Below are 144,179 nucleotides of genomic sequence, written 5' to 3' on the forward strand. Positions count from 1 at the left end.
AAAATCATTTTCTAAGGCCCTCTGAGCAGAGATTATTTTTGCCATACTGATTGTTTGTGGTAAGGAGCCGTACATGTAAAGCTATTTATTTGTTGTGTCCCTCCCCCAATTTGTAACTGGCTGGTGTAGAGTGTGGGAAAATACAGTTGTAGTTTTTTTTTTTTACAATGTATTGAAATAATGTATTGTAATAACATTGTGCAGTGGAATACCACGTATGTAAAATAAATGTGGGGGTGCACAATGTGCACTCAATAAAAATGTGTTATTTTAAATGTTCTTCACAGAAAATGAGCCAAGGCCAATGAGTCTCAGGTTGAAAAAAAATATTAATTTAATCTTTTTTTTTTGTAACCACACAAGGGTTAAAAGGCCCTGTACAGGACGTTATAGAACATTCAACTTCACTTAATGATAGCAGCTGTATAGCAAGGGGTTGCTACATTAGCCTACAGAACAAGGCATGTGACGAAATCAAAGTTGATGTTTCACCTCAGGTTCAGCCAAGCATAAAATGTTTCCTGTGGTTTTGGATCATCCACACTGAGGTTCCAGAGTAGAATATCTTACTATGCTATCCTCACTGCTTGGGTGTTACTTCAGTAGGAACTGCTTCATAATATGTATGTCTGTGTATCACGTGTGTGTGTCAAATCAAATTGTATTTGTCACATGCTTCGGAAACAAAATGGTGTCCCGCTCTAGCTGCTCCATGCTGTCTTATTTTAGCTAGCTACTACTATGGTTGGTAAAGTGGGACAACAACAAAAAAGGTAAACATAATATGTATTTGATTTTGATTCACCAGTGCATACAGTGCCTTCAGAAAGTATTCATATCCCTTGACTTATTCCCCATTTTGTTGTGTTACAGCCTGAATTCAAAATTGATTAAATATATATTTATTTATTCTCACTTATCTACACATATCTACACATAATAATACCCCATAATGACAAAGTATCTGTTTATTATCTATGCATATTCACTTTACCTCTATGTACATGTACATATTACCTAGACAAACCTGTGCCCCCGCATATTGACTCTGTACTGGTAACCCCTGTATATAGACTTTATTTTAATTAAAATTGTTTAATTTTTACTTCACTTTATTTTAGTAAATACCTTCTTAATTAACACGTATTTTTCTTAAACCCGCATTGTTGGTTAAGGGCTTGTAAAGTAAGCATTTCACCTGTTGTATTATGCGCACGTGACAAATAACATTTGATTTGAAATTGAAATTGAAAATGAAATATACTTATTGAAAATTAAATATAGAAAAATCGAATTCGCAAAAGTATTCACACCCCTGAGTCAATACTTTTGTAGAAGCACCTTTGGCGGCGATTACAGCTGTGAATTTTTGGGGGGGTAAGTCTTATGGTGAAAATTGACAAACTCTGTTATGCACGTGTGCTATATGAGGCTTAAACCTGTACATTTCCACTGTCTGTTTGAAGGTCTTGTAAGAAGAAGCTGGTATTTTCCCACTTTGCCTCTGTTCAACTTAGTCACACGGACAAAGACAAAGGGCTGTATGAAGGTGACCCCAGTTGGGTCAATCCGGTTCCTTCTTGGTGTCTTTCAAGGGCACATTGTGGAGATACAAGGAGAACAGAGGCTGGCTTGAGCAGCATCACCTAGATATCAGCTGGAAAGGAGTAACAAAACTGGTGTTATCACTTGTTCCCACCATGCTCTCACACACCTGCTAGACTGCCACGTAGACAAACCAACTCTGGTTCGGGGGGCTCTTATTAACAATGCACTGTTGCGTGGGTTGTTAACCCGGCTCCAGATTTGCAAATCTTATAATGAAAGTTCTTATTTTTGAATCATCTGCAGTCTATCTTCTTTTTAATTATCATTTCCATGACAGTCTCTAAGAGCTTTGCACACATGGATTGTACAATACTTGCCCATTGTTCTTTTTTAATTTCTTCAAGCTCTTTTAATAAGTTGTTTGTTGATCATTGCTCGACAGCCATTTTCAAGTAAAAACTGTAAGTAGGCCACTCAGGCCACTCCCAATGTCATCTTGGTAAGCAACTCCAGTGTATATTTGGCCTTGTGTTTTAGGTTATTTTCCTGCTGAAAGATGAATTTGTCTCCCAGTGTCAGTTGGAAAGCAGACTTAACCAGGTTTTCCTCCAGGATTTTGCCTGTGCTTATAGCTGTATTCCCTTTTTTTTAATCCTAAGAAACTCCCTAGTCCTTGCCAATGACAAGCATACCCATAACATGATGCCACCACCATGCTTGAAAATATAAAGAGTGGTGCTCAGTGTTGTTTTGAATTTGACCCAAACAAAACGCTTTGTATTCAGGACAACAAAAAATGTATTCTTGATGAAATCCCTGAGCGGTTTCCTTCTTCCGGAAACTGAGTTAGGAAGGAATCCTGTATCTTTGTAGTGACTGGGTGTATTACTATACCATTTAAAGTGTAATTCATAATTTCACCATACTCAAAGGGATATTCAATGTCTGGTTCTTTTTTTACCCATCTACAAATAGGTGCTCTTGTTTGCGAGGCACTGTAAAACCTTGCTGGTCTTTGCGGTTGAATCTGTGTTTGAAATGCACTGCTCGACTGATGGACCTTAAAGAAAATTGAATGTGTGGGGTATAGAGATGAGGTAGTCATTCAAAAATCATGTTAAACACTATTATTGCACACAGAGTGAGTCCATGCAACTTATTAAATGACTTGTAAAGCACATTTTTACTCCTGAACTTATCTTGCCATGACAAAGGGGTTGAGTACTTGACTCCAGACATTTCGGCTTTTCAATTTGAAAATCCACTTTGACATTATGGGGTATTGTGTTTAGGCCAGTGTAAAATCTTCATCTAATGATTTTTATATTCAGGCTGTAACACAAATAAATCAGGAAAAAGTCAAGGGTTGTGGATACTTTGTGAAGACATTGTTAATACATTTTTCAACAATAAACAAAGTCTTTGACCTTAGAGAGCTGTTTATGTCTCTATTTTTGTTTGGTCAGGGTGTGATTTGGGTGGGCATTCTATGTTCATTTGTCTATGTTTTGTATTTCTTTGTGTTTGGCCGGGTATGGTTCTCAATCAGGAACAGCTGTCTATCGTTGTCTCTGATTGGGAACCATACTTAGGTAGCCTTTTCCCACCTGTGTTTTGCGGGCAGTTGTTTTCTGTTTAGTGTTCTGCACCTGACAGGACTGTTTCGGTTTTGTTTCTCACTTTATTATTTTGTTCTAGTGTTGAGTGTTAATAAAAATCATGAACACTTACCAATCTGGTCCGATCTTTCTTCATCAGACGACCCTTACAACTGTACTGTAGTTTTATTTACTGTACTTTCCTGTGCTGTACTGTGATGTCCAAACTTGTGAACTCAACTGTGGTTTGTGACTGCTGTGATTTGGTAACGATATTTTAAGTTATAGTCACTTAATAATTCATGAACAAAATTTATATCAGTAAAAACACTAAAACTAATTGATATGTCTACAGTACCTATACTTCTTACTTCTGTGAACTTTCATTGGGAGAGAAATAAGAAAATATCTTGTGGGTTTTTGGTAACAGAATTTTGAAGGCACAAGGCAATGTTTCTTAAAACTTACACTTGGCAGAACAATTTCTGATATTAGTTGCCAGCTGTCTTTACTTCAACATTGTTGTGTTTTGATGTATTTCTAATACCTTTTAAGACATTTTCTGGTAGATGTTTTCTAATACACCTTTTACATCTGTTTGACCAGACATCAAAGCATTTGCTTATTCCAATTTGTTTTGATGGAAAATGAAAAATGTATATACAGTGCCTTCAGAAATTATTCACACCCCTTACCTTTTTCCATGTTTTGTTGTGTTTTCAGACTAAATTGAAAATTGATTAAATGTAGATGTTTGGTCACTGGCCTACTCACAATAATGTCAAAGTGGAATTATGTTTTTATAAATGTTTACAAATGAATAAAAAATGAAATGGTTAAATGTCTTGAGTCAATAAGTATTCAACAACTTTGTTATGGAAAGATAAACAAGATAAATATTTAAAAAATAATATGTTTAAAAAGTCACATAAGTTGCATGGACTCACTCCTTGAGCAAGAATAGAGTTTAACATGATGTTTTAATAACTACCTCATCTCTGTACCCAACACATACAATTATATATGTAAGGCCCATTAGTAGTGAATTTCAAACACAGATTCCTCTGAGGATCCTCCACTGTTTAAAACAGTTAGAGAAGAAGAAAAAAAACATGCACTGCAGTCTCATTTACACCTTCTCTAGAACCATAAAAATGCCTTGGTATGTGTATGTAGTGTGTGGGGTGGAAAGAGAGAAAGGGAGAGAGAAGAGAGAAAAGAATGAGCAGAGAACTATCTCTAATCTATCCTGATACAGTTGAATTGCCAAAAGTTTCTTTCTTTGTCCATCGATAATAGATCCAGGCACACTGAAACTATCAGGGCAGATAGTTCACCTGTATAATGGCCGTGTCCGAAAACCTGTACTTGAATTTTAAGTAGTAGGCATTTTGGGAATGCGAAAATAGAACGTTTTATACTATGTGAAATTTAGATGAGGCCTTCTAAATATTGATGAGCCTAATATGTTGATATTTGTTGCTTACTGAGTTCATTTTGATAACCAGAATATTCTAAATAGTATGTAGTACGATTAGTACACAGTATGCAGTTTCAATAAGTCGTAGGCAAGACAGATTTTGGATACGGACATTAATGTTTGTTTCTTGTCCTGTCATTGATACAACCAAGGTAAAAGTACACATGTAAGCACGCTGACACTTATAGATAGGGCAAGGCAGATAGTTTCACTTTGTATGGAACTTCATTCTACATTGAATACAGGCGGCAATTCAATGAATGACATTTACTTGCCAGTCGAATCCCGAAGCCTGTCAATTTCACTGTCCAATAATGAAAAGCAAACAGAAGCACTTCTGTCTGACATTCAGTTTAAAGGTCCCTATCAATTCATTCATCATTTTATTCAATGACCCCCATGATGAAATAAGATAACTCCCTCACGTATGATAATATTACCTCTATACACGCCATAATAAAACACGATAATATTACCTCCACACGGTGTTTATTGTGTCAGTGCTGAGGTCAGCAACCTTTTCTCTGGTTAACATGTCTTGTCACTTCTGGAAACCTGCCTCCAACATAAAAATATTATTGTAAAGTTTACAAACAACAGGATGAGTGTAGCTTCCTCAATAAAAAATTAAGACTACACGTACAAAGGATATAGCCGACTGTTTTTAGAACATCTTGGAGTAAATGTACATAGAAAATAACGGCATGTTTATCTTTTTCAGATTTCTGAGGTCTGGTAACTAATCTGGTTGTGAGTTATGGAAGTGTCACAGAGAGTCCAGTTCTCCTCAATACGCCCTTGTGATTCAGTGTAGAGCCCTACAAGATAAGAAATGACCTCTAAAATACTGATAAAATATGGTTGTGGGAACCAAGATTAATCAAACGCTTCCCAATGAGATTCATGCATGCTTGAACTAACCAATTTGTTCTTAATTGACTTGCCTCGTTAAATAAAGGTTAAATACAATTCAAATAAAACCACTGTTGTTCTGGAGGGGTTGTCAAGACACCACCTATATGCATTTGGTACCAGTGGCTGTCGGTGCCGTTTAAGATTAGGGAGGACAATTATTGTTTTTGAGCATGACCTTATTTCTATTACAGCATATTAGATGGCTGTCATTCATATTCCATTCATCCAGCTCAATGTAACATCAATACGTTTAGGCTACTACATGATACAAACATGTTCCCTATACCCATGATGAGTTTGCTACAACCTAGCCTATGAATTTAAGTTTACAACGTAGGTGCACAGGTTGAGAGAAATTTGAGTAATCAAGTGACAGATTCAATACCGCCTTGCACAGTCTTGCCTGAATCTAGCTGGTCAAGGGTGTAATCATTTGTGCAACAGTTGCAAACGAGAGCTTCTATTGGACAAATTCAGGTATGTTTATCCCCGTTTGGTTCCGTTTGCTTCCATTTAAGAAACGTTTTTCAACAGAATAAGTGGAAGAACTTACATCCCTGATTACACGAAAACACAGTTGACTTTCATAGCAGCCACATACAAACAGCATGATCCATTTGATTGTTGTATAATTCCTTCTAGCATTTACGTGCTCTCCCCTACCTTTTCCCTTCGCTTGTGGATTTCAGTGCACAACACATCAGCTGTCTGTGATAAGGTGAAAAAACCTTTCCAAGCCAAGCCTTTGTATCATAACCTCTAACCACTACACACAGCCTACATCGGTTTTTACCATAATAGCTAACATCATATTCAACATAGCTACTAAAACTAATGCTTTAGTAAACCCATTACAATCATGCAGTACAGTGTACAGTCAGCAAGCAGTTTAGCACACTGGCGGGTCCCAGTGGCAATAAATTAATAAAACCAAAAGCTTACCTTGACTTGGAAGAGTTCCCATGTTGGATAGCTATAGACAGCTAGCTAAAATAGCATCCCTCTCTGCTTGAGCTGGGTGCTTAAGTAGGCTAAAGTACCTAGCTGAATTCACTAGCTAAGTAAGTCAAAGAAAATAAAATTAAGTAAAGCTAAACTCAGCAAAAAAAGAGGGTCCTTTTTCAGGACCCTGTCTTTCAAAGATAATTCATAAAAATCCAAATAACTTCACAGATCTTTATTGTAAAGGGCTTAATCACAGTTTCCCATGCATGTCGTTAAGACACTAACAGCTTACAGATGGTAGGCAATTAAAGTCACAGTTATGAAAACTTAGGACACTAAAGAAGCCTTTCTACTGACTCTGAAAAACATCAAAAGAAAGATGCCCAGGGTCCCTGCTCATCCGTGTGAACGTGCCTTAGGCATACTGCAAGGAGGCATGAGGACTGCAGATGTGGCCAGGGCAATAAATTGCAATGTCCGTACTATGAGATGCCTAAGACAGCGCTACAGGGAGACAGGCCGGACAGCTGATCATCCTCACAGCGGCAGACCACGTGTAACAACACCTGCACAGGATCAATACATCTGAACATCACACCTGTGGGACAGGTACAGGATGGCAACAACAACTGCCCGAGTTACACCAGGAATGCACTATCCCTCCATCAGTGCTCAGACTGTCCGCAATTGGCTGAGGGAGGCTGGACTGAGGGCTTGTAGGCCTGTTGTAACGCAGATCCTCACCAGACAGCACCGACAACAATGTCGCCTATGGGCACAAACCCACCGTCGCTGGACCAGACAGGACTGGCAAAAAATAGAGGTTTTGTCTCACCAGGGGTGATGGTGGATTTGTGTATATTGTCGAAGGAATGAGTATTACACCGAGGCCTGTACTCTGGAGCGGATCGATTTGGAGGTGGAGGGTCCGTCATGGTCTGGGGCGGCATGTCACAGCATCATTGGACTGAACAGGTTGTCATTGCAGGCAATCTCAGCGCTGTGCGTTACAGGGAAGACATCCTCATCCCTCATGTGGTACCCTTCCTGCAGGCTTATCCTGACATGACCCTCCAGCATGACAATCCCACCAGCCATACTGCTCGTTCTGTGCGTGATTTCCTGCAAGACAGGAATGTCAGTGTTCTGCCATGACCAGTGAAGAGCCCGGATCTCAATACCCATTGAGTACGTCGGGGACCTGTTGGATCAGAGGGTGAGGGCTAGGGCCATTCCCCCCAGAAATGTCCGGGAACTGGCAGGTGCCTTGGTGGAAGAGTGGGGTAACAATCTCACAGCAAGAACTGGTCAATCTGGTGCAATCCATGAGGAGATGCACTGCATTACTTAATGCAGCTGTTGGCCACAGACCTATTAGACTCATCCTGTTTCCATTGATCATCCTTGAAATGTTTCTACAACTTCATTGGAGTCCACCTGTGGTAAATTCAATTGATTGGACATGATTTGGAAAGGCACACACCTGTCTATATAAGGTCCCACAGTTGACAGTGCATGTCAGAGCAAAAACCAAGCCATGAGGTTGAAGGAATTGTCCATAGAGCTCCGAGACAGGATTGTGTTGAGACCCAGATCTGTGGAAGGGTACCAAAACATTTCTGCACCATTGAAGGTCCCCAAGAAAACTGTGGCCTCCATAATTCTTAAATGGAAGACGTTTGGAACCACCAAGACTCTTCCTACAGCTGGCCGCCTGGCCAAACTGAGCAATGGGGGGAGAAGGGCCTTGGACAGGGAGGTGACCAAGAACCCAATGGTCACTCTGACAGAGCTCTAGAGTACCTCTGTGGAGATGGGAGAAACTCCCAGAAGGACAACCATCTCTGCAGCATTCCAACAATCAGGACTTTATGGTAGAGTGGCCAGACGGAAGCCACTCCTCAATAAAATGTACATGACAGCCCGTTTGGAGTTTGCCAAAAGGCACCTAAAGGACTCTCAGACCATGAGAAACAAGATTCTCTGGTCTGATGAAACCAAGATTGAACTCTTTGGCCTGAATGCCAAACATCACTTCTGGGGGAATCCTGGCACCATCCCTATGGTGAAGCATGGTGGTGGCAGCATCATGCTGTGGGGATGTTTTTCAGTGGCAGGGACTGGGAGACTAGTCAGGATCGTGGCAAAGATGAATGGAGCAAAGTACAGAGAGATCCTTGATGAATACCTGCTCCAGAGTGCTCAGGACCTCAGACTGGGGTGAAGGTTCACCATACTTATGTAAATGTGATATGTATTTACTTCATTTTTTTTCATTATGGGGTATTGTGTGTAGATTGATGAGGAAAAATAACTATTTAATCAATGTTCGAATAAGGCTGTAACGTACCCAAATGTGGAAAAAGTCAAGGGGTCTGAATTCTTCCCGAAGGCACTGTATGTGTAGTAAAGAGAGGGAAATCTGCACAAGAAGTAAGTGTTTTGAAACTGTCTTGAAACTGTCTTATGGTGGTGATGGCTCTTCTTCAATCTGAATATGATCGGGATAATAACACATGCGCATGTAGATTTGTACAGTTGAGGACAAAAATAAGTACTTTAGATAACAAGTACTTATTTTTGTCCTTGACTGTACAAATCTACATGCGCGTGTGTTATTATCACTGGTCTCCAGGGATCTGGATGGAGTTATTTTATATGACGAAGCCTCCTTACAATCACACTGGCTACTGCATCACAACGCAGCCGTTTCCCCTCCCCAGATAAGCTAGCTATGGCATCTGTTCAGAAGGAAGTTTTGACTTTATTGGACTCATAAAGACTCTTGCCTGTTTTTCTAAAGTTGCCGTCCTTCAGTGAAGTAGGAGGGGTTATTCGGCCTGTGAAGACAGTGAAGGCAGGCTGGGCGGGTGTGTGGGACAGATAAGTTGCTGACTGATCAGGAGAGGAAGAGAGAGAGAGAGAGAGAGAGAGAGAGAGAGAGAGAGAGAGAGAGAGAGAGAGAGAGAGAGAGAGAGAGAGAGAGAGAGAGGTTGGGCACAGAGACGATGGGTACGGATGAAGTCTCCTGGCTGGAGAGAGAGAGACTGTTTGTCCGACCGCCAACCAGCCAGCTCTCTGTCTGGGCTGCAGTCCAGGTCTGTAGCTTCAGAACTACAATGAGATTAGATAGCTCTGTTAGGCCATAATACCCTGACTGGAATGGACGGCACACTTAGAGCTGAATATATGGATAAAATGGACCGCATCAGAGCAGTCAGAATAGTATCCCCCCCAAAAGAATGGACTTTGGAACGTTCAAATTGAGTACTCCGAATGGGTAGAATAGAATACACATGTACGATTTTAGCCTCAGAGGTCTAGAGGGCAACAAGCCAGACTAATCTACCCTCCGCCGTCTAGAACTGTAGACATGACACAATGCCCCATCCTCTTCGAAAGTCCTCCCTATTCACCTCAAACACTGTCATGGTTTTAAATCTCTCCTTAGTTCAACTCTGAAAAGCACTACAGGTGCCATTGGAATCTTCCAAACACTACATTTCCATCAACTGACAAAAGTGCAGACAGTCCCTGAACGGACAACTGATCGTCTGACCATTAAAAACATAGAAATATCAAAAAGAGTTTATCCTCACAGGACGCTGCCTGTCCTCTCTGGTCCTTGGTTTGCTTTAAGGATTTCAGACCTAGTTCCTTTGTGAAGTGTACAAGAAATAGGGCTTTGCAAAAGAGATACAAATAGAATGTGATTTGGTTATATGACAAGTGAAAAGTTCTGTTTTAAGTCGGGAGTTGAAAGCTTAATCGTATTGTCTGCTTTCTAACATCGGTCTGACATCAGCCTTGAACAGAATCGGTATCTTCAATGACAATTAGCACTGTCAAGCCGTCGCTATTCAGACAAAAATTCAAATGAGACAAGAAAGAAAAAAACAGCGGAAGTCTCTCTGCTAGCAAATATAATAATTAGGGCATGAAGTTTGAATTTGCTGCATCTGAAACATTGAGTACTGTACCTCCTCGCTAAGAAACTCCTCAGCGTCTGTGTTCTAACAACAAACGTGTCTGTCTGATTGCTTGCCTAAACACTATGAAAAGTGAAAAGCCTCAAAGAAGTTCCTGGATAGCAGTAAATGCAAATCAAGCGGTTAAGAGTAGAGTAGTACCCCCCAAAGTGACTATGCATACTTGACTGATTACAGGATCTGACGAAAAGCAGCCCCATACACCTACCTTCCAATTATCGACACAGTAAGAGCTCCCGTAATGGGTCCCGGGAATGAACCCCTCTCACATAAGTGTGTTTTCTGGTTCTTCTTGGGGACATTAGAATATGTGTTCTTTGTGCTTCGGGAGGCATCCGACATCAAGAGGCATCTGACTCCCTAGACTCTGATTAGTGTGTCTGAGGAGGCTTTTTTTCCACAGAGAGCAATTAGAGACATGTCTCGGGCCCCTCTATGAGTCCACACCATGCCGCCACGCCACCACACTACCCATTAGACCCAGTACCACATTGGAGGCAGCTTTGGGTCGCATCCAGCCCGCCATGCTAGCCTAGCGCTGTGTGTGACTCACAGTAAAATGTTACCCATCCTGCAGACACATAAAATACCATATACAACCAGTACCCACCACTGGATTGTACAATTGTAAAGCAGCCAGTTTGAGCAAACTCACGATCCTATTGCATCTGGTTGCGTTGTACATTTTGTACGTTGAATCAACATCTTCTTTTCACGGTATGGACGCCCAAGTAAACTTCAAGTGAGAGAGGAAGGGAAGGAGAGAGAGAGAAATACGGATAGATGGAGAAACAGAGAAGGCTGAGAGAGGGCCCGACTAGGCAACGGGATAGATAATATACAGTAGAAACAACATACAGTATGTGATGAGTCAAAAAAGTTAGTGCGAAAAGGGTCAATGCAGATAGTCCGTGTAGCTATTTGGTAACTATTTAGCAGTTTTATGTCTTGGGGTAGAAGCTGTTCAGGTTTCAGACTTGCATTGGTACTGCTTGCCATGCGGTAGCAGAGAGAACAGTCTATGAATTGACTGGCTGAAGTCTTTGACAATTTTAGGGCCTTCCTCTGACACCGCCTGGTATAGATGGCCTGGATGGCATGGAGCTCGGGGCTCAGTGATGTACTGGGCCATACGCACTACCCTCTGTGGTACCTTGTAGTCGGATGCCAAGCAGTTACCATACCAAGCGGTGATGCAGCCAGTCAAGATGCTCTCAATGGTGCAGCTGTAGACCTTTTTGAGGATCTACACAATCACTCCTCAGACAAACACACACCGACGGACACATACACACACATACACACACACACACACACACACACACAAGCATCAGACACACATTCACACACCTCAGCCGAGGAAGGCGTCAGACACCCACGAATGCTTTCAGCTCACACTGCTGAGACGCTACAATTTGTTTTGCAAAGGTCACCTCTTACCCAAGACACTCTGCCTCATCTCTGCTAGGAGGCAAAGGTCAGCCCCGAATCACTCTTTACCACAAACATAAAACCCTCAGAGGAAAGCTCAGATCTTTGGCAAATAATTGCACTCTTATGGAGTGCCTTCTTAATGTTCAGTTTATTAATCCTTTGTAGTCCCATTATTAAAGTGAGTGAGTGTGTGAGTGAGTGAGTGAGTGAGTGAGTGAGTGAGTGAGTGAGTGAGTGAGTGAGTGAGTGAGTGAGTGAGTGAGTGAGTGAGTGAGTGAGTGAGTGAGTGAGTGAGTGAGTGAGTGAGTGAAAGCAGAACAATAGAATAGAGTGATGGAGAAGTGAAACATTCTCTAAACAAGAAGACACTGGGTGAGAATGTTCTACTGATGACAATGATAGTAAAATAATCCTGGCCAGTCTACCTGCTGATGAGTAATGAGAATGAAGTGCTGGGGATTTAAAATCTTTTAATAATAAATGACTCAACTTTCTGCATAACTATTTGCTCTAAAAAGCTGACATCGTGGCTCCTGCATAGAGAGAGAGTGACAGAGAGAGAGAGAGAGAGAGAGAGAGAGAGAGAGAGAGAGAGAGAGAGAGAGAGAGAGAGAGAGAGAGAGAGAGAGAGAGAGAGAGAGAGAGGGAGAGAGAGAGAGAGAGAGGTGTTGGGGGGGTCAAGACCAAGAGAGAATGAGAGAAAAACAGAGAGAGAGAGAGTAGCAGATATTAAAATGTGAAAGCTTCTGATCCATATCCATGTGTCAAAGCAGCATAAATTAGCTGACAATTAGCTGGCAGAGAATTGTCAAGATACCACAGGATACCACTGGGAGGGAATATGCCTCCCAAATGGAACCCTCTTCTCTATGTAGTGCACTGCTTTTGACCTGGGCCGATAGGAAGCATATAGGGAATAGGGTGGAATTTAAGAAATAACCCACAGCTAAGCTAGGGTTCCAGAGGGAACATCTCATTATAGGATCAAAATGTGCAACAGAACTAGACCCCCTCCAATTCGCATACCGCCCCAGCAAGCAGATCCACAGATGGCGCAATCTCAATCACACTCCACTCTGCCCTTTCCCACCTGGACAAATGGAACACCTATGTGAGAATGCTGCTAATTGACTACTGCTCAGCGTTCAACACCATAGTGCTCTCAAAGCTCATCACTACGCTAAGGACCATTGGAACAAACACCTCCCTCTGCATCTGGATTCTGGACTTCCCGGCGGGCCACCCCCCAGATGGTAAGGGTAAGCAACAACACATCTGCCACGCTTATCCTCAACGCGGTGGAACCTCAGGGGTGCGTGCTTAGTTCCCTCCTGTACTTCCTCTTCACCCACGACTGTGTGGCGAAGCACGACTCGTAACACCATCATTCAGTTTGCTGACAACACAACGGTGGTAGGCCTGATCACCGATAGCAATGAGACAGCCTATAGGGAGGAGGTCAGAGACCTGGCAGGACAACAACATCTCAACTTGAGCAAGACAAAGGAGATGATCGTGGACTATCGGAAAAGAAGGGCCAAACACGCCCCCATTCACATCGACGGGGCTGTAGTGGAACGGGTCAAGAGTTCCTTGGTGTCCACATCACCAACAAACTACCATGGTCCAAAAGTACCAACACAGACATGAAGAGGTCACGACAATGCCTTTTCACCCTGGACTAAGTTTTGTAGACTCCAGTTTATCAAAGTAAAATAAAATAAAATTCTCTGGTATGGCAGCTGCTCGGCATCCGACCATAAGGTGCTACAGGGTTGTGCGTACGACCCAGTACATCACTGGGGCGCCAAGTCTAGGTCCAAAAGGCTCCTTATCAGCTTCTAACCCTAAGCCATAAGACTGCTGAACAATTAATCAAATGGCCACCCGGACTCTTTGCATTGACAACCCCCCCACTCCCTTGTTTTTACACTGCGGCTACTCACTGTTTATTATCTATGCATAGTCACTTTACCCCTACCTACACGTACACATTACCTCGACTAACCCGTTCCCCCGAACATTGACTCAGGCACCGGTACCCCATTTTTGTTGTATTTTGCATTTATTACTTTAGTTTATTTAGTAAATATTTTCTTAACTCTATTTTCTTAAAACAGCATTGTTGGTTAAGGGCTTGTAAGTAAGCATTTCATGGTAAGGTCTACACCTGTTGCATTCGGCGCATGTGACAAATACAACTTGATTTGATTTGATTTGATTTTGACATGCACAATCCATGTCTTAATTGTCTCAAGGCTTAACGCTGCGACATATCCCTTTTGGGGCGACCCGTACCAAATCCACATAGTACTGTGAGTTGTAGATCTGTCACTCTCATTGAAACCAAGACTAAGAAGCGGTATACTCTCACCTGTGAGTGCTGTAAGAGGGACAGACTTATTCTAGACACAATGGGTCTCATTCTAGACCATTCACTCTAGTCGTCTAGTCCAATTGAGCTCCAACAGTGACAGTTGAGGAAGGCAAGGGAAGAATAACCCTGTGACTGTTGGCCACTTTTATCTTGCTTCTATGAAAGAAATGACAGGAATGTACAGGTATACCCGCCGACTGTTGAAAGCACAGCAAACAGCACGCTGATACGATACAAGCGCTAAGTATTTCAAATGCCACCGCTGTCGTCATTGTGAACAATCCAGTGGTAAAGAACGTGCAGTATTTCAATCCTCAGCCTATAATGTTTGCCTCCGCGGATCATTTAAGATCAGTGTGACTTTATGAGCTCCAGCAATAGATCACAGATGCTCTAAATAACTGCTCACATGCAGCTCAGTTACTAACAATCACAGTGTGGCCGCATCTCCATCCATCTCCCCCTGAGACAGAAAGGGCTCGACTCCATAGTGATGTCTGTATCCCATGCGGACTTCACAGCTTGACTGTATGTTGATGCCCTGATAGATCCTATGCCCTGATAGATCCTCCACTAAGCTGTCGGTGCCATTTGGTTTACCCCACACAAGTGTCACCCAGCCACGCTAATTGCACCATCAAAGCAAAGAATACCGGCACTCCGTGGCGCGAGGCGGCGTGCGACTACTGAGCCTGATCAAGGCGCTGGGTTGAAAGAAAGACCCTCTCTGCAGTTACCACGGTAACAAATTGATCTGACCTCTGGAGTGGAGACAGCCGGCAGACACTTTGATGCATAAAAATCTATTCATGCACCACGCTTTAATCCATTCCCCTCTCCCTCCCCTCCCGAGACACACACAAACACGCGTACACACACACACACGCACACAAACACAGGGGCGTACACACTTATGCCGACAAGACCACACACACGTGCAAGCACGAACATACCCCCCCCACACACACACACGCACACACTCACAAACACACACACACACATGCAAATCTCTTCCCATTAATATGGAGGAAGTAGGCAGAAAAACGTACACAACTTTGATAGAGAGCAGGGGTCATGCCGTGTAAAGGTGCGTGATGTCATAACAAGTCATGTCCCTTGAGGATAAGAACAGCAGCAGATCAATTAGGAGCACCTCAAGACATTACATTCCAAAAGGAGAGGAACAGTCAGAGCATAAAGTGACCTATTTCTATTTTAATATAGATATGAGGCTCATGAGGCTAATTTACATTGCAATATAAATGGGGTAACTTTATCCCCCCGGCCCCCGTAACAAATTACATTCATGCAGATTGATCCATGAACAGTACATAAGACACACAAGTATGAATGCAGTACTGTCGTAATGAAGTTGATTGATGGGGATGTGTGTTCCAGACCGTTAGACTACTTAGGTTTTACCAACCAGTAGCAACACAGCCTGCCCGAAGGAACAATTTATATAAGGTCATCACAGTAATCAAACTAATTGGCAACACCACCATAAAACTAATTGAGCGTGAATGCCAATCATGATTATATAATATTTCAATGCTTGGCAGGGGTGAATCAATCAGACCTCTCTCTGTGAACCCACTGCAGACTGGCTGGCTGGGGGGGACGTTGATATTTAGATACACACACACGCACAACCACACACGCACACGCACATGCACGCGCGCACACACACACACACACACACACACACACACACACACACACACACACACACACACACACACACACACACACACACACACACACACACACACACACACACACACACACACACACACACAGAGTCCCTGCCCTACCACCTCCCATGCCAGAATTAGACGTTCATCCATGTTTCTCAAACGTCAAATTTCAACGTATTTAAGGTTAAGTCTAGGCATTAACTCTGAATTTTTATTGTTTTGGTTAAGGTTAGGCATTAACTCTAAATTCTTAAGGTTAGGCATTAACTCTGAATGGTTACGGTAAGGGGTTAAGGTTTGGGAGAGGCTTAAAACAAAAAATATCAGTTTCCTTTGGAATTCGAGGCAGATGCTTATGCCAGTCCACAACGCCCTAGCAAAACCGAAACCTACTTGAAGGTAACAGCGCTCACTGTTGCCCCTAGTGGCCGGTTTCAACGTCATCTCCCGACATCCTACTGACTTGTATCCCGGGTGACCTGGCTGCCCTGCCTGGGGTGACGTTGCTGATATTTACTCAGGTTAGGTGACAGGTTGTTGTATTAGTTTTTTTCCCAGCCCCAAAAAGCCAGTGTCTTCGTACGTGTCATTTAGGACAGACATTTAACAGGATGTTAGGTGGGTTGCTCTAACTGGAGACGTCTGGTAAAGTTTGCCAGGCTGCTGCACCTCAACCAGTGACTGCAGCATATAGTGTCACCCCCAGGAGTAACAGAGCCGTGTACAAGAGGAGAGTAACTCCACAATGCCACCAAGAGGCGTGACTGTGTCATTGAACTATTTTGGGTCGAGCCGTTAGCTGTATGGCTGCCACATGGATGCCGTGGAGAACCAACTTCCTACGACATAGAAGAACATCACCTGGAATCTGTCTTGAAATGCCTGCTCTCACTTTCTCTCTCTACTCTCTCTACTCTCTCTACATCTCTCACTTTCTCTCTCTCTCATCTCTCTCTCTCTCTCTCTCTCTCTCTCTCTCTCTCTCTCTCTCTCTCTCTCTCTCTCTCTCTCTCTCTCTCTCTCTCTCGCTCTCTCGCACTCTCTCACTCACTCGCACTTGCTCTCTCTCTCTCTCTCTCTCATTATTCCCCTTCCACAGACACACGCGCACACACAGCAGCACACACGGACACACTAAACGCGCACCATGCACACACACTCACGCACGCACGCACACACACACATCCACACAATTTGTTGCTTATTCAGGACGGAGAGTTTCATTTTTCCTCCCAAAACCTGAGAGCCATTGATAAGGGATTTTGACAGAAAACACAGCAGGATAGAAAGGGGCTGAGCACACACACTCCTCTCTCAGTAAGTACCACGCAGTATCTAATCTAACCCAGACACGAGAGGACCCATGCCTGCAACAGCTTTCTAAGGAATAATACCACACCCTATTTCAGGGTAGTTGCATTTAGAAATTAATATTTAATAAAGATGAACCTGTTTCTCTTAACTGCGTCCAAAATTAGGTGCTTGAATTGAGAAATCCTGTGCTCTCGATAGGAACCATGAAGCAGAGGATCATACAGTAAATGATGCTACAGTAGCTTTGACCTTGTCTGATTTAACCCTTGTGTGGTCTTAACATTCTGTATACTCCCCTTTTCCTAAGGGTCAAATATGACCCGTCTTCACTGAACCCCTCAAATAAAGCAGCATGATTGAATTTTAAACGCCATGAAGAATCAACCCGTCATTCATCGCAAACTTTGTGAATATCTGGGTTTTCCCTCTTCACAATGCAGAAAGACAGCATTTAATCAGTGGACACCACGCGTTTTCATAACAAAGAACCTGTCATTATTTTTTTTTTTACTAAAGAGTAGGTTTATTATTATTATTATTATTGCTAAAGTTGCTGCATATGTGTAAACATAATTTGCGCTCCCTTCTTTGAATGTGTGGGGTTACAAGTGCCTTTCCCAGCTGCTCCAGGAACACCCTCCTCTTGTTTTGCTTATCAGGCATTCCGGTAGGGTTGATCTTGTTCCATATCATGACGGCAGTATATGAGGACACATCAATGAAGTTATGGAAGATGACCAGGGGCCAGTCATCCTCCTGCAGCTGTAAGTTCCAATAAGTTGTAAGCTGTAAGCTCCTGTAAGTTCCAATCACCTTGTCCACGTTGTCCACGCCTCCTTTGTTGTGGTTGTAGTCCAGGATGATGGCTGGCTTCCAGTCCTCACGATCATTAATCTCAGCCGTTTTCCTCACATCAACACCATTATCCCATGAAACCCTAGACCCACTCCAATTTGCATACCGCCCAAACAGATCCACAGATGATGCAATCTCTATTGCACTCCACACTGTCCTTTCCCATCTGGACAAAAGGAACACCTACGTGAGAATGCTATTCATTGACTAAAGCTCAGCGTTCAACACCATTAGTACCCTCAAAAGCTCATCACTAAACTAAGGATCCTGGGACTAAACACCTCCCTCTGCAACTGGATCCTGGACTTCCTGACAGCCGCCCCCAGGTGGTGAGATTAGGTAGCAACACATCTGCCACACTTATCCGCAACACTGGAGCCCCTCGGGGGTGCGTGCTCAGTCCCCTCTTGTACTCCCTGTTCACCCACGACTGCGTGGCCAGGCACGACTCCAACACCATCATTAAGTTTGCAGACAACACAACAGTGGTAAGCCTGATCACCAACAATGACGAGACAGCCTTTAGGGAAGAGGTCAGAAACCTGGCCGGGTGGTGCCAGAATAACAACCTATCCCTCAACGTAACCAAGACTACGGAGATGATTGTGGACTACAGGAAAAGGAGGACTGAGCACGCCCCCATTCTCATTGATGGGGCTGTAGTGGAGCAGGTTTGAGAGCTTCAAGCTCCTTGGTGTCCACATCACCAACAATCTAGAATTGTCCAAACACACCAACACAGTCGTGAAGAGGGCACAACAAAGCTTATTCCCCCTCAGGAGACTGAAAAGATTTGGCATGGGTCCTCAGATCCTCAAAAGTTTCTACAGCTGCAACATCGAGAGCATCACTACCTGGTACGGCAACTGCTCGGCCTCCGACCGCAAGGCACTACAGAGGGTAGTGTGTGCGGCCCAGCACATTACTTTTTCTAATGTTGGGGTCACACTAGGAAAAGTCATCAAATTTCAAGTTGAAAAGCTATCATTTCTCTGCTGTTAAACATAGTGGAGGGTCATGTAGGACCCTTAAGACAACACAAGGGTTAAGCAGTATTTTATATCTGGAGCAGAAATAGCTTCATTAGCTTGTGTCTCATTCACAAAGCTGCAGTTTAAAAAAAATATCAGAATCAAATCTGACAATTTGACTGGTTCGTTTTGTGAGAACACAGCTATACCCATTGGACAAACAACTTTGTTCAGAGTCAGACAGAGCTAAAGAGCCTTGTGAAATCCTTTCTCGGCCAATAGGGAATAGAGCTCAGAGCTCATTCTGCAAAACCTTGGATAAACTTCCAGTAATGGAAAGATACACACAGTGATAGAAACCTTATCAATCCCTACTTTCTATGAAAGGAAATATTTTCTCAGTCTCTTCCCCCTCTCTCTCTCTTCATCTCTCTCTCTCTCTCTCGCACTCTCTCACACTCTCTCTCTCTCTTCATTTCTCTCACTCTCTCGCACTCTCTCTCTCTCTCTCTCTCTCTCTCTCTCTCTCTCTCTCTCTCTCTCTCTCTCTCTCTCTCTCTCTCTCTCTCTCTCTCTCCCCCACCCACTCTCTCTCTTCCTCTAAAATCCATCTACGCTGCAAACCAAGTAGTCAATAAGCCCCCTTATACACACACACATTGGCACACATTCTCCCCTGTCCACCAGTGAGTCAATATAGTTCAGTTATCATTAATACACTCAATCTCAAAGCCCATGGATCACTGCATCCCAATCCCCTCCAGTTCGCACACACGCAAACAGACAGACACACCCGCAGACAGACACATACACACACGCTCCTCTTCCCCAAACATGTCACTGTGCCTGATGGACCCACCAATCCCCCTCACCCTCCTTCCTGTAGTATCTGTGATCCAGCAGTAATGCATTACAACAGTTATGTTACGACAACTAATAGACAGCGTACATGCTCACTATGGTCCTACTGTAAGTTGTATTCCACAAGATATTTGACTAAATGACACACTAACCTGTACTCCCATCTCCTTGTGATATTCTCCCCAAGACAATTATTACACTCCCCCTCTCTTCTAACCTGCAGCTCAGCCTTCATCCTTCATGGCTGTTAAATAGGAAATTACCCATCAGAATGAAATATCAAACTCTATTAATAGCTCAGGTTAGGGGTCTCTAGACTCATCAACAGCAGTATACAGTCACACTCAGTTACTTAGCCTATTGCCCTACTGCCCATAGATATGACGCTGGTGTAAAATATTTGATTTTAGCTCTGTCAATGTGCGTAAGATTCCATGGCACAGTGACATTGCCTACAATTGCTGATGCAGTGTGGAATGAACCTCACAGTGAAGTCCTCTCAGGTCAGTTGCACAAAGCTCTTCTTGTCTTCTGGACATTCCAACCTGGACTCAGGGGTAGACGTAACATAAACTAAAAATCCGGGACATTCAAATTAGTATGATATGTTACGTTCGGTATGATATGTTTTAATTTGAGGATGTCCATCATTAATTTTGTATGATACAATATGTTACGGATTACAATTTGCATGATATGTTACGCATTGCAACATATTCCAAAGTATGATACAGTATGTTACGAATTCCAATTTGTTGTGGCTAACATTAGCTACGTGGCTAACACTAATGTTAGCTAGGTGGCAAATGTTAGCTAGGCTAGTGGTTAAGTTGAGGTTAGACTTACGAGTTAGGTTAAAGGGTTGCAGTTGGAGATAGGGTTAGCTAACATGCTAAGTAGTTGTAAATTATTTTAAAATTAATATGTAGCTGCAAACTTACTAATTAGCCATTAGTTGTCCGTGATGGGATTCGAACACAACCTTTGGGTTGCTAGATGTTCGCGTTATAAGGCCACCCATCCACCCTGACCAATCACCCTCCATTCATTTTTGCCTTAATTGCCTTAAGTAACCTTCTGTCTGATGTAACCATACCAAGCATAACATATCATACGAATTTGTCTATGTTACGTCTAGTCTATGAGACCAGGCTAGACATTCAGGTAGGTAGAGGACTACTGTATTTCATTTCCAGCTTCCACTTCTGGACCCCAACATTCGTCACACACTGCCAGTAACACACTGAGGTGAAGCCATTTGTCACAATACCAATTGGCTTAACTCACATTCTAAAAACCATTGCTAGAGTTCCACACAGCAGATGAATGGTCTCAGACGAAAGGGGCACACTATCAAAAAGGATATGAAAACGCACATTATATTCTGACCAAGCTATATCACTTCATCATGCCAAGTGTTTGTCTAAAAATGGTCTATCATCGGTCATGTCTAGGAGAGATGAGGGTGCAGACAGACTCAGACTTGCAGTGTTTGATGTATGATTCCGACGTGATAGTCAGTGGCTTGGCTGAACAAACCCAGTCACCTGTGGAGACGTTATACTGCCACCTAGCAGACAATACCTGTCAAGTCTGGCACAGCTCGTACTAATAGTGGTCAAGTAGGCATATAATCATGGCTTTTGAATCTTGTTTTGCTGCAATTGGGACTTAGAACGTATGCCTCCTGAGGAATAGACATGAAACATGCGCGCGCACTCGTACGGCAAGCGGTACCGGTGCATCAAGTCTGACAACAGACTCGTAAACAGCTTCTATCCCCAAGACATAAGATTGCTAAATAGCCAACTAAATAGCTAACAAAATCGCTACACTGACTTTAGAAGGGGTTTTGAAACGTTGCAGATAGAAATGCTATGAATAGAGCCAAGACGATTCTTTATTCTACATGTCAGAGAGGCATGTTTGTTCTACATAGCATATTCCTATCTGAATCAAACAAAACATTGCGTTCTGCTGAACGTGCCCCCAGAGTCAAGGTTAAGGAAAGAAGGGAGACTTGGGATGAGGAGATTTTGACATTAACATGTAGTCAAATCTGATATATGGTGGTAAAACTTCATAAAATGAGAACTAGATTCACTGTCAATTCCAATATGATTATACGAAAATGGAACAAACTGTTTATTTTGGTTTAATTTAACCTGGTATTTCAAACAAATACCATAGTTCTTCCATGCGCCTAACTCCACCTGATCGTCACAAATCTGTGTTGGGCACAGCATTGATCAAAATCCAAGTGGGACACACAATCAGAATCAGATCACTGTGGACCAGGTGGTGCAAGGGAAGAAGCGGCGGTTGGTTTTGGTCATGGTTGACCAAATCACAACTCCTGATCAACATGCAAGTTATAACCATAGAGATAGATATAGGAGTCATTTTTACATCTGTGCCATTACAGTGTCTTCAACAGCATGGGCAGCGCCATGAGGCTACTTTAAAATGACAGAAGCACGGTGGAAGTTGTCAATGGCGCTGCCCATGCTAAAAAGACCTTTTGGCCACTAGAGGCCTCTATCATTCTCTATGGTTATAGCACAAGTTTTAAAACAGGAGGCAGGAGGCAGGAAACAAGCTGTTTGGGGAAGAAGAGTTAACAGCTCAATGTTGCCCCCCTGTGGTGAGAGAACAGTATAGTGTCTTTACCTGCTCGGAGGAGGTACCTTTGGGACTGCAACCTTGGGTCTAACAGGCCTGGGAAGAGTGACCATTATGGACAACTGCAGATATTTAAAGAAATTATATTGTTAGAATACCACAGATTAGCAGTATTGGTTTGGGTAATTAGATTAAACAATTTCCCAGCCGATATTATGATAATCCATTTTTATTATAATGATGTTAATGTAATGACAGCTCACTGCATTCTCTCTGATTAACTGTTACTCTTCAGTGTAGCCTCTCAGTTACTCTTCTGTGTGTGTGTGTGTGTGTGTGTGTGTGTGTGTGTGTGTGTGTGTGTGTGTGTGTGTGTGTGTGTGTGTGTGTGTGTGTGTGTGTGTGTGTGTGTGTGTGTGTGTGTGTGTGTGTGTGTGTGTGTGTGTGCGTGTGCGTGTGCGTGTGCGTGTGCGTGCGCGTGCGTGCGTGCGCGTGCGTGTGTCTAAATATCAACGTTCCCCCAGCCAGCCAGTCTGCAGTGGGTTCACAGAGAGAGGTCTGATTGATTCACACGTACTGTCTGTCTGTCTGTCTGTCTGTCTGTCTGTCTGTCTGTCTGTCTGTCTGTCTGTCTGTCTGTCTGTCTGTCTGTCTGTCTGTCTGTCCGTCCGTCCGTCCGTCCGTCCGTCCGTCCGTCCGTCCGTCCGTCCGTCCGTCCGTCCGTCCGTCCGTCCGTCCGTCCGTCCGTCCGTCTGTCTGTCTGTCTGTGAGATATTAAAGTGGAGAAATCCAGAATGAATCCCTCTTGGCCCAAACAGGGAGCCATCAGGGCAGTCTTATTGTAACTATTATCAGTCCTTAGCCTCCAGGCATCCTGCCCTGTCATCAGTGTTGACTTTCACCGCAAAGGGCACTTTCACTCAGCAGACACACACACACACACACACACAAACACACACACACACACACACACACACACACACACACACACACACACACACACACACACACACACACACACACACACACACACACACACACACACACACACACACACACACACACACACACACACACACACACACACACACACACACACTGTCCTTCTCTCCCTCACCCTATATCTCTCTCGCTCTCTCTCTACTGCTGCCAATCCTAATCGGCAATCTCTCAATATTTCCCATACCTCTTTCTCTCTACGTCAACCCAGCTAACAATTCTAGGGAAAGAGAATGTTTTTGTAATGTTACCTGTAATGTTCCCCAGATGTTTGAGTGTCCAAAAACCTCCTGAGAACCTATATAGGTTCGGATTTTTTTTAAAGTCAAACAAAACTTACCGTGGTTGCCATGTTCTCAGAATATCATAAATTAATGTTCAAGACGCGTTTCATTGGAATGTTGAAAGAACATTCCTGTGTCCAGTTTTCTGAGCATGAGGACAATATTCCATCAAAGTCCCATCAAAAATATACAGAAAATGGTTGCCATGCTCTCAGAATATAAGATATTAATGTTCTTGGCACGTTTCATGGGAACTTTGCAACAACATTCCTATGTCCAATTTTCTGAGGGTTAAGGGAATGGTCTCTTGGAAACAGTCCTTGCACGGCACTGGAACAGTCCTGTGAAAACAGTTAGGTAATGACCTAATGAGACTCTTAAGGGAACATTCTCTAAATGTTTGTCGTTCGCTGGGAATCTCCTCTAGTGACCTCTATGCAAGCCTTTTCTCTGTTGATTAGTGTGGTGTGATGTGATGTGATGTGATCTCTGTGCAGCTTTGGGCCCAGACAGGGCTTTGTCTGTGTGTGTGGTCTCCGTATGTTAGTATTTGACAAACAGTAGCAGTGAAAGGGAATAACGAGGGTCATGACCTACCTCTAATAATCAGCCTGTCTCATTGGCCCTGTCGGCCCAGCAGACAGCCCATCACGGGGTAAATATATATCTATTCTTTCACTACTGCACCATGGGAATTTCCATGAAGTCATCCACCGTTTATTTCCTGTTGCAGAGTGACATACGACCCCACTTTCACCTCTATGGAAAATGTTTTATTTAACCTTTATATAACTAGGTAAGTCATCACAGGAAGGCTAATGGATTTGGTGTGTGTGTTTGTATTTGTGTGTGGAGTGTGTGTGCGTGCATGCTTGCACATGTGCGTGTGTAAGTGTTTGTATTAAATGTTGTTTATAGACAAAAAACAATTCATATGGCATTTCCTTCCCTCCTCCGACCCCTTTTGGAGTCAATGCCTGGCTTAGAGACCCTTCAGACCTCCACATCAACATGGAGGAATATATCCTGTTAACAAGACTGACTGTTAAATCCCTGGGGAGCTGTCATCCCCCTTCATTAGGGCGAAGCCATGTCCAATGTCATCCGTGTGTGAGAGCTTGGCCAGTGGGCGGCAGATGTGGGCGCACTCTCTCTCTCGCACTCTCTCTATCTCTCTATCTCTCTCGCACTCTCTCTCTCTCTCTCTCTCTCTCTCTCTCTCTCTCTCTCTCTCTCTCTCTCTCTCTCTCTCTCTCTCTCTCTCTCTCTCTCTCTCTCTCTATCACTGTCTAAACCAAGAAACAGAGAATCTAACTGGTGATAGACTGCCAATAGGTACTTATCAAAGTAGGAGGCCGTTCCTTTTCTTGCTCGAATAAAAGATGTACTTGGTACCGACTAACCTTCCATTTCTACTTGTAGAATCGCAATGCCTCTCAGTGGCCGACAATGTGGCTTTGAGCCAAACAGAGAGCACAAACCTCCACGTGGGGGAACCAACAGGAGTGACAACAAAAAGGAAAAAATATGTTGGTTTAGCTAGCGTAAGCTAGCTAGCAAAAAAATGGCTATGGGATTATGGAGAGTGAATTCAATTGTTTCTTCGTCATCTTGCTAGCTACTTATTTAAGCATGTCATGGTAAAGTCTACACCTGCTGTATTCGGTGCATGTGACAAAAATAAAGGGTAGCAAGGAAATTCTCACAGCCTGTAAACCTGAGGAAGTGGTTCCTCGGGTTGCACTCTAACACAACAGATCACTCCTTTGAGCTTACTACACGCTCTATACATACGCAAGATTCAATGTAATTTCTGTCACAAAATACGCTCCGGCATTCAACGTATTTCTTTACTACCTGAAAATTGAGACACACCGTATTATTCCTTGCGCAGCCGTGGGGGGCAATGTTGTCGCTTAGTTCCTTGTTCTGATCAATAGGTTATGAAGGCTATTCAAGTGGTCTATTTTGCATTGTTCAAACAGTAAACCAAACAGAAAGAATCCGCCCAAAAAAGTATTTTGTTTAGAAGTAAATACACTACATGACCAAAAGAGTGAAGAGGCGACTCCGGGATGCTGGCCTTCTAGGCTCGGTTGCAGCGAAAAAGCCATATCTCAGACTGGCCAATAAACATTTTATATTAAGATGGGCAAAAGAACACAGACACTGGACAGAGGTACTCTGCCTAGAATGCCAGTATACCGGAGTCGCCTCTTCACTGTTGACGTTGAGACTGGTGTTTTGCGGGTATTATTTAATGAAGCAGCCAGTTGAGGACTTGTGAGGCGTCTGTTTCTCAAACAAGACACTCTAATGTACTTGTCCTTTTGCTCAGTTGTGCACCCGGGCCTCCCACTCCTCTTTCTATTCTGGTTAGGGCCAGTTTGCGCTGTTCTGTGAAGGGAGTAGTACACAGCGTTGTACGAGATCTTCAGTTTCTTGGCATCAAATAGCCTTAATTTCTCAGAACAAGAATAGGCTGACGAGTTTCAGAAGAAAGTTATTTGTTTCTGGCCATTTTGAGCCTGTAATCGAACACACAACTGCTGATGCTCCAGATACTCAACTGGTCTTAAGAAAGCCAGTTTTATTACTTCTTTAATTAGCACAACAGTTTTCAGCTGTGCTATCATAATTGCAAAAGGTTTTTCTAATGATCAACTAGCCTTTTAAAATTATACATTTGGATTAGCTAACACAACATGCCATTGGAACACAGGAGTGTTGCTGATAATGGGACTCTGTACCCCTATGTAGATTTTCATAAAATAATCTGCTATTTCCAGCATTAACAGTGTATTTCTGATCAATTTGAGGTTATTTTAATGGACAAAAAATTTGCTTTTCTTTTAAAAAACAATTAAATTTCTAAGTGACCCCAAACTTTTGAATGGTAGTGTATATGAAAATTAAAATAAATTGCAGAAAATAAAGAAAAACCATTGAATGAGTAGGTGTGTCCAAACTGGTACTGTACATGCACGCGTGCACGTGTGTGCGTTTGTGTGCGCATGTTCGGGGTTATGCCCATATTGCTTGTAGTTGTTGGTTTGTTGTCTTGAGCTCAGGGCTCTTAGCCTCGTAAATACTAAACTGATTGTAAAGCTTGTGTTTACACTCTGCACCCTTCTCCTCCACAACGCATCCCTCATTCTACCTCTCCACTCTTCACCCTTTCCCGTAGACCTTAGCATTGATTAGTAATGATAATAAGACTATAAAGACCAGGTGTAAATCACTTATTTGACCTCACACACACAAAGACAACAACTAATCGCACACACACCCACACCAGACAGCCTCTCCCACGCACATCGCAGTGTCTCACACCCCATCGATTTTTGGCCAAATCCAGACGGGCAGCTGCCCAGCCAAAACACAGGCACGTCAAACCACAGACCACAGTTTTGTCATGCCTTATGGCTGACTTCCCTGTCCTGGCCGCCAGGCTCGGATATAACGCTCATTGTTAACCCAAACACCGTAACATGAGAAAAGAGAGGAGCCCTGTGGTGGTGGCACACCCAGATCCTTAACACCCTGTGCTGCTGTTACATGGTGGTCAGTGGAGGATGCTGAGGGGAGAACGGCTCGTAATAATGTCTGGAACGGAGCATATGGAATGGCATTCAACTCAAGGAAACTACAGAAACCATGTGTTTGATACCATTCCACTAATTCCTCTCCAGCCGTTACCGCGAGTCCGTCCTCCCCAATTAAGGTGTGACCAACCTCCTGTGATGATGGCCGTATGGTAATCTTGTCCACCAGTCGGTTCGCTCTATGTGGTAGCAATCGAGCCTGGGAAAGAGGTCAGTTGTGTGGTTATAGACTTGGATTGAAGGGTTTGCGGCTGAGTACTTGAGATGGGGATATGCTCTCAGACCTGGGTCGGATGGGTTCAAGAAATATTTCAAACACTTAAAGCTGGAATCCTTCACGGTGAAAGTGCCACGTCCGTTTGCGATGTTAGAGCAACAAACAAGTCACTGCAAACAACGGACACTGTTTTTTCCTCTCGAACATCATTGCACAGGCAATAGAAGAGCACAATATGTAGCACAGATGTTTTTTTTTTACTTTGCTGCACGAAGCTCCTCAGCTATGAAACAAAAACAATAACAACTGTGGTGGGGGCGGCCAGTGCCGCTGTTTCCCCATACTGCGGATTTCATGTTTAAGCAGTGCTTACGGTACATTTTCATATTACGAAACCCTCCAAAAGAGCACATTCTAAATGTTTTCTTCACCTGTTCCCACTCAAGTAGTGCCACGGCCACTGTCATCCTTAAAGGGTGCTTGATTGAGCTTGTTTGGCTCTATGGAACCAATGGCATAGTTCCAAAAGTGAAAACCTCCGCCCTTCGGGCACTCCAGGTGAACTCTGGATAAGAGCGTCTGCTAAATGACTTAAATGTTAATCTGTCCTTTGGAAAGATAATCAGTGTCACGTTCTGACCCTTATTTCCTTTGTTTTGTCTTTACTTAGTATGGTCAGGGCGTGAGTTGGGGTGGGCAGTCTATGTGTGTGTTTCTATGTTGGGGTTTTGAGTTCAGCCTAGTATGGTTCTCAATCAGAGGCAGGTGTCGTTAGTTGTCTCTGATTGAGAATCATAATTAGGTAGCCTGGGTTTCACTTTTGAGTTGTGGGTGTTTGTTTTCCGTGTGTGTGTTTGTTGCCACACGGTACTGTTTCGGTTTTGTTCACGTTTATTGTTGTGTATTTTCATAGTGTAGTTTAGTGTAGTTTTTCATAGTTTATATCTTAAAATAAAACGTTATGGACACTTGCCACGCTGCGCATTGGTCCTCCGATCCTTCTCGGAGGAGGAGGAATGCCGTTACAAACAATGTCCCGCCGATTCTATAAGCCCTGGTTACATTTACAACTCTGTTTACGATTTACACATAATTTGAATGAGATATTATGAGGGAATACTGGGCTGGTTATCTTTGATTAAAACAGAAGCTGAGACATCAACAACATGCACATACTGTATGTCCCTCACTCCTTTCTCAAAGAACCATAACAACTGACAAATTCACCCAACAACAGTAATGCAGCTCTCAATCTGTGGAAGACACTTTTTAACTAAATTAACGGGTAACAAAATGACAAATATTGACTTTGCAGAAGTGCAAGGTCATCTTCATTAATATTGTGTTCGTGAGTTATTCTGTCACTTCATATTCAGTCAGGCATTTCAGTGTCACAGAGAAAGTACTGATTGACAGTTTAAATTACATCTACATGGGAAGTGTTGGACACCATAAAAACTGCAGACAGGCGTGCTTTTTCAATTTCTTTCCCTTCGAGCAGGCACAGTCAACAAACTGACATTTCAGTAGTGCAGGCCTACACATTTTAGAACCAACCTTTGTGTGGCCTCCACGACAGCCTCATCCCTGTGAATGGGTAGCCTGTACTATAACATTGATAGTGGTGGTGAGAGAGCCAGTTAACACTTCTTATGGCTGAGATCCCGATTGTCATGTTTTGTCATTAATTATCATGTCTTGTCCCTGTGCTTCCCCTTCTATTCGTTTCCCTCTGCTGATCTTATTAGGTTCTTTCCCTCTTTCTATCCCTCTCTCTCCCCCTCCCTCTCTCACTCTCTCGCTCTCTCTTCTCTCTATCGTTCCGTTCCTGCTCCCAGCTGTTCCTATTCCCCTAATCATCATTTAGTCTTCCCACACCTGTTCCCAATCCTTTTCCCTGATTAGAGTCCCTATTTCTCTCCTTGTTTTCCGTTCCTGCCCTGTCGGATCCTCATCTATAATTCACCGTGCTGTGTCTATGTTTTGCCCTGTCGTGTCGTGTTTCCCTCAGATGCTGCGTGGTGAGCAGGTGTCTGAGTCTGCTAGGTTCAAGTGCCTTCCCGAGGCAACCTGCAGTTCTCGATCAAGTCTCCAGTCTGTTCTCGTCTTTACGAGTAGTATTATGCTTTTTGTTTTGTAAAGTTTCTTACTGGATTAAAAACTCTGTTTTCGCCAAGTCGCTTTTGGGTCCTCATTCACCTGCATGACACCGATAACGGGATCGATATGACAACAGCCAGTGAAAGTGCAGGGTGCCAAATTCAAAACAACAGAAATCTCATAGTTAAAATTCCTCAGACATACAAGTATTTCACACCATTTTAAAGATACACTTCTCGTTAATCCCACCACAGTGTCAGATTTCAAATAGGTTTTACAGTGAAAGCACCACAAATGATTATGTTACGTCAGAGCCAAATCACAGAAAAACACAGCCATTTTTCCAGCCAAAGAGAGGAGTCACAAAAATCTGAAATAGAGATATAATTAATCACTAACCTTTGATGATCTTCATCAGATGACACTCATAGGACTTCATGTTACAAAATACATGTATGTTTTGTTCGATAAAGTTCATATTTATATTTTTTTAAATCTGAGTTTACATTGGTGCGTTATGTTCAGTAGTTCCAAAACATCCGGTGATTTTGCAGAGAGCCACATCAATTTGCAGAAATACTCATTATAAATGTTGATGAAAATACAAGTGTTATACATGGAACTTTAGATACACTTCTCCTTAATGCAACCACTGTGTCAGGTTTCAAAAAATATTTACGGAAAAAGCAAACCATGCAATAATCTGAGTATGGAGCTCAGAGCCGAAACAACCCAAACAGATATCCACCATATTGTGCCGTCAACAGAAGTCAGAAATAACATTATAAATATTCACTTACCTTTGATGATCTTCATCAGAATGCACTCCCAGGAATCCCAGTTCCACAATAAATGTTTGTTTTGTTCGATAATGTCCATCATTTATGTCCAAATAGCTTCTTTTGTTAGCGCGTTTGGTAAACAAATCAAAACTCACGAAGCGCAGTCACTAGTTACAGACGAAATGTCAAAAGGTTCTGTTACAGTCCGTAGAAACATGTCAAACGATGTATAGAATCAATCTTTAGGATGTTTTTAACATAAATCTTTAATAATGTTCCAACCGGAGAATTCCTTTGTCTGTAGAAAAGCAATGGAACGCGAGGTCGCTCTCACGTGAACGAGCATCTGACTCATTCCCCTCTCATTCACCCCCACTTCACAGTAGAAGCCTCAAACAAGGTTCTAGAAACTGTTGACATCTAGTGAAAGCCTTAAGAAGTGCAACATTACCAATATCCCACTGTATCTTCAATAGGGAATGAGTTGAAAAACGACCAACCTCAGATTTCCCACTTCCTGGTTGGATTCTTTTTTTTATATGGCAGGTTTTTGCCTGCCATATGAGATCTGTTATACTCACAGACATCATTCAAACATTTTTAGAAACTCAGAGTGTTTTCTATCCAAATATACTAATCATATGCATATATTAGCAACTGGGACTGAGTAGCAGGCAGTTTACTCTGGGCACCTCTGGGCACCTTATTCATCCAAGCTACTCAATACTGCCCCCAGCGATATTAATCAAGTGTTTCTGGATGTGTGCATTTAATATTTTTGCAGTTAAAATGTCTAATCAAGCCCCAGCAGTACTGGGTATTAGCTGTCCCTCTGTCCTTCGTCTCTTCAGGCCATTGGGGGTGTGGAGGCTGGCTAAGCCCTGGTTAAGCACCTGCTTGTCCTATGGCGCTGGGCTGGGTTTGTATTAAGCCCAGTGTCATCGGATGGACCATACTGTGAGTGTGTGAAGCATAACACCCACTGTCTGAGTGGGAATTGTGGAATTCACTTTTGCCTCTGTTAGCAATGTGTCCCGACGCTGGCAGAGTGGAACGGAACAGGGGGGCTGACCAGTGTCATTGTTTCAGAAATACACAGACAGCCATGGGAATGCGAATGAGAGAGAGAGAGAGAGAGAGAGAGAGAGAGAGAGAGAGAGAGAGAGAGAGAGAGAGAGAGAGAGAGAGAGAGAGAGAGAGAGAGAGAGAGAGAGAGAGAGAGAGAGAGAGAGAGAGAGATTGAGTGTCCAACATGCATCCTGCAACTGAGGTGCATTTTTGGACAGACTGAACACCTCTGGACGACTACTGTTTCAGACTGCAGCACCGCAGACCTTCATCATCAGACAGACACAGAGGGAGAGGACACTGATCCAATCTTGGCAGTAAGTCTCTCCTGTTTTTCTGTGTTTATGAGCTGTGAAGTGTTTCTGTGTCATGTGTTTCTCAATTCCCAGCGATGTTTGTGTTTGTTTGTAGCTCATGAATTATTTGGTGAGCATGTACCTACATTCACCGTGTGGGAGCAGGGGCACCATTAAAGAGTAATGAAATCAATAGAGACCAGGTAGTGCACAGTGGTAATATTTTGAACACACTCGCTCTACTAAAACAGATATAAATTCTGATATTAAAATTGTAACAATAAACATTTGCCTGAGTTAGTATAATATGGGCTATGAGCCTAAAATGTTCTCCTGAATTGAAATGACATCTTCCCTCCTTACTTTCTTTCAGAAAATGAGCTTGGCTCGGATCCATGATAAACACAAGCTAAAGAAATACTGGGAGGAGAAAATCGAACGTCACAGCGATATAATGGGGAGTGAGGAATCCAGAATGAAGAGCAGTGCCTTATCAAAGTAAGTATCTCTGTCAATAGCCACATTGCCTTATCAACTATAGACCATCACTGTTATGAAGAATACCTCAGGAAAAAGAAAATACATTTTTTTCTTGTCTTACTAAAGTCTACTTTATAGACAGTAATTACCATTGGAATTCTGTCTCCATGCACAACCATAAGCTACTTACACTAGGGCTCATTGAGTAATTGGCTTTGGTGCCCCCCCCCCAATCCCTCCATCTCCAGAGGAAAAAATTTTATGTTTCTGTCTTTTCCACAGTGTTTCTTTACTGCAACACAGCCTGTCGGTTTGGTCGCCTATAACTCAATTCTGCACAGGACAGTAACTAGTCTTATATCGGGAACCAATCTCCTCACAATGAGCATCTGTTCTTGAGATGCTGCTCAGAACTTAACCGACAGTAACCAAGACAACACGCCTTGCGCCAATGAAGCATAACTGACATGCAAATGAGTTCTAATTGATTGCAGGCGGAGGCGGGTAGACTACAGAGCCGAGCTACAGACTGGCAGGCAAACAAGCAAGGAAGATGTGCAGGCAGCCAGGTAGGCAGGCAGGCAGAGAGACAGGCCGTCGGGCAGTATGCTGTGCTCTGCCGCTTGCAGTCAGGTCAGTAGGGATTAAGAACGTGTTGTTGCAAATGCACCCTAATCCTTCCTCTTTGGTCCTGTGACTAATCAATGTGAGCAGAATTTGTTTCCTTTGGAACAGATGGGAGGGGCCCTCTAAAGCAGCCCGAACCCTCCACCGCCTGTAATGAATGTATAGATTGTTCACACACAGAACGACACAATGGGCCTTAAGGCTGATCCTCTCTGTATTAATATGTGTATCTGTGTGATCCACAAATCCCCTTCGTTAAGCAATGAAATAACTGACTGCAAAGGTAATTGCTGCCAGGGAGGGGTGGATGGAGGGAGGGAGAGAGGGATGAGTGAAAGAAAGGTAGAGAGGTTAAGAAATACTGTCTCATTACTCCACTACCAGCATTAGGCCTAATGCTGAGTCACTGGTGAATTGTGTTCAGACCTGGGTTCATCTACTATTTGAAATCTCTCAAATACTTGGAGAGTCAGGTGTGCCAAGTTTTGTCGTTTTGGGACCGTTCTATAGACCCATTTCCCAGCCACGCCATGAGAAGTTGCACGCACAGTTTGTCATCAGAAACCTCTTTATTTACCTAGCCAGTGGATAGGATCGCATGCAACTTCCAATGCAGCTTGTGAGATGACAAACGCCCAATCAGATGGTTGTCGTCTGCAACATCGCAGATCGCCGCTAGCAAGGCAGAGAGGTGAGGTACAATATCTCAAACAGAGTTAAATAAAGCCAGAAGGTTAATGTACTTGTTGAACATAGTTATAGCCAACAATCTGGTTTGTTCTCTTGATCATCACTCACTCACTGTGAGGGTCCATTGTCAAGGTCCCAACATTAGCGTCCTGCTACAGAGCTTTTAGATGTTGGGATGAGCGTGACATTTGACGGTAAAACAGAAAATGGCTCTTTAGGTGGTCCATGAAGTACTTGAGATGATTTCAAATCCTATTTGAACCCCCTGTCAGATCACTAGAGATTATGATCAGCATTGTTTTCGACGGGTGATTGTGAAATGTGGAGTCTGTGTCATGTGGGCAGCCGGGAGAGGCTGGTCGATGTTGATGGACACGTTGTAGGTTTGAATAGGATCATGTGTTTCAGAGTACGCGAGTGACAAGGGAGGGCAGTGGAGGTGACACGGTGTTAATTAGCAAATCAATGTGTTAGTTGCTGAAGTCATCTTCGTGTTAAAGGATCACTGCCGCGGGACATTAAAAAGGCAGAGAAAAACACATTTGAATTCAAAAGAGAGGTGTAAACATTAGCCATGGTGATAAGAATATGCACTTCATAGAGCCATGATAGGTTTCGGTGTTGTATTCTACAGCCATGTTTATGCTGTCATTGCAAGTCCTCCATGTATCACACTGTCAATTATTTTATCAGATTGATTCCCCATGAGTTAAAAATGGTCATGTTCATCACCCTTCCAACAGGCTGCGGGACGAGTGGCTCAGGAGGCTGAAGCTTCGGAACCAGCAGCTGGAGCATTTAGAAGAGAAACACATCAGGAGGGGCAAGATGTCCCAACAGGCCTTCAAGATACCCAGTCAATGACTACTCGAATCTACATTCTAGAATCTACATCATTCTAAGCCATCTGACTGAGGTCATGACATGTAGATTAGCCTGGCTGCCATCTCTTGTTCAGATACGACATTCCACTCATTGCAACTCCTGTCATTTGCCAAAGACAATCTTTGGCAAATGACGGGAGTGACAAGGAGTGGATTATTAGCTAAAAAAAAGACTGGTACTCAGACTAATGATGTAGGGTTAACTAGGACTAGCTTCTCCATTTCAGATGATGACATTACGACTATAGATTGAGGGGAAATAGTGTAACTGAAGGGAAGTTTACTTCTTGCGAGGGAGACGGTATGGCAGAAAGTCAAATGGATGGGATGTCGCCGAATGATTAGTTGCAGAGCCATGCTGTACAGACTTTGTCATTAACACTCATGTCGTAGTTTTGAGGCGACCATCTGTTGTGCAGTTAAATAAGTGCAGGGGAGTATGTGAAGACTTGACTGTACATCAGAGTGACAGTCGTGGTGACAGGTGGGGTAATTATTTGATTTTTGTGTCGGAGGAATATACAACGTGATCGGGAGGAAACATGATGAAGATTGACAGAATATGGTATGTTTTTGTTTTCAAGAAAGAAAAGTATGGAAAGTTCAGAGAAACCATAGAAATGTGTTAATGTCCCAATTTCCGGGCTTAAATATAGATAGAATTTCATAACGTTTAACATAATTTATCTGCAACATTAAAAGAGAGGGGAAAGCATCTCTTCTGAGGCATGTGAAATGTAAAGAACTCAGAACTCATTAGAGTTTTTTTTTAAATGCATGTGGACAGTTTCAGAGGTTTCTGAGAGATGTGTTCCGGCCAGGTTACAGAAGTTGGTCTTTCAGTCATCAGTTTAACAAAACATTAGCATTGTGCTTTGAATTGACACTATGTCGATGTGTTTTAGGGTGTCTGCTTATGTCTTGGTGTTAAGACGAGCTGTGAAAGGGAGTGCTGTTAGCTTCATCTTCTTTTCAGTTTGATGTGATGAACAAAGAAATGTCTAAAAAAAACATCCTACAGCATCACCATGATCCTACATCCTACCGCATCGCCATGATCCTACATCCTACAGCATCACCATGATCCTACATCCTACAGCATCACCATGATCCTACATCCTACAGCATCACCATGATCCTACATCCTACAGCATTGCCATGATCCTACATCCCTCAGCATCACCATGATCCTACATCCTACAGCATCACCATGACCATATTTGAGAAGTTGTACAATCATACATTATCAATGGCCAAGGAGACAGCTTCTGATCAAAATAGAAATGATTGGACCGAAAGTACAAGATTGGGAGATGGTACAGTATAACATTACGGAGTATGGCATTACAGAGTCATTTACTCCTGAGGTGCTGACCTGTTGCACCCTCTATAACGACAGTGATTATTATTTGACCCTGCTGGTCATCTACAGTGCCTTGAGAAAGCATTAATGCCCTTGACTTATTCTACGTTCTGTTGTGTTACAGCCAGAATTCAAAATGGATTCAATTCATTTCTCTCTCTCTCTCTCACCCATCTACACACAATACACCATATTGACAAAGTGAATGCATGTTTTTAGACATTTTAGCTCATTTATTGATAATGAAATACAGAAGTATCTCCTTTACATAAGTATTCCCGCCCCTGAGTCAAAACTTTGTAGAAGCACCTTTGGCAGCGATTACATCTGTGAATCTTTCTGGGTAAGTCTCCAAGATTTTTCCACACCTGGATTGTGCCCATTATTCTTCTCAGAATTCATGTTTTGCAATATGTTTATTCTGTAAAGGTTTCCTTTTTTTCTCACTGTCATGCAGGTTAGTATTGTGGAGTAGCAACAATGTTGTCGATCCTTCCTCAATTTTCTCCTATCACAGCCATTAAACTTTTAAAGTCGCCATTGGCCACATTCCCTGAGCGATTTCCTTCCTCTCCGGTAACCGAGTTAGGAAGGAAGCCTGTAACTTTGTAGTGACTGGATGTATTGATACTTCATTTGAAGTGTAATTAATAACTTCACCATGCTCCAAGGGATATGCAATATCTGATTTTCTACCAATAGGTGCCCTTTTGTAAAAACTCTTTGTGGTTGAATCTGTGTTTGAAATTCACTGTTCGACTGAGGGACCTTACAGATTATTGTATATGTGGAGTACAGAGATGAGGTAGTCATTCAAAAATCATGTTAAACACTATTGCACACACAGTGTTACGGTCTTCCTCCTCTTCATCTGAAGAGGAGAGGCGAGAAGGATCAGAGGACCAATATGCGGCGTGGTATGTGTTCATGGTGAATTTTAATGAAGAAAACACTGAACACTGCAACACTATACAAAAACAATAAACCAATGATGACCGTGAAGATACAAAATGAGACCTGTGCTGACACAAGCCACTAACATAGACAATCACCCACAAACAAACAGTGCAACCCAGGCTACCTAAGTGAGACAACTAATGACACCTGCCTCTGATTGAGAACTATACTAGGCCGAAACATAGATATCCCAAATCATAGAAAATCAAACATAGACTGCCCACCCAACTCACGCCCTGACCATACTAAATAAATACAAAACAAAGGAAATAAAGGTCAGAACGTGACACACAGTGAGTCCATGCAACTTACTATGTGACTTTTAAGCACATTTTTACTCCTAAACTTAGTTAGGCTTTCCAAATCATAGGGGTTGAATACTTATTGACAAGACATTTCAGTTCTTGTTTTTGTTCTTTCATTTGTAAAAGTTGCAAAAAACGTATTCCACTTTACCATGATGTGTTATTGTGTGTAGGCCAGTGACAAACAATATCAAGTTAATCCATTTTGAATTCAGGCTGTAACACAACAACATGTGGAAGAAATCAAGATGTGTGAATACTTTCTGAAGGCACTGTAAGTGTAACAGAGATACGAGTTTTAGGACACAAACAGCTTAAAACTAAAAGCAATGCAGGCAACATTCCAAGCATGGACTGAACGTCCAACTGTCTTTTGTTTGGCTCAATGTCTAATTTCTTAACTACTGTTCATTCATTAATCATGCACATTCAGTGCCTCAACAAGTCAGAAAACACCAACACGTGTTTTTTTTCATCTACATATTGAGTATCTTTGAGACAGGAGTTATTTATTTTCTTCTTTCCGACTCAGACCTGAGCCTCAGACGAGTTTGTGAACCGTGACCGCTGCGAATGTCCAGAGGAACATGTGGTCACATCCTTGCTGAATACATTTTCAAATATTTTCCTAAGAGATACCCTGACCCTCTTCCTTAAGTCCTGACCCATAAAGACACACTGGAAGAGGGTTGCTGTAAGCCAGAGGAGACGGCCAGGGGGTCCGGGGCCTGGGCCATGTCTCCCGAGGCCTCCCCTCCATACTGCATCACCAGCCCTATGATGTGATATGGCAGACAGCACATAGAGCACACAGCCACAACACCCATTATGATCCAGATGGCCCTCTGGGATTTGAGCAGGTAGCAGACAGCGATGACCAACAAGGGGATGAGGAAGCCGAGCACTAGTCTGAAGTGCTCTGATGACGTGGGTGGCTTTGATAGCTGTGATGGCCGGATGGTTGCCCTCAGTTTTGTCTATTAGGTGGTGATGGGTGCACAGTGACGTGTTCATATATTCAAGGAATACTATTTTTCTGTAGATCGTAGAGGCTCAGGAGCAGGGCCAGGACCCAGGCCAGACCACACAGCAGCCAGGCCAGGGTGAGGCTCCGGTGGTTCTGGGCCCAGAAAGGCAGGATGACCAGGGCAAAGTGGTCCAAACTGATAAGGACCAGAGTGAAGACACCTTGCACATAGCCTCTCCAGTGGTGGTTCAGTATGATTTCAGTAATAGAGAAAGGGATGGAGGGATGGAGACACAGCAGAGCAGGTCAGCCACATCCAGGATAACAAACCAGATGGTGTTGACTGTTCACTTCATCTTGACTCTAAATCAAATCAAATCAAATGTTATTTGTCACATACACATGGTTAGCAGATGTTAATGCGAGTGTAGTGAAATGCTTGTGCTTCTAGTTCCGACAATGCAGTAATAACCAACAAGTAATCTAACTAACAATTCCAAAACTACTGTCTTATACACAGTGTAAGGGGATAAAGAATATGTACATAAAGATATATGAATGAGTGATGGTACAGAGCAGCATAGGCAAGATACAGTAGATGGTATCGAGTACAGTATATACATATGAGATGAGTATGTAAACAAAGTGGCATAGTTAAAGTGGCTAGTGATACATGTATTACGTAAGGATGCAGTAGATGATATAGAGTACAGTATATACGTATGCATATGAGATGAATAATGTAGGGTATGTAACATTATATTAGGTAGCATTGTTTAAAGTGGCTAGTGACATATTTTACATCATTTCCCATCTATTCCCATTATTAAAGTGGCTGGAGTTGAGTCAGTGGCAGTGTGTTGGCAGCAGCCACTCAGTGTGGCTCTAGCTAACCAAATGACAAAGTTGTTGCCTGGGATACCGAGGACACAGGTAATGCTGTATAGGACCATAGACACCACCCGTATGGATGGATGCCCTTGTTCTGAGAAATACGTTTAATTGAATTGGTCATAATACAAGTCAAACTCCCCCCCACTCTTCTGTGAAAGTCCCATTGTTAATCCCCATACTCTTCTGTGCAAGTCCCATTGTTAATCCCCATATTCCTTAGAGAAATGACCATAATCCTCTGAGAAATGCATGTTGTCACTAGTTGTTTGATACAGAATGTCAGTCATATTCTAACTAAATGCATACCGTACCAGCCAAAGGTTTGGACACACCTACTCATTTGAGTTTTTCTTTATTTTTCACTATTTTCTACATTGTAGAATAATATTTTAGACATCAAACCTATGAAATAACACATCATCATCATCATGTAATAAGCAAAAAGTGTTAAGCAAATCAAAATATATATTAGATTCTTCAAAGTAACCACCCTTTGCCTTGATGACAGCTTTGCACACTCTTTTCAAAAAGTCTTGAAGGAGTTCCCACATATTCTGAGCACTTGTTGGATGCTTTTCCTTCAGCCTGTGGTCCAACTCATCCCAAACCATCTCAACTGGGTTGAGGTCAGGTGATTTTGGAGGCCAGGTCATCTGATGCAGCACTCCATCACTCTCCTTCTCAGTCAAATAGACCTTACACAGCCTGGAGGTGTATTTTGGGTCATTATCCTGTTGAAAAACATATGATAGTCCCACTAAGCGCAAACCAGATGGGATGGCGTATCGCTGCAGAATGGTGTAGTAGCCATGCTGATTAAGTGTGCCTTGAATTCTAAATAAATCACTGACAATGTCACCAGCAAAGCACCCCCACACCATCACAGTGTGGTTCCCATCTTCACTGTGGGAACCACACATGCAGAGATCATCCGTTGACCTACTCTGCATCTCACAAGGACACGGTGGCTGAAACCAAACATCTCACATTTTGACTCATCAGACCAAAGGATAGATTTCCACTGGTCTAATGTCCATTGCTATTGTTTCTTGGCCCAAGCAAGGCTCTTCTTCATATTGGTGTTTTTTAGTAGTGGTTTCTTTGCAACAATTTGACCATGAAGACCTGATTCACACAGTCTCCTCTGAACAGTTGATGTTGAGGTGTGTCTGTTACTTGAACTCTGTGAAACATTTATTTAGGCTGCAATCTGAGGGGCAGTTAACTCTAATGAACTTATCCTCTGCAGCAGAGGCAAATCTGGGTCTTTCGGTCCTGTGGCAGTCCTCATGAGAGCCAGTTTCTTCAGAGCTCTTGGTTTTTGCGCCTGCACTTGAAGAAACTTTTAAAGTTCTTGACATTTTCCGGATTGACTGACCTTCATGTCTGAAGGTAATGATGGGCTGTAATTTCTCTTTGCTTATTTGAGCTGTTGAGGCCATAATATGGACTTGGTCTTTTACCAAATAGGGCTATCTTCTGTATACCACCCCTACCTTGTCACAACACAACTGATTGGCTCAAACGCATTAAGAAGAAAATAAATTCCACAAATGAACTTTTAACAAGGCATGTCTGTTAATTGAAATGCATTCCAGGTGACTACCTCAGGAAGCTGGTTGAGAGAATGCCAAGAGTATGCAAAGCTGTCATCAAGGGAAAGGATGGCTACTTTGAAGAATCTCAAATATATCATATATTTGGATTTGTTTAACACTTTTTGGTTATTACATAGTTTTGATGTCTTCTACAATATAGAAAATAGCAAAAATAAAGAAAAACCCTTGAATGAGTAAGTGTCCAAACTTTTGACTGATACTGTACATACATAATACATTCATTTTCTTTCTTTTTTTGTGTTTTGAATTTTACCCCTTTTTCTCCCCAATTTTGTGGTATCCAATTGTTTTAGTAGCTACTATCTTGTCTCATCGCTACAACTCCCGTACGGGCTCGGGAGAGACAAAGGTTGAAATTCATGCGTCCTCCGATACACAACCCAACCAGGCCGCACTGCTTCTTAACACAGCGCCATCCAACCCGGAAGCCAGCCGCACCAATATGTCGGGAGGAAACACTGTGCACCTGGCAACCTTGGTTAGCGCGCACTGCGCCAGGTCCGCCACAGGAGTCGCTGGTGTGCGATGAGACAAGGATTTCCCTACTGGCCAAGCCCTCCCTAACCCGGACGATGCTAGGCCAATTGTGCGTCGTCCCACGGACCTCCCGGTCGCGACATAGCCTGGGCGCGAACCCAGAGTCTCTGGTGGCGCAGCTGGCGCTGCAGTACAGCACCCTTAACCACTGCGCCACCCGGGAGGCAAATACATTCATTTTCTAATTTCATTTTTTAATTTCACACAAAAAATTTGGTGATTTCACTAACAATCATTCATGACTCGACAGACTCGACAGCCTTGGTTTCTCAAATGATTGTCTCGCCTGGTTCACCAACTACTTCTCTGATAGAGTTCAGTGTGTCAAATCGGAGGGTCTGTTGTCCGGGCCTCTGGCAGTCTCTATGGGGGTGCCACAGGGTTCAATTCTTGGACCGACTCTCTTCTCTGTATACATCAATGATGTCGCTCTTGCTGCTGGTGAGTCTCTGATCCACCTCTACCCAGACGACACCATTCTGTATACTTCTGGCCCTTCTTTGGACACTGTGTTAACAACTCTCCAGGCGAGCTTCAATGCCATACTCTCTTTCCGTGGTCTCCAATTGCTCTTAAATGCAAGTAAAACTAAATGCATGCTCTTCAACCGATCGCTGCCTGCACCTGCCCGCCTGTCCAACATCACTACTCTGGACGGCTCTTAGAATATGTGGATAACTACAAATACCTAGGTGTCTGGTTAGACTGTAAACTCTCCTTCCAGACTCACATCAAACATTTCCAATCCAAAGTTCAATCTAGAATTGGCTTCCTATTTCACAACAAAGCATCCTTCACTCATGCTGCCAAACATACCCTTGTAAAACTGACCATCCTACCAATCCTCGACTTTATTCGATGTCATTTACAAAATGGCCTCCAATACCCTACTCAACAAATTGGATGCAGTCTATCACAGTGCAATCCGTTTTGTCACCAAAGCCCCATATACTACCCACCACTGCGACCTGTATGCTCTCGTTGGCTGGCCCTCGCTTCATACTCGTCGCCAAACCCACTTGCTCCAGGTCATCTACAAGACCCTGCTAGGTAAAGGCCCCCCTTATCTCAGCTCGCTGGTCACCATAGCAGCACCCACCTGTAGCACGCGCTCCAGCAGGTATATCTCTCTGTTCACCCCCAAAACCAATTCTTCCTTTGGCATCTCCTTCCAGTTCTCTGCTGCCAATGACTGGAACGAACTACAAAAATCTCTGAAACTGGAAACACTTATCTCCCTCACTAGCTTTAAGCACCAGCTTTCAGAGCAGCTCACAGATTAATGCACCTGTACATATCCCACCTATAATTTAGCCCAAACAACTATCTCTTTCCATACTGTATTTATTTTGCTCCTTTGCACCCCATTATTTCTATCCCTACTTTGCACATTCTTCCACTGCAAATCAACCATTCCCGTGTTTTACTTGCTATATTGTATTTACTTCGCCACCATGGCCTTTTTTGTATCTCACCTCATTTGCTCACATTGTATATACTTATTTTTCTACTATATTATTGACAGTATGTTTGTTTTACTCCATGTGTAACTCTGTGTTGTTGTATGAATCTAACTGCTTTGCTTTATCTTGGCCAGGTCGCAATTGTAAATGAGAACTTGTTCTCAACTTGCCTACCTGTTAAATAAAGGTTAAAAAAAAGATTGATGTCCACAGTCATACTGTCTATAATACCATGTGAGACTAAATTAACTGAATTATAATTAAAACAGTTCAATCTACAATACATTCAGAATGTTGTTTGTTAGTTTGTATAATTAGAAAATGGAGCGCAGATTCCTTGTCACAATACAATAGAATTTAGCAGAAACTGTGTCTTATAAGGCCTTCACATTTTATATGCAAAACAACTGTCTTAAAATATTACCATTATGTCGCAGTATTTTCCACTCAAGTCAAAAACTTAACAGGTGCAACGCAAGAATTCACCAAAAAATTATACTGAAAACTTGCAAACTTACATTATCGTTGAGCTCACCTTCTAAACGTTAACACGTTAAAAAATAATAATTAAATGCTCCCAAATCTAATCACATATATTAGAGACAACTCTGCACAAACTTAAAGCAAGCAATCAAATAAAAGCAGAAACACTGCATAGGTGTAGGTCTATGGTTTTGACTGAACAAAACATTTACATTATACACTAAACAAAAATATAAATGCAACATGTTAAAGGTTGGTCCCATATTTCATGAGCTGAAATAAAAGATGCCAGAAATGTTCCACACAAACAAAAACCTTATTTCTCAATTTTGTTCACATCCCTGTTTGTGAGCATTTCTCCTTTGCCAAGATAATCCATCTACCCGACAGGCGTGGCATATCAAGAAGCTGACCAAACAGCAAGATCATTACACAGGTACACCTTGTGCTGGGGACAATAAAAGGCCACTATAAAATGTGCAGTTTTCTCACACAACGCAATGTCACAGACGTCTCAAATTGAGGGAGCGTGCAATTGGCATGCTGACTGCAGGAATGTCCACCAGAGCTGTTTCCAGAGAATGTAATGTTAATTTCTCTTTAACATAAGCCGCCTTAGAGAATTTGGCAGTACAACCAACCGGCCTCAAATCTGCAGTCCACATGTATGGCGTCATGTGGGCGAGTGTTGTGAATAGAGTGCCTCATGGTGGCAGTGGGGTTATGGTATGGACAGGCATAAGCTACGGACAACGAACACAATTGCATTTTATTGATGGTAATTTGAACTCACAAAAATACAGTGACGAGATAAAGGCCCATTGTGAGGCCTATTTTTTTAATGACCAACAGATGCATATCTGTATTCCCAGTCATGTGAAATCCATAGATTAGCACCTAATTTATTTCAATTGACCGATTTCCTCATATGAACTGGAACTCATTAAATGCAATGACATTTTTGCACGTTGTGTTTATATTTTTTGAAACATGCCTAATTGAAACAAATGAAAACATTTGACTCCCTCTTTGTATGTGACCTCAAGTCATTTATTTTATATAATATCTGTAAAAAAAAATATATATATATATATATGCAAATAAGGGATGGGTAAAAGTTAAGAAAGTTCCATAACAACTTGACAAAGGTAATGCAATTGATTCTTACTGTCAGAACAAAGTGGAAGCAATCATTGTCTATTTGACTTTTATTTCCCTTCAAGCAATTGAAACAGAATACTTTGATGTATACATAATTCACAAAATATAAAATGTTTACATTTGACTGTTGGCATAATCACATACGGCATATCCCATAGCGCCGTACATATGGGCCAATGCCAAATCATTACATCACATAAATTAGCATTTTCTCACTCACTTTCTGTTTGACACTTGCCAGTTCCTTGGGACAGACTTCCTTCCTTGGTTGGTTAGTTTCTTACAGTAAACTGAAAAGTAATATGGGGACCTTTGTGTGACTGGGCAGGGCCTCTACTTCCTCTTCTTCTTGCTTTTCTTGCTGCCCTCCCCTTGCTGGGAGCCGGAGTCTGCCCCTGCACCCTTCTGGGTCCTGGTCTTCAGTTTGGGGATCATCTCAGCACAGTAGATCATCACATCTTTACCTTTAGGGACAATCAGAAGGAAAGCAAAGCATTCATATTTGTTTGAATGGTCACACACACACACACAACTGTGCGCTGTGAGATCAGTTGATGGTGAAAACAGACTGCATTCCTTCCAGTTTGGCTAATTTGAACCATAGGGTGTTGCTCCTCTCCTTCACAAACACTCACGTGATGCAAACTTGTCTGAGCAGAGAGTTCCATCCTCCTGCTTCAACTGAACACGTACTCTTCCTCTGAACGTCACGTCTCTGTTCCACTCTCTAGAGTACATCTTGTTCTGTGGTTGGTCAATTGAACAACAATTAGAGACTTATAATCAGGCAATACACCTAACCTATGGTGACGCGTTTGACGATGGAAAATGGCTGTCGTGGAATTACTTAGGTGAGAGCTACACAATGGTAATGAATGGGGCATTCCCCTCCAATGTAAAGCATTTTGAGTGCCTGTAAAGCACCATATGCAGCTATGCAACTCATTATTGATGTAATGTCTCATTACCTCCACAAGAACATTTGCCCCTGCTGCTGTCAACACATCACGGATTTCAGCACATGTAGGATTCTCCACTGCCTGGTTGAGTACAGAGGAAAACCAAGATGTCAGCCATATCCCTCACCACACTCTTGAGGGCATAGGCTATAATGGATCAGTATTAAGTGGTGTATATGTGTGGTAAAGTTAGACCATAAGTGGTTTGTATGCGTGTCCATTTACCAACAAATCGGCAATAAGTAGTCCACCATTTATTTAACCAAATAAATTAGAAGAATGCTGCAGATTTGGTTTACCTTTTCAGCAGGTATCCGTCTCCCCTCTGCTAGGGTCTTCTTACTATTTACATAGGAAGGGTATATGCAGATAAACCTGCAAAAGAAATCAGAACATGTTAGCTAACTAGCTATTCATAACTTGGTGTCTAGAACATGTTAGCTAGCAAACACTGCTGCCGTCTCAACTGCAACCGACAATACAATGATACTATTACAAGTTAAAACGTATTTTCATTTGAAACGAAGAAAATAGCTAGCCAACTGACTTCAAAGTTGCCTAAGTTACCGATTTTCGTAGACACGCTGGCTAGTTTTAGCTAACACATATGGCTGTCTTCGCTTGTTTTTCTGTTCACAGGTAGGACTTCAACTCAATAACGTTTCATGGGAAAACAAGATATATGAATCTAATATCACCCACCTTTCCTTTTCAGCTGGATTATCACTTAGTGGAGACATTTTCTCAGAACACACTAGCACAGAGTTCGCGTTAGCTTCCTAGCTGGGACCTGTATAAAGCTAGCCACAATAGTGCAATGTGCGGTTCGCCTTCAAAATAAAAGGTCCTAATTGAAAGCGATTCAAACGGATACAAATAGTGGAATCATGCCATATTTGGACTAGATAATGATAAATAAGATCGGAATGTTGTTATATAAATTCAACAAAAGACAATACTTTGTTAATTTGACAAAAAAATAAAAAATAACAACGTATAGCAAACTCCAACTGGAGTAGTATTTAACAATTCACAACAGTACACACAAATCTAAAAGTAAAATAATGGAATTAAGAAATATATAAATATTAGGATGAGCAACGTCAGAGTGACATTGACTAAAATACAGTAGAATAGAATACAATATATACATATGAGATGAGTAAAGCATTATGTAAACATTACAAAAGTGGCCAGTGATTCCATGTCTATGTATATAGAGCAGCAGCCTCTAAGGTGCAGGGGTGAGTAACCGGTTGGTAGCCGGCTAGTGATGGCTATTTAACAGTCTGATGGCCTTGCGATAGAAGCTGTTTCTCAATCTCTCGGTCCCAGCTTTGATGCACCTGTACTGGCCTCGCGTTCTGGGTGATAGTGTGGTGAACCGGCCTTAGCTCCAATGGTTGTTGTCCTTGATGATTTTTTTGGCCTTCCTGTAACATTGGGTGCTGTAGCTGTCCTGGAAGGCAGGCAGTGTGCCCCCGGTGATGCCTTGGGCAGACCACACCACCCTCTGGAGAGTCCTGCGGTTGAGGGCGGTGCAGTTGCTGTACCAGGTGGTGATACAGCCCGACAGGGTGCTCTCAATTGTGCATCTGTAAAAGTTTGTGAGGGTCTTAGGGTCCAAGTCGAATTTACTCAGCCTTCTGAGGTTGAAGAGGCGCTGTTGCGACTTCACAACACTGTCTATGTGGGTGGACCATTTCAGATTGTCAGTGATGTGTACGCTGAGGAACTTGAAGCTTTCCACCTTCTCCACTGTGGTCCCATCGATTTGGATAGGGGGGTGCTCCCTCTGCTGTTTCCTGAAGTCCACGATCAGCTCCTTCATTTTGTTGACATTGAGGGAGGTTAATTTCCTGGCAACACTGCCAGGGCCCTCATCTCCTCCCTGTAGACTGTCTCATGATTGTTGGTAATCGGGCCTACTACTGCAAACTTGATGCTGGAGTTGGAGGCATGCGTGGCCCATTTCATGGGTACAACATCCATAGGTTAGGCTGCACAGTGCAATACACACAATAGATTGACTGGAAAGGTGAATTCCCACAGTCAAAATCCTGCAATAAGAGCTAAGATGCTATAATGTGTGTGTACTCTACACAGTTGTGTTCTGTGAGTGTTACTGAGTAAGTAAGCTGATGCCTAATTTCATTGGCACAACATCCATAGGTCATGCTGCCCTCCATGCAATTCTAAAGTGTAATACATCCACAGTGTGATTTCAGATATTTATCTGTTGTTGTTTCAAATTAACTAATTATTGTCTTTTGTTTCATTTATATAACAACTTGTCTAGTAAAATAAATGAAACATTTCAATCCGTTTGGGGAACCTTTATTTTGAAGGTGATGCGCAAATTCCACTATCGTGGCTAAACATGAATCCCCACATCCGGTTTTCAGCGGGAAATTAAGATAGGTTGAAGATAACTGCAAAGAAGGTATAGTATGTGATAGCTGTATCAAAGTTACCAGGGTCAACACAGCCTCACATTCATAAACCCCGCATTTCTTCCATTTATCTTCTTAAAATCTGATGTTAAACCTTAACCGCAACCCTATCCTTAACCACACGGCTAATATTATGCCTAACCTTAATATAAGACCAAAAAGCAAATTGTTTTATTTTATCTTTACGATATTTTGATTTTGTGGCTGTGGTAAATAGTGGAAACTCAGCAGTCAGGAAACTTTTGACAATTTCGCTTTAATACATTTTTTTTTTAAACGTGATCAAAGGGCATGCCATTTTTGATGGGAGTTACCTTTAGGGAAATATTATGGATATACCGACAAAAAACACGTCTCTCCACCCTAACAAATCGCTGTCAACAACGCGGCATGACTGGCTGTCTAGCTCCAGCCTGTCCTTTCTTTGGATTGGTGTATACATCTCATTATGAGGTGACGTCAACCGCTGGTATTCAATGGGATGCTACGTTACTTGACTCAACATGATTATGCAGACGACTACTGTATAAAGTGTTTTTTTGCAAAGTTACCTGGATGTCACTTGTCCTACTTATATCAGTATACTCAACTTAAGCATTACGAAACATCTATTCGATCAAATAAGACATTCATTTTTTTGTTGACCAAATTCGACACTGACCACACAAAACTCATTGCTTGGTGGGAGAAACGAAAAATGCCACCTGCTGGAGGGACACAGATTTTCCTCGGATTTGGAAATCCTCTTCCTCTCTGCTTTAAATCGCTGCAGTACTGCTTACCAACAGCAATCACCTGTATTGTGGAAGGCACTATTTGTCAACCAATCGTAAGGGTGTTTTTGGTTGACCCACACGAACGCGACTGAATAGAAACAGGAAGCAAGTTTGCCGCGATTCTACAGCTACAAGGGTTACACATGCAAGTGATGAGACTTCTCCCACCAATTAATTGTACACGTTTTCAGTTTGTTAGTGTGTGATATCGGGTATAAAAAGTTTGACCCTTATGATCGGATGAAGGTTATTGTAACACACATACAACTATCACGAAATGTGTTTATGTATTGGTGTTATGAATAAATGCCTATAGTTATATCCCCCTTTCTTGTATATCAAACCATAGCTGCAATACGAACACTTGTGTTCATAATCATTCACTGGAATAAAGAGATCTTCTGTTAAATCTGACAAATAATCTTGGTTGTACTGTCGTCTCAAATAAAACTGAAGGACCCTGATCTCTTTTGACGAACATATCAAGAATGTTTCAAGGACAGCTTTTTTCCATCTAAATAACATTGCAAAATCTGAAACTTTCTGTCCAAAAATGATGCATAAAAATGAATCGATGCTTTTGTCACTTCTAGGTTAGACTACTGCAATGCTCTGCTTTCTGACTACCTGGATAAAGCACTAAATAAACTTCAGTTAGTGCTAAACACAACTGCTAGAACCTTGACTAGAACCAAAAAAATTGATCATATTACTCCAGTGCTAGCCTCTACACTGGCTTCCTGTTAAGGCACGGGCAGATTTCAAGGTTTTACCACTAACCTACTAAGCATTACATGGGCTTGCTTCTACCCATCTTTCCGATTTGGTCCTGCCGTACATACCTACATGTACGCTACAGTCACAAGACGCAGGCCTCCTAACTGTCCCTAGAATTTATAAGCAAACAGCTGGAGGCAGGGCTTTCTCCTATAGAGCTAAATTTTTATGGAATGGTCTTTCTACCCATGTGAAACGCAGACTCGATCTCAACCTTTAAGTTATCGCTTTAGTAGGTCCTATGATTGAGTGTAGTCTGGCCCAGGAGTGTGAAGGTGAACGGAGGGATTCTCTGCCTCTAACCCTATTACAGGGGCTCCTTGGGTTGTGTCGTGGCGGAGAGCCTTGTCTCAGAATGGTAAGTTGGTGGTTGAAGATATCCCTTTAGTGGTGTGGGGGCTCTGCTTTGGCAGAGTGGGTGGTGTTATATCCTGCCTGTTTGGCTCTGTCCAGGGGTATTGTCGGATGGGGCCAGTGTCTCCCGACCCCTCCGGTCTCAGCCTCCCTCCAGTATTTATGCTGCAGTAGTTTGTGTCAGGGGGCTAGGTCAGTCTGTTATATCTGGAGTATTTCTTCCTGTCTTATCCGGTGTCCTGTGTGAATTTAAGTATGCTCTAATTCTCGGAGGACCTGAGCCCTAGGACCATGCCTCAGGACAACCTGGCCCGATGACCCCAGTCCACCTGGCTGTGCTTCTGCTCCAGTTTCAACGGACTTGTTCACCGGACGGCTGTGAAAATACAACTGAAATTGAATCCTGAGATGCTGACCTGTTGCACCCTCGACAACCACTGATTCTGTTTTGACCCTGCCGAACATTTGAACATCTCGGCCATGTTCTGTTATAATCTCCACCCGGCACAGCCAGAAGAGGACTGGCCACCCCTCATAGCCTGGTTCCGCTCTAGGTTTCTTCCTAGGTTCTGGCCTTTCTGGGGAGTGTTTCCTAGCCACCGTGCTTCTACACCTGCATTGGTTGCTGTTTGGGGTTTTAGGCTGGGTTTCTGTACAGCTTTGAGATAGCTGATGTAAGGGCTTTATAAATACATTTGATTTGACTGGAAGCAGAGCTTAAATTCCATTCACCAAAATATCTTCAAGACTGATACTAAATTATCAAAGCTTGATACACACAACCCTTCCACCAAAATATCTTCAAGATTGATACTAAATTATCAAAGCTTGATACACACAACCCTTCCACTGTTCAGTAACACTGGACACTAGTTTTGCACCAAAAATGTTAACGTTTATTATTTTGATTTACAATTTGTAAGTGTCATTTTTTTCCTTTGAATATACAACCACTACTTTATTGCATGAGAAAATAAAACACGAACAGTCATTCACACAGTGTCATTTTATGTGCTTTAGCATTACAGTGATTACAGGGGAAGTAAAATGAGCTTTAAAAAATTATATACCAACACCAAAAACCTACAGTAATAATTTATTTTGTTCAAAGTGTTCATTCAGTCCTTCTGAGATAGTTAAAAAGCATCCAACCTGATAACAGTTAAACAGCAGAGCAATGTTTCTATCTACTCTTATATAATCTATTTTCCAATGTAAATATTTTCTCAATCGAAAAGGTGTCAAGGGTAACTTGCAGATAATCCCTTTACTTTCAGAGCACACATAAAGATAGTGTAAAATATTACACTACAGCTACCAACACATGTGACCACATACATGTTAATCTTTACTTCAGGAACCAAACCATCAGGTCATGCAAGGAAGAGAAGTTTATAATACATTTGCAGTAGTAAAAGTGAGAATTCATTTTCTTTGACTGAAACTTAGGTTTAATAAAAAATAAATGGAGTAGCATTAAAGTCCATCTTTAAGTGATTTAACAACCCAAATAGGCAACTTTAAGTGATTATCTTTGTCAAGTCAGACAAGATTCAGGATCTTTACAGGGGTTTAAATTAAATACATACATAATTAAAATCTGTACAGTACAAATTCACATACATTATCCTTCAGAGGTCTCCCTCTCTCTCGTTCTCTGATAACCAAGTGTCCCAGCCACATTCCTACCAGCAAAGAAACACGAGCCCAGCAATTAGGCTAGGCATCAACTACAATAACCCTCTACTATCTCACTATTATTTACATGTTAGTGTTTGTACACCAAAAGTTGATGAATCCATGATCTTTGCTTGGTGTTTGAATAATTCTTTACAACAGAGGTCACTAGGTATGCTCAAGACATTTCCCCTAGATCGTGGTTGTGTGTCTGTGTAGTCTAGCCTCAAGGGACTTAAACTGAGGTTACAATGTATGACCCACTTTCTCCAGCACTTTCTCCTTTAGATTCTCTCTTTTTTGCACTGTTGGTGACGCTGACAGGCGTGGGTATCTGTGAGGGTCGTGGTGGTGTGGCACTGTCAGCACTGCTCTTCCTGGGGCTAGGAGTGTAATTGAAAGGGCTGACCCTGGCAGCCACAGCACCACTAGGTGAGCTGTGTTTGCTAGAGTTGGAGGAGCTAAAAGGGGTGCGTTCAGCAACAGGCAGTTCATGGGCCTCTGGGATGATGCTCTGAGCAGGCTTGAGGTCTGGCCCTTTCTTATCAAGACTCTCACTGCTCCTAAACAAGTTTAAATTAGTCTCTGGACCTAGCCTACGAGCATTTACACTTTCATTTTTGGACTGTTTGGGATGGGTTTCACTTGACAAGAGATCAACAGAGGGCATTTTGACTAAAACACTGTCGATTACTGGAGGTGTGTTTGCTGTTGGAGATTTTACAGACCTCGGACTGTTGATGGGACAGTCCTCAATCCTCACCCACACATCCTCAGTCTTGGACACTGCAGGGCTCATTTGGTGCCCCATGGCCATGGTGTTAGAGTCTATGGAGGAAGAATTGTGGCCTTCTGACTGAGATATTTCACTGTCCTTCATCTTCCTCCATGTTCCTTTTAAAGGGTTTCCATCTTTACCGTGTGGGGACCTTTGGGCTGGACTCAGTGGCTGTCGTTCATCCTCACTTTTGCCCTTTTCACTTGACTCAGAGGAGGCAGAGAGGATGGACGAGGAGCTGCCAGTTCTCTTCCAGGTGCCAACCCTTGGAAGAGAGGAGGAGTGTTTGCTTTTCTCCCTCTTCCATGTCCCTGTCCTGTTAAGATTAGGGAGTCTGGAGGGGCTTTCTGAATGGGATCTGGAGATGTCGTGTTTCCCTCCCCTTTCAGGTTTCCCATCCTCATTTTCTGAAGAGTTTTGACTCTGAGGGGACTTTTTCCAGTTGCTTCCCTGACTTCCTTGATAGGGCAAAGTCAACGACATATCTGGCAAAGACGGACTTGACACAGGCGTTTGAGACTGGCTGGTAGAGGAGGGGGACAGAGACTCAAACGAGGCAGACTCTTCCAATTTCCTCTTCAGTGTTGGACTAGGGGCCTCTTTGATGAACGTTGACTGGCGAACTAGGGCAGGTTTCTCCGACCGGTCTGACTCACTTCCACTTGACTTTGTGGATGTCATCCTGGACAAATCTTGCTTCTTAGATGTGCCAGTAACTCCACACTGATTCAGGCTCTTTGAGGCAGATTCACTCCTAGGGATTCCGCTAGTGCTTCTAGTCAAGCCAGTCTGCTTGGGTGGCGTTTGCTGACCCATCTGTCTTCCAGGGGAGGTGTAGGACATCCTACCAGAACCAGAAGACTTGGTTGACGATGTGCTTGGAGAAGCAGTGCGAGGCAGTTGGGATAATTTGTTTGAGGAGCCCAGACCATTTCTTCCAGGTGACACAGAGGAGCGACCAGGTGACTGCATGGGTCTGGTGGTCAAGGACTGCTGAGCTGGCCTGGATGGTGTGGAGTCTCTGGATCCAGATCGTGATGAAGCTTTACTTGATCCCGATTGAGATCCAGGCTGATCCCTGGCGGGACTAGGGTCAGATTTAGCAGGTGGTTTAATGCTTCTGTTTGAATTACTGGAGCTCTGCCCTTGGGTAGGGGGAATTTTTGAGACTGAGGCTGGACCGCGGGCTGGAGGCTTCTTTTGGACTGGGCTAGTGCTTGGAGAACTGCTTCTAACACCAGGGACATGGATCATTGTCCGACCACGAGAGATTGGAACAGTAGGGGCCGTCTGCCTCTGTTGTAATGAGGCTGGGGTCTCAGTGATTGCACGTGGTTTTCCTGTTATGAGACTTTTGTATACTTTTTTGCCCCCTTTAAGAGCTTTTGCTGCCTCCTCTTCCTTTTCTTTCTTTTTTGCTTCTAAAGTGCTCTTTTCACCAGGTTTTAATATCCGTGGGCGTCCTTTGTCAGATGCTGATTTATTATCCTCTGAATTTAAGGGTAAATGAAAGGGAGACCCAAGGGATATTCCAGATTTGAGGGAGAGGATTGAGTCAGAGTCAGATGAGCCTTGTCTAGAGAGACTAGCAGCTGCCTGGTGCAAACTACTGACGATGGAATTGGCACCCTCTTGGATAGCCTTCCAATCAAAAGACTCAGAGTCTGGCGATAAGGCTTGTTCAGAAACTGGACTATGTGTATCAGTGAGATCTAATGTGAGTTCTGGCTCCTCAGCTAAAATGCCATCCATACCTCTCTCCTCAATGGCATCTCCTTGGTCATTCCCCTCTTTATTTCTCGCTGTCTGTTTCTTCTTTTTTGGCATGGCTGAACTGATGCACTCTTGTAGAAGGTCATCTTCTGAGTCGATGCTTAGTGAGCTGAGTGAACTGTTTCTTGAAAAGCACACAGGGGTATCTTCAACATGAAAGGCTTTTGGTGCGTAACCAGAGGCTTGGGGTCTTGTAGGAGCTTCCACCTGAGTTACATCCTCCTCTTCTTCTTCTTCGTCTTCTTTTGGCTGGAGGTCTTTGTTGTTGTTCTCTTGGTCAATGTCACTTAAAGAGCTGAGAGATGAGTTTCTAGAGAAACACATCGGTGTGTCTTCAATGGAAAACTTCTGCTTCTCATCTGGCACTGGCCCCATGTTTTCTTTGGATGCTTGTGGAAATATTGCCTGCTTCTGTTGCTGAGGTTTTGTTGGAGCAGTCTGTGGTAGATTTGCCCTGTTTGCTCTTAACGATGGCTTTCCACAGTCTTTTGTTGAAGCTTTTCTCTGGTCTTTGTCTTTTCTGAGTTCTGCCTTTTCCTTGGCGAGGTTAGGTTCCTCATCCTCAAAGTCCAATGAACTCAGTGAATCATTGCGTGAGAAGCAATAGGGTGTACCCTCTATTGGTGTGTAATGCTGTGGCGAGTCAAAAGCAAACCCTGGCCGTGGCCTCTCCGCATTTGGTGGCTTATCTGTGAAATCTCTGGATGCCATTTTTGTCTGTTGCATTTTGGTTTCTTTGTTTTTATCAGGGTATGAAGAAAAGTTGAATGGAGGCTGGGGTTTCTTAATCATCCTAGCTCTGTACTCACTACTCTGTGGCATTGGTTTAACAGGGGAAGTGGGCTTCTTTTCAACCTCCTGCTGGACTAGGCTAACAGGAGAAGCTGACGGGTGCAGTGGTTGATCGAACATTTTCTGTACTCTAAAGGATTTGTGGATTTTACCTTTTGGCATGGCTGAACTGATACACTCTGCTAAAATATCATCCCCTTCATTTTCTGTCCCGGCAGCTTGTGTGGAGGAAGAAGTAACACCTGCATCTTTTTCCTCTGTACATTTACCTTCTGGAATAGTGTCCCTTCTTTGACTGGATGATATTTCTGCACGAGGAGGAGCACGGCTTTCAGCATTGGCCAGCTCATTAGGGGGTGAATCAATGGTTAGGTCGCTGAGAGATGTGGCTGTTGAGAAATTGATAGGGGTTCCCTCTACACAGTAAATCCTAGGCATGTCCTCTCCATGGGCAAAGTTCACAGTCTTCTGTTGTCCTCTGGTTTGTGAAGGGTGTAATTTGTACACAGGAAGTTGGCTTGGTTTACGGGCAGTAGGTGGTGGTATTCTAGAAGTAGTGTTGGAAGGGGATTGCTTTTTGAGTTTTCTTGATGACTTTGTTGGCATGGCTGAGTTTATGCATGCCTCCAGTATTTCTATATCGTCATCATCTGAATCATCCAGAATGTCTTTTTCCGTCTCACGCTTCCCTTGGCTTGGGGGTTCTGTAGTGTCATCATTCTCATGCTCAGCCTCAATTCCCTGGTCGTCTTCATGAACAGAAGGCATGATCTTGAGCTCATCTTTCTGAATGTAAGGTTCATCTAAGCTTAAAGCACTGAGGCTAGATGCACAAGAGAATCCTTCTGGGGTACTCTCTGTCGCAAAATGTAGGAGGGTGTCATTATCCGGAAGCACCTGGACTTTCTGGACAGCAGCGTGTACCGCAGCATGTCTTGGAGCCATATCCGCCCTCGGAGGCGGCGGAGGTGGCACCTTTTTGTGTTTCATTGGGGGTGGATGTTGATTTTGTGGGGGTGGTGGTGGTGGTGTTTTGCTTCGACTCGGAGGCATGGTCTGACCAGGGCTGTCGGGCAGATCGCTTGGACTAATGATTCCACTGGGCATACCGCTACACAATTCACTCTGTATAGAGCTAGCGATGGAATGGCTCTCAAAGCTGTCGAGAGAGCTTACAGATGTGCATCTGCTGAACATGAGGGGTGTCTCCTGCACATACTGTTCTGGGGGGCTTTTGGGGGTCTGGGCGCCACTTTTGGATGGGGATTTGACTCCAGATGAAAACTCAACAGCTTTGTGATGTCTGGATCCATCTCCATGAACTTGACTATTTCTTGGAGGCTTCATTCGGACATACTGCACAGACGACTGGCTCTCAGTTCTGCGTTGTTCTTGTGTGTGACCACCAGTGGACTCTTTCTCAGAGATGGGAAGAGTTGGGTAGTTACTAGTAGCATTTACGTTCCTCTTGCAGCCCTCCATTTCGTCCTCCTCTGAGGACAAGGATGACAGAGAGCTACCCCTTGAGAAACAGATGGGTGTGTCCTCAACACAGTACGTCTGTAGTGTCTCTTGATTGACGGTAGGGGGTTTGGATATTGTGTTCTTCTGGCCTGGCCGAGTTGGCCCTAATCTCATTTGAGCCGAGGAGGGATGTAGCTGCATTTGTCTTCCTGCATTCTTTATGGATAACACGGATGATGTGGAACCATCTTGGCTCAGATTGTCTTTCACTGAGCTCTGAGTGGAGGATGACTTTGAATGACTAAACATGGATTTTTGGGAGGAGGAGTCTGAGTATTTCAGACTGTAATCAATGGGTTCTCCATGATGTTCCTCGTTGTACTTCATGCTGTAATTGGTCGGCTGGTCATCTTGTTGTTCTTCCTCTGAGTATCGCTCACTATAATTGGTTGGTTTGTCATCACTGTAATCATCCACAGACTGGCACATAGTCTGGTTATTCATCTTTTTGTTAATTCCTTGAGTGGGACCAGCATTGCTTTGATCTTGTTGATTGGCGTTCCTTGATCTGAATCCTTGTGGCATTTCGGTTTGCACGAACCTGGGCTTGTACTTGAGTTTTTCCTCACCCTCACTATTGCCCTCTGTGTACATGGGGTAGCCTGGGCTTTGAGATCGCACAGACCTCTGATCTGTCCGTTTCATCTCCTCCTCCATGTGCTTAGGCCTCGCCCACCTTTCATTTTGGCTTGGACTTTGCCGACCAGAGTTCAGCTGCTCATCAGAATACTTCAGGCTGTAATTGATGGGTGTGTCAACTTCTCCATCATCATCTTCCATGTGGTTTGCATTGTGGATCTTGTGAGCGAGGTCTGCAGGATATTTTCTATAGACGCAACACTTCCCCTCATCATCCTCAGAGTAAGAGTCCACAGATGGCTTCATCTGGCCTCTTTTGCCATAGCCGTCAGTGCTGTTGACACTGTTGAGACTGTCATTTGACGCCCTGTATTCTAACTTGGGCATTGGACAAGGTCTGCCCGACTGATCGGGCTTAGTGTAGGGGTATACATTTGAATGACCATGTGCTGCAGTGTTACGGTGAGGGTCTTGATTAGGGCTCTCTGGTGACCGATCATCCAGACCAGTCAGCAAGTGAATGCTTTTCACCTCCTCCATCACCATGGCGATCTGAGCAGCTGTTGTGGCAGGCATCTGCATTCTCTTAGAGTCATGATCTGGGGGGAAACCCCCAGGTGCACCCCTCAGTCTGTCTCTGTCCTGGCTTCGATCCCTCTCAGCCCTAACACTGTCTATGTTTCCCCTTGGGTTCTCTCTGGGTGACGGGCTTGATAGAACTGGTGTGTTCACGTAAGGGGGGCGCACAGGCACACTGTTGGGGCTAAACCCTTCCGATCTAGAAACACCATCGTAATCACTGTAGACATTCTGCTTGTGCCTGCTTGGTTTACCCCTGTGGGACGCCTTGGGGCTTAAATTGTCAATGTTGTCAAATGTCTCAGAGAGGTGCTGAGAGTCCAGTTCCTCGATCAAGGCTTTCTGTTTCCTGACGTGAAGAGAGGGCAGGCTGGATCCAGGCGACATGATGTTGGCGTCCTTGTATTTGGCGGGCCTGTTGGCCATGAGGTTCCTCAGTGCTGCGGCGCTGCCCATGGCGATCATCTTGTGCTTGGAGTGGATGAGGTTCTTCAGCATGCTCACAGCACCCATGTCCCACAAGGACTCCTGGTCCTTTGCGTTGCGGGCAGAGAGGTTCCACAGCGTGCCGCACGCGTTGCTCACAATAGTCAGGCTGTGAGACTTCAGGTGCTGCAGGAGTGTCTGAAGACAGTTGTTCTCTCTCAGGATTTGCCTACAGACAGAAACATATGGTCTTGTAAGCTTTCAAGTGTAAAAATTATTACAGGGGATACAGTAAAATATTTAATAATTTTAATATTTAACAGCATAATACTACAGTTTATCACTTTTGATTTTAGAAAACACACCTGTGATCTTCATTTGTAGCAATGAGACTAGACACGTTGCGTAAGATGCCTCCTCCACTTTCAATGATGGCAAGGGTGTTGGTTTGGCTTCGGTACGTCAGAGTGCTAACCAGGAAGGCCAAAGCCCCTTCAACAGCACAGATGTCAGCTTTGTTCTCAGTGCAGTGAGCTGACAGGTTCCACAGGGCACTGAGGACACTCTTCAGAGTAGACTCCTATAAAAAGGAAAAGATGACAAACTATTAGCCAGTGAATACATCTTTAGGCAAATATCTTGATCAAATTCCTATTGGACATTTCATTCAAATATTTATACATTATGTGCGCCGAATTATATATTTGTACCAAAGTAACCAAGGTGACCTGTAATTGAAAGTGTATCCATGATGCGTCTCACCTTCTGTACCTCCAAGGCACACTCCATCAGAGCCCTGACGCTGCCCACCTCGCGGAGGGTCTTCTTACTGTTCACATCTGCACGCCAGGACAGGTTCCTCAACACACTGGCAATCACCTGCTGTAGATCCTCACTCTCAGACTTCAGCTGAGCCACCATGGCCCTCATGCATCCCTTCATGGAACACAGTGTTGCCTGAGGATTGAAGATACAGAAAGATGCTTATTATTAAGTTGAAGTCATACTTTTTAGAACAAGATTATCATTGAATACACTTACTCTCAGGTGTAAGCACACATGTGGGAAGGTTTCCCAGACTCCGATTGAGCCTACTCCGAAAACTAAAAAGCATGCTCATGCTTTTTTTTACTCTAGGAATAGGCTTAATCTGGACCTGAGGAACCAGCCACAAGGTAGACATCCCAAAATGTTCTGTAACAATTCCACACACAATCAATCTATATCTGACATTAGGCTACATAGTCTGAATAAGCTTACCTTATTGGCAACATCCCCAAAGGTGAGGTTGGTGAGGGCCATACCGGCGTATCTCCTCAGAGTGACGCTGTAGTGGTCGCTGGTGAGGCCATAGATTTCACAGTCCACTTGGAGCAGCTCCCCTATAGCCTGCAGGCCCCCTGGGAACACACAGCGCAGCAGGAGAAATGCCAATCAATACATTGAATTAGTCTGCCCCATGAATGTTCTACTATATTATGTCCTATGCAACGCACATAATTAAGGACATTGCAGAAGATCCTACATATTTACAGTGATGAATACATCAATTATTTCTCTAACATAATAAGTAGCTCTGTTCTGTTATGGTTGCTTGGTGATGATAATGGTATGAAATATAAAATCCATCAAATGTGTTATCTTTAAAGATCACTGCCTGGAAAGCAGTGGAGCTGATTACCTTGGTTAATTATTCTAAGTAAAAAATAATGTGCATTTGATGAATGCTTACCGAGCTCATTCATAGCATGCCTGTGCTCTTCGTCGAAGGACAGCTTCATAAGAACACACACCGCTGGGCAGATCTGATGCTCCACGGGAGAGGGCACTGGGGTTCACACAAACACACCATTTGGTAAGAAAAATCCATTACCTATCCAAATGTCCATTCACTAACCAAATCAACACAGTTCATCTATACGACAAAATATTTTATTTCATATTATATTTAATTGAAATTATTCTTGTGAGGTCAGCAATACATACACCAACACATAAAGACTAGATACACAAAATCAATACAACACAGTAAGCCTCACTGGGGTTCTTGTCCTGGTCCACTCCTCTCTCATGGCTTTCCTGCCACTCCCAGCAGGTCTCACAGTAGACCCTGATCTGCTCCAGGAGGTGCAGCACTCTGATCTCCCTGCGACCCCTCTTATCATCAGGCTGGGAGTGGATAATGTTATGAAGGGCGGCGCTGGCTCTCGCCCGGGCCTCCTTGCTTCCCCGTGAGTTCCCCAGCAGCACAGAGTCCTTGAATTGAAATAGAATCAAATGTTATTTGGGGTAAAACAATTATACATTCATCGACAAGATATTTGATCCCAGAGGATTTCACGTGAAAGCATGAATTTACACATATTTCCAAAGTGATCGTTCATGTTAAAACAAATAACTGATTTTTATCAAGTTATCTATAAAGAAAAAGTGTAACATTTCAAACCTTGTCGTTGCCGTGGAGGAGCTGGATGAGTAAGGGAAGGCAGCCAGACTGACGCATGGCGATGCAGCTGTCCTGAGAGCTGGACATGGCAAGCAGAGTGCGAGACATGTCATCTTTATCGTGGGTCCCCAGCATTGAAAGAAGGGAATATACCATCTCCACCTGTAGGGCAAGAAGGCCGACCATGAGAACAACTATATTGTAGAAGACACACAGATAATTTATAGGTCAAAACAAGTTATTCATATCTAAATTGATAACATTATACCCCTTGGGATGCAATCTAATTTATGTGGGCTACTTCTGTTAAAATAAATGTCAAACTTTTATGCAGCGCAGCAGGAGATGGTTTTATGAAATTGCTAAACTACACTGAAAAAAATATAAATGCAACATGTAAAGTGTTGGTCCCATGTTTTATGAGCTGAAACAAAAGACCCCAGAAATATTCCATGTGCACAAAAAGCACATTTCGCTCAAATTCTGTGCACACATTTGTTTACATCCCTGTTAGAGATCATTTATCCTTTGCCAAGATAATCCATCCAGCTGACAGGTGTGGCTTATCAAGAAGCTGATTAAACAGCATGGTCATTACACAGATGCACCTTGAGCTGGGAATAAAAGGCCACTCAAATGTGCAGTTGTGTCACAACACAATGCCACAGATGTCTCAAGTTGAGGGAGCGTACAATTGGCATGCTACCTTACGGAATGTCCACCAGAGCTGTTGCCAAATCATTTAAATGTTAATGTTCTCTACCATAATCATTTGAGAATTTGGGAGTTCGTCCAACTAGTCTCACAACCGCAGACTACATGTCGTGTGGGTGAGAAATTTTGCGCATTGTGAATGTGAACAGAGTGCCCCATGGTGGCGGTAGGGTTATGGTATGGGCAGGCATAAGCTACAGACAACGAACACAATTGCAATTTACAGATGGCAATTTCAATGCACAAATATATCATGAGATCCTGAGGCCCATTGTGAGACCCATTTTTTAAGGTAACTGGGACCAACAGACGCATATTTGTATTCCAAGTCATGTGATACCCATAGAATAGGACCTAATGAACTTACTTCAATTGACCGATTTACTCATGTGAAATTTTTGCATGTTGCGTTTATATTTTTGTTCAGTACAGATAACATTTCACAATTCCGGTTTGGACATGCAGGCAGCTCTCATGTGGTTAATTGTAAACGGGGGCTGTTTGATAGTAACAGTAGAACTATATCAACCTGAGGTGTATTAGAATCGCTGGTTACCTTGGTGCCCAGGTGACTGGTCAGTCGGCGGGGCACAGAGTAACTACCCACACCCAAATGTATTTCACTGGCAGAATCCTGATCCAGGCGACTGCTTGAACCCTAAAAGAAATTAAGAAAAACATTTTATCAAGAGAACATCCCTGGTCATCCCTACTACCTCTGATCTGGAGGACTCACTAAACACAAATGCTTTGTTTGTAAATGTTACAAATGCAAGGAGGCTTGTTGAGCAATTAAACTGAACTTCTTTACTTCAGATCAATATGCTAACTCATACAAAACTCACTCGTCCAATCCTCACACCTCCGTTCATGCACAACGTGCCTCATACATTCTCAAAGCAACAGTATTAAATACTCAACTGAGCTACGACACCATATTACCGAACCCAACTGTAAATTATGAGTGTTGGAGCTAGCCCCTGGCTATTCGTCAAAAACATTGTGCCATCTGGTTTGCTTAACATAGGGAATTTGAAATTGTTTATACTTTTACTTTTGATACCTAAGTACATCTTGATGCTAAGAATTGATAGCAATCAAGAGTAAACTGACTGAACTCAACCCCCCCCCTACGCTCTCCAAATGGACGTTAGCCGTGAGGGCTAATGCCCATGCATCGACTTCTGTTCCCTACTAGTCAGGGGATGCTATTCACGATGACATATTGTTCGGTCTCACGATTCCCAAGCATGAAACGGCTCAGTGTGTTGCGTGGCTAGATTGACAAAAAACAGACTCCATGGATTCGAATGACGGACTTTTGCACAGATGGGGCTCTGCACTCTAGTTATGAATGTGTCTCCCTCTGCATTGTATGATACACCCACTGGGCTATAATGGATACACAGAGAGCAACTGGCTGCAAAAGAGCTGAGCGCAAAACTCAGAAACGCAGCAGGTAACAGACTGTAAAGTACATCACGCACGCCTGTTCGCAAAACTACGTGGAGATACAAGATCAGAGCATGTCAATGTTCTATTTCACAAAGTGGTTATTGAGGGGAGTGATAAAGATTTTTTTTTAATTGTGAGAGGAACTGTTGTCATTCACAATGGCCTTTGTTGAATTTCTGTGTAATGAAAATTTAAAAAAGAGGTTTCACCTTACCTATGTAACAGACATATTTGGCAAACTGAACGAACTAAAAGCAGGCATGCAGAGGATATTCAAAACAAATCAACAGCTGAGTGACCAAATCAGCGAAATCCAGTCGACTGTGATCCTAGCTCAGTTGACATGCCAGTAAGTGAAATCCAACAGCTGATCGAGCTGTCATGTGACTGAATGCCGCAGACAACGCATTCATGGTTCACTATTTGGGTTTATTGGCGGGAACCCGGTTACAGAGATTTATTGCCCAAAACCACTCCCTTTTCCGGGGATAAATAAATGTGAGAAACCAGTAAATTATAATACATTATTTATACACACAGCATGAATTGAACTGTTAAATGATATGCGATGTCTAAATATGGATTCTCTATGGCCTTCACTCTGGTCACAGTACGATGAATCATCGACGCTCAGGGTGGTGACCGACAGCCCATTTCAGTATGTAGACCCATCATGGTAACTTTTTCTATTTTTATTGTGACAGTTAGACCTACATTTGCAGAAGCAGAGCATATGCTACCGTAATATAAAGAGTGAATGCATGTTTAAACAAGTATTTTTTCCATATATAGACACACCCTATGTGTTTTAATAAAATCAACTATATGCATTGAGCTTGTATGATGCTTTCAGCTTACTGTTTGATGAAATAAAACAAATGACTCAAGAGTGAGCCAGAGATCTAGAGCAAGAAAAGAAAAACCTTGACCTAACCATTCTCCTCCCGCTGGCATTCGCAGATTCTGCCGTTACTCTCCAGAAGTTGCCAGTAATAGGTTACACGAGGAGTCGGCAACCTTGTGGAATGCCAATTTATCTCACCATTTATACCAATCTGTGTGCCAGTTATGGTTTTCATATGCACATTTGTGGAACAGTTTAATTGAATTTATATTAACGTCTTCATATCGCAAAATCATTGTCATGTGGTTAATCAAAATTCAGACAAGAACGGTAAGACTGGAATTATAATACATTGAATGCATTAACAGAAATTAGCATAACCAAACAAACTAACGGTTAATGTACTACTGGTGATACAGTATATGTGGAAGTGATATAGCCTACACTAACAATCCAAATCAAACAATTCACACAATGACGTTATGAAACAATGCACAAATTGAGGAGAGCACATTCCTGGAGAGAGAAGTGCATTGTGCATCTGGGCACAGCATGGTCAATCTGACGTCTGCATTGGCCAATGCAGCATTAACGGCGATACGGCATCTGCAGAAGTCAGGGCATACATACTTCTTACACTTTGCAGAGCAGTGCAGCGCTGTTGTGAAGGAAGTGGTCAAGGAAGTGAGTTTGTGTTTATACAGGATGTACCGCCCCCATCTACCGTCAACCAATAATGTCAATGCGGAGCTTTACAGAGTCCTCCGCATTGTTACAACATTTGGGAGGCACATGGAGCTCGATTTTGCCTCTGCATGCCTCCTGAGGCTCTGCAATTGTGTCACCCCCTCAATCATGGACACTTATTGACAGTTGTGGCTGCTTTGCGTGATATATTGTTGTCTCTACCTTCTTGCCCTTTGTGCTGTTGTCTGTGCCCAACGATGTTTGTACCCTGTTTTGTGCTGCTACCATGTTGTGCTGCCGCCATGTTGTGTTGCTACCATGTTGTCATGTTGTGTTGCTGCCCAGCTATGATGTCGTCTTAGGTCTCTATGTAGTGTTGTGTTCTCTCTTGTCGTGATGTGTGTTTTGTCCTATATTTTTGTTTATTTGTATTTTAATCCCCGCAGGAGGCCTTTGGCCTTTTGGTAGGCCATCATTGTAAATAAGAATTTGATCTTAACTGACTTGCCTAGTTAAATAAAGGTTAAATACATTTTTAAAATATGGATCCCCACCACATAATCGGATCAAGCATAAATTGCCTTTTAGTCTATGCATCCGCAATGGATTAGTTCACTGAGATGGGCATGTTTTGCTATTGCGCAACAACAAAAAATCTTGGTCGACCTACAGCCTCTAGACCAAACAATCGACCAGTTGACTAATTGGGGTCAGCCCTAGTTAGCTGAGAATACAATCAGCAATAGTGTTAGAATGTTTCGCAATTGACTGCCATTGTCCCAAAAATGCTTGGGAGTCACAAGAATTTTCATATCCAAATGGGCTCATGGGCCAAAAAGGTTTGGGAACCCCTGCAGTAACGCTTTAACCTCAAGCCTCAGTGATACAACCTACACTGAAGTAAGACACAAATCATTAGAAATAACAGGAAAGTCGAGGCTCTAAGCACAGCCAAGGCAGCAGCTCACGATTGCTCAGCTGAACTTCCCTAACCATCATTGCCAGTCAGGCTAATGGCGGAAGAGATTTTCAGGAGCATAATAGGAGTAAAAGAATCAAATGAATCATCAAACGTTAACCACAAATCCTGCAAGCACTGTGTTTGAGATTGACTACATTGCAGTTGGACTGTACAGGATCAGTCTACAAATCTCCTTGTATCCCATAAAACAATGATGATTATTTTCAATCAGGTATGAATGGAAGGTAAAAGATAGTCTTACCTGAGAACACCCAGCACTTGGCCCCCCACTGTCCCCTGAAGCCTGGGGTCCTTCACTCTGGCCAGCCTGGTCGTGCTTGCTCTGTGGGTGGGAAAGAAAGACAGATAGAAGGGTCAGACCTCAAGAGGAGAGGAGCAAACCATTAATGTAGCAGGCTAAATGAGGGATGAGAGGAACTAGTCAACAGAGAGAGGATACAGAATCCATCACCTGGAAGGACAGAAGAGGCAGAATCAGTTCAAAGTGGAAATAGAAATCAGTCACCATAGGGCAGGCGGAGAGGGAAAGGAAGGGACGGGAGTGAGAGAGCGTGCAAGACAGTAGGAGAGGGAGTGAGAGAAGGAGATTGAGAGAGCAAGAAAAATTTAGTGGGGGAGAGCATTCAGTCACTAAGCTAGCTAGAGCAGCTGCAGGAGCATCAGGCTTCCTCATCCCTGACCTACAAACTGTCGCTCAGTCTGCAGGATTAGGCAAAGAGGGGGAGTGAAATTAAATGTGTCCAATGAGATTAATCCACTCATGAAGAGAGGGGACACATGAGAGCCAGCACACATGCAGGCTGAGGGACTAGTATACACACACCAACTACACAAACAATTACCAACAGACATAAATGCACACAATGCATGGGCCACCAAATAAGTCCGAAGTGAGATAAAAATGGAATACTGGATGGAACTCCACATTGTAGTGTTCTTAGGAGCCACAGTAAATAAATGCTGCTCTTGTTTAGGAGATGAGCAGAACACGGCAAAATGATTGGATGAAAGGACAGCGTGTTCAATATAGATTAACAGACACGTCGGATCAGTAACGAAGCATTATTGTACACTAGTCCATGTCTATGAGTTGTTTCTCTGTAACGCAGGGATGTAGGCCATAGGCTAAACACTACAGAACCCATTGCATAGGGAAGCGGGTCGCTATCACCAGTACAACATGGAGGATTAAATAGATATCTGCAAATGGGATGGCTGACTCCGATATGGTATGAGACTCAGATGTAAGCAGCTTTTGGTTCTTTACATGACTAAAAGCTGAACAAACTGTAACCACAGCATGTATGTAGAGATGGAGATGTCCACACAGGCCAGGCAGTAGCCAGAATACAGAGAAAGTGCTGCCAGAAACAACAGGGAACATAATATCTCATGGTAAATAGATTTAGGGCTGGGTTTACCAAACCCAAATTATGCATGTCCTTGACTAAAACATCCTTCAAATTATTTTTTCCCCGCCAGGACTAAACCTAATCTTGTTCCAAGAATCTGTCCCTAAATGTAATTACCGAGATATTACGTCCCTCTCGTTTCTGGCGACACCTTCTCTGGTTGTAGAACATGTCCTCCACGCATGTTCTTGTCATTCTAGTATATTAGGTCTGAGGCTGGTATAGGACATACCTCTGGTTCTGCAGACTGGGACTGTAAGTGCTGTCGGAGCTTCAGCATGTCCTTCTCAATCTGCTGAATGCGGGCCACCCTCACCTGAAGTACAGCAGGACATTTAGTGGACGTGATCACTCAAAGAGGATGAAATATTTCAATGATGTAACACTGACTGAATAAAAGCATATGTAGAGGCAGAGACAAATGTTCTTGCATTAAGTGCATTTACTAATGTCCAGCCCCCACCCATCTACATCATCTTATCCCACTTACAGTATCCTGTCTGAACACTTTTTTTCCCCCGTCTGCACGTTTGTATCCTCACTGACTCAACCCATATTCTGCCCTTTCTGTACCTGTATCCATTCATCTCATCCCCCTCTCCTCACCTGTGCCCTCTTCTCCATATCCTGGCAGGTTCCCAGCTGTTCCTCCATGGCGGCTCTGATTTGCCTCGCCTCATACTCCAGTTGCCTACGGGTCATATCAGTCTGCAGGGAGAATTGCTGCGAAAGAAAACAGGAACAACAAAACAACCATCAGTCATGTGATTAAATGGAGTGATTTCCAATATCTAATGCAGAGAGGAGACCAATTGACCATCGCCTCATCTTCATCAGATTATACATACAATTTCTGTATCGCTTTTGACAAGAGTACCCCAACACACTAATAATGCTGGACGACAAATAAACACGTACATTCTCAGTCAGTGGCAGGCTGTCGATCCTCTTGGTGAGGTTCTGCAGCTGTGCGTAATACCAGTCTTTCTCCTTCTCCTCTTTTTCCAGCTCCGCCATCAGTAAAGACCTGACATGACAGAGACAAGCACGCCTATTGACATCCAAGATACAAAACACTGACAGAAATCAGAGTGAATTTAAACACTACATTAAAGACCTAATTCAAAGATACATATGCAGCATTGAAATACTAGAATAAAACAGGGAGGATGTCCTGAATAAGAGTAAAGTAAAAATGCATCCTGTCTGTGACTAATGCCGGGAATACACTATGCAACCTAACAATGGTGCAGCCCTCAGGCTGTAATGTGATTTGGCTGGGAGAGGGGCAAACCACTCACCAATGAATATTGTTGCAGTAAATCAGTGTATAGCCAAGAATGCATTACTTAACACGTATAAACAAATGAGAAAATACATCATATGCATGTGGAAGGTATCAGTTAGAACCTGATCGAGACAGTCTGTGAATATATCACTGTTCCAGTGAAATCAGTATATGAACAAATATTGCAATTTGTTATAATACAAGCATAGAAGCTCACCTCTCCTTCTCTAGCTCTTCCAGGTAGCCAGCACTGTCTCGGCCCCCATTGGACACCCCTCTCCTGGGGAAGGAGCCCATATGGCTAGGACTGGGGCTGCTGTCCCCTGACCGCCCAGAGCCTGAGCCCTGCATGGAGGGCAGCTTAGGTCTTAGCTTCACCCCTGGGTAACTGTTAGGATCCAGGCTAATTTCTACAGGAGGAAGGAACATAAAATGTAGGTTATTTAATGGAAGCTTTGTGTTTCAGTGAGCTAATTCTGCCACCTCGTGTGTGCAACAATCGTCCTACATAAGCCTACAATTGGTCCGGCTCTGGCTGAGAAGCTTACTCTTCAGTCTTTCTAGGAGATGGATTTGTTCAGATGAATCGGTAGTCTCTTCTTCAATGCTTCCCTGTAGGTGTTTCAGCACCTCCTGAAACAAAGAAACAAAAATGGGTTTTAATGTATTGTTCGTAAACACACAATCACAAAGAGCAAAGAAAAACATCTAGTAGGCTTACATGACCGCTATCTAGGTGATATGTACACACATCTTTCCAAAGCAGAAAAGAACAGCAATGTTCTTTAAGTTCAGGAACACACATTTGCTTAAGGGGGGGCGTCAACACCTGACAAAAAAATATAAAAGATTTCACACGTGAAAAACATCAAATCAAAACCAACCTGACACACTGCAGTGCAAAATATTATTTTTGGTTCAACCCCCCCACCATCTTATTCCAGAGATAAGGAGTCGATGGTTTGTGATCCTGCCTGAAGGACAGGGTGGAAGAGAGGAGAAAAAGGTCCATTTGCTAGCTTTGAAGTGCCATCAAATAGCCCCACCCCAACCCCCCTCTTTATCCCTCTCTTGTCCTCTAAAACAGCCCTGAAGTCCTACAGACTGGCTCCAGTTAGTTTTTTTTTAATCTAAGCCTTTTTCATCTCACCCAAGCTGTGGAGTGAGGTGAACAGCCATTGATCGCATTGCTGAAAGTCACCCTTCTCCAGCCAGGGTGTCAATTAGATGTTGCCCAACTGAACGCGAATGGACCTTTGGTAGCCAACATCCCAATCAGGTTCACAGAGCGACGCATCTAATAACGTCAGGGCTTTGAGGGAGAGCTTTCCTCTTTGGAGGAAGAAAAGTGCAACAGTAGCATCAACGAGCGGGGTACTTCATAGCAAAGTGGACGCTATTCAGAAACAAAAAGGACTCTTCTTGGATAAGAGCTAATGAATTGGTCAGGTGCATTTCTTAGATAGCATGTTTAATGGATCACAGACAGTAGAACCACATTGTAGATCGGACCCTCCGTCGCCACTCCTAGAAGGCATGCCACTAATGGATTTATAAGAAATAAGCCATTGATGCCGTAGTGGCGTTGACCTGAAGGAAGGATGCTTCTCTTTTGACTGATAGGTCTCAGTGTACTCTGTAGTCAACATTTTCTGCCACCATGTAGGTCACTTTGAGCACCGTTCCCCCCCTATGGACATCATCTCCCTTCATTTCAGATACGGTCCCTGCATGGTTGTGCGTCTCAGTCTCTAGTCTTATTAGATTACAGGCCAACAAACATACAGTAGCCGACAAGAAATATATTGTTTGCTGTAGGCCTATATCCACAAATAAAAAGCTTTTTCTAAAGAACGTAGCCTAAACCCTAGCCTAAAAACAGCGTACTTAGTGCTTAAAGCACCATTAAACCTCTTAAGGATCAGACCCTTTTCAATTTGTGCCTTTGTAGCTCAGGACCTGAAGCAAGTATATGCATATTCTTGATACCATTTGAAAGGAAACACTGACGTTTATGGAAATGTGAATGTATAAATAAAGCATTTCAATCCCCCAATCCCAGGAATGTCATACATGATGGATCATTAGCGTATACACCAACTTTCATACATCTAGATTAGAGGTCGACCGATTAATTAGGGCCGATTTCAAGTTTTCATAACAATCGGAAATCTGTGTTTTTGGACACCGATTAGACCGATATATATATATATATATATATATATATATATAATATTTTTACGCCTTTATTTAAAATATCAATGCCATTCTTTAAAATCAATACACAAGTATATATTTTTAAACCTGCATTTTTAGTTAATATTGCCTGCTAACATGAGTTTCTTATAATTAGGGAAATTGTGTCACCTCTCTTGCGTTCTGTGCAAGCAGTCCGGGTATATGCAGCAGGTTGGGCCACCTGGCTCATTGCGAACTGTGTGAAGTCCATTTATTTCTAACAAAGACCGTAATTAATTTGCCAGAATTGTACATAATTATGACATAATATTGAAGGTTGTACAATGTAACAGCAATATTTAGACTAACAGGATGCCACCTGTTAGATAAAATATGGAAAGGTTCCAAAGAATAAATGTTTAGTTTTTGAAATGATAGTTTCTGGAATCGACCATATTAATGTGTTATTATGTTGTTATATTTAAGTATTGAAGTCTATGATTTGATATTTAATAGAGCAGTCTGACTGGGCGATGGTAGGCAGCAGCAGCCTCGTACGCATTCAAACAGCACTTTACTGCTTTTGCCAGCAGCTCTTCACAATACTTCAAGCATTGAGCTGTTTATGACTTCAAGCCTATCAACTCCCAAGATTAGGCTGGTGTAACCGTTTCAATCGGGGACGTCACTCGCTCTGAGACTTGTAGTCGTTCCCCTTGCTCTGCAAGGGCCGCGGCTTTTGTGGAGCGATGGGTAACAACGCAAGGAATGCTGTTGTCGATGTGTTCCTGGTTCAAGCCCAGGTAGGGGCGAGGAGAGGGACGGAAGCTATACTATTACACTGGCAATACTAAAGTGCCTATAAGAAAATCCAAAAGCCAAAGGTATATGAAATGCAAATGGTAGAGAGAAATAGTCCTATAATTCCTATAATAACTACAACCTAAAACTTTTTGCCTAGGAATATTGAAGACTCATTGAAGAACCACCAGCTTTCATATGTTTTGAGCATGGAACTTAAACGTTAGCTTTTTTACATGGCACATATTGCACTTTTACTTTCTTCTCCAATACTTTGTTTTTGCATTATTTAAACCAAATTGAACATGTTTCATTATTTACTTGAGGCTAAATTGAGTTTATTGATGTATTATATTAAGTTAAAATAAGTTAATTCAGTATTGTTGTAATTGTCATTATTACAAATAAATACATTTTAAAAAGCGCCCGATTAATCAGTATCGGCTTTTTTTGGTCCTCCAATAAAAGAGCCGGTATCGGTGTTGAAAAATCTTAAAACCGGTCGACCTCTAATCTAGATGCGCCGGGCGGGGTGGGTGTGGAGCCAGAGAAAGCAGGGGTTCAAACTGTAGAACCCAGTTCCGACATTTGAATATAAACATTTATTTTATCAAACAAAACTATGCTACATTTTATCTCCGGGAGCCTCAGGATGACAAATCAGAGCAAGATTACTGAATGCAAGTACATTATTTACCTTCAGAGGTGAATGTATCAAACCAATTGCCGTGATAAGGTGTTGTGCACTCAAATAGCATGGTACTTTTTTCACTGCAAATTGGACAGTGCAGTTCGATAAGAATTTAAGCTTTCTGCCCATATAAGACATGTCTACGCCCTGGAAAGTTTGCTGTTACTTACATCATTCTAGTCACATTAGCGCACGTTAGCATCAACCATCCCAGTATAGGGACAACGATCCACTATAGGCTAATGACCAATTTTAAAAATGGAACTTATGAACCTAATGTAGCCTACACCTCAAAGATCTACAGATTTAAAAACGCTCTATGCCAGGGTTTGTTCGAGTACGTGTCCTGTCCATAATCAGTTGGCATTACTGTAGAAAACTCCCTTGCTACAGGAGGACTTACCACAATGAACCTAAAAGCGGTGAAAGGACATACTTCTAGAGGAGAATAATAAGTCCAGCGTTAAAACTATTAGGCCTATAATCATACAGCATAACGCGCGAGAGGCTGGGTACGAGCATGTCCATACGACAGTTTGGACCTTGTATTAACAACAATTTTGTGTTGCAGGTCATTCATCAAAAGTTACTACACATTTCTTTCCAGGTTGAATGGGTGTTTATAGTTTGGATATGCCATTTTTTAAGTGGAAGAGAAAGAGTAGTCTCCTGACCTGCGGTGAGGGGAGAGCAAAGGGTCAGAGCAGAGGAGCGGTGTCTGACAACATGTCGGGTGACAATGCGGCTGCCCCTCAGAAAACAGGGCTTTCCGTCCACCTTGGTTGTCTCTAGCCAGAGAGCAGATAGAGGCCACATCCATCCAGCTGCATTACATTGAAGAGTTTACTCCCAACAGATGACCCGGAGGGTCAGTGTCCGTTGACCTCTACCCCTTAACCTCTGACCCAAGCTCATGCGTCGAGGAGCAAGTCGAAAGAGGGTCTGACAGGAGGGCTGGGCTTTTTTGTAGCTCAACGATGGCAGAAAACAAAAAAACACACCGGGCTGTGTGATGCGTTCGCTCTCTCTCTCTAGAGAGTGTGAGATGTCCAGACGCATCAAACAACGAATGCATTATCAGGTTGGGATAATATGATAAAGAGCCCTTCATTCTATTCAGAGTCACCAGTTCCAAGCAGAACCACTATCCAGACCATCAGGGGTGACAAACATTTTGTTGCTAACGTGAATAGAATACAGTTGACTACAAGCTGACTGTACATGAAAGGCCAAGAATAAAATCCAGATAGGTATTTTTAGAGTAGAGATCAATCTATAAAAACAATTATAAACTGAGTGCTGATTGGCTGACAATTGTGTTATATCAGACCGTATACCACGGGTACAACAAAACATTTATTTTTACTGCTCCAATTACATTGTTAACCAGTTTATGATAGCAATAAAACACTTTGGGATTTGTGATATATGGCCAATATAGCACGGCTAAGGGCTTTGTCCATGTACTCTGCATTATGTCGTGCATAAGAACAGCCCTTAGCCGTGGTATATTGGCCAGATACCACACCGCCTTATGGCTTAAATAACATTCAAGTCATTGATAGTAAATTAAGTTGATGATGGGCTAGTCATTAATGCAAGGCAAGCACAAGGCTAAAGCTCTAGGTCTATCTAAGAAAAGTGCCAAATAAATTAACTCCAGCTCAGGGCTTGCTAACTTGCTAACCAAGTGGCTAGCTTACAAGATTAAGCTTCTTGGTTACAGCAGAGACCATCAATCCCCTCCTGGATCAAGATCCCTGCTGCCTAAATTTGTTTAGTATGTCAATGTTTATTTCTTTACGCTTGGAATGAAATGGTGCTACTTCTGTTCACTACCGGTAATACCGTATACCCCGGTATGGTACAGAAAATCTGGATACCACCCAACCCTTCTCGCACACAAATAAATCCAACAGAGAGACCGGCTAGAATATGTGGAGGGCATCCCTGCAGAGTAATCAGTGCTGCAGTATTCCCTCTAAAACACACATAGGCTTTAAAAAAAAAGGTAATTCTATGGACTCCAAGTAGCGGAAATCAATGCTGTAAAAGTACCCATCTGCAGAGTCCGAACACAGCACACCGGGGTCTCTCAATCTCATTAGGCTCTCACAAGGCCCTGGGGTTTGGTTGGCATGCGAGCCTAGGTGGAGGAGGGAGAGTGCATGTGTGCTGGTGGGAGAGAGCAGCTAGGCCATGTCCTGCTTTTGTACTATACTGACTGTAAATGTCCTTGAGAATGAGATGTAAAAAATAAATAAAATATATATATATATACACACACACGACACGTGATGCACAATATGGAAAAAACAAGCATCGATGTTGTCATGGGAAGACGGATGTGGAGAATGGTGGGTTTAGACTACGAGACTAATGAGTGAAGTATCCTAACTGCTATACTTAAGAGACCCACATCAACATAGATTTGTTTAGTCATTGTTTAGAGTCATTTTAGGATTATCGTAGACCAGAAATGAGACTTGAGAAAAAAAAAAAATATTTTTTATAAATACATTTTTAAAAAATCACTTCTTAATAGACAAAATGTCTTGGCTAAATAAAGAAAAATTGAGAGATCTGTTTTGTTCAAAAGCTTTTCATTCATCCGACGTCTGCATTGGCCATGCAGCATTAATGGGCATTCACTTCTTGTGCGTCGCAGAGCAATGCAGAGCTGTTATCAAGGAAGTGAGTTTGTGTTTATAAAGGATGTACTGCCCCCACCTACCGTCAACAAATAATTTCAATGCGGAGCGATATAGAGCCCTCTGCGTTGTTAAAAGATTTGGGAGGTGCATAGCGATGCAGTACAGAGCTCGAGTTGACCTCTGCATGCCTCTGGAGCCTTCGCAATTGCTCCAGATGGAGCCCCCGACCATATTTTCAAATCAAGCATAAATTGGCTTTTAGTCTAGGCCTCCGCAATGGATTAGTTCACTGTGTGTGTTACTGCTCGACTAAAACAATCTTGGTCGAACCAACAGCCTAACGAACAAACAATCGACAAGTCGACAAATTGGAGTCAGCCCTAGAAGACACACAGACAAACACCTTTGATGATGTCATAATGCTTTGTCATATTATGACTGTTCATTTGATAGAACATGACATGAAAAGAATCAAAGCCACACGCGTTGATACGCCATGACAGGACACTGTCACTAACTGAAATTATTCCTTCCCCCATCTGGATCCCAGAGCTGCCTGAACATGGGTTATGTCCCACAGAGCACCCTATTTCCTATATTGTGCACTACTTTTGACCAGGGTCCATATGGTTCTGGTAAAAAAAAAAATAGCACACTACGTAGGGAATAGGGTGCTATTTGGGATGCAAGTCCTGGCCTGACAGTTGTCACTGGGAATGATCCACTAGTTGTCACAAGGATTTTTAAGTCAGCCAACTTCTTCAGAAACTTTCTGCCAGGAACTTAAAATATAGCAAAAACAACATTTCACTTGACATAACTCCTTCCCACATACGGGATAACATGAATGAAGATTTTTAGTGTAGTACTTATCTAAAGCTTTAGGGTTTATGTTAAGTAGGCTGCATAAGATAAACGTTCAAATTGTGTGAGTGTTTGTAACCATAGTTATCTAACTAAAATGGAGCTCGTTGTGCTGTATGTAATTGGCTTGGTGGGTAGGAAAGAAAGGAAGCCTGCTCTGTGCTCCTCGATGAAGAGTGTGGTGTTTGTGCTCTTGTCTCCCTGCAGCTGTGAGAGCCTGGTTGCATCCCAAATGGCACCTTAGTGCACTGTATAGGGACTACTTTTCAAATGGCACCTTATTCCCTACATAGTGCACTACTTTTGACCAGAACCCTATTGGCCCTGGTCAAAAGGAGTGCACTCTAAAGGGGATAGGGTGCGTTTTGGAGCCCCTGGGCCCTGAGGAGAGAGGAAATGGCTGGAGGACAGGAAATGAGAAGCACATTCATTAGATACAATGTGTGGAAGGGAGAGACAAAAAAAATAAGACATCCTGCCTTCTTTGAGGTGCAGAGGGAAGGGAGCGCCTCAGAAGCAGCAGTGTCTGTGTGTGTAAAAGCGTGCTCTAAACATGCCGGGGGGGGGGGGGGGGGGGGAGATACTGTTTCTGATGAATATGAGACTGGATTACCACAGGGGAAAAGGCAGACTGTTTGTAATCTCATCCATTAGTCATAAACATTATCCACCCCTTGAATTACCTAATTAGTTATGATCTCAACAGGGGTTCTCCCCGGTAAGGAATACTATGGAGGAGCTATTACGACAAGATAGGCCTAATACTTCACTTGGTTGCAAATTATAACCCTTCCCCCTATTTAGAATATGCAGAATCTTTGCACTACAGTCATTGTGATTTTACTACTTAGGCTACCGTTAACCAACAAAACACTTAATTTACTACAGCCTAGGCTAAGTATTAGGTTAAACACTATTTAGTAAGGAGGATGCAATAGCCTGCTCTCTACGGCGCTATATAGTCCAGGAAGGAAATAAGAACAATACAGGTCAACAATGAATGCCACTGTGGCCCCAAGTGCAAGAAATACTGTGACGTTGGCCCAGTGGTTCGATTTTACAGTGACTTCAATACGATGGTGTGTTTTCTTCTTGCCAGAGTGAGGATTTGTATTATCAAGTGAAGAATAAGCCAGCAAAAACTGTACAAGTATTTCCAAAAGAAAACAAGGCAACAGTAAACATATCTCCCACAAATTATGCAGATACCACCACCCTAATTTTGTAAATGACGGATCTCTACGGTAAGAAGCATCATTCACCCGAGTCCAAATCAGGCCATTGTTGTCTGAGATATTGTATGTGACAAACAAACATACTAGCGGATGGAGACAGATGCACAGCCTCCTCCCTGATTTCATCGTGGGGGACAATAAAAACTGGAAGTTGCAACAGGAACAAACTGAACCACAAGAGTTCTAACAAAATAAAAATGTTTTGCACACTTAAACCAACCGTCGGCGTGCGACCATAAAAATGATATTTTACAGGTGATGACATTGCTATCCACATTACACAATGAATAAATGTGACTCATTAACCGTTTCCAGCATCAATGTCTGGTTAGATCATGGAACGGAGAGCCTAGCTCAAACGTGACAATTATTTAAACTTGAACATTACCCGTTTTGTTTAACACGTTTTCTTATTTGATATCTCAAAATCCCTAAGCTGATACTATATCTGCAGCTACACAAAAAGGGTGCGCCAGCCACTTTCCCCCCAAGTGTGAAATATCTGGTTGCAGAGTAGCAGGTAGCATAGCCCTAGGCTTACTAAATTCACTAAGTTAGCAGTATTTTCCATTTGCGCAAGAGCAGACCAACTACGCAGACCTGATTGAGTAAATTGTTAATAGATAGCTAAGTGCTGAATGTGCCACTCTAAGGGTAGAGCCAGCAGACCCCCAGCCTCACACAGCCAAAAGTGAGACTGAGGCAAACCCCAAACTCAGCTCCAAACCTACTGAGATAAAAGGATGTTTCATCAGTGTTGGACAAGTAACAGAGGAAGACTCTCCCTGGCTAAGGGAAGCACAGAGACCCTCACTCAAATGCCCAAAATAGAGAGGCAAACCCCAACCAGCTCCAAAGCTACTGGAAAGTGTATAGACAGTCTCAAATACTGTGAGTAAGACTGATGACACATACTGCAAGACTCTCCCTAGCAATGACTAATAGCTAATGACTGACTAAGCTTGTACCAAAAATATACCAAAGCAAGTCCCAACATGCTGAGTCCGTACACTCATTTATTACAAGGAAATGGAAAGGCAAAAACGCTCTACAAAAGCAGTAAGCTCTCAGACTGAATAACAAATCAACCCTTAGCCCGCATGCTCTAGGCATTTGATTAGATCAGAGAGGATTAGATTGGTGTAAGCAATATGGCAACAATTCCACAGTCTATCAGAGGGCAAGATAGGCACTACCAGCCTACTCCCATCCTGTCAGATCAACACAAAAGGATAGAGGCTAGGGGTTGATTTGGGATTCAGGAAAGGATACACAATCTTGTCCTTACTTACATTTGAGTCATTGAGCAGACGCTCTTATCCAGAGCGACTTACAGTTAGTGCAGTCATCTTAATAGCTAAGTGAGATAATCACAGTAAGTAATCGGCAAAGTCAGTACTAGCAGGAAAAGACAAATGCAAGGTTTTTTTTTTTAAAAAAATGTTGGGGAAGGAGTGGGGGGATAAAACAGATGTCTAATTTATGATAGTCTACTTCATGGGCAAGGGAGTAGGGAGCCCCCATAGCCAGTCATCTCCTCATTAGCATGCATGGTATAGCACCATCCATCCTCCAGGGAGGCACTGGCATACTGAAGCCAACCAAGGGAGCACTGCCTGCCTCTGGGGTGAGAAAGAGATGGAGGGGTTGGCCGGTTAGTTGGTATCGCTGCACAGCCAAAATCTCTTTCATTCACATTGAGTCTGAGTCCCAAATGGCACCCTATTCCCCATGTACAGTGCCTTCAGAAAGTATTCATACACGTTGACTTACACATTTTATTACAGCATGAAATAAAAATGAATTCATACTTTTTGGGGATGGATTTACACACAATTACCCATAATGACAAAGTCTAAGCATGTTTTTAGAAATACAGAAATCTAATTTACAGAAGTATTCACACCCCTTTCTTTGGTACGTAGGACACTAAGGACATGTTGGCCGAGAATACAAACTTGATAGGCCTTCCATCCATGGAGTGTTAGAATCCCCTTTGGCAGAGATTACAGCTGGGAGTCTTTCTGAGCAAGTCTACGAGCTTTGCACACCTGGCTTGTAAAATATTTGCACTCTTTTATAAATTCTTGAAACTGTCAAATTGGTTGTTGATCATTGCTAGACAGCCATTTAAGTATTGCCATACATGTTGATGTTTTAGGGTATTGTCCTGCTGAAAGGTGAATTAGTATCCCAGTGTATTGGAAAGCAGACAATCAGGTTTTCCTTTAGGATTTATCCTGTGCCTAGCTCTATTCCGCTTTTTTAGATTTAAAAAACTCCCCAGTCCTTGCCGATGACAAGCATACCCATAATATGCCACCAGGGGTATTTTCACAGTCCCCAGATCAGGAACAAATTCAAGAAAGCGTACAGTATTAGAGACATTATTGTTCCATCTCATATTGCTCAAGTGAACCGCAAACCTGGTTTCAAAAAACAGATCAAGCAAAACCTCACAACACTTCTCCCCTATTTGACCTATATTGTTTGTGTATGTATTGATATGTAGGCTACTTTTTTTAAATGTAGTTCTGTCCTTGAGCTGAGGTCTATAAATATTCTGTATTATGTCATGTTTCATGTGGATCCCAGGAAGAGTAGCTGCTGCTTTTGCAACAGCTAATGGGGATCCTAATAATATACCAAAATAACATGATTCCGCCAACAATATGCTTGGAAATATGAGCGGCACTCAGTGATGCGTTAGCCCCAAACATAACACTTTGTATTCAGACATTTCTTTACATCTTTTGCAGTTTTACTTCAGTGCCTTATTGCAAACGTGATGCGTGTTTTGGAAAAGGTTTATTCTGTACAGGCTTCCTTTTCACTGTCAATTAGGTTAATATTGTGGAGTAACTACAATGTTGCTGATCAGTCTTCTCCCATCACAACCATTTAACTCTGTTTTAAAGTCACCATTAGCCTCATGGTGAAATCCTTGAGCAATTTCCTTCCTCTCTGGTAACAGAGTTAGGAAGGACGCCTGTATCTTTGTAGTGACTGGGTGAAATTAATTACACTTTGGATGGTGGATTAATAACTTCAGAATGCTCAAAGAGATATTCAAAGTCCATGCAACTTATGGGACTGAACTTATTTAGTCTTGCCATAACAAAGGGGGTTGAATACTTAGACTCAAGATATTTCAGATTTAAATGTTTTATTAATTGTACATAGTACTTCCGGCGCCGACAGAGATGGCCGCCTCGCTTTGCGTTCCTAGGAAACTATTTTGTTTTTTTACATTGGTACCCCAGGTAATCTTAAGTTTCATTACATACAGTCAGGAGGAACTACTGAATATAAGAGCAATGTCAACTACTCTATACCATCTACTCCATCTTGCCTATGCCGTTCTGTACCATCACTCATTCATATATCTTTATGTACATATTGTTTATCCCTTTACACTTGTGTGTATAAGGTAGTAGTTTTTGGAATTGTAAGGTTAGATTACTAGTTGGTTATTACTGCATTGTTGGAACAAGAAGCACAAGCATTTCGCTACACTCGCATTAACATATGCTAACCATGTGTATGTGACAAATAAATTTGATTTTGATTTGATAGTTGTAAAAATGTCTAAAAACATAGATCATTTCACTTTGACATTATGGGGTATTGTATGCAGGCCAGTGACACAAAATCTCAATTTAATCCATTTTAAATTCAGGATGTAACAACAAAATGTGGAAATCTGAAAATTACCTTTCAGAAGGCACCGTAGTGCACTACATTTGACCAGGGCCCATAGTAGTGCACCATATAGGGTGCCATTTGGGACACAATCTAAGAAAAGAAAATGGGTGGGGGAGGCTGGAAGATAAAGAAGGTCCTGATAATCTCCCTCTACTCCCTGCTAAAGGGACTGGGGTGGCTAGATTCATTATATAGGCTACTAACGTGTAAATTGGCTAGGATGAATAATGCATGGAGTAATCTTCTACTGCCGGCTGTTTGCATCCAAGAAAATATGGCAGTAGTGAATGGGCGGTCATATTGGGTTACTGTTACATTAGACAACATTTCCATAATGCCCAGACAATGTCTAAACTAGTAGGTCTATACACAGAACAGTATTGTATCTTCATATAGTACATTAAGATAAGTGTTTCAGGCCACACACACATACGACCATGGGGAGTATATCCCCCATTCTTATCATGCAGCTGCCCTATAATAGGCTCAATATTGTTGTGTGGAAAAACAGGGCAAGTAAGCTTTGAGTTTCTACCTGAGAAACAAAAATGCCCTTGGTACAACTTGGGCAACTAAACCATTACCACATCCACTTTCCTTCTCTTGTTTTCATTTGACTGTCCCTCTTTCTTACAAATGCATTATCAGGAGATGAGTATATTGGAGTGTGTTTCCCGACTACATTCACTGCCACGTGGAAGAGCGTAGTGCTCCCTAATTTGAGGTGGCACCAGTGACTACCCAGGGGCGCATTGTGGGGTAGAAAACATTGGCAAAGACTGTTGAGAACCAAAATCTTCCTGTGAGAAGAGAAAAGCCCTGGGACTTAGATCACCTCTTGTATCCTCAGCCTGCCAGGTCACATCATCCAGTTACGCAACCAAGCAAGCTGGCACATCCAACCACTGTGTGTGTGTGCATGTGTGCGCATGTGTGCGTGAGCGAGAGAGAGACATTCAGCAGCCTAGCTCAGGATGGCAGCTCCTCTCATGAACAGACTCAGGTTGTGAGAGTGTCAGTAACCAAATTTTTCATCAAAACACCTCAAAGTGCATTGGAGGAGAGGATCAACGGAGATTCCTTGGACCTCCAATGAGCTTCCAGAAGAATTGATTAAACAAGGATGGAGAAAACAAGGATCTGACAGCTAGTAAATAGGGCCGGGCATTACATGAAATTAATTCAATGAATTAGAATGTTTTTGGAATATTGTTCAAAGGTTTTTCTTTTATTTGTTTTGAGCTTTTATGTTCGCTTGTTCTCATGTCTTTTTGGCCTCGTCTCCTTCGCTCCTTCCGTGCTGTGTGCACCTTCCCCCTCCCACAGACACCAAGCCCCTGCCACTCTCAACAACACAGATGAAAGGTCATGTCTTCCTCTCCAACAAGCAGTTTCAACTCGGTATTTGCGGTTTGGTCCAACATAATCCATCATATGGACACCGAAAAACATTGAGGCATTTTACCGTAATAGAGGAGGAGGTTAACCTTTTCCAAGCAATATCCTTTTTATGTTTCAACTCGTCAAATTGCACAAAGAGCAGACCCTACCAAAAACGGGAGCATCAATGAACATCGATTCTGGAAGATGAATGCTCAGTTTGTTGCGCGCAGCATCGCATTACCACAAGCAGCATTTTAGCCACAGACTTATACTAGCTGTCTAGTCATTTTAATAAAAGTGCAATGAGCATTTAAAAAAACTCTTATATAAAGGAATTGGCAACTCGTTCTCATTCTGAGAAATAAGGAAGGCCACTTGATTTCAACATCTGAACAAAGTGGACAGGCTAGCATGCTGATCAAACAGTTGGAGATGGACAGAAGGTTGTGTTCGTTACAATTAAACTGTTCTACCTTGTTTGCAAGCAAATAGAGCCAAGCTGGCTAGACTTGAAATATAAAGATCAGCTGGCTACTCACTAGCACATGGGCCTGTGCTTGAGATTGTTTATGAGACCTGTGTTCATTTTCTATAATGCCTGCTATAAGAAGTTAGTCATTATTAAGGAATGTGCATTATGCATGGTTGTGGCTAAATTTGTAAACAAAAAGGGCATTGTCAGACGCGTGAAAGACAGTTTAGTGGTTTGTGCAGAAAAAGCATGTTTGAGTTCTGGGATTTTGTTGTTTTTATGTCCAGTTCGCCTTTAATACAAGTGAGCATCAGGAAGAGGCCAGTGTTGCTACTGCACTCATGCGATTGCAGAGTTTGCAAAAAATATATAAAAATGGGAAATGGATTGATGAAAAGGAATAATTCTGCCAGGTAGGCAATAGGCTACTTTGTAGTTAACATTTCATTTTATGCGGTCCTGGGTTAGAGGAAAGGCTGGGTTGTGTTCAGTGGGCATGAAATGGAAGGGAAAGCTTATAAAAAGGAGTGGAACGGGGAGAGCCTATCATCTGTACTTATCCAATAAAGCCTGTTTGCATTTTACATAGCAAAATGTTTTGCTACAGTGTCACATAACGAACAAACATGGGTTCTTAGTAAATCATCAAAAATCTGTTTTCTGCCTTTTACCTTCATATTGGAGGCTTCGGTCTCCAGTTTGGTCAAGTGGTTTGAGTTGTCCTCAAGCTCTTGTCGAAGGTTGGAGTTCTCCATCTTCAGTATCTCCACTTGCTTCAGCAGCTGATCATAAGATGCTGCAGCCATCTTGGACTACCTCTTGACCTAAGAGGACGAGGACACATTACGACCATTAAGGTTTTTTCAGCTCCGCCTTTCAAACTGCCCATAAAACGGACGTTGCCTAATCACCATTAATCCATAGGCCTACATTTTCATTGATGTGTAAAATGACATTACAGTCAGAGGTGAGGGAGTGATCATGACAATGTCAATTAATATCCATCTCAAAAGAAAAAAATAGTGAATTTATCAAGGCTTTAATAACCCATCACCATTAATTACATTGATAGCTCCATGGTAAATACATGTTCAGCAATGGTTAGCCTAGATGATCATTTAAAGCTATTTTCTGCTACACAGGCAGGACTTAGGCAAGCCTTGACAGGGCCAGTCGCTCGAGGGCCCAAGCACGTAGCTCAGAATAAGATAGCAGTGGATTGTATTAAAATAAAAGGCATCACTCAAGATTCAATTAAACATTTGAGAAAGTAGGGTCAGATCTAGAAAATCAGAATTGTAAATGCCTGCTACGGCTTTGGGATAAGAACAATTCTAACATACACACAGATTGGAAAACACTAGACTTGTGAATAATTTACACCCAGGTAGATTTTGCTTTACTGCGTTCCTCCTTCTAGGATTTTGAACAAATGAAACTTGCTGAAAGTGATGGCCTAATTATAATTGTACTATAGTAGGTTTGTTATTAGGCTACCTTTTAGCTAAATGTCTTCTGAAACAATATTGCATAGACAAGAATAAAAAGAGCATACAAAAGACAAAATGGATGGTCAAATTATTTCAACTGATAATCTTCACTGCAGAGGAAGCCCAATCCACAGGCAGACACTGATGAGATGGGCAGCAGCAGACAGAGCAGAACGGTACCATCCCACCTGTCAAGTGGTTAATTGCCAAATACCACAGACATGACATCCACTCCATTCTCAATAGACACGTCCATAAGCGGTACTACCTAATTAAATAGAAAACGTATATCATAACGATAAGCAGATTAAGCACATTCCACAACGCGATATTGATATTCCACACAACATAGGCCATGTCCACTGACGTCAAAATCTCTGTGCAATTTAGGGCCAATATGTAGGCTATACACTTGATGTACGAGACTAAAGACCACACAGTGCATTCCAACTAGGCCACGTTTAAAAGGCAGGCTTATTAATGTGTTAACCTCGCTCTTGCGGAAATCAGCTGAGAAGACGAGATCTAGAAGACAGAAGATGGGCTCGGCAGCTAAGGGAACACCATTACTCGCGCGCCACACAGCCCCATACTGCCATGTGAAGACAACTCAACACGACAGAGGGGCACTCGCTCGTCTCGCAAAGAAAAAGTTTGTATTTTTAGATCATCCATTATAGAGGGTGGAGGGAAGCAGCAAGCGGGCGGGTATTAACTAGATCACTGCTGTGGAAAAATGGATCACTCTATTGTTACTAAATGAATCAGTGACATGTTAGATATCAGCAATGGCCTTGGCATGCAGACCTACATGTAAGCCTTTGGGATCTCGTCCTTTGCCAGTTGTGCGTGGCAGAAGGCTTCAGCTGCAAGCATACAGCGTAGAGCTAACTGACTACAGAGTTGCCTATATTACCCACAGGTCGACAATGACTAATCAAAGCAACTTCAGTGCCCTATTAGTAATTATGAACCATGGCCTTGGTTGCAACATTGTTCTGGTTTCCAAGGCTAAAATGATTTGTTTGACAAAGTTCTAGACAAGACGAGCAATTCCAATGCTGATCCAACTGAATTCAGCGAGTCAATTAGACTGGGTTGATTGGGCAGTGAGTCTGTAAATGTCAATATTGCCCTCACTAGGATGGAGCCGATACACAGGATGGGCAGAGAAGAACACTCAGGAGCATTCCAGAACCACTTAAGTCTAAAATTCAACATTCCAGAACAACCCAGTGAATTCTGTCAATGCACTGGCTGATGCGCAGGGGTAACCAAAACACATTTCTAAAACACCACCATCACCAAAATTGGATCAGGGGAGGGACATTTTTCTTCTTTTATTGATACACTGCCACTTCATGCATTTACAATACAGGGGAGAATTGCAGGTGAGACGATACATTCCCCTGTTTACAGATGCAGACCGAGGTAGTTCAATTTGCGGCCATTTTGGAGATTCAATTCCAGCCTCCGCCATAAAAAATAAAGAGAGAGCGCTTATGATCACCATAATTTAACAGCCAGTATAGTGCTGACTCTGAAGGGGACTGGGATCATGAGGTTGCAATGCTGAGATGATTGTTTCACTATGCCCCAGTGTCATATTAACATTAAAACGATTATATTATAGTGAATACAGCTGTTTGTGTTAGATAGTTATACAAATTGTAATAAAAATTACACAAGCCTCTATGGGGAAGATAACTAGTCAGTTGCACAACTGAATGCATGCAAATGAAACCTAGTTATTGCCTATCCTTTTCCAGTTCCATAATTGCATTTGCAATTACATCAACATCCAAATCAGTTTCTAAATCGAATGATCATTTAGGGCCATCTGCATCTCCATCATCGCACTATTTCCATATTTGCCTACTTCTCCGCACAGCCCCATAATGTACACAGTTATCGCCTCTCAAGGTTTAGTCATTTATTTCCTGCAGATATTAGGCTAATGTTCTGAGATTTTAATTAGGCTAGATTGATTCCCTTCTAGGTGAAAAACGAGTGTGCATTTAGTAGGTTAGTCCATGGATGAAAACACACTGCTATTTATTTTATGAATAATCCAACCGACCAATACAATGACTAATGCCCATCGGCACAATATGTAAAAAATAATAATAATAATAATCTAGAATCTTACCATGTCCACTCCCTCTGCATACTTAGCTATGCCCCCACAGAATTCAACCCACTAAAAACCAGTCAGTAATATCACTAGAGAAAACAAAGCAACATCGAACAAAGCAAACCGCTAATAGCACTACCATACAAACCTGTCAAATTTAGCCTACAAAGGGTTTAAAGGGGGTGCGAGCAATGAGAAGCAAAGGGGGAAAGAGCGAATGAAAGAACAGAGGGGGCTGAGGAAGAAGAGGACTGCCTCTTACTACCTCATGAATATTGCATCAATCTTATCAAAATGCATCTCCTGCTTAAATTGAGCAAATTCTACATTTTACCGGTTGATGCTTGCTGGTGCATTAAAATGAATAATGAAAAGGATACACCTTATGTAGGTCCATCAGTAATGGTTTCCAATTCAGAGCCAATTCTCTCTGCGTCCTACCCACCGTGTAAACGCCTTCCTCTCCCCAAATGAGGATTCCATCTTGACACGATAAAACAGGCGCTTACATTTCCCTTTCGCCTGACACTACACTGGATGGATAAGGTTTTCTCCGTGTGTGTGTGACACTGTATGGTGGATACCCCCTAAGCAGATAGCTAGACCAGAAAAACCCTGCAGTCAGCTGCAGAGCGTCAAATGCCCTTCCCTTGACACCACAAAGAAACAGTAGGCAGCCACTTAGTGGCGTTAGCCTACACTTGGCCCAACTAACCCGGCGCTACACAGCACAATACAACCAGGGATTAACCAATGACGAAGTCAACACAGACTAAGACAACCACCGACAGACCAACCTCATAGCAACCAGAGAAAGACAGCATCACACAGCCACAATGACATGTCTGCTTTGTTTGAGCAAAACCGGTCGCTAGGCTAACCAGCAGAATCCTAAGGACCACCCCACTCTTCTCCTCCACCATCTTAGTACACCACACACACCAGCAGCACTGATATTTTGGGCATTTGGCCATGAGCAGGTTCTCCTTCACCTCATTTTTCCAATCCTTTACTTGTTTTCCTTTCCTCCTCAAGCACAATGCAGGTTTTTTTCCTTTTCACACAGCCCTGGCAGTGATGATAAAGTGAGAGTAGAGAGGATGCATGCAATGAATGCACATCCCCCACACCCTCCGTCCTCTTCCTCCCTCTCCCACCAACCAACCATCAAAACAAAAGGCTTAGTGGCTATGCCTCACTATTCACACTAGCTGCTCCCTGCCTGCCCCTAATCCCCATTAACAGACAGAATTAAAAAAACGTTTCTCTCCATTTTTTGTCCATCATTGAAAGGAAGAGGGGTCTTTAAAAACACAGAAAGGAAAACCTTACCCCATTTCGGTAGCAGTGACATTCTCCATCCCATCTCCCTCAACTGTGTCAGACGTTGAAAGCTCATCCAGCCAGCACCCGGTCACATGATCACCCGGTACAGCCAATCACCTGGCAGCAAGACCAGGGACAGCCTTGTTTTGCTGTTTCCGTGGTTGGTTCTGCAGTGACCGATGCTGGCTGGCTGGCTTCCAGCTCTGTGGCACAGCTGCTTCTCCTGGCCGACTCAATTAGGGCTCTTTTTGTGAAGGGTGCTGGTGGGAGCCCCAGGCACAGGACAGCAGACCAGGGAGGGAGCGGGGTGACGGGGTGTGATGAGGGGGGTTGGAATGGCAGGTCAGAGAGCCCTGAAGGTCACACCACCGACCGGGGCGGAGGTTAGGAGGGGTGCAGGGGGAACCAATGGACAATGACAGCAGCACAAAACCAACCCCCAGAGAATCAATAATGACAAACACAAATATGGGGCAAACACACACAGGGCCAAAATCAAACAATGACTTAACAACCTGCACAATTGGGTTACCCCTCTGTAAGCTAATAGGAGATGGACTATTAGTTTATACATTATTGTGTTAACTTAAAGACAGACAGGATTGTTTTCATGTTCATTAGATCCTTTCCATTTAAACAAATTAGCCTAGTGTTCCCCAGATGTGTTTTATTGCTTAATGTCCCCTCCCACCAAAAAAAAGTTACAAAGACACTAAATAAAATGAAAATAACTTGACACTTTGTTAAACCCAATCCTTTAATTTTGGGCAACCGATCACAACTGTTACTAAGCAGGCTCGGGTCTGACCAGCCTCAGACACGCTCACGTTCCAAATGCAAGGAAGCTAATTAGGCAAGTGGCAAAAACAGATATCAAAAAATGGTTTACATGGTTAAATAATTGATCAGTACACCAGGGGTACATGGAACTAATTCCTGAAATGCAAAGCCTGTTGGAGTATTTTTCTAATCTGAAATTATTCTTTGGCTCCATTGTTTACTAGCTGGTTCAGCTAGCTCGACTGGCCAAAATTGAAATCGATGCTAATGTTACCTCGCTAATATAACTAGTTTTCTCCAAATGTGTGATTGGAAGCCAAGATTATTTATTTATACACACAGTTCAAGTCAGGTTACATACACCTTAGCCAAATACATTTAAACTAAATTTCACAATTCCTGACATTTAATCCTAGTAATAATTCCCTGTCTAAGGTCAGTAAGGATCACCACTTTATTTTAAGAATGTGAAATGTCAGAATAATTGTTGAGAGAATTATTTATTTCAGCTTTTATTTCTTTCATCACATTCCCAGTGGGTCAGAAGTTTACATGCACTCAATTAGTATTTGGTAGCATTGCCTTTAAAATTGTTTAACTTGGGTCAATCATTTTGGGTAGCCTTCCACAAGCTTTTTTGGCCCATTCCACAAGAATTTTGGCCCACCTGACAGAGCTGGTGCAACAGTCAGGGTTGTAGGCCTTGATCACACACACTTTTCCAGGTATGCCCACACATGTTCTATAGGATTGAGGTCAGGGATTTGTGATAACCACTCCAATGCCTTGACTTTGTTGTCCTTAAGCCGTTTTGCCACAAATTTGGAAGTATGCGTGGGATCACTGTCCATTTGGAAGACCCATTTGCGACCAAGCTCTAACTTCCTGACTGATGTCTCGGGATGTTGCTTCAATATCTCCACATAATGTCCCCCCCTCATGATGCCATCCATTTTGTGATGTGCACCAGTCCCTCCTGCAGCAAAGCACCCCCACAACATGATGCTGCCACCCCTGTGCTTCACAGTTGGGATAGTGTTCTTCGGCTTGTAAGCCTCCCCTTTTCCCTCCAAACATAACAATGGTCATTATGGCCAAACGGTTCTATTTTTTTCCCCCCATCAGACCAGAGGACATTTCTCCAAAAAGTACGATCCTTGTCCCCATGTGCAGTTGCAAATCGTAGTCTGGCTTTTTTATGGCGGTTTTGGAGCAGTGGCTTCTTCCTTGCTGAGCGGCCTTTCAGGTTATGTCGATATAGGACTTGTTTTACTGCGGATATAGATACTTTTTTACCCGTTTCCTCCAGCATCTTGAAATGGTCCATTGCTGTTGTTCTAGGATTGATTTGCAGAATGCATCTCCTTCCTGAGCGATATGACGGCTAAGTGGTCCCATGGTGTTTATAGAATTGTTTGTGCAGATGGACGTGGTACCGTTTGGAAATTGCTCCAGGATGAACCAGACTTGTGGAAGTCTACAATTATTTTTCTGATGTCTTGGCTGATTCCTTTTGATTTTCCCATGATGTCAAGCAAAAATGCACGGAGTTTGAAGGTAGGCCTTGAAATACATCCACAGGTATTGACATGATTTGAGTCAATTAGCCTATCAGAAGCTTCTAAAGCCATGACATCATTTTCTGGAACTTCCCAAGCTGTTTAAAGGCACAGTCAACTTAGTGTATGTAAACGTATGAACCACTGGAATTGTGGTACAGTGAATTATAAGTGAAATAATCTGTCTGTAAACAATTGTTGGAAAAATTACTTGTGTCATGCACATAGAGGTCTTAAATGACTTGCCAAAACTGTAGTTTGTTAACAAGAAATGTGTGGAGTGGTTGAAAATGAGTTTTTATGACTCCAACTTAAGTGTAAACTTCAACTGTGTGTGTGTGTGTGTGTGTGTGTGTGTGTGTGTGTGTGTGTGTGTGTGTGTGTGTGTGTGTGTGTGTGTGTGTGTGTGTGTGTGTGTGTGTGTGTGTGTGTGTGTGTGTGTGTGTATATACACTGCTCAAAAAAATAAAGTGAACACTAAAATAACACATCCTAGATCTGAGTGAATGAAATATTCTTATTAAATACTTTTTTCTTTTCATAGTTGAATGTGCTGACAACAAAATCACACAAATTATCAATGGAAATCAAATTTATCAACCCATGGAGGTCTGGATTTGGAGTCACACTCAAAATTAAAGTGGAAAACTACACTACAGGCTGATACAACTTTGATGTAATGTCCTTAAAACAAGTCAAAATGAGGCTCAGTAGTGTGTGTGGCCTCCACGTGCCTGTATGAGTCCCTACAACGCATGGGCATGCTCCTGATGAGGTGGCGGCTGGTCTCTTGAGGGATCTCCTCCCAGACCTGGACTAAAGCATCCGCCAACTCCTGGACAGTCTGTGGTGCAACGTGGCGTTGGTGGATGGAGCGAGACATGATGTCCCAGATATGCTCAATTGGATTCAGGTCTGGGGAATGGGTGGGCCAGTCCATAGAATCAATGCCTTCCTCTTGCAGGAACTGCTGACACACTCCAGCCACATGAGGTCTAGCATTGTCTTGCATTAGGAGGAACCCAGGGCCAACCGCACCAGCATATGGTCTCACAAGGGGTCTGAGGATCTCATCTCGGTACCTAATAGCAGTCAAGCTACCTCTGGCGAGCACATGGAGGGCTGTGTTGCCCCCCAAAGAAATGCCACCCCACACCATGACTGACCCACCGCCAATCCGGTCATGCTGGAGGATGTTGCAGGCAGCAGAACGTTCTCCACGGTGTCTCCAGACGGTCACGTGCTCAGTGTGAACCTGCTTTCATCTGTGAAGAGCACAGGGCACCAATCTTGGTGTTCTCTGGCAAATGAAAAACGTCCTGCACGGTGTTGGGCTGTAAGCACAACCCCCACCTGTGGACGTCAGGCCCTCATACCACCCTCATGGAGTCTGTTTCTGACCGTTTGAGCAGACACATGCACATTTGTGGCCTGCTGGAGGTCATTTTGCAGGGCTCTGGCAGTGCTCCTCCTGCTCCTCCTTGCACAAAGGCGGAGGTAGCGGTCCTGCTGCTGGGTTGTTGCCTCCTAAGTGGACAGTTTGATTTCACAGAAGTGTGATTGACTTGGAGTTAGTGTTTTAAGTGTTCCCTTTATTTTTTTGAGCAGTGTATATATGAATTTAACTAATCTACTGTCGACATCAGGATACAATTTGAGAGCACTAGAGCTTTGTTCACACTGCCGTTTTAAGTGACCAAATATAATGTGCATTCAGACTGCTGACAAGGCTATGCTATTTGTCATGGTAATGATGGGTCTTCTGTGCACAGTGGTGTAGGCCACGGTTATTAAAGCAGGGTAAATATTTTTATTTAAGAATAAAAATGTACTCCTAATATTATTCAACTTACATTTGTAGGAACCAATTACTCTCACTGGAATATCTTAGAAACCATAAGCACCTGCAAACAGGCTTCTTGCGCTGTGTGGCAAGTTCACTTTACTTGGACATTAATCTGTGCCAACACATTGCTAACCTTTGTTTAATCAGCTGCTCTTAGCAAACATGTGTTTGGAGTAGTGTTGCGCGGTACACTGAAACGTCAACATTTTTCGATACTGTTTGATACTAGAATTTGTTTCACTTTCTGTACTTCTGTCAAACGTGTCTCACGTCGTCTACTGATTGAGCGAGGATCAAATCTGTCTGTCAGCGCAGCCAATGTGTCCTTATAGCGCGAGAGCACCGTGCCTGTGCCATTTACATTTACATTTAAGTCATTTAGCAGACGCTCTTATCCAGAGCGACTTACAAATTGGTGCATTCACCTTATGACATCCAGTGGAACAACCACTTTACAATAGTGCATCTAAATATTTTAAGGGGGGGGGGTGAGAAGGATTACTTTATCCTATCCTAGGTGTTCCTTAAAGAGGTGGGGTTTCAGGTGTCTCCGGAAGGTGGTGATTGACTCCGCTGTCCTGGCGTCGTGAGGGAGTTTGTTCCACCATTGGGGAGCCAGAGCAGCGAACAGTTTTGACTGAGCTGAGCGGGAACTGTACTTCCTCAGTGGTAGGGAGGCGAGCAGGCCAGAGGTGGATGAACGCAGTGCCCTTATTTGGGTGTAGGGCCTGATCAGAGCCTGGAGGTACTGAGGTGCCGTTCCCCTCACAGCTCCGTAGGCAAGCACCATGGTCTTGTAGCGGATGCGAGCTTCAACTGGAAGCCAGTGGAGAGAGCGGAGGAGCGGGGTGACGTGAGAGAACTTGGGAAGGTTGAACACTAGACGGGCTGCGGCGTTCTGGATGAGTTGTAGGGGTTTAATGGCACAGGCAGGGAGCCCAGCCAACAGCGAGTTGCAGTAATCCAGACGGGAGATGACAAGTGCCTGGATTAGGACCTGCGCCGCTTCCTGTGTGAGGCAGGGTCGTACTCTGCGGATGTTGTAGAGCATGAACCTACAGGAACGGGCCACCGCCTTGATGTTAGTTGAGAACGACAGTTTGTTGTCCAGGATCACGCCAAGGTTCTTAGCGCTCTGGGAGGAGGACACAATGGAGTTGTCAACCGTGATGGCGAGATCATGGAACGGGCAGTCCTTCCCCGGGAGGAAGAGCAGCTCCGTCTTGCCGAAGTTCAGCTTGAGGTGGTGATCCGTCATCCACACTGATATGTCTGCCAGACATGCAGAGATGCGATTCGCCACCTGGTCATCAGAAGGGGGAAAGGAGAAGATTAATTGTGTGTCGTCTGCATAGCAATGATAGGAGAGACCATGTGAGGTTATGACAGAGCCAAGTGACTTGGTGTATAGCGAGAATAGGAGAGGGCCTAGAACAGAGCCCTGGGGGACACCAGTGGTGAGAGCGCGTGGTGAGGAGACAGATTCTCGCCACGCCACCTGGTAGGAGCGACCTGTCAGGTAGGACGCAATCCAAGCGTGGGCCGCGCCGGAGATGCCCAACTCGGAGAGGGTGGAGAGGAGGATCTGATGGTTCACAGTATCGAAGGCAGCCGATAGGTCTAGAAGGATGAGAGCAGAGGAGAGAGAGTTAGCTTTAGCGGTGCGGAGCGCCTCCGTGATACAGAGAAGAGCAGTCTCAGTTGAATGACTAGTCTTGAAACCTGACTGATTTGGATCAAGAAGGTCATTCTGAGAGAGATAGCGGGAGAGCTGACCAAGGACGGCACGTTCAAGAGTTTTGGAGAGAAAAGAAAGAAGGGATACTGGTCTGTAGTTGTTGACATCGGAGGGATCGAGTGTAGGTTTTTTCAGAAGGGGTGCAACTCTCGCTCTCTTGAAGACGGAAGGGACGTAGCCAGCGGTCAGGGATAAGTTGATGAGCGAGGTAAGGTAAGGGAGAAGGTCTCCGGAAATGGTCTGGAGAAGAGAGGAGGGGATAGGGTCGAGCGGGCAGGTTGTTGGGCGGCCGGCCGTCACAAGACGCGAGATTTCATCTGGAGAGAGAGAGGGAGAAAGAGGTCAGAGCACAGGGTAGGGCAGTGTGAGCAGAACCAGCGGTGTTGTTTGACTTAGCAAACGAGGATCGGATGTCGTCGATCTTCTTTTCAAAATGGTTGACGAAGTCATCTGCAGAGGGGGGGGGAGGGGGAGGAGGATTCAGGAGGGAGGAGAATGTGGCAAAGAGCTTCCTAGGGTTAGAGGCAGATGCTTGGAATTTAGAGTGGTAGAAAGTGGCTTTAGCAGCAGAGACAGAGGAGGAAAATGTAGAGAGGAGGGAGTGAAAGGATGCCAGGTCCGCAGGGAGGCGAGTTTTCCTCCATTTCCGCTCGGCCTTCCGGAGCCCTGTTCTGTGAGCTCGCATTGAGTCGTCAAGCCACGGAGCGGGAGGGGAGGACCGAGCCGGCCTGGAAGATAGGGGACATAGAGAGTCAAAGGATGCAGAAAGGGAGGAGAGGAGGGTTGAGGAGGCAGAATCAGGAGATAGGTTGGAGAAGGTTTGAGCAGAGGGAAGAGATGATAGGATGGAAGAGGAGAGAGTAGCGGGGGAGAGAGAGCGAAGGTTGGGACGGCGCAATACCATCCGAGTAGGGGCAGTGTGGGAAGTGTTGGATGAGAGCGAGAGGGAAAAGGATACAAGGTAGTGGTCGGAGACTTGGAGGGGAGTTGCAATGAGGTTAGTGGAAGAACAGCATCTAGTAAAGATGAGGTCGAGCGTATTGCCTGCCTTGTGAGTAGGGGGAAGGTGAGAGGGTGAGGTCAAAAGAGGAGAGGAGTGGAAAGAAGGAGGCAGAGAGGAATGAGTCAAAGGTAGACGTGGGGAGGTTAAAGTCGCCCAGAACTGTGAGAGGTGAGCCGTCCTCAGGAAAGGAGCTTATCAAGGCATCAAGCTCATTGATGAACTCTCCGAGGGGACCTGGAGGGCGATAAATGATAAGGATGTTAAGCTTGAAAGGGCTGGTAACTGTGACAGCATGAAATTCAAAGGAGGCGATAGACAGATGGGTAAGGGGAGAAAGAGAGAATGACCACATGGGAGAGAGAAGGATCCCTATGCCACCACCCCGCTGACCAGAAGCTCTCGGGGTGTGCGAGAACACGTGGGCGGACGAAGAGAGAGCAGTAGGAGTAGCAGTGTTATCTGTGGTGATCCATGTTTCTGTCAGTGCCAAGAAGTCGAGGGACTGGAGGGAGGCATAGGCTGAGATGAACTCTGCCTTGTTGGCTGCAGATCGGCAGTTCCAGAGGCTACCGGAGACCTGGAACTCCACATGGGTCGTGCGCGCTGGGACCACCAGATTAGGGTGGCAGCGGCCACGCGGTGTACTCAGTGCTAGCTCTAGCCTGTCCTGAGGAACCACTGAACACACTGAAGTCTGGGTGGCATCACCACTTACGCTGCACGTTAGTTAACACACTTGAATAACATTTGAAACTTAATTACTGTTCCCAAAACAATGTCCAGTACAGGCTAGAAAACTTTACAACGCAAGAAGCTTCCAGCTTTGTAGGCTAACTTTCCTTACTAGCTTACAGTTGAAGACAACAGAAATTCACTACCCCTCTTGTTTGTGATAATATGCAAACCATAACATAAAATATTTCTGATTACAAAGCTGAAGGTCACCGAAAATATTATTCATTCACTTCATCTCCCCCCGCCTCACATCTCGCCCAGTCAAGATAATCTTTGCTCAAGCCTCAAACTGACTATGAATGACGTCATGGGTCTTAGATCATTTTTAGTAGTTAGATCATTTTTACCAAAGTCAAATTGATTGTACAATTGATTCATTATTGCATACATTCAAAAATATACAATGTAATGATATTGAACCCAAAAGATCTGTCTGGTTCAAGTGCCATTCTCCACCACGTGTATGGTTCAAGTGCCATTCATGCTTCCTTGCACTCAAAAGTTGTCTAGTAAGCTAAGATGACTGACAATGCTCACGATGGAAGTCTCCCAGCTGCTTTGAATGTTTCAAATCATAGTGTAAGAACACTTTCATTAAAGCCTCAAAGTATAAGATGATCCAACTTTAAAAAATGACTCCTGGTTGGCTATCCACAGCAGTCAACTAGCTAGATAGGTAGCTGCTTAACTTGCTAGCACATTCACTAATGTGTTTGTAACTTTAGCTAGTTTGCTACCACTTCCATTTGTCAAACTGCCAAAGAAGCTAGCAAGCAATGCCAAATAAGTCTAAAAACAACTTGAGGGCAAATGAATCGGATTTGACAGTTAAAACCAGTCAATGCCAGGAATTAGATTTGTATCCGATTTAAATTTTTAAATGTGGCTTGAAATATCAGATGACATGTGTTTTTTGGATGTTCAGACTGTAGGAAAAAGATCAGATTCTAATTGGATATGCAGTTTTTTTGTTGATTTGAGTCACTTCAAAATGCCAATGTGAACAAGACTGTTAGTAGCTTTGACTGCACGCTGTCAGTGCATTCAGAGCCATCCAGTGGCTAGCCACACTAAAAGTAATTATCCGGTGAAGCAATTGTTGACAGTCCACCACAACATAGCCGAGAGTCACCTGATTAGCAAGGGATAGTCTGTTTAATTGTATTGTGTATTAAAACAGTTTGAGATTGTGGGGGTATTCACTAGTTAGAATGGGGAATGGGGCTCCCCGGGAAAATGTCTGAGGTTGCAACAGTAACCAAGGGGGCGGGGCTTAGGGAAGGGTCAATTATAGATCAAACCATTTTCCTTAAGGGTCAATTCTACTCTAGGGAGTCCTCTGTAAGCACTGAAACGGATTCAGTCATTGTCTTCTGACAGGTGGCGTCACTCCCATGCGACTCTCATCCTTTAACCGACATAGTGCTGGCGGAATCGTCACAATCGTCACAATCTGAACAAGATTCCGTAGGCCTTTATCAAAAATACCAGAATTTATACCATAACACTTGTTTCTAAATGTGAACAAATAACAACTGAGTAAATATACATTTTCAATACATACTTCACATAGTCCCATACCAAAAGATATAGGGTGAGTGAGAGTGAATGTCTTGACTGACTGTTAGGAAGGTAGTCGCTAGCCTGGAATTCAAAACCCATTTCCCTATGAGATCTAACTTACATAACAATAGAAGCCCGATGCTCCACTTAATAGATCCCCATCATGTGAGTGGTGGAGCACAGAGAGAACACTGGACGTCCCAGCCTTCACAGCACGAACTGGTTTCTGGAGTCCGTTTTTCAGGAGGAGCTCATATTACAACCAAGCAGAAAATAGTACTAGTAATCTACTACACCAAAGGACATGAGCTATTTTAGTGTGGTATATTAAATGCTTCCTTCCTGAAAGTCAGCTGAGATTCTTCCATGTCTCCTCCATCTTAGATTCACAGTACCATTCTAGAAGAGATTTCTTAACAACCTCAATTAAAAACAGCCAGGAAATGAAAACATCAGAATGAGCTTCTTGTTAGTGTTAAATCATAGCTTCTCCTCAATGCGCACTCTGCTGTTCTTTCTACCTCCCTCTCACTCCTCTATCAATCTGAATAGATGCCCTGTATCGCCAGAAAGAGAAAAGAGAGATGGTAAAAGGAAAGTGTTTCTGAATGCAGGTTTTTTCATGCAAATGAATGTTTGTGAAAGAGCCAGGGAAAGCCAGACGTTGGCAGCCAGAGAACCCTTGTTGGCTGGCCTGGTCCCCCCCTCCCTCTCACTGGTGGTGTTGTTGGTGGTGTTGTTGCCTTTACTAAAAATGTTCACACATCCATTCTCCCAAGTGTGTGGGAAAAATGTTTCATTGACAATGTTCAATTCCAGACTTCAAGCTAAAGATATCTCAGAGACAAAACCCTGAATTGTTTACAGACAGATTATTTCACTATCACAATTCCAGTTTGTCAAAAGTTTACATACATTAAGTTGACTGTGCCTTGGCTTTAGAAGCTTCTGATAGGCTAATTGACATCATTTGAGTCCATTGGAAATGTACGTGTGGATGCATTTCAAGGCCTACCTTCAAACGCAGTGCTTGACATCATGGGAAAATAATAAGAAATCGGAAAAATAATCGTATACCTCCAGAAGTCTGGTTCATCCTTGGGGGCAATTTCCAAACACCTGAAGGTACCACGTTCATCTGTTCAAACAATAGTACGCAATTATAAACACCATGGGACCACGCAGCCGTCATTCCTGCTCAGAAAGGAGACACCATCTCTAGGAGAAAGAACGCACATTGGTGTGAAAAGTACAAATCAATCCGAGAACAACAGCAAAAGACCTTGTCAAGATGCTGGAGGAAACCAGTACAAAAGTATCTATATCCACAGTAAAACGAGTCCTATATTGACATAACCTGGAAGGCTGCTCAGCAAGGAAGAAGCCACTGCTCCGACACTGACATAAAAAAGCCAGACTACAGTTTGTAACTGCACGTGGGGGGGACAAAGATTAACATTTTGGGAGAAATGTCCTCTGGTATGATGGGAGAAAAAAATAGAACAGTTTGGCCATAATGACCATAGTTATGTTTGGGAGGAAAAAGTAGAGGCTTGCAAGCCGGAGAACACCATCCCAACCGTGAAGCACGGGGGTGGCATCATGTTGTGGGGGTGCTTTGCTGCAGGAGGGACTCGTGCACTTCACAAAATAGATGGCATCATGAGGGGGAACATTCTGTGGATATATTGAAGCAACATCTCAAGACATCAGTCAGGATGTTAAAACTTGGTCAAAAATGGGTCTTCCAAATGGACAATGACCCAAAGCATTCTTACAAAGTTGTGGCAAAATGGCTTAAGGACAACAAAGTCAAGGTATTGGAGTGGCCATCACAAAGCCCTGACCTCAATCCTATAGAAAATTTGTGGGCAGAACTGAAAATCGTGTGCAAGCAAGGAGGCCTACAAACCTACACCAGCTCTGTCAGGAGGAATGGGCCAAAATTCACCCAACTCATTGTGGGAAGCTTGTGTAAGGATACCCAAAATGTTAGACCGAAGTTAAACAAACTAAAGGCAATGCTACCAAATACTAATTGAGTGCATGTAAACTTCTGACCCACTGGGAATGTGATGAAAGAAATAAAAGCTGAAATAAATCACTCTATTATTCTGACATTTAACATTCTTAAAATAAAGTGGTGATCATAACTGACCTAAGACAGGGAATTTTTACTAGGATTAAATGTCAGGAATTGTGAAAAACAGTGTAAATGTAATTGGCTAAGGTGTATGTAAACGTCCAACATAACTGTATATTTATTCGGCAGAAAATAGCATAATTTTCATCAGAAATGCAACGCTATTTGGCTAGCAGCCACACAAGTAAATTAACTTACAATGAAAAAGCAAGATATTTCTTGCAAAAACTATGCGTGGCCAATTCTAATGTTTATCATTAAAAGAACATAGCCAGCTACATTTCCTAATCTAATGTTTTGCTTGAACTTAATCTTGTATTTTACCAGAGAAAATTAGCTACACGGTCAGCTGAATTCTCATCTGAGTGGAGAAGTGCAACTGAAGCCCAAAATGAGTCTTGATGTAGAGTACAAATTAAAATACACATTTTAGATCTGCATTTACAAAACACATTAAGATTTTTTAAATGCCTTTCAATACAAATTTTTACGTGGAAAAAACAACCTCTGGCATTGGGCACCGATTTTGGTTCCATAATGCAATTAGTGGGAAAACACCATTGTGAGCCATTTCATGTGAGAGTAAAATATCAGTCAGAAATGTATAAAGAGGGGAGATCTAAATATGCAACAAGCATTGGTTGCTAATATGACTAGAATTGTGCCTTTGGCTACCAGACAATGAAGGGAAGTTGATTTGAAAACCAACAATACATGAGAGAAAAAGGCTTCTGGTTTCAATGGCATGTGGAAGTCTTTATAAAATAATTGCCTGCAGGTTTGGTTAGATTTTGGCTAGGTTACTTTGAAGCAAGTTAAGACATGCTTCAATATGCAATAAAACGTGCAGGTTTCAAACAACTAAGCATATGTTTTGAAAATTCATACTGCCTCCGGCTCATTACAAAGTGGTGTATGACGCCTAGTTGCATATGCACTTGAATGGCGAATGGGAAGCGCGCTACTGGTAGGGATGTCAAATGTTCAGGCTGCTTGCTGCATAGATCCTATGGACCCTTTAGAGCACCTGGTTAAATTGCGCTTAGGAACATCTTTTACATCTCTAAATGGTTCAAATAATGAACAAATTGTGTGTTTGCTTCATTTACTATCATCTTAAATTAAGATTAATTATTTTTGCCATATCTAATTAACATATGTTACACAACTTGGGGTAGCAGGTAGCCTAGTGGTTGGAGCGTTGGGCCAGTAATCAAAGGTTGCTGGATCGAATCCCCGATCTGACAAGGTAAAAATCTGCCGTTCTGCCCCTGAAAAAGTCAGTTAACCCACTGTTCCCTTGTAAGCAATCATTGTAAATAAGAATTTGTTCTTAACTGACTTGCCTAGTTAAATAAAACAAAAAAAATGCACAAGTTGACGTTTTCCAACCACATCGAATTTCGGTGTATAGCCAACACGACGCCAAGATCAATATCTTGGTTTTGTTCTGTTGATCTTATCATGCACATCATGCCTTTTGAATGAGGGGGGGGGGTCACAGGACTTAGAATGCAGCAATCATTTTCTTTCTCAAATGGCACAGATAATTCGAGGCGGTCCATTTCAGATGCCTCCCAAAATCAACACCCCCCCATTCAAAAGGCCTTCAAAAACTTCACCGAACTGTTCTTTATGTTGATTATCACATGCGCACAAAGCCAATAGATCAGGGGTACTCATGTACTTTTCTGAAGGTACAGTCACAAAAATGTCCTAGGTGTCAAAGGTCCAGATGGATATAGTCATTTATTGGCTTAGTAACAAACCCCCACCTCACAACTCATGCAACCCCAAACGGTTCACACTTCTTGTTGGCAGAGAAAATTTAAAGTTAATTTCCTGCAATTCCAAAAATGTTTGAATTTGTGGATTAATATGATACCGGGGGTTGAAGCTCGACCAAGTTCCCCCTGCATAAAAAGTTTTGCATTTCATTTTTTGTTGTCAGGACCCGCGGTTCCTATTGACCCCATTCAGGGTCCGGATCTGGTCCGCGGTCTGCCAGTTGAGTAGGGGGGGAAACAGATCATCTGTCAGGCAGAGAAAGCGTGCAGCTCTCAAACAGCTGGATGTTGTGTGGAGCAGCTTACCGGAGACCAAATCACCGGTAGGAATAGGAAAGATGTTCCAAATTATGACGTCTACCAGTAAATGCTAAGGCAAGAATAGGTATGCAAACCAGGTATCTAAAAAGTTCCAAGTCTTGGTTGAATATTTGGAATGCGCAATTCAGTTATGGTTCTAGAAAAGTCATTCAAGTCATGGTAGCCGATTTATAAGTTCTACTGCTCTAATATAAATATTCATTTCTGATCTGCTTGAAAGATGTGGGTGCTTTAGTTTGTTTCTCACAGTTGAAATTTTGTTGCGGTAAGACCCGTGTGAGGTTATATTATGATCAAAACTATATTGAAATGTTGTCTTCAACTTGGTTTTCAATACAAAGCGTTGCATAACAAAGGACGCCCGTCCTTCGGTCGCTTTCTTTAATGTTACAATAACATCTTAAAATGACGAGACTGACTTGCTACCACAGACAGGACTTCATGAGTGTGTTTGTGTATGGAGCATGCTGTCTATTTAGTCAGGCAACACACACATTGACATTTTTTAATGTAAAAATGTGAATGCCATTGGGTAGGCCTATTAAAAAGAGCATTATTGTTAAAGTGTTGATGCAGATTTTTTTTGCATACATTTTGGGGGAGTTCTCTTCTCTATAGGCTATTACAACCATACGATATAAGACATTGGTCCTTAAATTACAATTGAGTGCTTAAAAAACTATTTGAAAGTCCTTGAATTTGACTCAACAATGTCTGTATTAACCCTGTATAGGCTACTTGTTCATCCTGCAAATGAAAGAAAAACTCCTGTTATTGAAGTTATGCACGCATCATTAGCTTTCATGTCAGGCCAGTATTTTTTCTTTTCTCCCCTCCATTCAGGCCAGTAGCTTTCAGTTGGCACTGGCCTGGTGTGCCACTGGTGAATTTACCTGAACGTCAAGCCCTGTGGACTTGTATGTCTACCATTTTGTGTAGCCATTAGCGATGTTAATGATAGTTAGGTAGGCTGTCTTCAAGTAGACGGAAAGGAAATTAAAAAGGTAACGACAAAGTAGCTTATGCCTACCTTGCAGAATAATGATTATTTGCATCAATCCAGTGGCCATTTGTTTAGAAACATCCATCACATGTGCACTACAGAAACACTGCTCGCCAAACTGGCTGGCTGGTGTGCATCTGAATAAAACAGTGTATTTTCTTTGCTGTTACAGTAAATCTATCCAAATTAGGTTGGGGCAGTATACCAAGGATTTAGAAGTAGTCACAGGATAGTTTTTCCATTACCATTGAAACTGCAGTATTTCTGAAATTTTGTAGCTATTTAAGTAAATACCTGCAGTCAACTTGTGCAATGTGTTAGGGAGATAAAGCAGATTGCATTCTTCATTTCAACTGTCACATGATGTTACATTATGAAGCTTAAGTAGTTCCCCTGAACAGTTGAGCCAGTCGCGTGTTTGTAAATAGCACAAGGAGAGAAAGCAGGTCCAGCTGTGTATTGACTGGGGCCTCGGTTTATATTGAAAGTCAGTGTTTTTTTTGCTTCAATAGAGTGACCAGCAACATGCAACTATAGTTATCCTTCACAGAAAATACATTTGAGTATCACATTTGGCCAAAAATAGCTTCAGTTATATCAGATAACAGAAGCTCAACGCTATTTGGCTAGCAGCCAGAGTAAATGAACTAAATGAGCAAAAGTGATGCATGGCCATCATATTTCTAATGTTTAGGCCCATCATAGAAAGAACGTAGCCAGCTACATTTGCTAATGTTTTGTTTAAAGTTTCTAGCATTTTACTGGAGAAAAATAGGCTGGCTACACTGAGAAAAGTACATTGAAAATTAGCTACACAACAGTCAGAGCGCTGTCTGCTGATAGAACACCCATTCGTGAATTCTCAGAGTTTAGAAGTGCAACTGAAGCACAAAATCTATGTTAACCCGGTTTAACACTGCTATCTAAGTAAGTGGCTAACTGAGTAAGGTGACAGGGCATCATATTGTGTTCAATTTCTAACATGTTTGTGAAGTCAAAGCCCTTTGGCTGAGTTATTTGTACAGCTGCCACTGACTTGATTTCCTTGTGGGGGTTTTTTTTGTAGGGGGGGGGGGGTGTTCGCCTCTGGCTCATATGATCCTCCCCCATCTTCTCTGAGAAAAGCAGGCAGGCCCGTTGCCCTAGTGACTTCAGACTCCACACAGACACAGCGTGTAGACATGCTGCTGGAGAGCCAGTAATGCTCTTCCTTCAGACAAGCATGTCAAAGCTTCATTTGCACAATGCCTCTCGTTCATATCCGCTTTTGAAATGTCCAAACTCAACAAAAATAACGACATTCGGTAGCTCCTACCTACACTGAACAAAAATATAAACTCAACATGCACCAACTTTAAAGATGCAGTTGATAAGGAAATAAGTTAATTTAAATATAGCCCTAATCTATTGATTTCACAACCTACGTTAAAAAAAAAAACATACGTTGGTGGATATTGTCTGGAACAGGTACACGCCGTCGTAAACGATTCATCCAGAGCATCCCATGAATGGCACGACAATAGGCCTCAGGATTGTCACGGTATCTCTGTGCATTAAAATTGCCATCGATAAAATGCAATTGTGTTCATTATCTGAGGCTTATGCCAGATCATACCATAACTCCACCACGGGGTACTCTGTTCCCAACATTGACATCAGTAAACCGCTTGCCCACACATTACAAGTGGTCTGTGGTTGTGAGGCCAGTTGGACATACTGCCAGATTCTCTAAATTACGTTGGAGGTGGCTCATGGTAGAGAAATTAACATTGCATTTTTTGACAACAACTCTGGTAGACATTCCTGCAGTGAGCATACCAATTGCACGCTCCCTCAAAACTTGAGACATCTGTGGCATTGCACATTTTACAGTTGCCTGTAAAATGATCAAGCTGTTTAATCAGTTTCTTGATCTTGGCAAAGGATCAAAACTAACAGGGTTGCAAACAAATTTCTGCTCAAAATTTGAGCAAAATAAGCTTTTTGTGCATATGGAACATTTCTAGAATATTTTATTTCAACTTTATGAGCTGGATTGCCTGTCTCTGCAATTCATTTATTTTCGCCATGGAAATTTGCTCTGATTTATGCTAATTCCTGGGGTGGGGCCTTGTGTACTAAACCAGTCATACAGTAAATCCTGGGGTGCGAGGAGGACTGTATGACAATGTGAAAATCTGAATACCGCCCAACCCTAATCACTGTAAGAACACAATGGCATGCCAATGTAAAAGAATGCTAGTCATTATTAGCCTGGTTTAGTATGAAATGCAGGCACATTATGGGACAAAGGCCAGGTTAACATCAATTATTATTTTTAAGTATATACAAAAATTGGTGCGACCATGTGTGCTGGTGCCACCAACTGAAACGTGTCAAAAGTTAGTGTAGAACCTTGGACACACTTGAATCAAAATGCAACACTTCAAATGTAGCTAGCGGTCTTCTACAAATTGTCCTCTAACCAGTGACATAAACATTATTCCTAGATTCCGTGTGGTTTTTGAGCGGTGTTCATTTTTAAAACAGGACGTGCAACCGTTTTTGTGACCAGTGTATGAAAATGCACCATTCCAAAATGTATTAGATTTTTCTGCAGGTTGTCCTCTAACTAGTGATGTAAAGAAAATCTCTCCAATTTCCATGTGGTTTTCAAATAGTGGTAATTTCATAACGGTTATCTGTGCGGTTTTCCTTCTGCTGCACAAACATGTACAAATTAACATAGGTAGTGTTTACCCAGCTTTAAATTCAATATTGATGCAATTCACATGTGACAAACACTTGCACAATATGGCCGAGCCGCAGCCTGAATGGCAAACACTCCCAGCTGATCACCTAAACGGGTTTCCCTGCCTACTGGATACAAAGTAGAAAGCCAGACAAGGTTTGTGGAACGTAAAGTAAGCGTGGCAAATTGCAACATAACATTGTAGCAAGTTCTTCGAACAAAGGCACACTTTGTAACAGACTCGTGACACTCAATTGGAAACGTTCAAATAATGTACTGCACTGAACGCTGCTCGGTTATTTAAACAATCAATTTAATGCGCTTCAAAGTGTGGGCAGCTTGCCAAAACGAAAGTGCAGTCTTTGCTGCGTTCCTGACAACTAGCAATAGCCTGGGCTAAATGTAGGCTACTGTACATCAGAAGCTAGTACGCAAACTAAATTGAGAACTTTTATGCCAGCTCCTTTTCATGGTCATGCTCAAAATAGTTTAGAGTTCGAGTCCTACTTGAAAAGGCGTACCAGAGGTACATGTTGCGTTGCCAGATTAATGTGCAGTTTTGTTCCAGTCAAAACAACAGGCTGCCTCCTAGCTAATGAGTAATGTTAGCAGCTTGTTCGCCAACTAATGAACTAAAATAGCGAGCTAACATTTAGCTTAGGTAAATGGTCTTACCTGTATCAACATTCGCTCCTCTCTGCACCAATACGTTTATAGAGACGCGCTCCAGGGTGAAAAGTCCCCTATCGAAACCGCGGAACTAACTTTAAACGAGGGTCCATTATAAACGTTGCTACACACTCTTCAGACTCTTAAGTAAACTTTTTCTTTTGTGTCTTCCCTCCGCTTCTTTTTTTCGTCGTACGCTTGCTTCGTTATGCCATGTTGTCTGTACTGTCAGCATGCGCGCATGCTTGATGATGACGCGCAAAGGGTACCCGCCCTCGGGCCGTGAGAAAGAAAACAACATCTGAGATTGACTTTGTTTACATATAAAGTGTTTACATTTTTCTTGTCGATCTGATATCTGTGTGGTCAGAAAAAAAGGGAAGCATAGGCCTACCAGTCTACTTGATTTAAATATGGCACTCGGCCCACTGACCCACTTTCAGCGAAAGTCATTGAAAGCATGTAGGCCTGCCTAACACATTTTACTGGCAAGTGACAACAATGACCTTTTATTCAATTGTGTATTCTGCATGTCAAGGACGTCTTTGTTGTTATAGTATGAATACAGTAGGCCAATTCATATTAGGCTATAACAACTACACACAGAAGTACTTGACATACATTAGTCCATCTTTGACACATATTACACATCTACACCCTTATCTGAAAAAGAGGAAAAGCTTAATCCCTGCATGTTTGTGTATACTCCTCTGATCATACAGTATATTGAAATGGAATCATGAATGGATGAGAAGGAGAACTTATTGACAATAAGCCCAGTGAATAGAATAACTTAATGACAATGAAGAAATAGCCTACTCTTACATATTTCTTGACATTGTGCAAAACTGCAATCAACACCTTTTGCTTACTAACTCTCTTTATTACGCAGGCATTGGCAAAGACCAACCACCAGAGGTCAGGATAAATCAAGGTAGCACTTGCTCTAAAAAAAAAGAATGTGTAGTTTAGGCCTATGGCAAGGCTACTAAAAAAACTCAAAATAAAGTTGCAATATTATCTCACTGCAATTTACTGTAGCCTACAGTGGTGGCTTGGCATTTTAAATTATATATAGCCTGCCAATGGCCACACACACACAGAGAGAGAGAGAGAGAGAGAGAGAGAGAGAGAGAGAGAGAGAGAGAGAGAGAGAGAGAGAGAGAGAGAGAGAGAGAGAGAGAGAGAGAGAGAGAGAGAGAGAGAGAGAGAGAGAGAGACAAACAAGCCGGAGGGGATGGCTGCTGTTTTACGGGCTCCTAACCAATTGTGATATTTTGTGTTTTTCACATTGTTTGTAACTTATTTTGTGCATAATGTTGATGCTACTGTCTCTTATGAACGAAAATAGCTTCTGGATATCAGAACAGCGATTACTCACCTCAAAGAAGAAGTCTTCCGCTAAGGATATAATGTTTGCATGAAGAAAATAAGTAAATACAGGGGGCCAAGATCAGGGTGCTTGTGAGATTTTGTCGGCAACTGGGTAACCTGCCTCTACCATTCGTTCTATTGGCCAATGTGCAATCACTGGAGAATAAACTGAATGAGTTCCGTTTGAGACTCCTGCCAATCGGACATTAAAAACTGTAATATCTTATGTTTCACCAAGTTGTGTCTGAACGACGCCGCGGATCATATACAGTTGGCTGGGTTTTCTGTGCATCAGCAGGACAGAACAGCTATGTCCGGTAAGATGAAAGGTCATTGTCCTGCTGGAAGGGGAACCTTCGTCCCAGTCTCAAATCTTTGGAAGAATGACAGGTTTCCCTCAAGTACAGTGGCTTGCGAAAGTATTCACCCCTCTTGGAATTCTTCCTATTTTGTTGCCTTACAACCTGGAATTAAAATAGATTTTCGGGTGGATGGTATGGTATCATTTGATTTACACAACATGCCTACCACTTTGAAGATGCAAAATATGTTTTATTGTGAAACAAATAAAACCCCCCAAGTCAATACTTTGTAGAGCCAACTTTTGCAGCAATTACAGCTGAAAATCTCTTGGAGTATGTCTCTATAAGCTTGGCAAATCTAGCCACTGGGATATTTGCCCATTCTTCAATGCAAAACTGCTCCAGCTCCTTCACGTTGGAAGGGTTCCGCTGGTGTACAGCAGTCTTTAAGTCATACCACAGATTCTCAATTGGATTGAGGTCTGGGCTTTGACTAGGCCATTCCAAGACATTTAAATGTTTCCCCTTAAACCACTCAAGTGTTGCTTTAGCAGTATGCTTAGGGTCCTTGTCCTGCTGGAAGGTGAACCGCCGTCCCAGTCTCAAATCTCTGGAAGACTGAAACAGGTTTCCCTCAATAATTTCCCTGTATTTAGCGCCATCCTTCAATTCTGACCAGTTTCTCAGTCACGGTCGAGGAAAAATATCCCCACAGCATGATGCTGCCACCATCATGCTTCACTGGGATGATGAGAGGTGTTGGATTTGCACCAGACATAGTGTTTTCCTTGATGACCAAAAAGCTCAATTTTAGTATCATCAGACCAGAGTACCTTCTTTCAGATGTTTGAAAAGTCTCCCAAGTGAATTATTTTTTTCTTTAAGCAATGGCTTTTTGTCAGGCCTCTCTTCTGTAAAGCCCAGCTCTGTGGAGTGTACGGCTTAAAGTGGTCCTATGGATAGATACTCCAATCTCCACTGTGGAGCTTTGCAGCTCCTTCAGGGTTATCTTTGGTCTCTTTGTTGCCTCTGATTAATACCCTCATTGCCTGCTCAGTGAGCTTTGGTGGGTGGCCCTCTCGGCAGGTTTGTTGTGGTGCCATATTCTTTCCATTTTTTAATAATGGATTTAATGGTGCTCCGTGGGATGTTTTTATAACCCAACCCTGATCTGTACTTCTCCACAACTTTGTCCCTGACCTGTTTGGAGAGCTCCTTGGTCTTCATGGTGCCACTTACTTGGTGGTGCCCCTTGCTTAGTGGTGTTGCAGACTCTTGGGCCTTTCAGAACATGTGTGTATATATACTGAGATCATGTGACAGATCATGTGACACTTAGATTGAACACAGGTGGACTTTATTTAACTAATTAGGTGACTTCTGAAGGTAATTGGCTTCAAGGAGGCTTCAAGTTGTGTTTTTAATTTCCCTTAACCAATTTGGACTATTTTGTTTATTTCCATTTACATAAATTCCAAATACAAATCTATTTAAATTACAGGTTGTAATGCAACAAAATAGGAAAAATGCCAAGGGGGATGAATACTTTTGCAAGGCACTGTATGTCTATTTGTGAATAACAGCTGGTGCGCAATGTCTAATACTAAGTTAGTCTCAAGGTATTGCTCACCTGAGGTAGAGTACCTCATGATAAACTGTAGACCATACCAAGACTTTTCATCTATATTTTTTGTTGTCGTCTATTTACCACCACAGACCGACGCTGGCACTAAGACCGCACTCAACGAGTTGTATAAGGCCTTAAGCAAACAAGAAAATGCTCATCCCTAAGCGGCTCTCCTAGTGGCCCGGAGACTTTAATGCAGGCAACCTAAATCCCCTTTACTTAATGTCTACCACTGTGTCACATGTGAAACCAGAGGGGAAAACTCTAGCCCACCTTTACTCCACATACAGAGATGCGTACAAAGCTCTCCCTCACCCTCCATTAGGAATATCTGACCATAATTCTATCCTCCTGATTCCTGCTTACAAGCAAAAACCAGTGACTCGCTCAATACGGAAGTGGTCAGATGACACGAATGCTATGCTACAGAACTGTTTTGCTTGCACAGACTGGAATATGTTCTGCGATTCATCCAATGGCATTGAGGAGTATACCATCTCAGTCACCGGCTTCATCAATAAGTGCATCGACAACGTTGTCACATTTACATTTACATTTAAGTCATTTAGCAGACGCTCTTATCCAGAGCGACTTACAAATTGGTGCATTCACCTTATGACATCCAGTGGAACAGCCACTTTACAATAGTGCATCTAAATATTTTAAGGGGGGTAGAAGGATTACTTTATCCTATCCTAGGTATTCCTTAAAGAGGTGGGGTTTCAGGTGTCTCCGGAAGGTGGTGATTGACTCCGCTGTCCTGGCGTCGTGAGGGAGTTTGTTCCACCATTGGGGGGCCAGAGCAGCGAACAGTTTTGACTGGGCTGAGCGGGAACTGTACTTCCTCAGTGGTAGGGGGGCGAGCAGGCCAGAGGTGGATGAACGCAGTGCCCTTGTTAATTAAGCTATAGTTGACCTGTTGTCATTATCACTGTCTAATTAAGCTATAGTTGACCTGTTGTCATTATCACTGTCTAATTAAGCTATAGTTGACCTGTTGTCATTATCACTGTCTAATTAAGCTATAGTTGACCTGTTGTCATTATCACTGTCTAATTAAGCCATAGTTGACCTGTTGTCATTATCACTGTCTAATTAAGCTATAGTTGACCTCTTGTCATTATCACTGTCTAATTAAGCTATAGTTGACCTCTTGTCATTATCACTGTCTAATTAAGCTATAGTTGACCTGTTGTCATTATCACTGTCTAATTAAGCCACAGTTGACCTGTTGTCATTATCACTGTCTAATTAAGCTATAGTTGACCTGTTGTCATTATCGCTGTCTAATTAAGCTATAGTTGACCTGTTGTCATTCACCACAGTGAACATATGTATATATCCCAACCAGAAGCCACGGATTACAGGTAACATCCGCACTTGAAGGCTGCAGCTTTCAAGGAGCGGGACACTAATCTGGACACTTATAAGAAATCCCGCTATGCCCTCAGACGAACCATCAAACAGGCGAAGCGTCAATACAGGACTAAGATTGAATCCAACTACACTGGCTGTGATGGTCGTCGGATTGTGGACTACAAAGGGAAACCCAGCCGCGAGCTGCCCAGTGACGAGAGTCTACCAGACGACCTAAATGCCTTTTATGCTTGCTTCGAGGCAAGCAACACTGAAGCATGCATGAGAGCACCAGCTGTTCCAGATGACTGTGTGATCACGCTCTCCGTAGCCTATGTGAGCAAGTCTTTTTTTGACAGGTCGACATTCACAAGGCCTGGGGCCAGACATATTACCAGGACGTGTACTCAGAGCATGCGCACACCAACTGGCGAGTCACTTCACTGACATTTTCAACCTCTCCCTGACTGAGTCTGTGTACCTACATGTTTCAAGCAGACCACCATAGTCCCTGTAACCAAGAAATGAAGGTAACCTGCCTAAATTACTACTGTCCTGTAGCACTCACTTTGGTAGCCATGAAGTGCTTTGAAAGGCTGGTCATGGCTCACATCAACACCATTATCCCGGAAACCCTAGACCCCCTCCAATCCGCTTACCGCCCCAACAGATCCACAGATGAATGCAATCTAAATCACATTCCACATTGCCCTTTCCCATCAGGACAAAAGGAACACCTATGTGAGAATGCTGTTAATTGACTACAGCTCAGCATTCAACACAAATGGTAACCACAAAGCTCATCACTAAGCTAAGGACCCTGGGACAAAACACCTTCCTCTGCAACTGGATCCTGAACTTCCTGACGGGCCACCCCCAGGTGATAAGGGTAGGCTACAACACGACTGCAACGCTTATCCTCAACATGGGGGCATCACAGGGGTGTGTGTTTAGTCCCCTCCTGCACTCCATGTTCACCCACGACTCCAACACCATAATTAAGTTTACTTAACTTACACACAACAGTGGTAGGCCTGATGACCGACAACGATGAAACCGCCTATAGGGAGGAGGTCAGAGACCTGGCAGAGTGGTGCCAGGACAACAACCTCCCTCAACGTGAGTGAGATAAAAGAGATGATCGTGGACTACAGGAAACGGAGGGCCGAGAGTTTCAAGTTTCAAGAGAGTTTCAAGTTCCTTGGTGTCCACATCACCAACAAACTATCGTGGTCCAAACACACCAAGAAAGTTGTGAAGAGGGCATACAACACCCTTTCCCCCTCAGGAGAAAGAAGATTTGCCATGGGTCCCCAGATCCTCAAAGTTCCTGCCATCCAGGACCTATATACTAGGCGGTGTCAGAGAAAGGCCCTGCACATTGACTCTGTACGGGTAACCCCTGAAAATAACCTCATTATTGTTATTTTATTGTGTTGCTTCATTTATTTATTTTACTTTAGTTTCTTTCGTATTTATTTTCTTAACTCTATGTTCTTACAGCTGCATTGTTGGTTAAGAGCTTGTACATAAGCATTTCACGGTAAGGTCTAAACCTGTTGTATTTGGCGCATGTGACAAATAACATTTGATTTGATATACAGAGACAGAGAGACCAGTTTGCAAATCTCCAACAGGTGGCATGATTGTATCATCTATGAATATATATTGTCGGTATGGCTTCAATTGGTGGAAAGTCCAGAAGGGCGGAGTCATTTTGTGTCGGGAAGCTTTTGTCGTGAGAGATGGGCACCGCTCCTTAGCAACGGGCTGTCTGCATTGCTGAAGAGTGGCGAGATTTTGCCTCATTTTTCTAAGCCGACGGGACAGGTGCAGGCTAAGCCTCTGTCTTCACTTTTAGTAGGATTGCCAGATATAAGACAAATACAAATTAAAGACTTGGAGATCAAAAAGCGGATCACACTGAAAGGAATTCCTATTTTTCTTGAATATCTATGAATATTGGAGCTGGAGGGCAGTGAAGAGCGCATAACTCGTGTTTATTGAACACAATAAAAGGAAGGAACCTTGCGGTCCGGGAGTTATCCAGTTTTTAATGAAAATGAAATAACTATAAACTACGGTTTATAAAGAAGTACCCAAAGCTCAACATTTAATGGAGGCTGATTTGTTGAAAGAATAAGCTGCAAGCCAAGGTTTCGCAATTATTTTGGATAGAGCACAAAGGTGTGTAGCCTATTGGGAACCTTATAAAACTACATCGTATATTTATTCTAAGCATTTTTGCAGTATTGTGACAAGGATATTGCCCTAAAGACTGCTTTAATCCTTATTTTGAAAGGTTCGTTTTAATGAAATGTATTCTGATAATTCTATAATTGTAATGGTTCTGTCTTTTTTTGCAGATCATAGACAATACAAGGACTGGCTAAGGAGTGTTTTATTGAAGAAAACCACATGATGAATTTGACTTTTATTTAGTACCAGCATTAGTCCATTATTTTATCATTGAATTGACAGAAGTCCGCTAAGTCAGTTGCTTTATCCCCCCCTCCCGTAAAAAGAAAGACATGAGTTGCTTCTGTGCTCCCCAGCAGGAGTTTTATTGTGAAGTTTTACTGTTGGATGAGACCAAATTGACGTTAACCACTCAACAACAAGGAATAAAGGTAAGAGAAGATCCCTTTCCACGCGCTCCTCTCCTCTGTCTGTCAGGTTATGCGGTTGACAGGTAGCCATCCTTTAATAAGCGGTCTGTCATTGCGCTGCGTGAGGCTTGTGGAGACTCTGTGCTTCTACTTTGACTGAAGTATGCAGTTGTTGGATTCTGGTATCTGTGTTTTTGACTCATTTCTAAATGTATCAACAAGTACAATGTGTCGTTTATTAACAGAAAGCCCAAAGCTACAGGTTACCCGACCATGAAGGTGTCTCTTGAGGATACATTTGGCTATTGGTAGCTGACCAGGAGCCCAAAAAGTAGCCCAGGCTTCTACTGTAATTTGCTGTGAACTCTCTGTGAAACAAAATACAGGCCCCAAGGGCTGTAAAGAAATATGGTGAGTATCTTAGCTATGTAAGTGCCTTTGATAGTCTCAATTACTTTATTTCTGGTCGTGAATTAAATCTGAAATGATGCTTTAGGGGATTTCCATCCAAACAAAAGCATGAGAATGACACAGTTGAAATCCTGAAACTTGATGACAACCAACCAGTGCCAGTTTTCTAGTTTAACTTTGTTACATGTCTGTACAGTATTTGACTTATCAGCCTACTAGGTCAGATTCTCTCAGTGATGCTCATTTGGATATCTTCATAATGTTTTTATTACACATGGTATGTTAAATCTACAAGTCCATCACAACACACAGTCAAAAAAAAAATGCATCAAGAAAACACCCAGAGCATGCCTTACATTTTTTCTGTCTAAGTGAAAAACAAAGACTTGAATATATCAATATCATTTGTAAGTATCTTCTCGGCTTACTTCACCTTGGGGCACAGTGTAAACCAAGACTTCATGATGATAGATACAATACTGCGATGCAACTTCAGTTTCAGGAAAGTCTGTTAGGAGAGCTCACTGTCTGTCATTCTACAGGGGGGGGGGGGCGACCACTCCATGACTGCTATTCAATGACTGTTATGATGCTATTGGTATTATGTACCATTTCCTCTTGACTTGCTTCATAAAAATAATTCCAACTCAGAGCAGGTCAGACTGGGAGTGAATATGGGTTTAGTTTATGGGCATGATAGAATCTCTGAAGACGAAACTCAGGTCTGTCTGTGTGTCAAAGAGCCAGAGGCAGAGAATTATGTCCTGATGACTGCTGGGGCTGAACTGCATCTGGTTGCTTGGCCTCACCTTGCCCTCTGTCGCTCATACCTTTATTTCCCTATTGTAATGTTCCAAATATAAACCCTTCAGCATATAAACCCTTCATAGTCCATAGCTGTTGGTCTATCTTGATGAGCCCTTTATTTAAATGGGAGAGATTACCTAACCGTTGGGCACCTGTTACAGTAGTAGGTGTGTTTTGCTGGTTATTCGTGGAAAGCGACTCCTCAAATTGTGCATTTGGAAATAGAGAGACCCTCTAACTGATTTTTAGTTGCCATGCCACCACCCACCACTCAGACCCACTCTCTGCAACCCCCCCCCCCCTTCTCTCTCCTCAAGATGGCCCCACATGATACCCTGGCGCCCTATCCCTCTTGGCTTGGCTTTATTCTCCCTGTCTGTGCTCCACTAGCGACCAGTCCATTGGAGAGATCAGGTTGCTCATCTTTTAATTGTTAATGTGAGAGGCTGTCCAGGTGGGCTCTCTGGAAGCCATGCATGGTGAATAGTGCAGTATCAGCTGTGTATTATGCATTATTGTTGTTGTTTTTATACAGTATGCATGTAATATGTACTTTCTCCTTTATGGCTCTAGGGTAAGTTAGTAACGCTGCTGTGGTGAGATTTTGAAAGAATGGTTTCTGACTGTACTGATCCAGCAGAGTAGGATTATAATCCTGGTATTGTCAGTGGTTAGATTAAAAACACGAGCTCAACCACAGTGGAGCTTAACTCTGGGTGGGTTCTATGAATAGTATTATATCATTTATTGGGCTCTAGGATTCATCTGATCCCAGCATAAGAATTTGTAACAAAAGTCGAGTTTTGTAGTTGGTTCTCACAAACTTTTTTTCGTATTACACACGTCTACTAAACATAGTACAGAGGGAGTCTGGAAGTGAAGCTGGCACTAATCCTATTCATGTTGCTCTCTGTTACTGTTGAAGTGTAGCTTTACGTTCAGCAGTGTGGCATGACATACACCTGTATTTCCCTGGCCCCTGACACTACTGTGACTGAAAACCACATGAGTGAGAGACCAGACAAAGACAATGAAAGGGTTTGAGTTCAAAGGCTTTGGTTCCGAAAGAAAGAGATGGAATGTGGGACAGAAAAGTGTGTGTTTGGGGTGACACATTTTTCCAGAGGGACGCTCATGGAGGGAGGCACTTTGTCTGTCAGTCAGTCAGGTTTAAAAAAAAAAAAAAAAAAAAATCCCTTCAGAAAAAGAGCCCAAGAGAGCTGCGAGGTAAATGCTGTTTAGTTGACCTCCATACCCGTGTCCCCAAGGTGTTGCGCAACACCACTCCAGCTGTCACTCGTCTCAAGATCTCCCATCTAGGCTGTTTACTTTATGCTGCTCTCAGCTTTAAATAAATAACAAACAAAAAGAGACTTGAAAGGGTTCACAATGTGAACAGAAGTTCCCTAGCCTACATTCACAGGCCTTCCTTGCTGCACCTGTAATTATATTTTGATATTATGTATTATTTCTCACGTTTGTCAAAGTTTTTATGCTTGGCTGCTGGGAGCACATTTGTGTCTGAAAAGCGGGGGCTAGGTGGGCAGAGATGCATTTGGCTCCTGTAAGCCCGATCCAGTCTTTGCTATATGCTGTATTAAACAGCACTGAGCCGCTTACACAAAGGCTTCATTGAGTTTGGCCCGGGGGCTGTGTTAGATTTATCGTGAGGAGCAGAACTGCTACCACAACAAAGCAGAGCAGTCCCAAAGACAGCGGCCGCTGACCCTGAAGGCCACGTCTGTTTTCTCTGGCCATGGCTTGAGAGAGGTGCTCTGACCTCTTTAGCTTTCTGGATAATAATTCACGAAAACAGGGCAGCTTTTTGGGAACGGTTAGCCGCAGCTGCTTCCTTCCTTGTCGTCATTCAGAATGTCTTTGTTCTCCAACTTCCAATAAATACAATGAACATGGTGTTTTTTGTTGTTGTACAACAGGTCATCCCCCTAAGGTTGTCACAAAGAATAGGCAGGAGAGAGGGTTAGGGTACATCGGGGTAACACTGCAGCGGTGTGACATGTTGATTTGATTGATGTGCTTGGCTCAAGGCAAAGTTTTTCAATTGTGAAATTAGAATGTGCGGAATGTGTCAATTCCATTGTGTTTTTAGAGCTCGGTGCACATTAGATCACATTAGCCCATTTTAGCCCATTTTAGACGTCAACTATTTTGTTGACAGTGTCGACCGATAACAAATGCCTCAGCTTTATATCCTCTGAAATGACATTGATATGTCAAATCAGTGAATTCCTGAAAGTGAATGGCAAAAGCTGGTTGCCATGGAAACATATTACTTTCTAATGAACCTGGTGGCTACTAATGGATCCTCTGGGATCTGCTACCGAAGAGTCAATAGAGAGAGAGAGGGAAAAAAATCTAACTAACGCCTGCCTATTCAATCAGTATTGGCTTTCTTTCTTATCTCTACACTTTAACTCAGCTCAGGCTGTTTTGTGTGGGGCTGCAACATTCATGTCCCTCTTTTGAAACTGTGAAGAATTCTACCTCAGACTGGGACTGTGTGAAATTGGTATTTGGTTTTTCTCTTGAGACAATCAGTATGTCTTTAGCTAGGTGAATTCTAAGTGATTTGTTCAAACACTTAGCTCAGTTCTATTACTATACAGTAATTTACTGTAGCAGGTGGGCGGAAACTGTCAAAAGCTTATTCCTCTGTTAGCTGACATCCCACAGCAATAAACATGAAATTCTAGGAGGCACCAGAGCCATATATTACATCCAGAATCGTTAATTGCTACATTGATTCTTAAAGAATATAACTTATAAACGCCGCATGAACTTAGATCAACTGTCATACCCCCATCAGAACCTAAAATATAAGCTTGTTTGTAAACAACGTAAATGTAAACAAACTATGTATTGCCTCAATACGTCATTTTGATATCATGGATGATCAATCCTTGCATCCATAGCTCGGTCTATGAATTTGAGAGTGGTTAAATTTCTCCAGGCCCATCTCTTAGCTTTTTACCAATTGTTTCAATTAAGGTTTCAAAAATATTTGACTCTGGGAGGCACTAGTGTATGGGAAAACTGCTAAAATGGTTTGTGTTGGTACCTTTGCTTTTAATCACCTCGTCTCTCTCTCTCTCTCTCTCTCTCTCTCTCTCTCTCTCTCTCTCTCTCTCTCTCTCTCTCTCTCTCTCTCTCTCTCTCTCTCTCTCTCTCTCTCTCGTTGGAGACAAGCACAGACGTCCCCCGGGCTTGCCCTCAAAGTAGGGTAGAGCACTAGGGAAACAAACACTTACACCATCTGGATCAAAGGGGGAGTAACAGACGAACACCCCACATCTGTGAATTTTTGTATTCTTTTACTCTGTTTATTAAGTTTTACACACACACACACACACACACACACACACACACACACACACACACACACACACACACACACACACACACACACACACACACACACACACACACACACACACACACACACACACACACACACACACACACACACACACACACACACACAGACAAGACAAAGCAATATAAATAATATACTCAACTATAAAAAATACAAATAAAAATACAAATAAAAAAATAGCTTTAAAGATACCATACTTTAGACAAGTTAAACATACCAGGCAGAAGGCTACAGAGGTTAAAGGGCAATCTATAGTACAGGGACAGAGCAAACACCTCACCATTGTTCCTGTAAACAGTCAAGTTTACAATGCTTTAAAATAAAAAATATAAAAAAAGATTATTCATGTAGGCGTGAACAAAGTGTAAAAATAACTGGGGAAAAACAAGCTCACACTTCAGTCTCTGCCCGACCAAGATGAACAAGGCATCTGCGGATCACAATCAATAAGCACATGGACCTTAATGCCCCCCCCCCCACCAGCAAAAACACAGAGAGGCTCCTCCAACCCTTAAGTCACAGACTTATTTTAGTATTAATTGGAATGCCATCAGAGGATGGACTGTTTAAAGTAAGACCGGAATGGAGCCCGAGCCTCATTAAACAGTTTGGTGTTCCCACGTGAATTGAATTGGATTTTTTCTAGTTTCAGAGAGCACAACACATCCCTCACCCAATATTTATAAGATAGGGGAGCTGCCATCTTCCAGTTCTGTAGTATTAGCCATCTAGCTAAAAGTGTTGTATACGCAACAGTGTCCGACTGGATCCTTGATTAGGGGGTACCCATGGGCAGTACTCTAAAAAGGGCTGTAAGGGGAGACGGATCTATAACAGTGTCATATATATCAGAGAAACATTTAAATATTAATTCCCAGAAACCTGACAGTTTATGACAGCCCCAAAACATATGCAACAGTGTGGCTGGTTCCACTTTACATCTGACACAGGTAGGATCAAAATCAGAGAATATTCTTCCAAGTTTGGCCCCCGACCAGTGGATACGGTGAACCACCTTGAATTGAATGAGGCTGTGTCTAGTGCTAAAAGAGGACGAGTGCACCCTGTGCAGCACAGATTCCCCGGCGTCTTCCCCAAGTTCCTCCCCCAAATCCTTTTCCCATCGAGTCTTTAAAGGTACCAAAGAAGGGTTCTGTAAGTCATGAATGATTGCATATACATCTGAAATTGCGCCCCTAGGAAGCTTGTTCAGCTCCAAGATGCTCTCTATAGCTGTATTTGCAGGCCTATTGGGAAATCCAGGTGTGTTAGCCCTGACAAAGTTTCTAGTCTGGAGATAGCGGAAAAAGTTGGATTGGGGGAGATTGAACTTTTCCTGCAGCTGAGAAAAAGAGGCAAATGTATCATCAAAGAATAATTGGGCTAGCGAGGAGAGACCTAGTGAGTGCCAAATGCCAAAAGCCCCACCATTTCAAAGAAATAAAATGTTCTGATTGATTGGGCCTGATAGAGAAAAGCCTCGGAGGTTAAAGGCTAAACAGAACTGATTCCAAATTTTAAGAGACTGCTTTACAATTGGGTTGACACACCTTTTGCCTGGGGACACTGGGAGAGACGAGCACAGCACAGAGGAAAGTGCTGCAGGTTTACACGATTCAGACTCCATCTGGACCCAGAGTGGTCTAGGGCCAGTAGGATCAGTCTGTAGCCAGTACAGAACGGCTCTGAAATTTGCAGCCCAGTAGTATGTCTGAAAATTTGGTAGAGCTAAACCCCCCAATGACCTAGGCTTCTGTAAATGTTTTCTACCAATCCGTGGTACCTTGCCATCCCAAATAAAATGCATGAATGTTTGATCCAGTGAAATAAAAAAAGATTTTGGAATAAAAATGGGTAAACATTGAAATAAATATAAAAATTTTGGCAACACATTCATTTTAATGACATTAATCCTTCGGACAAGAGAAAGGGGTAGCGAATTCCAAAAAGTAAAAGATTGTTTCAATCTGTCTGCTAGAGCAACAAAGTTTTCCTGAAACAAATTTGAATATTTCCTTGTCACTTTTACTCCCAAGTAAATGAATTGATCCCGGACAATCCTAAACTGAGAACTTGCCTAGATTCAGCTTGTACCCTGAGATTGATCCAAACTTTTTAAGAACAGATAGGGCACGTGGCAATGAGATATCGGGGTTGGAGATAAACAAAAGGAGGTCGTCAGCATATAGCGAGACTTTCTGCTCCCAGACCGCCCTGATTATGCCTTGAATGGCATCATTAGAGCGTAGTGCAATGGCGAGAGGCTCGATTGCCAAAACAAACAACAAGGGGGAGAGTGGGCAACCCTGTCTGGATCCGCGGTGCAAGGGAAAATAGTCAGAGGACAAGTTATTAGTCCGTACCGAAGCCATGGGGGAAAAATAAAGAATCTTTATCCACACAATGAATTTGGGGCCAAAGCCAAATCTATAAAGTGCAGCTGTTAGGTAATCCCACTCAACGCGGTCAAACGCTTTTTCGGCATCAAGTGAGACCACCACCTCCGGGTCCTCCGACGCTGGGGAGTACAGTATATTCATAAGGCACCTAATATTGAAAAATATATGCCTATTTCTCACAAAGCCAATCTGGTCAGAGTGTATTACTTGGTGCAGCAAGCCTTCCATACGGATGGCTAAAAGCTTAGCTAGGATTTTGTAATCACAGTTTAAAAGCGAGATTGGCCAATAGGATCCACATTCCAGGGGGTCTTTGTTTTTCTTTAGTAGTAATGAAATTGAAGCCTGATAAAGACTAGGCGGTAGCTTTGAAGTATTGAGGCACTCTGCAAATAGTCGAGACAAGAATGGGCAAAGCAGACCAGAAAACGTCCTGTAAAATTTGGTTGGAAAACCGTCCGGACCGGGTGATTTACCACTTTTCATTGCGGACACTGCTGTTGCAATCTCCTCAAGCGTAAATGCTTCTTCAAGATAGTCATGGGAGTCTGTATCAATTGAAGGCATATTCAAGCCATTAAAGAAGGAGTCAATCAGCAAGGGGTCTTGAGGGGATTCAGAGGTGTATAGCGCAGAGTAAAATTGTTTAAATTGATCATTGATCTCTTTATGTATATCTGTGGTGGCACCAGACGGGGTCCTTATTTGTGAGATTAAACGTGAGGCCTCAGATTTACGGATCTGATGCGCAAGGAGTTTACTGGCCTTGTCGCCTTGTTCATAGACTTTGTATCGAGCTCGCAAGGATAACTGTTCAGCTTGCCTGGTAGAAAGCTCATCAAATTCAGATTGGAGTAGTTGGCGCTCTCTATGCAGATCAGAGGAAGGATCCGTAGCATACTTCTCATCCAGTGTGGCTATGGACTCGCTCATGTCCCGAAGTCGCTGGGAGCGAACTCTGTTTTGGTTGGCTGTATTTGTAAGTCGTTCTGGATAAGAGCGTCTGCTAAATGACTTAAATGTAAATGTAAATGTAAGAAATAATTTGGCCACGTAGGTATGCTTTGAGAGACTCCCATATGGTAGAGCAGGACATACCTGGTGTTGAATTCGTTTCTAGGAATAAGGTGATTTCAGAAGTGATGAAATTGACAAACTCCTTATCTGAGAGTAAAATGGGGTTGAGACGCCATTGATAACACATAGGAGGTTGCTGGGGAAACTCTAGTTCAAGCACTAATGGTGAATGGACAGAGATAACAATACTCTCGTAAGTACACTGCCGAAGGTTAGGCAGAAGTTTTTTGTCCAAAAAGAAGTAATCAATCCGGGAGTATGTTTGATGAACATGAGAATAAAAGGAACATTGTCTATCTGTAGGATGTAGGAAACGCCAGGCCTCAAACATAGCATATTTCTGAAGAAAGGATTGAATAAGTAGGGCACATTTAGATGGGCCTGTATTTGTTTGTGAGGACTTGTCAAGAACTGGGGACATTTTACAGTTGAAATCCCCCCCTAAAATCAACAAATGAGAATCTAAATTGGGAATAGTAGACAGAAATGAAGAAATGAAACTTGTGTCATACTTGATCATATTATTTCGGCAACTCTGGGCATTCCCGTTATTCAACCCTGTCATTAGAGCATAGAATGGGAAAGCAATGAGCGCCCAAAACCTCCAGAATAACTTGTCTCAATAATGTACGGTGGTAAATGTTTGGAAAAAGTACAGAAAAAACAGATAAAAAAACTAAAAAGACAGAATGACAACATTAGAACTGAACAATTCAACCTGCCCCCCCACCCGCTCCCCCCATCCCAGACAATACCTCCCAAAACGAGGTACAAGCCTAAATAGAACATGTTCTCTTCGCACAGTATGTCTGTGAGAGTGCGGTCTTAAACCTAAACCCACAGTCCTGCTCTTTAAAGTCGCGTTTTGTTAGAGGATCAAGCAGCAAAAAGAAAGATTGGTATGTATTTTTTCAAATAAAAAAGGCGAATCCCTTGTGCAAACGGAATGACAAAAGCACCACTTGTAGATGTATATAATTGTATTCCCAGTCTTATAACAGGCATTGAGAGGGAAAATAAATCAAATGTATAAAGGCTCTCAGCCAAAAATCTAATTTGAAGTAAGGAAATCGTAGTAAGACAATCAAAAATAATAGTAATTATAATAGTAGTCTAGTTGAAGCTGAGACAATTTACAACCAATACCAAAAAACTACGTGTGCGCAACGTTGAACGTTTGCTGGGCATAAATGACGCTCAAAACTTTTAAAATTAAAGTGAGGCCCCAAAAACCGTGTAGCCTCGGGAGACATTTACTGTTAACTGGGTCAATGCAAACGGATGCAGTAAACAAATAACCAAAAATATTTTGAGTCACTGAGACAATGTGTAAACAAACTAAATAGGTGAGCGAGACAAGGCACGCACACTAGACGATCAAAACATTAGATCACCTCAAATAAGCCTGAATAGTTTTACCAACTATACAAGACTAGCCTGTTATGTCTAAGCATAATTGTGCATAATTGTGCACTCAAAGAATTATGTCACGGGGCCTCTCCCCATCCCGGGGCTTTGAGCGCAGCGACCGGTGGGCTCGATCATTCAGGGGCTTTTCATCTAAGGCAAGAACATCCTTCAGCAGCCCCGAAACAAAATCTGTGGCGCGATGCATTTCGGCGGACTCTGGGACCGATACAAATCTCTCAGATTATTGCGGCGAGAGAATCCCTCTAAACTCACGCAGCTCTCCTTCACCTTTTTCAAATCCGCAGCTAGGCATTTAACTTCAGCCTCCAGGGATGTAGTTAAATCGGAGACATTAGTAGCGGAGGCCTCCAGTGCCGCAATCGTTGTAGTGTGTGACGCAGTTGTTGTTTTGAGTATTGTGATTGCTGGCACAGTCTCGTTCCGCAGGATGGTTAAATCTGCTTTTAAAGTATCAGAAACCTCCTGTATTCTGGCCTCAATCGTAGCAACCACCTGTGTTTTCATTTCAACTATCTCAGAGCGTAGTAGTTGGATGGCCTCGAGAATGTTCATTTCAGCGCCGCCAGGCCAAGCCGCGTCCCCGGTTAAAGTGTGAGTCCCCGGGCCCACAGACTCAGGAGAGGGCGGTGATGAGAGCGGGTTTGAGGTGGGTGTAGTGTAATGTTTGTTACCAGGAAAAATCATTCTTAGGAGAGAACATCGTCCACATTCACAACAGTATTATAATATTAGTATACAGTATATTAGCCTGAATGCTCTTAAGGAGTCTGTCTTGCCACATACAGGACCTACCTGTTGGACAGAGCAGCCAGGGCCAGGTATCAGCTCATTGTGTAATTAGGACTGAGTAGTGATCCACCTATTACTACCTAAGGCTGGTAAAAACACACACACACACACACACACACACACACACACACACACACACACACACACACACACACACACACACACACACACACACACACACACACACACACACACACACACACACACACACACACACACACACACACAGGCTCAGCTGTGAATTATTTACTAACACAGTACTGCTAATGGGGCAGGGAACAGTAATGGTCTCATTTGGAATGCTCCGATTTTCAACTCTGGGACTGGCATGTAAGTGTGGATCCAGTAAATGGAATCGGTCTGTTTATTGATTTAGTAGGATACTCTCACTGTTGCCCTCTCAGATTTAATTCAACCCTTTGTAGGCAATAGGCCTGATGTGTCACGTTCTGACCTTAGTTCCTTTGTTTTGTCTTTGTTTTAGTATGGTCAGGGGGTGAGTTGGGGTGGGCAGTCTGTTTGTTTTTCTATGTTTTATTTTGCGTTTGGCCTGGTATGGTTCTCAATCAGAAGCAGGTGTCGTTAGTTGTCTTTTCCCACCAGTGTTTCGTGGGTGATTGATTTCTGTGTCTGTGTTGTCCACACAGAACTGTTTCGGTTTACATTTCTGTCTTTCAATTTGTTATTTTGTATTTTCGTGTTCAGGGATTTTGTTCATTAAAACATGACGAACACGTACCACGCTGCAGATTGGTCCGATTGCTCATACACCTAGTCAGAGGAGGACGAATCCTGTTACATGATGAAAAACCATGCTTACATGATCAGTCTATCCAAAAATCTGTTTACTAATGTTAAGTGATTTGGAGTGTAAACCAACATTGAAAAAAAAACGACTGAGGTTCAGTGTGCGGCTGTGATACTGTGAGTCAGCAGCACATCACTCATCAAATAGATATGATAACTTATTAGACACTAGCAGTGTCCACTTACTTCTGCTGGTTGAAAGTGATAATGAACGATAGTAGACTCTCGGCCCTGGAGGAAAAGAGCGTGCTTGCACGCACACACAAACACCTTCGCTTGCGTCTTCAGTTTAATTATCACAAGCCCTCTGACATACATTTTTTGAAAGGAGCTATACAATTCAACTAATTGCCCGTTGCTAGACTTGCTTGTCACAATCACACACAATTTATTTTTCACTACAACAGGAGAATTAACAGCAACGCTGTGTGTGATTACAATTTCTGTTATGTGTCGTACCCCAGAAAGAATAGCTGACGCTAATGGGGATCCTAATAAAAATCTAATCATAAATGATCACTTTTAATATAAGCAGATGCCTGCAGATAGTCTGATCTGATCGCTTACCCTGATACGTTTTGAGCCTATCAGAGATTTGTTAACTTGTTAGGGCCGTGGTTCCGAGGTGGGAACATCAATCAGCGGAAATTTCAAGTGCGCCACGTATAGTTTTTGATAAAACTCAAACTTTCATTAAAATGCACATACAATGTACTGAATTAAAGCTACACTCGTTGTGAATTTAGCTACCGAGTCAGATTTGTAAAATGCTTTTCGGCGAAAGCATGAGAAGCTATTATCTGATAGCATACACCCCCAAAGTACTGCAACGCTACTTAAAACGACAGATTTTGCGATAGCCTGGGGCTACTCAAAATGCAGAAATAAAATATAAAACATTCATTACCTTTGACGAGCTTCTTTCTTGGCACTCCTAGATGTCCCATAAACATCATCTGGGTCTTTTTTCGATTCAATCGGTCCATATATAGCCTAGATATCGATCTATGAAGACTGTGTGATAAACAGAAAAAAAAATTGCGTTTTATAACGTAACGTCATTTTTTTTAATTCAAAAAGTCGACGATAAACTTTCACAAAACACTTCGAAATACTTTTGTAATGCAACTTTAGGTATTAGTAAACGTTAATAAGCTATAAAATTGATCACGAGGCGATGTCAATTCTATAGGTGTCCGTCTGGAAATAATGTCCGGATAAATCTCAACCAAAATATCCGGTCGGATACCTGAAGAAATGGCTTGTCTCTTCTTCGTTTGACCAAGAAACAAATCGTAGGCAAATGACAAGACTGTTGACATCGTGTGGAAGCTGTAGGTATTGCAACCTCGACCTCATTTAATCTGGTTCACCTTTAACAATTCTTGGAAGTGGCGCATGGATATATCTTTTTCCATTTTCAGTGATCAGATTTTCCTGCACTTTTCGATGAAACGCACGTTCTGTTATAGTCACAGCCATGATTTAACCAGTCTTAGAAACGCCTGAGTGTTTTCTATCCACACATACTAATCATATGCATATACTATATTCCTGGCATGAATAGCAGGGTGCTGAAATGTTGCACGATTTTTAACAAAAAGCTGCGAAAATTCGCAACTTCCCTAAGATTAAACAACAGATATCGACAGGGCAGGGGGGAGGGGAGCTGTAGTATGGAGAACCAGTGGCACTGAGGTGTGAGTAGGGTTGCAAAGCTACTTATCATTTACTAAAGCTACCATCAACTTCAGCAATTTCGGTAATTAACGGAAAATCTATGGCAATCTATCGTAATTTTAGTCATTTATACTTGAATAACTTGAAACAAATGTGTTGGTATATAGTATTCATTTGTTATATATGTGTCTGTATTGTCCCCGAGTTTCTAGTAGGTAGAACATATGGTTCAAGAGAAAATGGCCTAATTAACGAAAAAAAGCATCCAATTGACAATGGCATTATTTTCAGTTACCTCTGCAACTCATCCAACTATTGACTGCCACCAGTTTGACACCAAAACATTAACAGATACATATTACATAATAAAAGTATACAAAAATATTTAATGCTGAAACCCTCATTTTCAACACTAAGTTGATGGTCTATATTTAGGATCATGTTTTAAACTTTGTCATTCTATTTTAAAATCATCTTATTGAATTATTTCATATATTTTACATGTGAAGGCCACACAGAGGGCCAGAGAATAATTACAGACACCTGTGATAATCTGAAGTACCCAGAAGGGCCACGAGATGTCTTGTGATAGATAACATAAAATTCTTGAAAGATACCAAAATGCTGGTTTGCAACCCTAGGTGTGAGTGAGCACGTCCTTGCTCAGTCAGCCAAGCAGCCAGGCAGGAGGGTGTGAGCAACGGAGAGAAAGGGAGAGAGAGAGTGTGATTTCAGGGTGATGGGAGAAGAACAGTTTAATAATCCCTTCATGGCTGCCTGTCTTTAGTCACCCTGAGCGGCGTAATATCTTCTCTGACAGGGCAGGATTAACTCCGATGATATTGTTGTTATACACATAACTTATTTAAACACCTTCACATTGCAGTTTTTTCACCAAGGTTTACAATGGAATTCCATGCTGATTTAGCCATAACCTTGGAGTGTTTCATGTGTTGTTCGTGATCGGGTCAAATATGACAAGAGAGGAGGACGTTGTTGATGCACACAACCACACACACAAACGGATCCAATCTGTATGCTATTCCTGGCCTAAGAAAGACTTTATCTTTCCCCCCATGGAGCATGATCTAATAGGTATTTCATAACTAACATGAAAAAATGATGATCTAACCCATCTTTGCTGATGTCATCAACACTGGCCACATGCTGCAAGTGGTTTCTTTCTCCTTTGTCAGAGATGATAAAATACCCTGTATTACAAATGGTTGCTTCCATTTTTTCACCTGATTGAAATGTTCAGAACACGGTATTAAAACAACCAGCAAGCTTTTAACCAAGCTGCCTGCCTGCCCCTCTCTCTCAAGGGATTTACAGATCAACTTTTTTCAACTTTATCTGGCTGTGAGGCCTCATTTTCAAAAACATGTTTAGTGCTTCAGATCAAAATAATCACTTACATAAGGTCTGAGATGTCGTAGGAGCTGAACACACACGCCCTATCTGTGCTACTGTACCGTAGAGTGTGCATATGAAACACTGTAATAGCTTCTAAAACATCTCAATGATATACCCCCTGTAAACTTAACTACTTTACACACACCAATTCCCCAGATTATACAATTGTAATGTCACAGTCGTTATCATGTATTGTGCTTTACTATCTTGCCTGCTGATTAGGGTCGTCGTTATAATCATAATCATCATGAAAAGTCCATTAATGCTAATCTTGTCTTTGACCCTTAATCTCCTTGGTGACCACTAGGCAGGACTCAGCATTCAGAACACTACACAATGTGACCAGAGTACACTTGTCACTTTCCATTCGTTCTCTTTGAGACAGTTTCCTTCTGTTCTGTTGCGATCTATTCAGTGGTGTGAGGACAATTCACTCATGGATTTGTGTGTGTGTGTCTGTTTCTGTGTGTATATATATATATATATATATATGTGTAATCACATACATAAATCACCTAAATCTCTGCAAGCCGAGGTTACTCCTTATTAAACAGAATATGTGCATGGCTTTTTACCCTGCAGTCAGCATGCAGCTATTTTAGTACTCTCGCTTTGGTGTATATATTTGGCTTGTGCTTTACAAACCTCTGCAGAGCTTGTTTTTGTGTTTTTAGCGAATGTGTATAGCTTTGTGCATTCTGTGTGTTTGAGTCCAAGGTTCTTATGGCCAGTGGGTGTTCCGTTATTATTTAGGCTAGACGGCGTCTCTTTGCGTAACAGTCTGTGTAACTCAGTTATGTGTAACTCTGTGTTGTTGTTTTTGTCTCACTGCTTTGCTTTATCTTGGCCAAGTAGCAGTTGTAAATGAGAGTGTGTTCTCAACTGGCCTACCTGGTTAAATAAAGGTTAAATAAAAAAAAATCATAAAAAATAATGTTGAGTGCAAGGATGTCAAACATACGGCGGGGGGTCTAATCCAGCCCCCGGGTGGTTTGAGTAAAAAAATAAAACAGTGTAATGATAAAAAATGATAATGGACCCATATTCATACAGTTTCTTGACTGTCCAGCTCGCTAATAATCACTGGACAGTCAGGGAGCATCAAACACTTTTTGAAACTATGGATAGTGTACTATTTTCTGAATATTTTGACGGCAAGGAAATATAACCCGTTTTCTATGCGGACCTCCAGACCAAATATGGCCCCCGGGGCAAAATATGTTTGACCTCCTTGGTCTAGTGGGTTTGTTTGTATATACATGACTATGCTATCCTTCGGCCCTCTTGAGTGCCTATTCTCTGATCTCTCAGTTTATCCTGCCCTTATTTCACCCTTTGTATTATTCCGTTGCTCCCATTTCTCAGATGCATCCGTGTTCTTAGTCTGGTAGATGAATACCCTACACCAGTGGGTCCCATCTTTCTCTAGACCCATAAATCAAGATGGTTTAAATGGTGTTTTAAATTGCGTGTTTAAGCAAATTTGGTAACATCTTTAACCGTCTGGGCCTCACAGAACATACCTAACCTAGAAACGGGTATAATCTGTGGCATATATTATTATTATTATTATTATCTGTGGCAGAGGCCCACTGTTATAAACAGCAGGGTAACCGTGGCAACGGAGAGGGGTCTGCTCTGGCACCTGATGAATGCAGGCCCGGTGTCAGCGCCAGATCTGACTGCCTACCGAATCTGACTGACTGTCACGCCCATTTGCGTCACAAACAAACATTTTGGAAGCTGATATGCCGTCCTTTGCCGTTGTTCTGCTGCCCTAGGCGAGATGTTTATTTGTCCTCCGAAACTAGAATAGTCCCAGTAAGTAAAAAATACTTTGAAAAGATGTATAAAGTTAGGTTCATTTTAGGTTCTGAATTAAATTTTGAAAATACATATTTTTTGGGACTTACTTTGAAAATACGTATTTTCCAGTCAATGAAATCAGGTTCATTTTCGGTTGTGAATGAAAGTTGAAAAGACATATTGAGTAGGGTCAATTATACTGGACTATACTCTTTTGTGCTGTACAGTTGTACTCTACTGAACTATACTTTACTGTACTCTACTGTGATCTACTGTACTGTACTGTAATGTACTGTGCTGTTCAAACTAGAGGTCTATGATTGGCTCAGATTTGGTTGAAATCAAGGCCGGTCCAAATCAAGGCCGGTCCGGACCAAATCTGAACCAATTATAGATGTCTATGTTTGGGCCAAATATAGGCCAGACCAGACATGACGTCTGTCGACGTTGAAATTAAAGCCAGTCCGGACCTGTCACGCCTTGGTCTTAGTATTTTGTGTTTTCTTTAATTATTTGTTCAGGGGCCTGTTGCACAAAACTAGGATAAGGGATTAAGCCAGGATATCTTGGTGATCCTGGCTCAATTGATCCGTAATCCGGTTGCACTAAAGATGGATAGGGGGCAGGAGGATATGTTATGGTATAAATTACCATGGAGATTTATTCTGTGGAGCTAGCCTGCTCCAGACCAGGCTAAATTCCAGGATCTATTTAATCTCATCCCTAATGTCAGTCAGCAGTCACCACAAATGGAAACCAATAGTTATTTCACTGCTCACTATACATTGTTATCACATATAACTAGACCCACTGTCATTATTTAAACGTTTGTGATCATTAATTTCAATGATTTTGGATAAAAAATGATTTTTAGATGTTGCTATCATTAGATCATTTACAGTTTCCCATAGACTATATATAAAATGATAGAATATTAGGGCCACAGAGGGGAAAAAAAGACAAGTCATAATATTGTAACCAGTTGTTTTAAAGGAGGACAGTTGTTAAAATGACAGATGCGGGGCATTTCGTGAAATTGTACTTCAGCATGGTTTCATAAACAAAGACATGCTGATGTGCCAGAATATTAAGTATCACATTGTCATAAGTATCAAAACTGTAAAAACAATATGTAGCTTTTCTGCAGAAAGAACCAGCCTCATAAATTTATGACTTTATCCTTTTTCTTCAGTGTGGCCCTAGTACTCTGTCATATAAACAAATACACATTCCATATGAATATAAAAACACAATGTGTAACATTATGTTCCTTTATTGAATAAGGACAAAACAAAGCAGGTAAACCATCAGCTCCTTTCGAAACTGAAGTCACAGTGACTCTACAAGATGGAAAGCACAGAATCCAAGCATATTATACAAAATGATACATACACATTCAAAGGTCTGTATATAACACACCCTGCATGTCTGCACACTAAAATAAATGCAGGACAAATCCATACACATCAACTGAACAGACAAATGAATGGATGCAGTAGCCTCCCTGCAGCCTTGTATTACACACAGTATACCGCACAAACATCATAAGAGGCCAAATTCGTAAAAAAAACGAACCCAAAAAAAAACCAAATTCCTCTGCCACCGCAGGACATATTTAACCAAAATTGAAAGCACACATACTAACTAAAATAATTCAACACATATTGGTCCCTCAGCAGCCGACCACTGTCGTCATCAGGGAAGATTGCCGGATTGTCCCAGTCCATGGCTGGTGGCACTCTGGGGGCCCTCTCCTTCCTCAGGCAGGCCACATTGTGGAGGACAGCACAAGCCACAGTAATATCACATGCCCTAACAGGGCTGACCCTTAATTTGTGAAGGCAGTGAAAGCGTGCCTTCAGGAGGCCAAAGGTCATTTCAACTCTGGCCCTGGTCCTGGCATGGGCATGGTTGTAGGCCTGCTGTGCTTCCTGGGGGTCTGTGAAAGGTGTCAGGAGAAAAGGCTGGCAGCCATACCCCTGTCTCCCAGCAACACACCAGAGAATTCACCTGTCAACACAAAATCTCATCATTACTACCTCATAAACACAGTGATATTCATGACACAGCCATGATGGTTATAAATAGGGGTTGTGTGGCTTACCTTGTGATAGGCACTGATAGATTTCAGAGGCCCGAAAGATTCTGGAGTCATGGACTGAGCCAGGCCATTTTGCCACAACATTGCTGATCACACAGTCAGCATTGCAGACCATCTGAAATCATAAGATGAGGAATATTACACCAATCAATGCACATCACTGGCAATGCAGAGTGTTCGTCAATGGACAATATCAAAAGTTATGTTCACCTGAACATTAATGCTGTGAAAGGATTTCCTATTCACAAAATCGGCCTCATGGGCACCTGAGGGGGCTTTTATCCTTATGTGTGTGCAGTCCACTGCACCAATGACATTGGGGAAACCTGTCACACAAAGTAATGAGTATCCTACTATGTGTTAACAGTTGTCCTGTAATTTGTAGATCCTCTTACCTGCAAACCTATAGAACTCCTCTTTGATGTCACAGAGTCTTCTGTGGCCAGGGAAGGAGATGAAGACATCTGCTAATGCTTTGATAGCCAGACACACACTCCTTATTGTGTGGCAAATTGTGGCCTTGTTCAGCTGTTCTGCATCCCCCACTGAGTACAGGAAGGCTCCACTAGCAAAAAAGCGCAAGGCCACACAAACCATTTGCTCCACACTCAGTGCATGGCTCCGTGCAGTGCGGTGCTTAATCCTGGGACCCAGTAGTCTGCATAGATACCTGATGCCATCTGCAGAAAACCTGTATCTTTCATATAGATGGTCGTCAGGGAAGGCCAGTGGGTCCAACCGGTCCCTGAAGACCCTTTCTCGCCTGAAGGCTCTCCTCAGCACAAGTGCTTCTTCATCCACCACATCTCGCACGAATGGGCATGCCATTGTCAGAGCAGAAAGGAACACACAATTTTGGGCCTTCATGTAGGCTAGTGGCCACACCTGGTGCTGGGGGGGTGGGCAAAAGAGGGCGATGCCTTATAACGATGACTTGGTTGTACTGATTGCTGGGAAAATAAAAAAACCTTAGAAAGATGCCACCGTCCTGTGTGCTCACAATAAGAGCTCATATGTCATGGCTCACTTGACTTTACGAGAATATACCTAATTTTTATTTTGAGCTGTGTCATCTTCTTGGAGCTGGGGAGGAAATACAAATAATGATTAATACATTTGTGTTACAGTTAGCATACAGTGTACATTGAAGGCATATCTCACCTCCCTCTCAAGTTTTTTTATTTCAAGGTCCAGTTTCCTAATTGTCCTCTTTTTTATTTTGGACTCCAGTGCAAGATTTTCCATCTTTTTCTTCTTGTACTGAATGTCTATGTCTGCCAGTTCTATTTGGCGCCGGAGGTGGTTGCCATACAACTTTCTGATAGCTTGTGAGCTCTGTGAACACAATACAATTAGCGCAGCTGGAATTTGGCAGGATGTGGTGTCCTTTTATTAATACGCACTATGTTGCCAGGCTGGTTTTCCCACTGTATAGCATCTGGGTCCTGTAAAAGAAATTAGATTTTTTGATTTTGATGAGGACTCCTCACCATTGTAGAGTAAATAGTACTTTCACAGTCTTACCATGATACCTCATGCCTTCTGGAATCCAGAGAGATGGTCTCCTCCTCATCATCATCGTCTCCATCATGTGCTGTTGCTGCTGCACTGGGGCCTTCACCCTATCACATTTAATCGGATTCATATTGAAGCTAGTAGACAAGACATGCCAGGCCTACAGTATGCCTTTGATGGAGTACTCACTGGATCAGCATTGTCTGGTGCTTGTGCTGGTGGCTCTAACAGGAACACAGTGCTGCCAGACACTGCAAGGCAATAGGTAAACCAAAGTCAGACAGTCCAAATTGATTCAATATGAATGTGGTTGTATCCCATGTAGAGATGGAAGGACATACCTTGAATGAAGCGGGTGGCATCTTGGGAGGAACCTATGCTCGTCTCTTTCCCCCCAGGGATCCCCTCTAAGACGGGCCTGCCTTTATTTAGCTCCAAGGCCATGTCCTCTGCTGGGGTAAGGTCAGCCTTTGGTGACCCACCACCCGTGCCTTGTCTGTGGGTATTCTTTTTCACTGCTAAAACAGTACAGACAATGTGTGAGCAGGCACCTTCTGGGTACAATATATGCTTCTGCTTTGTTAAATATTAGTCAGGGACCATACCATTCTGCAGAATGTTCTTGTATTTGATTTTGACCTGCTGCCATGTCCGTTTTGGCCCGTTCATGTTTAATCTACACACACACACACACATTTAATGGAGTCACACTGCAAAAAATTACTTGGTATTTTTGTCTTGTTTTCAGTAAAAATATATATTTTTTAAAACTTAAATAAAGATGTATTTTCTTGATTTGCTAAATGACCTAGCAAAATAAGTATAGTTTAGACAAAAAATATAAACTTTAAGTAAATGTGTGCTTAAAACAAGCAAATAAAAAATCTGTCAATATAATAAAAATTCTCTTGAAATAAGTTTACTTTTTCCATAAACACTTAATTTTAGAAAAGTTCTCGTTTCACTGGCATATTTTTTTGCTTATTTTCCTAGGTAATTTTGCTCAAGAAAATATTCAAGATGTTTTTTAGATATTTTTTTTTTACTGAAAACAAGACAAAAATACTAAGTAAGAAAGACATTTTTGCAGTGCAGTGAGCAACCGACCTTGGGTCCTTTGAAAGGCGCTATATAAATTAAAGTGATTATTATTATAGCTCATCTATTTATTCAATTAAATTTTATTTATATAGCACTTTTCACAATTGTTTCATTCTGTCAAAGCAGCTTTACATTAATGAAAGCAGGAGAAACACAAAAAAAACGGTGGACAACATAAGAAGCAGAGTACAACGGCTAAGATTAAACCGTACTGAGCGTAGTAACGTTAAATAATAATGTAAGGCTTTAATAATAATTTATCATAGCTTTATACAGTGTGATGGACTTACTTTACACAATTTCACTCATATCTGCAGTGCATTTCAATTAAAAATGTAACCGTTTCATAATTACAGTACAACTGCGTTTTTGGAGATGTGAATTAAATATTTGAATTGTAATTGTGATGTTTCAGGGGAGCGGTGAGTGTGTAATTGTGCACTACTTACGCATTCAGGCGGTCTGCAATACTTTGCCACGCTTTTTCTCTTTGCTTTATCACTGTGGCGGTGTTGCCTTTCTTCTTAATTATATCTTTTACCTCCTCGTATGCCTCCATGAGGATTTGTGCTTCCGACGGGGAAAAGTACGCGGCTCTAGTTGCCATGGTAAATCAGTTAATCTGTGATCTGTGGCGGGGTCTATTTGAGTGAGCCGTGAGCGCGCACCTATCCAGGATTGGTTTCACCTGGCTTAATGAATCCGTGTCTGCTCATCCTGGCTTGGTCTTTGTGCAACCAATTAAGCCTGGACGCACATGTTTTGGCTTCATTGAGCTCAGCTGAGTCATTTATCCCGGATGTCTTAATTCTACTTTTGTGCAACAGGCCCCAGGCCAGGGTGTGACATGGGTTTATTGTGTTGTCGTATTGTTTTTTTTTGTAGGCATTGGGATTGTGGCTGATTTGGGGTGTGTCTAGCATAGGCTTGGCTGCCTGAGGCGGTTCTCAATCAGAGTCAGGTGATTCTCGTTGTCTCTGATTGGGAACTATATTTAGGTAGCCTGGGTTTCACTGTGTATTTTGTGGGTGATTGTTCCTGTCTTTGTGTTTGCACCAGATAGGGCTGTTTCGGTTTTCACTTTTCATTATTTTGTAGTTTCCGCTTGTATATGTTTTTTCCTTCATTAAAATTATATCATGAATCATCATCACGCTGCATTTTGGTCCAATCCTTGTTCTACCTCTTCATCAGAGGAGGAGATAGAAGAACGCCATTACAGGACCCTACCAAATCTGAACCAAACTTATACATCTATGTTTGGGCTGCTCCCCTACCCAGCAGCTAATTTTTTTATTGATTGTATTTATTAATACCTCTACTCTACAGTTCAGTGATTATTGATTGTCATTACCATTAGTATCTTATCTATTTATTCTGCTACTGGTCACAATTACTCCTGTTTACATGTATATTTAAGGGATAATGCCCGAGAAGCCAGTATTTGGAGGATATATTGGCATGGGTGTTGTTCGGCCAGACAGCTGCACTTTGTTTCATTTTTACCTTTTTTCAATTGACATTTCTTTGTATATATCGATAAAAATGATGCCAGCAGATTCATGATTTCGACTGGCTGAGAAACGCTGCCTGACTCATCCTGACTTCCAACAAGTTCATTACTATGGGACAGCTGGAGATCGAATTTGAATATTGAAACAAGGTTGAAAATGTTGGAGAGACAGACAGCAAGGTTTATACAAATTTCCGCTGTTGAAAACTAAATGTTAGTCTAAAAGAAATGTGAGATAATGTCTAGATGCTTTTTATAGTGGAGATCAGGTTTATAAATTACCTGGCTGGGCTGATGAGACAGTGGATTGCGCAGTCAGATGGAACAAAGTAAATAGGCATTTTAACGTCATAGATTTAGCCGGTGGTAACTTGTGGAATAGACACTGCCTGGAATGCGGTTTTAACCAATCAGCATTAACGATTAGACCCACCCATTGTATCAATTACCATTAGTATGTTACCATAAGTATTTATATATTCCTGCTACCAGTCACTTTTCAGTCCTGTTTACAGCCCTGTCACGCCTACACTGACACTCTTGCACACACACAGACTCACACACTCACATTAACCTCTTCAGTCGACCCTCTACTTTTTCGAACATACTGTTAAAAATCGCGCAACATTTCAGCGCCCTGCTACTCATGCCAGGAATATAGTATATGCATATGATCAGTATGTGTGGATAGAAAACACTCAGACGTTTATAAAACTAGTTAAATCACGGCTGTGACTTTAACAGAACGTGTGTTTCATTGAAAAGTGCAGGAAAATCTGATCACTGAAAGTGGAAAAATATATCCATCCGCCGCTTCAACCAATTGTTATGGGCGAAAGACATTAAATAGGGCTGAGGTTGCAGTACCTACAGCTTCCACACGATGTCAACAGTCTTGTCATTTGCCAATTCTTTGCCAATTCTTTTCTTCAGGTCTCCGACCGGATATTTTGGTTGAGAAATACACGACAGTATTTCAAGACGGACCCCTATAGAAAACACTTCGTCTCGTGATTAATTTGATCGCTTATTAACGTTTACTAATACCTAAAGTTGCATTACAAAAGTATTTTGAAGTGTTTTGTGAAAGTTTATCATCGACTTTTTGAATTTTAAAAAATGACGTTACGTTATAAAACACAATTTTTTTTTCTGTTTATCGCACAGTCTTCATAGATCGATATCTAGGCTATATATGGACCGATTTAATAGAAAAAAAGACCCAATAGTGATTATGGGACATCTAGGAGTGCCAACAAAGTAGATGGTCAAAGGTAATGAATGTTTTATATTTCATTTGTGCGGTTTGTTTAGCGCCGACTATGCTAATTATTTTGTTTACGTCCCCTGCGGGTCTTTTGGGGTGTTACATGCTATCAGATAATAGCTTCTCATGCTTTCACCGAAAAGCATTTTAAAAATCTGACTTGTTGCCTGGATTCACAACGATGAACGTTTGAGTTTTAACTAATACTATTAGCATTTAGCGTAGCGCATTTGCATTTCCAGAGCTCTAGATGGGACGCCTGCGTGCCAGGTAGGAGCAAGAGGTTAACACCCACACACTTACACTTACATACACACCGACCCACCACTTATGCTGCTGCCATACTGTTTATTATTATTATTCATTATTTATCCTGCTACCAGTCACTTCCTCCTAATCCCTGCCTATATGTACATATCTACCTCAATAATCCAGTATCCCTGCACATTGTACATTTGGCACTGACCCTGTATATAATTTCCTCATTTATGTGGTCCTTCTGTAGCTCAGTTGGTAGAGCATGGCGCTTGTAACGCCAGGGTAGTGGGTTTGATCCCCGGGACCACCCATACGTAGAATGTATGCACACATGACTGTAAGTCGCTTTGGATAAAAGCGTCTGCTAAATGGCATATATTATATTATTATTATATTATTTCTTATTTCTTGTGTTTTATTATTATTATATATTTTTATTACTGAGAATAAAAAGTTAAGAATTCCACTGTTCCTGTGCATGTGACAAATAAAACTATGATCGATTCAGATTGGGTCCGGTGTTTAGATGTTGAAATCAAGGCAGGTCCGGATCGCAGCAAAAAAAAATGACCCAGGACATAAGTCTTGTCAGGACAGGGCCAAAATAATACACCCAAAAGACTTTGGTGACGGTCCGTGCTTACTGGGGTGTAGCCGGCAGCGTTGGCCTGCATTGGAATTTTACGAATGTTCATCCGTGTGGCAGGCCTACCGTTTTGTAAAACAAGTAGTTGCATTGACTTTTTTCGTCTTTTTTAAAATTTTACTGTGACTAATCATTTTGTCTATGTAAGCACTGCATATCAGCTACCTGACTTTATCAGGAGTTATCCTGAGCCTATTTGCAATGAGAATCAATGTGTTTACACTGCGGGAAAATGCAGAAGTATTGAATTTGTCAGCTGTAATCATCTCTTCAAAAGTTGACAGATACAAACTTGAAACCACTGATAATCATGACAATTTAGCCCATGGGTTGAAACTCCTGGACAGCAGTTCTGAGTAGCCTGATTTTTAATTCCATATTTTCCATTTTTACTTTGATCTGTTCTGTTTTGAGGATATGGTGTTTGTTGCCGTGTTATATTCACATCGAAGCACTTGTGTTTGATTGGGCGCCATTTAGGTTTAGCTATTTGAAGAGAAACGGGCATAAGGTAAAAAACGTATCTGTATCATAACATTGTCACACATTTGATCTCCAGCCTGTAGGGTATAGAAAAGGCCACACTCGTTCTACCATAGGCTGTAGGCCACATGATTTATGTTAGAAGATTTTTTGTGACGGACCGTTGGTGGAGCGCTGCATCTCTCCAACAGCACCCTGGAGAGGTGCGCTCGGCATGAACACGCAAAATTATTTTGCATCAGTGCTCACCTAGATAGCCCATATGCAACTGGGTGAGAGAAATTGTCTTCTCTTTTTTTGTATAATTAACGTGAGGTTTTATGTGTTGTTGGAGGTGCTTCTTGGTAAGTTTAGCTCGGACCGCCCCCGCCTAAAGGGGGCGGACCGGCCCTGGATGGATGGGATGGCACAGGCATGTAGACGGTTTTCAGTGGCAACAAGACGGGTAAAAATAGGAACTAAGAAGAAGGAGGAGGACGAGTAACTAAGGAGGCAGTTACAGGCAGTAGGTCACTGTTCCAGTCCCAGAGCTATGGAGAGGAGACACCCTTCCAATGAAACATGTTTACATGGAGCTGTTGTAAATAGGAAGAAGGAGGAGTAACCAACTCCGATCCAAGCCCCTGGTGTAGAGACAGAGACAGAGACACCCTGCCAGCTAGGCAGCATGTTGTGCTGTAACAGCTCCATATGTCCAGCTCTCCTTTTTCCTCACTCACTCACTCGCCACGGAGCAGTGAGCACGCGGCACTCATTTACAGAGAATTGAGGGAAAGTGGTTCTACAAAGGCTCTGTGGAGGTCCCAGTGGGAAAAGAGAACATCTGCTCACGACCTCCCTCCTCCCCATACCTCTTATCACCCCACGGAGTTGATGTGCCTGGTCGGAGAGGAGTCAGTGGCCCTCATCCAAACCTCCGCACTACAACCCAAAACTGTCCCCTTATGCCCCCCCCATCTCCACTGCCCTAACCAGTAGCGCTTAGCACCAACACGCCCCAACAGCCAGAAATACCCAGAGCAGAGCAGCAGATGGCCAGACCGACCGACCATGATCATGTGATGACCCTGTTACCATGGGGATAGGTGACACAAGCCAGAGGAGAGTAACACCCTTACTAGACACATACTGCATATACTGTATGTTCGCACACACACTCCCACAATTCTCACCGTTAATATAATACTTCCTCCTCTGAAGGCCATCAACATGCCTGTCACTTGTCATATCATACCCCTGTCTACTGTCTAAATAGATGCCAGCTGAATATGACAGGTATATTGATTCGTATGGTCTGTCTAGGTCCTGCCATATAATGACATAATGAGACTAATCCATCATTCTGTGTTCAGTTGATGGCCCTGATCCATACACTGCCTCCAGCATCAACAACATTTAGCCTTCACCTCTCTCAATCTCTCTTTCTCTCTCTCTCCCTAGGATGTCACCTTTATTTAGACACACTGTGTGTGTGCGTCTGTCAATAAAGCTAATGAGATCTGGATCTTTAAATTACACTGGTAATTGCTTGTGTCCTCCCTGTACATACCTGGAATTACAGTGTTGATTGATAGGTCTATGATGAGTTTTCCTAAGGGTGTGTTGGCTGGCCGGTGATGGTATTTCTCTCATTATGAAATAATAGCCAATGTGCTCCCCTCACAGGTCACACTTCAAAAACAGTTGGGTGCTGGATCATTGTTTTTAGGGCAATACATTAATTACAGAATACGATCCTTTTACAGTGCTGTTTCTCTCGTTATTGTGCACGAGGATGTTTTTGTGTTCATAAGGTTGATCAGTGATATAGTTTCCCTCATTATCAACCCAGTGGTCTGGCGTTAGAGAGTAGAGACAGGTCAGGTCACAAAGAGTCTGACACCTCTTTATTTCTTAGTCTCACCTCTAGAGGACATTTGCATCACATCTGCATAATGACTCACGCTGGGCTCATTTCACACACTTTAATTGGCTGTGAACTCTGTAAACTCTGACCTCTAATACATGATCTCTCTGACCTGGAAGTGATCTCTCTACAGGTATGTCTTATGTGCGTATGTGATACAGTTATAAATAGTGTTGTCAGATGAGGAAGAGAAATGTGACCGATCGGCTCGATCATATGTAGCAAAATTAGAAATTGTGTTTCTTACATTGGATCAAAGTAGAGACTCAGAGCTACAACATGATATATCATACACTACAGTTGAGAAACAATGGGAAAGTTATTCTGCTTTGAAAATTGATAAACTTGTAACCTCACTTCTGAGATAATGTCCCTTCTTGAATGTTTTGGTACACCTACAGGAGAGCTCTTCTTTGTCTACACCCATTCAGCATTGTTCACACCCTCTTAAGCCTTAGCCCCACCCATCTCTAGAAGGATTCACATATGAGGCCATGTACTAAACAACCAAAGATTTCAAGACGAAAGGCTGGTTTATACTACGGGTCTGTTCATAAATTTAATCTGGAGTGTCAGAGTGTGCTCAGAGTGCGCTCTGGGCATTTGTAAACTCTGAGCATTGTCAAATTGTTGTTCAGAACGCACACTGGACGCTCTGGCCAAGGAGTAGTCAAGCACCCAAGCTAACTGACTAACGTTGGCTAGCTTGCTAGCTACTCCCAGACACAAATGAGAGAACAGCTCACTGACCATTTTACTTACCCTAGCAGAGCTGGTTAGGCTGTTTTTATGTTATCCAGAGCGTTTGTGACTGCAGAAAAATAATTATGATTTTTGCCAATGTTTATTGACAGCGGCCATATTCAACAGGTGTTGAGTGTTCATAAATTCGGCAGTTATTCTGCGCTCTGGCACACTCGGATGAGAGTGGTCTGAAATCGGAGTAGATCGCCAGAGTGAATTTACCAGCTACGTCTATCAAGCTAGGGACTCTCCTGTAAGAAGCTAGCTAGCTTACAAAGAATAACAACAAAAAATATCTAGTTAACAGAAGAAAGGAAGACAAAATAAGGACAAAAGAAGGACAGAAGAAAAAGGAAAAGAAAGAGGACAACAAAGTGAAACAGTCAGCACTTCTATTGCAACTTCGTATTTCGTCGTCCTAACGTAGTCTACACTGCTATCTGCCCAGCAGCTAGCCAGCTAGCAAACGTCCACCGTCTACCGAATAGCAGCACTGTAGAAACTATTACACTCAACTGAACGACTTGATTAGTGTAGTGTTAGCTAGCTACATAGTTGTCTTTGCTGTCTTCGTATCCAAGATAATTGTGTAGTTTAGAGCGTGTAGTCTTAGAGTGATTATCTTAATTTACCGAGGTTAGCTAGCCAGCTATTTGTCGTCCTTAACGTAGGAGACTCTGCTAGCTAGCCAACAGCTAGCCAACGTCTACTGAATAGAACTTCCGCACTCAACAACGCGGTCGCATTCCGCTTCGCTCCACAGGTAGTATCACATTTTTCATTTCATTTCTTTACAGCACAACGGTTTGATTTGTTTGATCGTAGCTAGCTACATAGCTAGCTACATAGCCGTCTGTGTATCAAAGATAATTGTGTAGTCTAGAGCGATTTTCTAGGTTAGCTAGCCAGCTATTGTCGTTCTTTTAACGCAACGTAACGTAATCAACACTGCTAGCTAGCCAGCTAGCCCCGAATAGCAGCACTGTAGAAACTATTACACTCAACGGAACGACTTGATTAGTGTAGTGTCAACAACGCAGCCACTGCCAGCTAGCCTACAAAGTCAACAACGCAGCCACTGCCAGCTAGCCTACTTCAGCAGTACTGTATCATTTTAATCATTTTAGTCAATAAGATTCTTGCTACGTAAGCTTAACTTTCTGAACATTCGAGACGTGTAGTCCACTTGTCATTCCAATCTCCTTGCATTAGCGTAGCCTCTTCTGTAGCCTGTCAACTATGTGTCTGTCTATCCCTGTTCTCTCCTCTCTGCACAGACCATACAAACGCTCCACACCGCGTGGCCGCTGCCACCCTAATCTGGTGGTCCCAGCGCGCACGACCCACGTGGAGTTCCAGGTCTCCGGTAGCCTCTGGAACTGCCGATCTGCGGCCAACAAGGCAGAGTTCATCTCAGCCTATGCCTCCCTCCAGTCCCTCGACTTCTTGGCACTGACAGAAACATGGATCACCACAGATAACACTGCTACTCCTACTGCTCTCTCTTCGTCCGCCCACGTGTTCTCGCACATTCCGAGAGCTTCTGGTCAGCGGGGTGGTGGCATCGGGATCCTTATCTCTCCCAAGTGGTCATTCTCTCTTTCTCCCCTTACCCATCTGTCTATCGCCTCCTTTGAATTTCATGCTGTCACAGTTACCAGCCCTTTCAAGCTTAACATCCTTATCATTTATCGCCCTCCAGGTCCCCTCGGAGAGTTCATCAATGAGCTTGATGCATTGATAAGCTCCTTTCCTGAGGACGGCTCACCTCTCACAGTTCTGGGCGACTTTAACCTCCCCACATCTACCTTTGACTCATTCCTCTCTGCCTCCTTCTTTCCACTCCTCTCCTCTTTTGACCTCACCCTCTCACCTTCCCCCTACTCACAAGGCAGGCAATACGCTCGACCTCATCTTTACTAGATGCTGTTCTTCCACTAACCTCATTGCAACTCCCCTCCAAGTCTCCGACCACTACCTTGTATCCTTTTCCCTCTCGCTCTCATCCAACACTTCCCACACTGCCCCTACTCGGATGGTATCGCGCCGTCCCAACCTTCGCTCTCTCTCCCCCGCTACTCTCTCCTCTTCCATCCTATCATCTCTTCCCTCTGCTCAAACCTTCTCCAACCTATCTCCTGATTCTGCCTCCTCAACGCTCCTCTCCTCCCTTTCTGCATCCTTTGACTCTCTATGTCCCCTATCTTCCAGGCCGGCTCGGTCCTCCCCTCCCGCTCCGTGGCTTGACGACTCATTGCGAGCTCACAGAACAGGGCTCCGGGCAGCCGAGCGGAAATGGAGGAAAACTCGCCTCCCTGCGGACCTGGCATCCTTTCGCTCCCTCCTCTCTACATTTTCCTCCTCTGTCTCTGCTGCTAAAACCACTTTCTACCACTCTAAATTTCAAGCATCTGCCTCCAACCCTAGGAAGCTCTTTGCCACCTTCTCCTCCCTCCTGAATCCTCCTCCCCCTCCCCCCCCTCCTCCCTCTCTGCAGATGACTTCGTCAACCATTTTGAAAAGAAGGTCGACGACATCCGATCCTCGTTTGCTAAGTCAAACGACACTGCTGGTTCTGCTCACACTGCCCTACCCTGTGCTCTGACCTCTTTCTCCCCTCTCTCTCCAGATGAAATCTCGCGTCTTGTGACGGCCGGCCGCCCAACAACCTGTCCGCTCGACCCTATCCCCTCCTCTCTTCTCCAGACCATTTCCGGAGACCTTCTCCCTTACCTCACCTCGCTCATCAACTTATCCCTGACCGCTGGCTACGTCCCTTCCGTCTTCAAGAGAGCGAGAGTTGCACCCCTTCTGAAAAAACCTACACTCGATCCCTCCGATGTTAACAACTACAGACCAGTATCCCTTCTTTCTTTTCTCTCCAAAACTCTTGAACGTGCCGTCCTTGGTCAGCTCTCCCGCTATCTCTCTCAGAATGACCTTCTTGATCCAAATCAGTCAGGTTTCAAGACTAGTCATTCAACTGAGACTGCTCTTCTCTGTATCACGGAGGCGCTCCGCACCGCTAAAGCTAACTCTCTCTCCTCTGCTCTCATCCTTCTAGACCTATCGGCTGCCTTCGATACTGTGAACCATCAGATCCTCCTCTCCACCCTCTCCGAGTTGGGCATCTCTGGCGCGGCCCACGCTTTGATTGCGTCCTACCTGACAGGTCGCTCCTACCAGGTGGCGTGGCGAGAATCTGTCTCCTCACCACGCGCTCTCACCACTGGTGTCCCCCAGGGCTCTGTTCTAGGCCCTCTCCTATTCTCGCTATACACCAAGTCACTTGGCTCTGTCATAACCTCACATGGTCTCTCCTATCATTGCTATGCAGACGACACACAATTAATCTTCTCCTTTCCCCCTTCTGATGACCAGGTGGCGAATCGCATCTCTGCATGTCTGGCAGACATATCAGTGTGGATGACGGATCACCATCTCAAGCTGAACTTCGGCAAGACGGAGCTGCTCTTCCTCCCGGGAAGGACTGCCCGTTCCATGATCTCGCCATCACGGTTGACAACTCCATTGTGTCCTCCTCCCAGAGCGCAAAGAACCTTGGCGTGATCCTGGACAACACCCTGTCGTTCTCAACTAACATCAAGGCGGTGGCCCGTTCCTGTAGGTTCATGCTCTACAACATCCGCAGAGTACGACCCTGCCTCACACAGGAAGCGGCGCAGGTCCTAATCCAGGCACTTGTCATCTCCCGTCTGGATTACTGCAACTCGCTGTTGGCTGGGCTCCCTGCCTGTGCCATTAAACCCCTACAACTCATCCAGAACGCCGCAGCCCGTCTAGTGTTCAACCTTCCCAAGTTCTCTCACGTCACCCCGCTCCTCCGCTCTCTCCACTGGCTTCCAGTTGAAGCTCGCATCCGCTACAAGACCATGGTGCTTGCCTACGGAGCTGTGAGGGGAACGGCACCTCAGTACCTCCAGGCTCTGATCAGGCCCTACACCCAAATAAGGGCACTGCGTTCATCCACCTCTGGCCTGCTCGTCTCCCTACCACTGAGGAAGTACAGTTCCCGCTCAGCTCAGTCAAAACTGTTCGCTACTCTGGCTCCCCAATGGTGGAACAAACTCCCTCACGACGCCAGGACAGCGGAGTCAATCACCACCTTCCGGAGACACCTGAAACCCCACCTCTTTAAGGAATACTTAGGATAGGATAAAGTAATCCTTCTCACCCCCCCCCCCCTTAAAATATTTAGATGCACTATTGTAAAGTGGCTGTCCCACTGGATGTCATAAGGTGAATGCACCGCACCAATTTGTAAGTCGCTCTGGATAAGAGCGTCTGCTAAATGACTTAAATGTAAATGTATCAAGAATTGTCGCCATGACATCATTCTATTGAAATGGTTACTTGCATTAGTGGAGTCTTTTGTTTAGACATGTAGCTAAATATTGTACCATAATCCCAACTCATGACGTTACTATCCTGCATGAATCTGCATGTAGCTAACCAACCAGGTTTAATGTTAACTAGCTAACATTAGCCTGTAACTAGCAATGCAAATGGCTCTGAGATATGAATAGTATAACTACACAGATCATACACGTAACGTTAGCTAGCGAGCCAGCCAGCCAGCTAGCTAGCTAGCTAACAGTGCACTTTAACTTGAAATGAAAACTACCTTCTGACAAAATTAGAAACGGTTCATATCTGAAAATGCTAGACAATCTTACCCGTATACATGGACGGACGCTTCTCCCTCTCTGTCACAGACACCATGGTTGCCCTTAGTTTGAAGATGTAATCCGGAGAAAGGTGATTCATACAACAGCCTTCTACAACACTCTTTTTGAACCCGTCTGCATATTTGCAACCAAGCTCCAGAATTTTCTCCAGCTCCTTAGCTATCATACTCTAATTCCA

At 42.8% G+C, this 144,179-nt stretch overlaps 4 protein-coding genes, 1 long non-coding RNA gene and 1 pseudogene across 10 annotated transcripts in view; 2 read left to right on the forward strand and 4 right to left on the reverse strand.

Annotated features, from left to right (window-relative positions):
* The first annotated feature begins 31,812 nt into the window (after window positions 1-31,812).
* LOC124047775 lies at window positions 31,813-36,539 on the forward strand. Its single transcript, XR_006841128.1, has 3 exons — window positions 31,813-31,978; window positions 32,331-32,455; window positions 34,498-36,539. It is a non-coding gene; the product is annotated as an uncharacterized LOC124047775 (long non-coding RNA).
* A 1,252-nt stretch (window positions 36,540-37,791) lies between these two features.
* LOC124047655 lies at window positions 37,792-39,411 on the reverse strand (annotated as a pseudogene).
* Window positions 39,412-44,416: 5,005 nt separating this feature from the next.
* srp19 (signal recognition particle 19) lies at window positions 44,417-46,185 on the reverse strand. The gene is made up of 5 exons (XM_046368084.1): window positions 46,049-46,185; window positions 45,646-45,721; window positions 45,356-45,427; window positions 45,023-45,131; window positions 44,417-44,851 (listed from the first exon to the last, which is right to left on the reverse strand). Exons 1-5 carry the CDS (start codon window positions 46,084-46,086, stop codon window positions 44,721-44,723), a joined length of 426 nt encoding a protein of 141 aa, XP_046224040.1. The 5' UTR covers window positions 46,087-46,185; the 3' UTR covers window positions 44,417-44,720.
* A 4,394-nt stretch (window positions 46,186-50,579) lies between these two features.
* Window positions 50,580-104,703, reverse strand: LOC124048605 (adenomatous polyposis coli protein-like). 3 transcript variants are annotated; one of them, XM_046369557.1, is made up of 16 exons: window positions 104,480-104,703; window positions 82,317-82,469; window positions 68,211-68,295; window positions 67,880-68,072; window positions 67,293-67,401; window positions 66,981-67,097; window positions 66,607-66,690; window positions 65,204-65,284; window positions 61,551-61,652; window positions 60,281-60,442; window positions 59,874-60,090; window positions 59,567-59,662; window positions 59,095-59,234; window positions 58,597-58,791; window positions 58,200-58,414; window positions 50,580-58,063 (listed from the first exon to the last, which is right to left on the reverse strand). In XM_046369557.1, the coding sequence occupies exons 2-16, from the start codon at window positions 82,449-82,451 to the stop codon at window positions 51,619-51,621; spliced, it is 8,376 nt and encodes a 2,791-aa protein (XP_046225513.1). In that variant the 5' UTR covers window positions 82,452-82,469; window positions 104,480-104,703; the 3' UTR covers window positions 50,580-51,618. The 3 variants fall into 3 exon arrangements, with proteins under 3 accessions (XP_046225513.1, XP_046225514.1, XP_046225515.1); XM_046369558.1 differs by lacking the exon at window positions 104,480-104,703 and adding an exon at window positions 86,602-86,688; XM_046369559.1 differs by lacking the exon at window positions 104,480-104,703 and adding an exon at window positions 85,715-85,808.
* Window positions 104,704-110,913: 6,210 nt separating this feature from the next.
* The window catches only part of LOC124048606 (band 4.1-like protein 4), a 109,089-nt gene continuing 75,823 nt past the window's right edge, over window positions 110,914-144,179 (forward strand). For 2 of the 3 annotated variants that reach the window (XM_046369560.1, XM_046369562.1), the window contains exons 1-2: window positions 110,914-111,319; window positions 111,499-111,762. In XM_046369560.1, the coding sequence (XP_046225516.1) occupies window positions 111,664-111,762 (99 nt within the window). In that variant the 5' untranslated portion in view covers window positions 110,914-111,319; window positions 111,499-111,663. Of the gene's footprint in view, window positions 111,320-111,498; window positions 111,763-111,986; window positions 112,153-144,179 lie in introns of all 3 variants that reach the window. The other variant, XM_046369561.1, reaches the window with a different exon arrangement.
* Window positions 130,728-133,306, reverse strand: LOC124048608. 2 transcript variants are annotated; one of them, XM_046369563.1, is made up of 9 exons: window positions 132,925-133,306; window positions 131,980-132,050; window positions 131,716-131,892; window positions 131,564-131,625; window positions 131,392-131,481; window positions 131,263-131,304; window positions 131,021-131,194; window positions 130,907-130,942; window positions 130,728-130,809 (listed from the first exon to the last, which is right to left on the reverse strand). In XM_046369563.1, exons 1-8 carry the CDS (start codon window positions 133,080-133,082, stop codon window positions 130,907-130,909), a joined length of 810 nt encoding a protein of 269 aa, XP_046225519.1. In that variant the 5' UTR covers window positions 133,083-133,306; the 3' UTR covers window positions 130,728-130,809. The 2 variants fall into 2 exon arrangements, with proteins under 2 accessions (XP_046225519.1, XP_046225520.1); XM_046369564.1 differs by lacking the exon at window positions 131,980-132,050 and having other exon boundaries at window positions 132,925-133,062.

The sequence above is a fragment of the Oncorhynchus gorbuscha genome, linkage group LG11 (assembly GCF_021184085.1).
Source record: "Oncorhynchus gorbuscha isolate QuinsamMale2020 ecotype Even-year linkage group LG11, OgorEven_v1.0, whole genome shotgun sequence".
In the NCBI taxonomy this organism is placed as follows: Eukaryota; Metazoa; Chordata; class Actinopteri; order Salmoniformes; family Salmonidae; genus Oncorhynchus; species Oncorhynchus gorbuscha.

Excerpts from the sequence above, each read along its gene's own strand:
- srp19 (XM_046368084.1), bottom strand. The coding sequence starts at position 46,086 with ATGTCTCCACTAAGTGATAATCCAGCTGAAAAGGAAAG. Across the intron at positions 45,428-45,645 it reads GACGGATACCTGCTGAAAAG|GCAGTGGAGAATCCTACATG; the intron begins GTAAACCAAATC and ends GTACTCAACCAG. Across the intron at positions 45,132-45,355 it reads GGGCAAATGTTCTTGTGGAG|AACAAGATGTACTCTAGAGA; the intron begins GTAATGAGACAT and ends GACCAACCACAG.
- LOC124048605 (XM_046369557.1), bottom strand. The coding sequence starts at position 82,451 with ATGGCTGCAGCATCTTATGATCAGCTGCTGAAGCAAGTGGAGATACTG. Across the intron at positions 66,691-66,980 it reads ATATGGAGAAGAGGGCACAG|GTGAGGGTGGCCCGCATTCA; the intron begins GTGAGGAGAGGG and ends GCTGTACTTCAG. Across the intron at positions 59,663-59,873 it reads GGACCAGGACAAGAACCCCA|TGCCCTCTCCCGTGGAGCAT; the intron begins GTGAGGCTTACT and ends TGTGAACCCCAG.
- LOC124048608 (XM_046369563.1), bottom strand. The coding sequence starts at position 133,082 with ATGGCAACTAGAGCCGCGTACTTTTCCCCGTCGGAAGCACAAATCCTC. Across the intron at positions 131,893-131,979 it reads CAAGAACATTCTGCAGAATG|CAGTGAAAAAGAATACCCAC; the intron begins GTATGGTCCCTG and ends GTACTGTTTTAG. Across the intron at positions 131,305-131,391 it reads TGGATTCCAGAAGGCATGAG|GACCCAGATGCTATACAGTG; the intron begins GTATCATGGTAA and ends TTTCTTTTACAG.